The sequence below is a fragment of the Gordionus sp. m RMFG-2023 genome, chromosome 1 (assembly GCF_954871325.1).
Source record: "Gordionus sp. m RMFG-2023 chromosome 1, tfGorSpeb1-WG-v2, whole genome shotgun sequence".
NCBI lineage: Eukaryota > Metazoa > Nematomorpha > Gordioida > Chordodea > Parachordodidae > Gordionus > Gordionus sp. m RMFG-2023.
In genome coordinates, this window is record NC_088775.1 from 10,485,271 (window position 1) to 10,629,449 (window position 144,179).

The 144,179-nt window shown below is 27.3% G+C and overlaps 5 protein-coding genes and 1 long non-coding RNA gene across 7 annotated transcripts in view; 4 read left to right on the forward strand and 2 right to left on the reverse strand.

Annotated features, from left to right (window-relative positions):
* The window catches only part of LOC135922859 (myb-like protein X), a 21,484-nt gene extending 14,178 nt beyond the window's left edge, over window positions 1-7,306 (forward strand). Inside the window, exon 9 of one of the 2 annotated variants that reach the window (XM_065457360.1) lies at window positions 5,817-7,306. In XM_065457360.1, coding sequence (XP_065313432.1) covers window positions 5,817-7,069 — 1,253 coding nt within the window. In that variant the 3' untranslated portion in view covers window positions 7,070-7,306. The remainder of the gene's footprint in view (window positions 1-5,816) is intronic. The other variant, XM_065457361.1, reaches the window with a different exon arrangement.
* Window positions 7,307-28,658: 21,352 nt separating this feature from the next.
* On the reverse strand, window positions 28,659-29,186 carry LOC135931504 (uncharacterized). Its single transcript, XM_065468670.1, has one exon. The coding sequence runs from the start codon at window positions 29,184-29,186 to the stop codon at window positions 28,659-28,661; it is 528 nt and encodes a 175-aa protein (XP_065324742.1).
* Window positions 29,187-54,701: 25,515 nt separating this feature from the next.
* On the forward strand, window positions 54,702-61,760 carry LOC135931519 (dolichyl-diphosphooligosaccharide--protein glycosyltransferase 48 kDa subunit-like). Its single transcript, XM_065468690.1, has 10 exons — window positions 54,702-54,837; window positions 54,880-54,990; window positions 55,032-55,118; window positions 55,162-55,265; window positions 55,312-55,403; window positions 59,608-59,850; window positions 60,506-60,653; window positions 60,859-60,982; window positions 61,271-61,377; window positions 61,473-61,760. Exons 1-10 carry the CDS (start codon window positions 54,702-54,704, stop codon window positions 61,626-61,628), a joined length of 1,308 nt encoding a protein of 435 aa, XP_065324762.1. The 3' UTR covers window positions 61,629-61,760.
* Window positions 61,761-66,297: 4,537 nt separating this feature from the next.
* LOC135922195 (uncharacterized) lies at window positions 66,298-66,807 on the forward strand. Its single transcript, XR_010570776.1, has 3 exons — window positions 66,298-66,374; window positions 66,427-66,643; window positions 66,709-66,807. It is a non-coding gene; the product is annotated as an uncharacterized LOC135922195 (long non-coding RNA).
* Window positions 66,808-72,182: 5,375 nt separating this feature from the next.
* On the reverse strand, window positions 72,183-75,370 carry LOC135931330 (small ribosomal subunit protein eS17-like). Its single transcript, XM_065468367.1, has 5 exons — window positions 75,249-75,370; window positions 72,730-72,881; window positions 72,505-72,610; window positions 72,395-72,460; window positions 72,183-72,351 (listed from the first exon to the last, which is right to left on the reverse strand). The coding sequence occupies exons 1-5, from the start codon at window positions 75,249-75,251 to the stop codon at window positions 72,292-72,294; spliced, it is 387 nt and encodes a 128-aa protein (XP_065324439.1). The 5' UTR covers window positions 75,252-75,370; the 3' UTR covers window positions 72,183-72,291.
* Window positions 75,371-95,193: 19,823 nt separating this feature from the next.
* Window positions 95,194-117,945, forward strand: LOC135922474 (lysine-specific demethylase 5C-like). Its single transcript, XM_065456839.1, has 34 exons — window positions 95,194-95,402; window positions 95,473-95,550; window positions 95,602-95,661; window positions 96,145-96,207; window positions 96,302-96,484; window positions 96,627-96,767; window positions 96,826-96,922; window positions 96,967-97,184; window positions 97,505-97,663; window positions 97,892-98,011; window positions 100,949-101,104; window positions 102,135-102,227; window positions 102,338-102,426; window positions 102,689-102,851; window positions 103,179-103,298; window positions 103,554-103,748; window positions 103,952-104,136; window positions 104,319-104,643; window positions 104,872-104,988; window positions 105,232-105,378; window positions 108,015-108,223; window positions 108,741-108,873; window positions 111,487-111,666; window positions 112,176-112,293; window positions 112,464-112,558; window positions 112,652-112,907; window positions 113,126-113,517; window positions 113,842-114,499; window positions 114,736-114,983; window positions 115,244-115,384; window positions 116,053-116,248; window positions 116,710-117,069; window positions 117,346-117,457; window positions 117,627-117,945. Exons 1-34 carry the CDS (start codon window positions 95,250-95,252, stop codon window positions 117,715-117,717), a joined length of 6,051 nt encoding a protein of 2,016 aa, XP_065312911.1. The 5' UTR covers window positions 95,194-95,249; the 3' UTR covers window positions 117,718-117,945.
* Window positions 117,946-144,179: the final 26,234 nt, after the last annotated feature.

Genomic DNA, 144,179 nt, shown 5'->3' on the forward strand with positions numbered 1-144,179 from the left:
AACCTTGGCTTTATTTTTGACTTTTATTGGGATAATTTTATATCAAAATTAATTTAGATAGCTTACTATTTTACAAATAAAATTTATATTTAATTACTTAAACACAGGGATGCTAACTCAACAAAAATTTTATCCAGGTTTTTTGAATCCCTGCTTAAACAGTTTTTTTAAAAGTCATGTCTTTTTTCAAAAACATAGTGCCTCCCCCCTCCCCTTCAATCCAAATAGCTAAAAACGCTTATAATTTTTTTAAATATGATGGTTCTTTTTTAAACAAAAAACATTATTCTACGTTAGCGCACGATTATTAAATTTAATGTGATGTGATTTATTGCAAATTTATTCACCTGCTCTGCTGCCATTTGTGATCATTTTATTAAAAGTAAGAAAATATAAAAAACAGGAAAAATATCTTAATTAATAATGACTAATTTGAAATATTCGTCCTCTAGTCGACTCAAATTTATAATTCCTATTTACTCCTCAAGTTGAAAGTCTTAAATTAAACAGAACAAATATCTTAATTTGTAATGACTAATTTGATACTCGTCCTCTAGTTGACTCAACTTGACGACTTGAGTTCATATGAACTATTCGTCCTCTATTAAACTCAGGTATATAATTCGTATTCACGCCTCATGTTGAAAGTAAAAGAATATTAGAAACAGAATAAATTATATAATTCATATTCACGATTCTTGAAAGTCTAAAGTAGGAAATAATTGTTTTGTTAATTAATAAAAACCAAATATTCGTCCTCTAGTCGACTCATATTCATGACTCAAGTAATTTTGTGTGAATTTTTTTTGACCCCAAACTTGGCTCAGTTTTCGACTGTCGATTTACAACAATATACTCGAAAATAATTCCTATAAACATCAGGAAAAGGAAAATACGAAATTTAAAAAATTTCAAGATCCACTGGTCCAAAATACATTCTATAATCAAGTCCTCACATAGACAATATTAATATATTTACAAAATAAACACATTAAAAATTTACCACATATAAAATTTTTTCTTTAATCATTCCGTTTCGACAATTTTATTTCTTCCATCTCCGCGTCTGTATATTCTTCCCCCTCTTTGATCTGGCCTTTAATTATACATACCAAGTCTCCTAGAGTATCTTGTATTGCATTCACTTGCGGAATCCGGAACACCTTTTTTATAGATTTTTTCATGGAGTTCACTAATCGGCCGCTTGATTGTTGAATATTCCCTTGATAAGTCCTTGGTGGCCACACTCGATTGCCATAGTACTTCATCCTGGAATCTAATTCGTTCATCTTGTTATAATTAATCAGTCCCAACTTTTCTTTTTTTATCTTCGCATTATAATTACTTGAGCAGCTAGGTTGACTTATACCATCCAATTCCTCGCGATAGAATTTGGATTTACACTTTTTTTAACAAATATGCTGGCATTTTACATTCTGCCATCAAGTGGTCAGACACCGAAAACATTTTCTTCCAGTATTAAATGCTTTATTTTTCCTCTCGAAACCTTTCACTGATTTCGGAATCACAATAATTTTTACATAACATACTCCACAATCTATAAGGGGAAGTTCAGTAGGGTTCATTAAAATTAATGAAAGAAATAAAATTATTGCAACCGGATGATTAAAGAAAAAATTTTATATGTGGTAAATTTTTAATGTGTTTATCTTGTAAATATATTATTTACATATATTATTATTATCTACAACCATTGGCGTACGCAGCGGGGGGGGGGCAAACCCCCCTTCTCCCCCCCCCTCTCCAAAGCCAAAAAATGCAGATGCCAGATATATTTTTCAAAAATATTATTGTTTATATTAATTTTTATTTGTTAATATTTATTCGTATCTCATATTAAATATATATTTAATTATATTTATTATCACATTTATCTACTAAGTTATTTTATCAATTAATTTCGATTTCAAGTTTTCCGACGTAATATTTACTTATTATTTTCAAATTTTTAGTGGCGTAATATGTATCTACCATTTTCAAATTTCTAGTCAAATAATAATTATTTCTGAAACTTCTTGTCCAACAGAGAAAAAGAGATTGCACCTTGTCAAACAAGATAGAGTCTCTGACATCAAGCAGTAACAGCTTTTAAGGAGTTAGAAGAGCCAATTATTTGCTATTACTGAAATATCACAATGAAATATTTCCTCAGAAGCAAGAAAATTATTGGATTCAATGCTTATTACAAATTTTATTTCTCATTAGAATGTATTATTTAATTATACAACTATTTTAAGTATTACTTTTCAAAAACATCGGCCTGGGTTTTTTTTTAATTTTCAGGCCCGGCCTTTTTTAAGAAAATTTTTAAGGCCCGGCTCGGCTTTTTTTTTAAATTTTCAGGCTCAGCCTGGCTATTTTTAAATAAAATTTTCAGGCCCGGCTCGGATTTTTTTAAAATAAATTATATTTATTTATGATTTTTATAGCTAATAATAACAATTTCAAATATAGGCTGTTTTAAAAAATACACCCCGGCCTGGGTGTTTTTTTTAAATAATTCAGGCCCGGCTTGGGTGTTTTTTTTAAATAATTCAGGCCCGGCTTGGGTGTTTTTTTAAAAATTTCGGGCCCGGCCCGAGTATATTTAAAAAAATTAAAATACTCAGGTCTCTGAAAAACATACCAAGAAGTACAACATGTGAAAGTAGTTTGAAAGGTTTGGATCTTTTGAATATTCACAGGCATTTGACGACAAGCAAGGATGAGATAATTGAAAAATTAGCTCAATCCCAACGAAGATTGGATTTTACATTGTAAATATATAACATACAAAATACAATTATTCCTAAGAAACTTTTTATGTAAAGGCTCAAAAAATTCAAATTTCAATTTTGGGTCATTTAAGTGATTCTTTACATATAATTTTTTTATAATTCACATTAATTTAAAATTGTGTATTAGGAATAGTTATTAGTCCTAATAAATTTATGCTTGATATTTTTAAAAAACAATAATATTTCTTAAAAAAATTTATTATCCCCCCTCCCCAGACCAAATTTCTGCATACGCGCCTGTCTACAACAAATATATAATATAATTAAATCATTAAAAGAAACCTAGAATATTTTCAACGGCTTTGATTGAAGCCTTTTCAAAATCCATATAAATGGTCTATCACTAAATTGCGTTCTTAAGCTTTTTCAAGTAAAATCTTATAAACTTCTTAATTTTTATACATTTTTCTTTGTAGCAAAAAGTATGCCGCTGTAACAAATAACGTTTTAAAGGGTATTTTAATTACATATGCAAATATAAATGAGGTGCCAATTTGAAATCCCCGTCTATATTCCAAGACTTGATTTCGGCTAACATCTTGAGCATATAATCGGTAGCGAATATAATTATTCATTCATCTGCATCTGCCATTATCATGCAAAAGAAATCTCTCGTTCGTGGGAAATCCCGTTGTATCTCAATCCTCTAATATTAAAAGATATTTTCAAAAAAATAATGACTTAAATATGATTTAACCTGAAATACTTAACTCTTTCAATGTAGTCGGAATAGGAGGAAGCCTTTTTATTTGGTGATTTCTAAGTGTATGCTTGATACTATCCTCATTCGGAAGCCTTTTTCTGGATTCGGGAGACAATTTAGACATTTCTTCTGCGTATATTTGGCTTGATTTGTTTCAGAGGCTTTTATTTTCATAGTGTTTATAGCATGTTCAATTTTATATTCATGTGGGTTTATAGGATTAATATGAGGCATATATCTCAATGAATAATTATTTTCACTAATATTTCAAAATGACGACATTTTTCAGCATTATATAATGTACATTTGTATCTTTAATTTATAGTAGTTTTATGATAATTGTAGGAATAGCCTTCATAAAAAATTTTGGCGTGCTTATTTAACGGAAGAACAAACATAAAAAAATAAATTTATAAAAATTATCAAAAATATTTAAAATGGTAAAAGTAAATTTTATAAAATGTAATAAAAAACAAAATAAAAATCGTTTGATTCTAAATTACTAACAATATACCACCCAAATATATAAATTTATTTGAATATAACTTTACTTATAATAATATCAAGAAACAAACTAGGAATTTATAATAATATTTCCGGAGTTGGAAATTTTTCAAATAAAATTAGTTTCTATTTTAAGATTATAGTCTCTCTCCTGCGTGTTTTTAAATGAATTGAATATATTTAAAATTATAATATTTATGAAAATAAATATGAATATTTTTTAGAATAAATAGTATATTTTTTGGTAACGTTTAATTATTTGAAAGTAGTTTTTGGTTTAAAATCTTCAACCATATTTAAAATAAGCTCTTGTAGTCAGCATTTGTATAGACACTTTTTTTGAAAAATAATCAGATGCAATTTTTAAAATCAATAGTATTAATCCATTTTGTTATTTTTGTCCGGGATTCAGACTGATATAAACGTACGGAACAGAATAGTGTTCTAATATTCAATTTAATGTTTTATATATTTTTATAACCTTAGTGGCATATGGGTTTAAAATACCCCCCCCCCTTCATCAGCATACCAGCTCTTCTAAAGTTTTTCATAGTCATATGGTTGGACTTTGTAAAGTTTATCGAAATCAGAAAATTCGCTTTGAGGAGCCAAAGTATTATTGTCGTTTACATGGATATAGATAAACAGCCATTCAAACCAATTTATTAGTTTGGCTATTTATTGATTCAGAAATCGGGAATTATGCTCCAATAATCTTTCTAGACTGGTATTTTTGTTCATCCCCATTAGCATATTTATAGCTAAAAAAATTATCCCAATTTCAAAAATTGGCAGATTTAAATCTATAAAATAATAACTAAGTACAACCTTCATCAGTTGCATTCTGTCTAAAGGTATTCATTGAAACCTATTATAAATAATTTAATTATTAAAAATAGAATGCATTATTTATAAAAATAATGTGTTATACTTTTAGAAAAATCTGGAAAAAAATACAAAAATGCGAATAAAAATCTCAATATGGCAAATTTTAACGATATTAAATAATCATCATTTATTTATTTTATAAAAAAATAATGTTTAATTATATGTAAAAAGAAATAAATACATTTTAAATTGGTTAAATTTTGTATTATTATGCAATTGCATGATTTTTATTTTTGGATTTAAGAATTTTTTCCGAATTTTTGAAAAATATCGGTTGATCCGGTATTTTTTCAAAAGTCTAATATAGGTGCCGATTTGATATCGATATTTAATATCGGTGCAGCTCTAAACTTTATGAACCATTGTTCAAGTGATATTTTTCTTTCATCTTTTATAATAAAGTATTCCCTAACATTTTTTTAAATCAGTTGTTTGGGTTTTCAAATGATCTACACTAGACCCATACTTCTGCTTGGTATTTATATTTTTTTAAATGATTAAAAACAAATATAATTATAAGAAAATCAAAAAGGTTAAAAATGATGTGGGCCCTTCCTTGCTTTAATGGAAAACCCTATAAACTAATGTAATATTAGCTCATTTTTTTATTAAAATACTTGTAATGCACAATAGTACTCATGTTTTAAAAATCGCAAAATTTTCTTTGGTTAAACCCCAGATGCCACTCCCCATGGCATAACTACAAAAGTGAAAACTAATATTGTCCTCCCATTTAAATACCCTATACCCCCCAGATGATTAAAAGTACCTTTATTTGAAGTAAAATATTTATACTTTATTATTTTAAAGAAGTTTAGTTGTTTTTATCTAAATAAATTAAAATTGATTGCTTTTTCTCCCTTAAATTTAATAATTGCAGCGATTATTTGAGAAACTAATTATTCTTTTACATTTAATTAAAGTTAAAATTGCTCTACCAACCGGCACTAAGATCGAACATTATAATTTTTCTATATATGACAAAGATGGTGAAGACGATGCAATTAATCAAGCTAATATGAATAAAAAGACTAATTACAAGAAAAAAAGAGCTAAATACGATCAAACACCCAAGACCCTCTATAAAAGCTCCAATAAAGAAAATAAGAAATTTAATGACAAATTAACTTTACAATATTCCCGCAATCGCCTACAAACTAACGCAAATTACGACGGACAGAAAGATATTGATGACAAGGTTTCAAACGGTAAAGGAAAAAATAATGCAGGACAAAGAAATAAAAATGTAGAACCGGTTGGCCTTCAAAGCACCGATCACACCAAAATTTACGAATATATTGAAGAAGGTAGTCACGATAGTTCTTATAGCGAGAATGAAGTGGCGAAGAAAGAATCGAGCAGCCAATCTAACCAAGATTTGTCTTCCAGTGAATACGATGACAGTAAAAAGGAAAATATCAGCAAAAAGATAGGCCGAAGAATAAAATATGATGGGAAAAATCAATCTAATAGTAGGAGCCAAACTAACAATAAGTACTATCGTAAGAACAAAAACATCACGAATGTTTCAGGAAGAGAACAATTATTATCCTCTAATGAATCTGAACAAATTGACGAAACTCAAAATGAAAAGGAAAATCAGAACAAAGTTATCAATAAGAATAAAAACTACACAAAAATATCAAGTATGGGGAAAAAAATAGACCATAGGAAATATACTTATTCAAACAAACAATCTTCAGTTAATAGCAAAAAAAATTTAAAGAAGGAGAAAAATTTAGATCATAGTTTTAACAGCGGATATAATGGTGATAAAAGAAGGAGAAACAGTATTGATATGACTTTGGAAGAATCTGAGGCTCGAGTTAAGAGCGTTTCTAATAATAACAAAAGAACGGTACACGAGAATAACGTCGAAATGAATTCTTACGATTTGAGGGTTAAAAATGATTCTATTGGTCCTGCAAAAGAAAAAACCAAACATCTCCTAAGTAAAAATCAAGACATCCGCGAGGATAAAATGACTAAAAAAAGAATCAAATCACGGGGAGTGATAAAGAGAAAAATGATAAAAGGGGGTCCTAAGAGTGACAAGAAAATAACTGTTTATCAAGAGTTGGTTTCAAATGACGGCAAACGTTCCTATAACAAAGCCAGAAGGGTTAAGAAATCTGGTAAATCCAAAAGCACCAAAAATCGGCCTAAAAATTACTAGTCATAAAGGTATATTTAAAGTGGGTAAATCTTCTTTTTCTAGCCCAAAACTTATAAATCATAAACAGATTTAAACCTTCTTTGAAATTTTCAAATATATTTTTAAGAAAAATGATACTCATATAATGTTATAATATAACTTTTTAAATTATACAAATTTAATATATTATAAAAATTAAACAATTATTTTAGATAATAATATTTAATATACATTACATTTAGTTATTTAATATCAATTTTCTATATCTAACAAGAGAGATTAATTATGTTACTCATTTTCAATTATATTATCATGTTAAAATCACTTTAATAGTCTCTTATAAATTATTTATCATATTCATATAGTATATATTCAGTAGCTCTTTAAATAAAGTATAGCTTTACCTCAGTATGATATAAATTTTTAAAAAAAATGGGAATTGGGTAGGGGAGGGCGAGGAAAGGAATATGATTAAATTAAAATATTAAGTTTTAAAATTATTTCTAATGAACTTTCTTGTTAATAAGATTAAAAGAGGATGGTTTTCAAGATACATGTCTTTAATTTAGAAACTCAGGCCTATCTCTATATCAATAACATATATAATACCTAGACTGACGATTCATTCATTAATTAAAATGCATTTTTATCATCGTTAAAAGCAAATCAGCTGGACTCGCCATTTTGATAACACATATAGTAATTATTCTCATGTTAAAAACTACTATTAAATTGAAAACTTGCTTCCTTGTTATCTCGATGATCCGGTAATTCTTTAATAAAGTTTGCATCAGATTTAGGAATAAATTAGGCTCTCGTTTAAAATTTTTATAATGATTAGTGTAACCAAGATGGCGTCTCCAGCTGATTTGCATTGATGTACACATTTAATAAATGAATCGTCAGTCTAGGTATTATATATGTCATTGCTCTATGTCTAGCAACTAAAGTTCGTTTCCTTATATAAAAAGAAAAACACAAATATCTATATTTTGAATTCGATTTTCAAATAGATTAAAATTTGAACCCCCTTTCTTTACAACCTATAATATTTATGAAACATTGAAAAAAAGATTAAATTTATAAAGGCGATCCATTATAAACTTATCTATATCCTACTTTAACTTTTTGGATACGTAAATAAAATAATAAAGTCGATTAGTATTTAAACAATAAAAATTTTAAAAGGAGCTAGCTCCTGTTCTCGTTCATACATACCGTTTGAAAAAGAACTAGCTCCCATTCCAAATTTTTTCAATTTTGTATTATTCATATAATTCATTTTATTCAATTTATATGAGACCTTCTTTATGCCCAGCCTGGGTACATTGGCCGGTCCGTATTTTAAGCTCGGGTCTATAAAAAATTTTTATACCCGGGCCAGGTTTTATATAAAAATTAAGAGTAAATGTAATATATTTTTAAAAAAATCCAAGGGGCCGGGCCTGAAAATATAAAACCCAGGCCGGGCTAAAAAAAGGTTTTTATAAAAAATCTGGACTAGGTCACGCAAATGATACCTCTACTGATCTCCGATATTTAGTAAAAGTAAAACAAAATCATTTTTTATCTATATTTAAATTATAGAAAATGGTTTATCAAAATTTATAATCTTTTATTTGCTTTTAACGGTAGCAAATGTTCTTAATTTGAATCTTAAAAAACCACACCTCTCCACTAGAACTTGTTAGCAATACCAAAGAAGCGCTCAACAGGAAACTCGAGGGAGGAGAGTTATATTATATAAATATATTTTAAATCATTATCAAATGTATTGTATTATTTGTTAAAAAATATTTGTCTAGTATATTTTCTTCATGGTTATCTGTTTGATTGATTCCAGTTAAATATTATATATCATTGGAAGATACTTTTGGTGTGATAGTAAGTATATTTATGTTTGGAATTTGTTTCTTTATATTATTAATCCCTTTTTATTCATTCCCACTTTAATTTAAGTGAGGGATGTATAACAGCAGGAACAATAATGTATCATTATAAATACTTGAAAATCTACAATTAAGTTATTAAAAAATGTATTGTATTAACTTTAAATAAATTGTATAAGGATACAATTTATGGTAATTAATTATCCTAAGTCGATAAAGTTGATTTAATTTTATTTTATACCTTTCGGTAAAACTATTTTATATTAACGTTTTATTTTATCATTGCAATTTATGTTTGTTTTTTAACTGTTTAAAATCAATTTATTTGTTTGTTTCTTAACTTTAAAATCAATTTATTTTGATATTTGATATTAAGTTAAATTCAATTTTAAGCGAACATTTTCTTTTTATATAATTGGTTATTTAAAAAAAGATATAAAAGGTACATTTTTTATTGAAAATAAGAAAAAGATAAAATGTAATTTATATCATTGTGAATAATCAAAATGTAATTGTAATAATATAAAGAATAAAAATGTTATTATATGATAATTCTTCATGGAGGCCAGGACGAAGTTCTTCCACATTGTCATTCGCGCAAGAAGTAAATATAACACTTTTATCTGAATAAAATTTTTCAACGATGGATGCATCGAATAATTCCACTATGACCGAATTCGTCAAGCTGGATTTCCCTAAATTTAGTAGCGACGACAGCGCTTATATAGGGAAATTGCAAAATTTCTTCAACACTAGCAAGATCTCCAACGGAGAAAAGGCTGCGTTGTTTCTCCGATGAATTTAATAACATTGGAGCAATTTGCACGGAGGCAGACTTCCATGATCCAATCGCTCTTCTTGGAAAATTCAAGCTTCAAGATCCGTCGAAGACCGAGAACGTTAAACTCTCATGTTGCCACCCAAGGTAAGGAGGAGACGTTCTCAGCTTTGGTCTCACGCGTAGCAAGACTCAATAAAGAATGCAAATTCAACGCATTATTGAGAAGGTGAGAGTTGCTTCGATTTCCAAAGATGTCAGTAAAGCGGTCAGGCAGGAACTCTATGATTATAGAAGCTATTTACTATCTAAGTCTAGAGGAAGACACCTAAGGGAGTGGTGAAAGTAGAAGCCATACATTCGGCTGAATCATCTGGAACACAAGGGATAAATTATACGAGCTAAAAACAGCCAGGAGACCGTGTAGCCCATTCAGAACTCCAATTTTCGTAAATCTTTTGCGAAATATGATGCTTTCGTGTATTTATTAATAAAACGATATAATCTTTTGATTTTATGTTTTATAATTTGAATTTAAAAAATGGAGAGAAGAAATAAATAAACCTGGTTCAACATTTAATATGATTAAATTGTTTCATAAATTTATATAAATATATAGCATTTTGCTGTCAAGTATTTTAGAAGAAAAGGAACGCTATTCGTTACCTTCTAGTAACGATTTAAATTAAAAATATGGAGTAAATATATTTTTTGGTATTATAAAATTATTTTTTTAATTTTATAAATAGTTTAAGCTGAGTTTTTAATTAACATCAACCACCAACTTAGTCAATATTTATAATCTATTTAATATTGAATAGGTTATTGTTTATATTCTTACTCTAATATTATAATTTATTTAATAAAGAATATTATGTCAATATACATATTTCTTCAGATGAAGATGATTTAACCTGCCCTGGCCCCAATATAAAACATTTTTTACACCAATAAAAAAATTAGGAGTGTAAATTCTACGCTTTGTAAAATTGTGTCCCTACTCAAATATTTCCTCAAGGCAATCGAAACTGTGCAGCCATTTTTAAGGAGAAATGGGAAGATAAAACCGGTAATAACAAGATAAAACCCTTTTATTTAGTTCCGTGAAATTAATAGTCTTATTAAGGAGAATGGACAATTTGACGAATCTTGAGATAAATCCGAGTTGCAGAAATTTTCAGATAATAAAAAAATAGCTTTAAATAATTTCAAGTTTTCTAAACTACTTATTACTGCAATCCTGCAGGAAATAGATAAATGGTACACAGTTTTAATATTGTTTACAATTTATATTTGATTATATTTATTTTCAGTAGATTCGAACACATATAAAGAGGAATATATACTATCAGCAATTCACCCGCTATTTAAATTAGATTAGCCCTGGATAGATCGACGAAGGTAGAAAGCTTGAACTTATTTCCAGTTCGAGACAATTGACAAAGAAAAAGCAGACTTTGATTTCTTTAAAAAATAACATTCATACCAGATTATTTTCTGATAAATATTTTAAAAATTTAATGATTAAAATAAAAACAAATAATTGCATAATTAAAATTTAATTTATTAAATATATAATTTTAAAACATCAATTTATTTCTAACTTGCACAAAGGGAACCAAAATTTCATTCTTCTTCCATAGAATTAAAAAATGATTGATATTTTTTGATATTCGACCATAACTTACGAGATTGTCATATGATATTGTATAAAATTAAATATAAAATCTACGAATCTACATATTAAACATTATTTGATTGACATTGGATATCAAGCCAACAAATTAACCATAATCTTTACTATCTTAAATCAATATTTGATTTGATGCTATTTCTTAGCATACAGGGGCTACCTTTTCGTGGGATTGTTTCAACAAAAATTACGGATGCTACAACTGATGAAAACATAATATATTCTTCTGAACTATTTATAGCAATGTTTTCATGCACCATCCAAACTGAATTCATAAAATTATGAAATTTAAAGCAAAAATGTCCAATATACATCATCCCAGATTCAAAACGAATTAATAATATCTATTATGGCAGATATGGTGCTTGAATATATTTCAGATAAATATAACAAAAGTGAGATGCCTTTTATTTGTCTTAAGGCTGAAAAGATTCACAAGGTTGTGAAAACCTGAACATAATTATTCGTCATATTTTTCTTAGAGAAATCCAAGAAAATTTAATAGGAATTATTTTACAGTGTCTTTCTGCTGAAAGCATTATTAATTGCATTTTAAGCAAATTAATGAGTTAAATATTAATTCAGCGAATATAATAAGCCAGGCATATGATGGGGTAAACGTTATGTCTGGCCGAAATGAAAGAGTGTAAATCCTATTTCAAAAAAAATTAATAAAAGTTTCTTTTATACATTTCTACAACCACATGTTGCATTTTGTGGTTCAAAATTGGTATAATAATGTTATCATTTTTAATTTATACAATGCGTTGTATTATTTTTTAGGCGCTTTAACATATACTGTTAATATGCAGGCAACTCAAGAAACTTTTAGACCAGATGGACTGGTCATTTTGAAGCATCTCGCATCATTTATGAGTATTTTGAGGCTATTGGTGAAGTATTATTTTACTTTTCTTATAGAACTCTTAATTCGGAGGTTTCCACTCATGATTAGTCGAAGCCTCTGGTCTTTTAACCCAATGCGTTAATATAAATTACGTTTTATTAGCTATTACAATTAATGGGATATAAGAATAGATTCATTAAATAAGTATCTACAGTCAGTAGGCACTAATCTAGTGGATGCTAAAAATTGTATTGATTCCACTATCAATTTATTAAAAAATAAAAGAAGCGATAATTCTTTTGAATAGATTAGAATTAAGGATGAAAAACTTTTAGCAAAATTTAATCTCATTCCCCACAAATCATCAAGGGTACGTAAAATAAATTTTCAAGATTTTTTAGTCGGGACAAAATTACAATTTGATTGTGAAAAAGACTCCAATTAGAGTTCTTTAAAATGGAATTATTATGAAATTATTGATTAATTTGTGTTGATCATTTTTTAGATGGATTTATACAAGATGACTATAATCTTCTATCATGTTTTATTCAGATTATTTTATATGGATAAATGGCCCGATTAGAATCATGATTAAACTTAAATATGGAAACGTTACATCATGAAATAAAAATAGTTAAAGGATTATTAGCTGCAGAAGTTAAGGAAACACATAATTTTGAAAGTATCCTAAATATTATCATGCATTTAAAGAATTGTATAAATGCTACTCAGTCATCAATAGGGTACCAACAGCTTCTTGTGTGGCCTTTTTCTCTACAATAAAGAGAGTTCTATCGAGCACTACAGAGTAGATGAAAGATTAACGTAAGCAAAATTTAGTATTGATGGCTTATGAAAAAAAATACAAAATTTATCCTTTACTTCATTTATGTTAAATTTTAAAAATAAAAATCGTCGTATTATATTATAGGATTATTTTGTATATTCATATTATAGTATCATTTTGATTCATATTACATTAATAAATTTTTAATAAAAATAGCAAAAAATTTCCATGAATGCTTAATTATTTGTTTTATTTTTAAAAAATAGTGGCCCCCTTAAGCAGGGATGTGAACCCGGACCCTGAACCCTTGTATTTTGGCTGAACCCGAACCTGGACCCTTTTAAAAAGTGGAGGGTTCAGGGTAAAAAATTTTTAACATAGAAATTTTTTTTTAAAAAAGTAATGTAAAAATATTATTTTTAAAAAATAATATAAAATTTTATTAATTTTTTTCGTGGAATCATTTAATTTATTTTAGCGTTTTTCTTCCTAGATCATTTCATTTTATTTAGAGAATGATATTGATACCATAAATTATTTTCTAGTGTAAATAATAATATTTTATAATGAATCGAAAAAAATACAAGCAAAAATAATAAAAGAAACAAAAAACAAATTAATTTCATTAAAAATTGATTCCGCCCAAAGAGGAGAAATATATTCTAGGAATAAATATACAGTATATAAAAGGAAATAATATAATATTAAGAAATTTAGCAATGAAGGAGATTAAAGAGAGTTCAACTTCTGAAAATATAAAAAGAATATTAAAATCTATGAAAAGGCAAATGGCAATATTAGATTTCACAACACGTTGGTCCTCTATTTATATGATGCTAGAGCTATTAATAAGTTTAAAGATTTCTGTAATGATTTTATTATAGGAGCATGTGAAGTCATTTTGTCGGAAGATGATTGGAATTAAATAAAAGACCTTACTAGTATGTTGGTTCTTTTAAAAATAACTACATTAAGATTGCAAGCAGAACAGTTATGCTTATCTATGGCATATGGATAAGATTTCGATTAGTTAGAAAGATTTACAAGTTCTTTTTCATATGAAGTATTAGAAAATATGAAAATTAGATAGCAACAATATTTACAAAATAGTGTTGTATATGCTTCAATATATTTAGACCCTCGATATCAAGTTTTATTAAATATTGAGCAAAAACAAATGGCTATAAACCATCTTGAGGATTAATGGCATACCCAAAACTCTATTATTTACAATATATTGGAGGCTACGACAATATCTACTGGTTGTAGCGATAACAATGATAATGATAACAATATTGATGATCTGGAAATTTTGCTATTAGATAGAGAAAAAAATTATTAAATTATCATCAGATAGAAAGGAGCATAAAATATGTATCTTGAATAGAAAAGTTCTCAGAAGTTAAGAGAATAAATAGAGATTTTTTAAATTCTGGGAGGAAAATTCTTCAATATATCCAGAATATACCTTGTCTAGAATCGTCATGGGTGTACCGGCGACACAAGTTCAATAATTTATTTATTATCAAAATGACAATCTATTTTGAGTAAGTGTAGAACGTGGATTTTCACCGTTGAAATATATATTGTCAAATTTACGTGGAAATCTGAAGGATGATAGTTTAGAAGATTTCATGATTCTGCGATTGAATAAAATATAAATTATTTCATTTTGAATTATGAATGTGTAATATTGAAGTATAATAAAAAAAATGAATGAAAAAAATTTTGAGTCATCATTTTTGGTCCTTTGTAAATTTATTACTGGACCCGAACCCGGATCTGGACTCTTTTTTTTGTAGAAGGGTTCATATCCCTGCCCTTAAGTAAGCAGTTGACCCCCTAGCTAAAAATTCCTGACTACGACCCTGCAGGCCAGTGTCCATCTCTTCATGATTTCTATGAAGTTGAAATTACGATCCTAGTATTCCATTATCGTATCTGTGGCTTTGACCCACTATGTATTTATCAAATCATCCCTTTAAATTGTATCGGCCTTTGGTACGCTTTTATAGTTCATATATTTTTTGAATCATCCCTCTTTGATACTGATATATTGATACTCTTCCTGAAATGTTTTCCTATATATACACTTGGTGATATATGGACAATAAATAACTTAAACATTTATATTTGTAATCTAGGAAATAATCCTATTAAGGTTATAATCTATGCAATAGTCATTGGGGTTATAATTTATGGGATAATCATATTGAGGTTATAACTTATGGGAAAGACTTATTGATGCTATAATCTAGGGATGGAGGTTATTTTTTATGGGATAGTTATATGGATGCCAAATATGAAGTGATTTAAAATTATATCCAAAAAATTTAAATAAATCAGTATATTTCATTTTATAATGTATATGATTTGTGCTTCGAATATAATTTTTTTTAAAAATAATTTCATGCCGAATATACACTCATAAATTTAAAGAAAAATCCAAATAAACGTTACCGATTCATCAATATATAAGTAGTTTAGCCTACTTATTTACAAAATGCGTTATCAATTCACCAAAAATAAGGCTTCAATATATGACACTTAAGTTTCTTTTTTTTTATACAAAGGGGACAATGTATTAAACAAAATGAAGTTTCAATGTACTACACAAAAAGTTTTTTCTTAATTCAAGTATTATAAAAAAAATATATAAACAATTTCCATCAAAATTAAATATCGTTTCATTTAAAAATAAGCAAAGTGTAATATATATTTTTAAAAATGTAATTCCATGTTCCCACTAGAACCCAGAATTTTTTAATTTTTAAACTATATTTTATCTCCCATCACCTGCTGGCATTTAATCAACCAACTTCCCACTTTTCGATATCGCTTTAAATAATAGGATGTAATTTTATGTACCACAAATAATATTGTACTCACCATATCTCGAAAAATCTATAATATACACAGATCTAAATTAGAAAAAATAGAGTACTGAATTTATACCATTATATAGGTTATATAAACCTAAGAAGCATTTATATATCTATTAAAATCATATGTCTTCAAAACAATTCATCCGCCTTTATTTCATAAAGTTTTATAGATAATTCTTAATTTCGTTACTAATCAATTTTTCTTTTATTTCAATACAATTCTTACCTTTATCTCAGCAACCATAAAGATATATTCAATTTGTCTATATTAAATATAGTAAATACATTTCAAACAATATTTCCTTTAATGTAAACAACTTAACAATTAAAAATATTCCCTTTTTGGGTTAAAATTCATTTAAAATTTATTTTCTTTTAATGTTAACTATGTAACAATTAAAATATATTTAATTTTCAGCAACAATTATTATAATCCATATATATATATATACCTTTTATATCATATATATTTTGTATATTACTTTTATACCATTAACTGGCCAAATTAATTTCAATATTACCGTCGCTTACTCCCTCACTAGGAGAGTCCGACTTTTCATATATTTATCTTTGAAACATTTAATTTTGAAAAATCCATTCCTAATTATTTACCCACTTTATAATTATTTTAAAAATATTATAAATTCCTATAAAAATTATCTTACAAAAATCCCTATTCTAAATATTCAAATATTATTTATTAACAAAAATTAAACCAATATTAGCACACCATTCAAAATAGATCACATTAATAATATATCAACCTTAATTAAAAATGAATTACATTCATTATATATCATATCATAAATGTTTTTTATTTTCAAATTTAAAAGAACATTTTTATCATATTAAAATATAAAAACGGTCATTTCATATAAACGGAAGTGGAAATACAGGTTCCCAAATATATAGCGTAATGAGTTAATTTAGAGTATTTATTTTTAATTCAAATTTTAAAAAATTTTGGAAAGGAAGCGAAGAGGCGCATGTGAACCCAAATTAAAGATTTACCTAAAAACCAAAGTAATTAAATTAAACCATCATAAACTAGCAGGTTTCAGGATGTTTGGTATTAATTAGGGCTCTCATTAAGAATGCGGATAATTTTGAATAAAATAGTGTTGTAAACGAACGCGTTCGTGAACGAAGTTCGTTTTTTGAATAAAATGATGAATGGCGTTCCTTTTATTTTTGACTTTGAACGTGAACGCGTATGACGAACGCGTTCGAATTTAACGTTCGTTCAATTTTAAAAATTATTTTATTTTTTTGAAAAATTTAATATTTCCAAATTTTTTTAAAAAATGTATTTATATTTTTTAATCGGCTGTGTATTTTTTCACATTTCAATTTTTTTAACACATAGTTTATTAATTTGAATTGTTTATATTTTAATTTAATAGATTAGCATACGCATGGATATTATTATTTAATCCTCATCATCTGATTCTGAAAATCCAAAATCAGATGAATTTATGGCCAAATATGATAAATGTTTTATATTAACATCCTATATTGAAGGAACTAATCCAATGCTAACCAAGTATAAAATGTGGCCAAAAAGTATTATATTGTCAAAATCTTCAGGTTCTAATTTAAAACGACATTTGATTTTAATATTAATTATTTGATTTTATGTGATATAACTAAGTTAAATCATTAAATTTGAAAAAATAATGCATTTGGGATATTTGACCACAACAATAACGAGTTATTTATTTCAAAATTAAAAAAATTAGTGGCCTCAAATATGATCAACCATTGATAGACTCCGTATTAAATGGGATTAATATAAATCTATTACTCTCAATTAATTACATATATTTTATTTTTTTAAAGATTTGAACATATATAAGGATCAATATGTTCTTTCTGCAATTATACATCCAGCATTCAAACTTTGGCCATGGATAAAACTTCCACAGAACGAACCTATTAAAAATAAACTTATTGCGTCATTAAAAAAATGCTATGAAAATCCTAGAGAACTGTTAATTTCGAGATATCCTTTTTTTTATCGAGAGTAAGAATGGGTTGGGAGGATAATTTATCTCAATTTTTTGCAAATAACAAAACAATATGTTTTTAATTAATTCTCCACGTTAAAAGAGCTGTTTATTAAGTATAATATTGCAATCCCCTCATCTGCCCCTATAGAGCGCTTTTTTAGTATAGCTAATGCCGTATTAACTGCCAAGTGTTCCTGTCTATCAGATAAATATTTTGAAAGCAATTGTTATTATAAGAAAAATTTTTTATAAATAAAAAGTATATTATATTTTATTTATAATTATATTATAAAAATAAAATTATATTATTTTTTAACATGGCTAAAATATATTGTATTAAAAAATATAAGTTTATTTATATTAAATTAAATTTTAAAAAAATTTATCATAAAATTTTAAACGGTTTTATGAACGTGAACGCGTTCCTTTTTTTTTGAGCATAAACTTGAACGCGTTCGATTTTTGTCAATGACGTTGAAAGCGTTCAATTTTTTTAGAAATGTTTACAGCACTAGAATTAAATGTCACATGCCTTACATATCTGCCTTGGCCAAATATAATATCAATAAAAATGTACCTTTCTTATTCCCAATTAACTTCTCAAATAATGGCTCACGAAAAAAATGAGCTCAATATTAAATTAATTTAATAAAATAAAATAAAAACAATTATTATTATTTTTCTTTATTTTTAATTAAAAAGTTATAATAATTTGTGTAAAAAATCAAATTAAAGTTTCTAAATTTTTAAAAAATAGAATTTATTTTTTTTTAAATTTTTTCTTGAAAGATTTTTTATGCAAAAATTAATTTCAAATGATTTACTTACAGATTGTGGCATTTTTAGGTAAAATTTAATCAAAAATCTATTCTTCAAAAAAAAATCAAGAATTTTTGAAGATTAATTTTTTTTCAAACTCTTGAATAAACAACATTGTAAGATAAATGTAAAATAACTCGGATTAATTGTTTTAATTAAATATACAATTTAATTTATATTATGCGAAACTATTCATTTTTTAAATTTCTACGTTTTATTTATTGAAAAATAGAAGATTCGTAATGGCAGAAGTGGCTTTTTTGTAAAGAGATTTCCAAGATTAAGATTACCAAAGTGCATGCATCTAATTGTGAAGAGAGGATAAAAGAAACAACCAAATTCCTAAAAATAATTATTTATGCTATAAAAAAAGTAGAAGGGCAAGTCAAACCTGAAACCGTTAAGAAATGTATCACCCACAATATCAGTAATTATTTTTAGATTTTTGTATATTTCTAATTGACGGTGCAATCTCTTCAAGTTGGAATATAGATATGTTCTCTCTCTCAGTCATAAAATTTATTCTTGCTTCTTACCTTACAAGATATAATTTGACAGAAGAGAATCTTGGAAATATTTCGATTGAATAAGGCTCAATATTCTTTTATTTAGAGAATAGTGAAAATCTAATAGGCTTGTATATGCAAACAGATTTGAGCTAATTTTTAAATGTTCAAACCGAACCCATAATCATTTCTTATAAAACCTGAACCGTTATTTTTATCTGAACCTAAAACAGAAGCTATATTCCATTTTGAAACCCTGAAAAAAAAATGCAGATATACATTGGAATTTAAAGTATCATTGAATTCCATTCAATATTTAAAAATGTATCAGATAATGTATTGCCAATACAGTATCCTAATTTTTATTTTAACTCCAGTATTTTTTTGTTTGTTTGGAAGGGGGGGGGGGGGGGGGGGGTTTTAGTTATAAATAAAAAATAATCATTTATCTTGCAGTTTCACATAAAATGTATTTTTCCCTAAAAATTTATATCAAAAAATTAAATAAGTTGTGCTTGCATTATGAATTAATTTTGTATTTTGTTCAACAAGAGTTCAATTCGAGCATTTAAATTAGGCTGGCCTCTTTTTGTTTTTTTGGTCAACTTTTTGAAACTGTTAATCTTCTTTTTGTTGTAACATTGCAGGGCCTCTTCTTTTGCGTGTCTTTTGGCTTCCCTTTCTAGATCCAACTTTTCCTTCTTTGATTTATTTAAAATCTGTGGTTTGACCTTAAGATTATACAAAGAGAAATATACAAAGATATAATTAATCGATTCTAATATAAAATTAATTTTGTGACACTAATGTAAAAGTTGGGGAAAGAAATCTGATATTTAAAGGTTGGCATAGCCTCTCATGATCATATAATCTAAGTAGTGCTAAGTAATAATCAGATAGCCTGTAAAATTTTATTAAATCTTCAGGTGCCAGTTCCACTCAGTCATTTTTGTCAGTTAGCTAGGAACTATTTATCAATAGTAATTCTAATGGTAATTCAATCACCCACCATGGAAAAACTAATTCAATAATCTCCATTAAATTGAATTTGGAAAATAAATCTGTAGTAATTTTGAACCACTATACCCACCTTTGATTTTTACTTGTTTGTTTTCCCTATTGAAAATATGGATTTATTATAATGCTCAAAGGTTACAATTTGGATATTCATGAATAGGCCAAATGTCTATACTAGTATAAGATTGTAAAATACAGAATAAATTTTTTTATAATTTAAAATTATAACAAATTTAATTTTCAAAAAATATGTAATGTCAAAAAATTAGATTTAGAGGTTTTGGGATATTCTAAACATTTAAAAGGAACAAATTTTTTTACCATATGAATAACACAAACATGCTTTTATCATGGGTCCATGAATATTGTATAAATTTATATTGTAATAATATTTTTTGATGATAATTGATTATTTTATAATATTTATTTTGAGAATTACATACAACTGTGGGGCTAATTTAAAATTTACCAAATTAATGTCAAAGAAATTAATCTAGCGATTGTTTTATTTAGGAATATGAACCAAGACCTTTCGAACACTCAATATTTTATTGAACCCAAACCCTTTTTAAAATTTAGGGTTCAGTAAATAACTTTATTTTAAAATTAAACATTTTTTTATTTTCTGTATAAAAACTTTTTTGTGTAGATCGTTTTTCGATTTTAGAGTATACTTTTATGTAATTTTAATTTTACTAACATATTTTATAAGTTTCTTTTTATAATAGAAAATAATAATATATATTTTAGGAATATATATTGTTTTGATTTAAATAAGACCAAAGAGAAGAACAAAATCATAAAATAGCTTTATTAAATGCAAGTTGTAGCTGTTTAAGAAATCAATATTTTAATTTGAATCTTGATTTTGGAAGACATCATGATAAATTCAAGGATGAATTTTGCCAGGTTTGGTTTAAGGTAAAATAGATGGGTTCAGTTCATGCTTAGTTCAGGAAAATATTTCTGAACCTGGGTCTGGTTCTGGGTTCAACTCGGGTTTAATAATTTTTAAATATAAAAAAAAATTATATATTTAAATCATAATTAAAAAACTAGACATAGATTTGGTATAAAAAATTTATTTTTTTATTTAATTTATAGGCAAGATATAGTTAAAATACAAGGCATAGTCATATATCAATTTTAAAAAATTTATTTAGACATATTTCTTTAAATTAACAATTTCCAATATAGTAATTTTTACTTTGACTTGTCACTTTCATTTTCCTCTCATTAATAATCTTTAAGAATAAGTTAAATAATAAAAATAAATGGAATAAAATTGTTTAAAATTTATTAAGACTATAATAGGAATCTTTGAAAATAAATTTTAAAAATTTTTTAAAAATGATGTAAATGAATTAAGTTATTTAAAATTTATTAAAACTTCACTTAATTGGAAATTTAAAAATATTATAAAATCTCAATTTATTAATATTTGTATTTACAATTATACAAATATCTTAATATATGCTAACCCAGTATTATTCAAATAAAATTCTAGGTTCAATTCAGGGTTTTGAAAATTTTATAAATGTGGTTCAGTTCATGTTCAAATTTTTTTCATAAAAACCCAGATTTTCTTATCCAGGTTTGTATGGTTCAAATTCCTGAATAAATTGCTTAATAAAATTTCAAAAACAATTTTTTAAATTTGTATTATTCTAATTCTAAATTCTTTCTATATGCTAAATATAGTAAAGTAAATTTTTAACACCAATGTTTGTTATTTTTACTAAATTTTATGATTTAATTTTTCTGAAACATAGAACCCCATTCAGAAATATTTAACTGAACTAAGACCATTTTTTAAAAGGAGGATTCACAGCATTGGTTTTATTTATAAATAAATATTGAAATGAATTTTATTTTATCCAAAAATAACTGTTACAAATCAAGCCTAAAAAAATTTTTGACAATTATCCTGTCTTTTGTATTAATAATCTTTTAATAAAACAATCAACAATCCTATTTTTATTACAATATACTCTATAATTTATTGTTATATATAGCAGTAAGATATTTAATTAAAATTCTGGTTAAAACCTTTTACTAAACTTTATAATATGTAATTAAAATTATAAAAGTTATTCATTATAAACAAATTATTTACATTTTTGTGGGGTCTTCCTTTGATATAACTTCTACGATTTTTCATATAAAAATCTTAACGAATGAATGGTTAATTATCAAATATTTTTAACATAGTAACCGCTGTCCAATTATTATTTTGCTAAACGGCTCATCTTAAGCCGATATTTAAAAACGGATAACTCAATATTTTATCCAGAAAAGATATTGCACAAGTCTGAAGATTTTGCTCTTATACGAAACAAAGGTCTATGGATATATTATCGAGATATCGAGACTTAGGCAATATTTTTCTGGCTAAAATGTTGAGTTGGCCGTTTTTATAAATCGGCTCAAAACGAGTCGTTTGACAACACTACCCAATGAAATAATAATGAAATAATAATGAAAAATACAATGAAGATAATTTTATTTTCCGCAACACAAAGAAATAAGTTGTAATTTAAAATGGTTAAATTTGGAAAAAAAATTAATACAATTTTTTTTAGTTAAAGTGAAAATAAAAACTAATATCAAAAATTCCAAGACCCAAAAGAATAAAAAAATATTGGAACAAAGAAAATATAATACACTAAAATGTTATCGATACCTTAAAAAAAACAAAAATCAGAGACATAGCACTAGCAGAATACGTTGGAATATCTATAATTCTTGATATGAGCTAGTGATAAATCGCGACAAATTGTGTTTTTTATGCATGTATTTAAATATTCCTTTACACTCATCATCATTAAATTTTTGTATCTTAGGGTCAGGATTATTTTTATTTAAAAACTATAGAAATAATTTTGTATTACTTAAGTAGTATCCCTGTCATTATTGTTAAAATAGGTAGATGGGACAAAAATCCAATAAATGGGGTTATTAAGAGAAGGGTTACTATCATTTATAGTGTATTCATCTTTCTTGTAAGATATTGTCCATATATTTTCTTGTAAGATATTGTCCATATATTTTCATGCTAAAAATTATAATTATTATTCATAGTATTATTTTATTAAAATTATTAGAAAAAAAAATCGATATATTATTTATAGTAAAACCTGTCTAATTTGATATAATTCGGGCAACTCCCTAATTGACAAAAATTTAGAGTCCCAGTAGAATTATTATTAATTACTATTAGAAAGTTATTTATCTCGTGGCAAATTGTCTAGGCCAAAGCTGTCCAAATTAGATATGTTTTAGAATAATATAAAAGAAATAATGGTATGAAATGATATCTTGAATAACAACTCTATTTGAAATGGATTTATTTCTATAATTTTTTTTAATACTACTTTATTTTCCTTAACTTAGAATATAAATCAGTTTTTATTTTATTATATCGTATATTTAATTTAACTCATATTTAAATTCGTGATCTACATCGGGCCTAATGTTTCAAGCCTGGCCCGAAATTTTTTTATTTGTCACAAAAATCTCACCGGTACTCCGTTTCTTCATTTCCGTTTCGACTATCCAGTGGGCACCTACTCCGTACATGGCCCCTTTGTTGACATCTGAAGCATCTCCGTGGATCCTCCAATGGCTGTACCCGGAAAGATGTTCTTCTTGCCGTCCTGCGTTCAAAATTAGTTCGAGGCCGAATATTAGCTGGATCACTGTATCCCCAATATACCATATTTTATTTATCGCCATTTTTAAGAATTCGGATATTTGTATCAGTTTTTCTCCACCAATAAAATTTCCAGTAATTACGAGAATAAATTACGAAAATAAAAAGAAATATTATTTTATTTTCTTTCAAACTAATTCTAAAGTGAATACTCGCAAACAAAAATTTTTTTTATTACTTCTCCCATATATACCCACGATTATTAAGTCATTCCCCCTTTTTTTAAACTTGGCACTGACATTCCCGAATTTCGAACATTTTTCCCAAATCTTTGACACATTCTAAATAATTTTGTAATTTATGATCTTGGCCTTTACCACATTATTCTTTTTTTTCTTTACTTGGCAATGACATTTTCAAATCTCAAACATTTTCCTCCAATCTTTAACACATTACCGATAATTTAATAATTTAGGATCTCGGCCTATAATTACTTCATAACAAAAATTCTTTTTAATTGATCGATTTTGCCAACTATTCCGTTGTCTTTAATTTTTAAATCTTTCATTCCTTTCTTCGCAAATTTTTATCTCTATTTTATTTTTTTATTATAACTTTTTCCACCTGCTTCCCCAACTCATCTCCTTTAATGAGCCCATTTATAAATTTATCTTCTTTTTTTTAACACGCTATTAGACGGCGTTATTTTCACAGCTTGGTATATATTGCGCGTTAACATAGAACATATTTTCCCTGCCCAAATTGAGCACTATAAAATATATTACATCCCGATACCTATTAAATCTCCCTGCAGATAACGATTTCCCAAATTTATTCCGGGCTTCTTCCAGGATACCTATTCCATTGCATGTATATATTGAGCGCTATAATAGAGCAATTATTTCCCCGCCCAACTTGACTATAAAATACATTATATCCCGATATCTATTAAATCTTCCTTTCCGATAAATGTTTTCCCAGATATTTTTCCATATAATAATTATTATTCTACTGAGACATTATAAAAGCTCCAGTACTTATTTCGGGCTTCTTTTGGGATACCCATTCCATTGCACGCATATATTGAGCGCTATAATAGAGCAATTATTTCCCTGCCCAACTTGAGCACTATAAAATATATTATATCCTGATACCTATTAAATCTTCCTTTTAAATTTCAAATTCTTTTATACATGTATTTCATTTCACTCATTTTCGATAATATATCGCCCAACTTCATACCCCCGATCGTAATCTTCCGGGCTCTACACCTCTTTTCAACTGATCCCGATGTCGTACTCCCTCTCTTCCATCGGCGAACCTTACTCGACTTAACTTGTTCCCAATGTTTTCCACGATCCTCCCGGATTCCCATTTTCTGGTAGTTCCATATACTCTAGCCCACACGGTTTGACCCACTATGAATTCCAACATCTCAATTTTCTCCTCTTCCACTTCTTGATTCGTGTCCCTTTTTAATAAATCCAGTAATATTCTGGTTCGTCTCCCCAAAAACCTTTCTGCCGGAGATTGTTCCTCTCCCTTTCGACAGTTGTTGTAATAAGCTACTGCTACCCAAATTTCCCCACCTCCATACTTTGATTTTCTTAACCAATTTTTGACAATCGACACCATTCGTTCCGTTTGACCGTTCGAGCTCGGATGATATGGTGACGTCAAAATATGTCTCGCCCCGGTTTCCGCACAAAAAGACTTGAATTGTCCACTTATGAAGGCCGGTCCTCCATCCGAAACTATTATCTTAGCTACTCCGAATCGAGCCCACAGATTTTTCAGCATCTTTACCACAACCTGAGTTGTCAATCCTCTCACTTCCTCGTATTCTACCCACTTGGAAAAAGCGTCTACCACTATAATATATATTTTGTTTTCGAAGTCGAAGAAATCAACATGTATGCGCTCCCAGGGTCGTGTAGCCTTGGGCCATACACTTTTCTTGTCTCTGCGAAGCATCGGGGCCCACAAATTACACATCGCACAGCCTCTGGTTATATCCTCAATTTCTTTATTCATTCCGGGCCACCATACATACTCCCGACCCCACTGTTTCATTTTTCAACGCTCTGATGTCCGGCATGAATCATCTTCAACACCGCATCCCGTAATACTATACCCTGATTCCCCCGTACCACGCAGTCATCTACTATCGCTAATTCCTTTTCTATGTACTTGTAAGATTTATCTCAGTCTCGCCAAGATCTGCGCCCCTTTAGGCATGCCTTGACTCGGGTCAATTCCCGATCTTTCAAGGTGGCCCCTTTCAATTCCTCTCACGTTACCGGTCCTCCTTTGGTTATTTTGACCATCGTTCTAATTAATCCCTGCTCCTTCGATTCCTCTATCTCTTTCAATTTTCCTTCATCTCCCTCTTCGCCCGCCCCACATCTTGACAGAATATCGGGTAAATAATTTTCTCTTCCCCGCCGATATTTCAACTGTACGTCAAAGCTCCCTACCAGCAAAAACCATCGTTGGAGTCTTGGCGACAACATGAGCTCTTTGTTATCTTTCCTGAACAGATGCACCAAAGGTTTGTGATCGATATAAATAACAAATCTACGCCCAATCAGATACTCCCTACATTTGGTCAATCCGAATATTACCGCCAACGCCTCTTTTTCGATCACTGAATACCTTGTCTCCGCCGCCCTAAATATCCTCGAGAAGAATAAAACTGGTCTTTCTATTTCATCCACATAATGCAATAACGCCCCACCTACTCCCTTGATCGACGCGTCTACGGCCAGTAACACTTCCAGGTCATTGTTAAAGCACATAAGAATGGGTTCCCTTCCAAATCTAGACTTCAATTCCTAAAACGCATTCTCTTGCTCCTCTTTCCAGTCAAATCTTTCTCCCTTTTTTAACAGAGTATACAATGGCGCTGCGATCTGGGCGAATCCCTCGACAAATCGGTGATAGTAATTCACCATTCCCAAAAATGCCTGGACTTCTAATTTATTACTAGGCCTCAACATATTTGTAATTCCTGTCATATTTTTATCCAATGGTCGCACATCTATTCCCGTAATTTTGTGCCCCAAATATACTACCTCCTTCACCCCTAACACACTTTTTTCGGCACTCGCTCGCAAACCTTTTTCTTTAATCCTCCGGAACACCTCTTCCAATCTTTGTTCGTGTTGCTCAGGAGTTCTACTCATCACCAGTACATCATCCATGTAAAAGAATACCCCTTCCATTCCTTGAAAAACGGCCGCCATTGTGCGCTGAGATAGGAGCGGATACACTCAATCCAAACGCAATCTACAAAATGCAAATAACCCTTTTGGGGTCGTAATAGTCAATAATTTCCTTACCTCCGGCCTCACCCGTAACTGTAAGTATGCATTGGAAAAATCCACTTTCGAAAAATATATACACCCCTTTAAATTGGCCAATATTTCTTCAATTCTGGGTAACGAATACTTGACCTCTACTACCCAGGGATTTAGCGTCACTCGAAAATCCGCACATAAACGGAGTTGGCCATTGGCTTTCTTCACGGGAACCAACGGAGTCGCCCATTTACTATACTCCACAGCACATACGATGCCCTTTTGTACCCATTGCTCCAATTCAACTTCCACTTCCTTCCTCCACTCAAATGGTACTCGCCGCAACGCGCAAAATTTCGGTACACATCCCTCCTTTAATTTGATATCCACTTCATAATCTTTCAGACAGCCCAACTCCTCATCAAAGATCTCTTGATAAACATCCACCAATCTCCGTATTCCGTCTTGCACCCGGATTAATTCATCTTCTAATTCCTCACTGCTAAACTCTCGATCATTCTTCTGATTCTCCCTTTCAATCACCTCCTGCGACTCGATTTCCTCGTCTCTTGTTTTCCCATATATTATTGCTCGATCGACAGTATCCTGAATATCGGTCCACTCCCATTTCTTCTCTTCTTCTCTCTCACGACCATTATAAATTGACTTCCCTAATCCTTCCCGATAACCCCTCTCCGCTTCCCTATGACTATCCGCCTCGATTTCTATCCTATAACTCTTCGCCCCTATTTCCCCCTTAGAATTATAATTATTCGCCCCTGTTTCCCCCTTAGAATTATAATTATTCGCCCCTATTTTCCCCTTAGAATTATGATTATTCGCCCCTATTTCCCCCTTAGAATTATAATTATTCGCCCCTATTTCCCCCTTAGAATTATAATTATTCGCCCCTGTTTCCCCCTTAGAATAATAATTATTCGCCCCTATTTCCCCCTTAGATTTATTTGCCCCGATTCCTCTCATATAATTATTCCTTCCTCCTCTAACCCTCCCATTCTCCCCAAAGTCTCTACTCACATTATCCCCATCGAACTGCCGTATTCTCAAACCCTCATTTGTTATCATTTCCTCAGGTAAATACTCCTATACCTAGCATAACTCATCACTGAAATAGCCGCCCCAGTATCAAAAAGCATAGGTACCATATTCCCATTAAAATCTATCATGACCCTCGGACAAGGATCATGTATTATCTCCTCCTGCATCATATTTACGCATCCTGGTACATTTATTTTTCCTCGTGAACACACCTCCCCGGCTCTTAATACTCGGCACGCCTTGACCTGAGTAGCTATTTTTTTACTATCATATAGTCAGCAATTACTGCAATCTCTCGCTACATGTCCCTGTTCCCGACATCTAAAACATTCAGCGGTTTGCTCTCCAACTCCTTGCATTCTAGGTACCCTCATCCCCTCCACTTTGGCTCTTTCAATAGATCGCACAGTTGAAGTACTTTGTCCCGTTCCTCGTTGTGGAAATCCCCCTCTGATGTTATAATTCCCCGTATTACATTCTTCTTATTATGACCAAATCTTCCACAGCTGGCACATCGTAATTTCTCTTGTTTACCCGGACAATAAGGGGATATATGTCCAAATTTTCCGCATTCGAAACACTTTGCTTCCCGACAATCCCTGACCATATGTCCCTGTCTTCCGCAATTATAACAATTCATTCTCCCCCTTACTCTAGAATCAAAGTTGGGTCTCATTTTTCCTTTCCTTCCTTGAGAATTTTCTCTAGGTCCCCTATATGTCCCCAATCTCTGATTAGTATATGAATCTCTCCTTTCAGGCCTATAAATTAATTTATCTAATTCGCTATCCTTCCACCCATTAATTAACTTCTGCACCGGGAACCATGTTACCTTTCCCATAACATCTTCTTCTTTATTATGTCCTTCTATTGTCAGTGTCTGCCCCTTTATTCTCATACTTCGACTTCTCCTCATCCTTCTTCCCCATATTAAGCTACACATCCATATTACTAGTATAATCAATGCCCCAAAAATATTATACTGTATTTCCCAGTATTTTACAAATTTTAAACTCTTCATCATCACTCTATAAAAGGTTTATGATCAATTTCAAAATAAAAATTTTGGTTATTTGCAATGTCAACAGATAAGATATTATTAAGAGTGTAAACAATCCAATGATGCACATGTACATCTACAGTTAATAAGTTTAAAGATATGACAACAATTTGGGCAAATTTTGTGTAACAGATTCACAACTTGTAAAATTTGGGCAGTACTTTCGTACGATAAGAGTTTTTTTTTTTTAATTTTTTTTTTTTGGCAAAAATGGACAGAATTTACGTGTAATTTGGCCACTCTGTGTACTTTAAAAAAACGTGTTCCACAATCCTTCAACGCTTTCCCTATCAATTAAGTTTCAACGTTATTCCGTATATACAACGCTTTTCCTATTTTCAACGTTATTCCGTATATACAACGTTTTTCTTATATTCAACGTTATTCCGTATATACAACGCTTTTTTTATTTTCAACGTTATTCCGTATATACAACGTTTTTTTTATTTGCAACGTTATTCCGTATATACAACGTTTTTCTTATTTTCAACGTTATTCCGTATATACAACGCTTTTTTTATTTTCAACGTTATTCCGTATATACAACGTTTTTTTTATTTGCAACGTTATTCCGTATATACAACGTTTTTCTTATTTTCAACGTTATTCCGTATATACAACGCTTTTTTTATTTTCAACGTTATTCCGTATATACAACGTTTTTCCTATATTCAACGTTATTCCGTATATACAACGCTTTTTTTATTTTCAACGTTATTCCGTATATACAACGTTTTTTTTATTTGCAACGTTATTCCGTATATACAACGTTTTTCTTATTTTCAACGTTATTCCGTATATACAACGCTTTTTTTATTTTCAACGTTATTCCGTATATACAACGTTTTTCCTATATTCAACGTTATTCCGTATATACAACGCTTTTTTTATTTTCAACGTTATTCCGTATATACAACGTTTTTTTTATTTGCAACGTTATTCCGTATATACAACGTTTTTCTTATTTTCAACGTTATTCCGTATATACAACGCTTTTTTTATTTTCAACGTTATTCCGTATATACAACGTTTTTCCTATATTCAACGTTATTCCGTATATACAACGCTTTTTTTATTTTCAACGTTATTCCGTATATACAACGTTTTTTTTATTTGCAACGTTATTCCGTATATACAACGTTTTTCCTATATTCAACGTTATTCCGTATATACAACGCTTTTTTTATTTTCAACGTTATTCCGTATATACAACGTTTTTCTTATATTCAACGTTATTCCGTATATACAACGCTTTTTTTATTTTCAACGTTATTCCGTATATACAACGTTTTTTTTATTTGCAACGTTATTCCGTATATACAACGTTTTTCTTATTTTCAACGTTATTCCGTATATACAACGCTTTTTTTATTTTCAACGTTATTCCGTATATACAACGTTTTTCCTATATTCAACGTTATTCCGTATATACAACGCTTTTTTTATTTTCAACGTTATTCCGTATATACAACGTTTTTTTTATTTGCAACGTTATTCCGTATATACAACGTTTTTCCTATATTCAACGTTATTCCGTATATACAACGCTTTTCCTATTTTCAACGTTATTCCGTATATACAACGTTTTTCTTATATTCAACGTTATTCCGTATATACAACGCTTTTTTTATTTTCAACGTTATTCCGTATATACAACGTTTTTTTTATTTGCAACGTTATTCCGTATATACAACGTTTTTCTTATTTTCAACGTTATTCCGTATATACAACGCTTTTTTTATTTTCAACGTTATTCCGTATATACAACGTTTTTCCTATATTCAACGTTATTCCGTATATACAACGCTTTTTTTATTTTCAACGTTATTCCGTATATACAACGTTTTTTTTATTTGCAACGTTATTCCGTATATACAACGTTTTTCTTATTTTCAACGTTATTCCGTATATACAACGCTTTTTTTATTTTCAACGTTATTCCGTATATACAACGTTTTTCCTATATTCAACGTTATTCCGTATATACAACGCTTTTTTTATTTTCAACGTTATTCCGTATATACAACGTTTTTTTTATTTGCAACGTTATTCCGTATATACAACGTTTTTCCTATATTCAACGTTATTCCGTATATACAACGCTTTTCCTATTTTCAACGTTATTCCGTATATACAACGTTTTTCTTATATTCAACGTTATTCCGTATATACAACGCTTTTTTTATTTTCAACGTTATTCCGTATATACAACGTTTTTTTATTTCTTTTCTTATATTTACAACGTTATTCCGTATATACAACGTTTTTTCCTTATTATTCAACGTTATTCCGTATATAACAACGCTTTTCCTATTTTCAACGTTATTCCGTATATACAACGTTTTTCTTATATTCAACGTTATTCCGTATATACAACGCTTTTTTTATTTTCAACGTTATTCCGTATATACAACGTTTTTTTTATTTGCAACGTTATTCCGTATATACAACGTTTTTCTTATTTTCAACGTTATTCCGTATATACAACGCTTTTTTTATTTTCAACGTTATTCCGTATATACAACGTTTTTCCTATATTCAACGTTATTCCGTATATACAACGCTTTTTTTATTTTCAACGTTATTCCGTATATACAACGTTTTTTTTATTTGCAACGTTATTCCGTATATACAACGTTTTTCTTATTTTCAACGTTATTCCGTATATACAACGCTTTTTTTATTTTCAACGTTATTCCGTATATACAACGTTTTTCCTATATTCAACGTTATTCCGTATATACAACGCTTTTTTTATTTTCAACGTTATTCCGTATATACAACGTTTTTTTTATTTGCAACGTTATTCCGTATATACAACGTTTTTCCTATATTCAACGTTATTCCGTATATACAACGCTTTTCCTATTTTCAACGTTATTCCGTATATACAACGTTTTTCTTATATTCAACGTTATTCCGTATATACAACGCTTTTTTTATTTTCAACGTTATTCCGTATATACAACGTTTTTTTTATTTGCAACGTTATTCCGTATATACAACGTTTTTCTTATATTCAACGTTATTCCGTATATACAACGCTTTTTTTATTTTCAACGTTATTCCGTATATACAACGTTTTTTTTATTTGCAACGTTATTCCGTATATACAACGCTTTTCCTATTTTCAACGTTATTCCGTATATACAACGTTTTTCTTATATTCAACGTTATTCCGTATATACAACGCTTTTTTTATTTTCAACGTTATTCCGTATATACAACGTTTTTTTTATTTGCAACGTTATTCCGTATATACAACGTTTTTCTTATTTTCAACGTTATTCCGTATATACAACGCTTTTTTTATTTTCAACGTTATTCCGTATATACAACGTTTTTCCTATATTCAACGTTATTCCGTATATACAACGCTTTTTTTATTTTCAACGTTATTCCGTATATACAACGTTTTTTTATTTGCAACGTTATTCCGTATATACAACGTTTTTCTTATTTTCAACGTTATTCCGTATATACAACGCTTTTTTTATTTTCAACGTTATTCCGTATATACAACGTTTTTCCTATATTCAACGTTATTCCGTATATACAACGCTTTTTTTATTTTCAACGTTATTCCGTATATACAACGTTTTTTTTATTTGCAACGTTATTCCGTATATACAACGTTTTTCCTATATTCAACGTTATTCCGTATATACAACGCTTTTTATTTTCAACGTTATTCCGTATATACAACGTTTTTTATTTCAACGTTATTCCGTATATACAACGTTTTTCTTATATTCAACGTTATTCCGTATATACAACGCTTTTTTTATTTTCAACGTTATTCCGTATATACAACGTTTTTCTTATATTCAACGTTATTCCGTATATACAACGCTTTTTTTATTTTCAACGTTATTCCGTATATACAACGTTTTTTTTATTTGCAACGTTATTCCGTATATACAACGTTTTTCTTATTTTCAACGTTATTCCGTATATACAACGCTTTTTTTATTTTCAACGTTATTCCGTATATACAACGTTTTTTTATTTGACGTTATTCCGTATATACAACGTTTTTCCTATATTCAACGTTATTCCGTATATACAACGCTTTTTTTATTTTCAACGTTATTCCGTATATACAACGTTTTTTTTATTTGCAACGTTATTCCGTATATACAACGTTTTTCCTATATTCAACGTTATTCCGTATATACAACGCTTTTCCTATTTTCAACGTTATTCCGTATATACAACGTTTTTCTTATATTCAACGTTATTCCGTATATACAACGCTTTTTTTATTTTCAACGTTATTCCGTATATACAACGTTTTTTTTATTTGCAACGTTATTCCGTATATACAACGTTTTTCTTATTTTCAACGTTATTCCGTATATACAACGCTTTTTTTATTTTCAACGTTATTCCGTATATACAACGTTTTTCCTATATTCAACGTTATTCCGTATATACAACGCTTTTTTTATTTTCAACGTTATTCCGTATATACAACGTTTTTTTTATTTGCAACGTTATTCCGTATATACAACGTTTTTCCTATATTCAACGTTATTCCGTATATACAACGCTTTTCCTATTTTCAACGTTATTCCGTATATACAACGTTTTTCTTATATTCAACGTTATTCCGTATATACAACGCTTTTTTTATTTTCAACGTTATTCCGTATATACAACGTTTTTTTTATTTGCAACGTTATTCCGTATATACAACGTTTTTCTTATTTTCAACGTTATTCCGTATATACAACGCTTTTTTTATTTTCAACGTTATTCCTTATATACAACGTTTTTCCTATATTCAACGTTATTCCGTATATACAACGCTTTTTTTATTTTCAACGTTATTCCGTATATACAACGTTTTTTTTATTTGCAACGTTATTCCGTATATACAACGTTTTTCCTATATTCAACGTTATTCCGTATATACAACGCTTTTCCTATTTTCAACGTTATTCCGTATATACAACGTTTTTCTTATATTCAACGTTATTCCGTATATACAACGCTTTTTTTATTTTCAACGTTATTCCGTATATACAACGTTTTTTTTATTTGCAACGTTATTCCGTATATACAACGTTTTTCTTATATTCAACGTTATTCCGTATATACAACGCTTTTTTTATTTTCAACGTTATTCCGTATATACAACGTTTTTTTTATTTGCAACGTTATTCCGTATATACAACGCTTTTCCTATTTTCAACGTTATTCCGTATATACAACGTTTTTCTTATATTCAACGTTATTCCGTATATACAACGCTTTTTTTATTTTCAACGTTATTCCGTATATACAACGTTTTTTTTATTTGCAACGTTATTCCGTATATACAACGTTTTTCTTATTTTCAACGTTATTCCGTATATACAACGCTTTTTTTATTTTCAACGTTATTCCGTATATACAACGTTTTTCCTATATTCAACGTTATTCCGTATATACAACGCTTTTTTTATTTTCAACGTTATTCCGTATATACAACGTTTTTTTATTTGCAACGTTATTCCGTATATACAACGTTTTTCTTATTTTCAACGTTATTCCGTATATACAACGCTTTTTTTATTTTCAACGTTATTCCGTATATACAACGTTTTTCCTATATTCAACGTTATTCCGTATATACAACGCTTTTTTTATTTTCAACGTTATTCCGTATATACAACGTTTTTTTTATTTGCAACGTTATTCCGTATATACAACGTTTTTCCTATATTCAACGTTATTCCGTATATACAACGCTTTTCCTATTTTCAACGTTATTCCGTATATACAACGTTTTTCTTATATTCAACGTTATTCCGTATATACAACGTTTTTCTTATATTCAACGTTATTCCGTATATACAACGCTTTTTTTATTTTCAACGTTATTCCGTATATACAACGTTTTTTTTATTTGCAACGTTATTCCGTATATACAACGTTTTTCTTATTTTCAACGTTATTCCGTATATACAACGCTTTTTTTATTTTCAACGTTATTCCGTATATACAACGTTTTTTTTATTTGCAACGTTATTCCGTATATACAACGTTTTTCTTATTTTCAACGTTATTCCGTATATACAACGCTTTTTTTATTTTCAACGTTATTCCGTATATACAACGTTTTTTTTATTTGCAACGTTATTCCGTATATACAACGTTTTTCCTATATTCAACGTTATTCCGTATATACAACGCTTTTTTTATTTTCAACGTTATTCCGTATATACAACGTTTTTTTTATTTGCAACGTTATTCCGTATATACAACGTTTTTTTTATTTGCAACGTTATTCCGTATATACAACGTTTTTCCTATATTCAACGTTATTCCGTATATACAACGCTTTTCCTATTTTCAACGTTATTCCGTATATACAACGTTTTTCTTATATTCAACGTTATTCCGTATATACAACGCTTTTTTTATTTTCAACGTTATTCCGTATATACAACGTTTTTTTTATTTGCAACGTTATTCCGTATATACAACGTTTTTCTTATTTTCAACGTTATTCCGTATATACAACGCTTTTTTTATTTTCAACGTTATTCCGTATATACAACGTTTTTTTTATTTGCAACGTTATTCCGTATATACAACGTTTTTCTTATTTTCAACGTTATTCCGTATATACAACGCTTTTTTTATTTTCAACGTTATTCCGTATATACAACGTTTTTCCTATATTCAACGTTATTCCGTATATACAACGCTTTTTTTATTTTCAACGTTATTCCGTATATACAACGTTTTTTTTATTTGCAACGTTATTCCGTATATACAACGTTTTTCCTATTTTCAACGTTATTCCGTATATACAACGCTTTTTTTATTTGCAACGTTATTCCGTATATACAACGTTTTTCTTATATTCAACGTTATTCCGTATATACAACGCTTTTTTTATTTTCAACGTTATTCCGTATATACAACGTTTTTTTTATTTGCAACGTTATTCCGTATATACAACGTTTTTCTTATTTTCAACGTTATTCCGTATATACAACGCTTTTTTTATTTTCAACGTTATTCCGTATATACAACGTTTTTCCTATATTCAACGTTATTCCGTATATACAACGCTTTTTTTATTTTCAACGTTATTCCGTATTACAACGTTTTTTTTATTTGCAACGTTATTCCGTATATACAACGTTTTTTTTATTTGCAACGTTATTCCGTATATACAACGTTTTTCCTATATTCAACGTTATTCCGTATATACAACGTTTTTCTTATTTTCAACGTTATTCCGTATATACAACGCTTTTTTTATTTTCAACGTTATTCCGTATATACAACGTTTTTTTTATTTTCAACGTTATTCCGTATATACAACGTTTTTTTTATTTGCAACGTTATTCCGTATATACAACGTTTTTTTTATTTGCAACGTTATTCCGTATATACAACGTTTTTCCTATATTCAACGTTATTCCGTATATACAACGCTTTTCCTATTTTCAACGTTATTCCGTATATACAACGTTTTTCTTATATTCAACGTTATTCCGTATATACAACGCTTTTTTTATTTTCAACGTTATTCCGTATATACAACGTTTTTCTTATATTCAACGTTATTCCGTATATACAACGCTTTTTTTATTTTCAACGTTATTCCGTATATACAACGTTTTTTTTATTTGCAACGTTATTCCGTATATACAACGTTTTTCTTATTTTCAACGTTATTCCGTATATACAACGCTTTTTTTATTTTCAACGTTATTCCGTATATACAACGTTTTTTTTATTTGCAACGTTATTCCGTATATACAACGTTTTTCCTATATTCAACGTTATTCCGTATATACAACGCTTTTTTTATTTTCAACGTTATTCCGTATATACAACGTTTTTTTTATTTGCAACGTTATTCCGTATATACAACGTTTTTCTTATTTTCAACGTTATTCCGTATATACAACGTTTTTCCTATATTCAACGTTATTCCGTATATACAACGCTTTTTTTATTTTCAACGTTATTCCGTATATACAACGTTTTTTTTATTTGCAACGTTATTCCGTATATACAACGTTTTTCTTATTTTCAACGTTATTCCGTATATACAACGCTTTTTTTATTTTCAACGTTATTCCGTATATACAACGTTTTTTTTATTTGCAACGTTATTCCGTATATACAACGTTTTTCCTATATTCAACGTTATTCCGTATATACAACGCTTTTTTTATTTTCAACGTTATTCCGTATATACAACGTTTTTTTTATTTTCAACGTTATTCCGTATATACAACGTTTTTCTTATTTTCAACGTTATTCCGTATATACAACGTTTTTCTTATTTTCAACGTTATTCCGTATATACAACGTTTTTCCTATATTCAACGTTATTCCGTATATACAACGCTTTTTTTATTTTCAACGTTATTCCGTATATACAACGTTTTTTTTATTTTCAACGTTATTCCGTATATACAACGCTTTTTTTATTTTCAACGTTATTCCGTATATACAACGCTTTTTTTATTTTCAACGTTATTCCGTATATACAACGTTTTTCCTATATTCAACGTTATTCCGTATATACAACGCTTTTTTTATTTTCAACGTTATTCCGTATATACAACGTTTTTCTTATTTTCAACGTTATTCCGTATATACAACGTTTTTCCTATATTCAACGTTATTCCGTATATACAACGCTTTTTTTATTTTCAACGTTATTCCGTATATACAACGTTTTTCTTATTTTCAACGTTATTCCGTATATACAACGTTTTTCCTATATTCAACGTTATTCCGTATATACAACGCTTTTTTTATTTTCAACGTTATTCCGTATATACAACGTTTTTCCTATATTCAACGTTATTCCGTATATACAACGCTTTTTTTATTTTCAACGTTATTCCGTATATACAACGTTTTTTTTATTTGCAACGTTATTCCGTATATACAACGTTTTTTTTATTTGCAACGTTATTCCGTATATACAACGTTTTTCTTATTTTCAACGTTATTCCGTATATACAACGCTTTTTTTATTTTCAACGTTATTCCGTATATACAACGTTTTTCCTATATTCAACGTTATTCCGTATATACAACGCTTTTCCTATTTTCAACGTTATTCCGTATATACAACGTTTTTCTTATATTCAACGTTATTCCGTATATACAACGTTTTTCTTATTTTCAACGTTATTCCGTATATACAACGCTTTTTTTATTTTCAACGTTATTCCGTATATACAACGTTTTTTTTATTTTCAACGTTATTCCGTATATACAACGCTTTTTTTATTTTCAACGTTATTCCGTATATACAACGTTTTTCTTATTTTCAACGTTATTCCGTATATACAACGTTTTTCCTATATTCAACGTTATTCCGTATATACAACGCTTTTTTTATTTTCAACGTTATTCCGTATATACAACGTTTTTCCTATATTCAACGTTATTCCGTATATACAACGCTTTTTTTATTTTCAACGTTATTCCGTATATACAACGTTTTTTTTATTTGCAACGTTATTCCGTATATACAACGTTTTTCTTATTTTCAACGTTATTCCGTATATACAACGCTTTTTTTATTTTCAACGTTATTCCGTATATACAACGTTTTTTTTATTTGCAACGTTATTCCGTATATACAACGTTTTTCCTATATTCAACGTTATTCCGTATATACAACGTTTTTTTTATTTGCAACGTTATTCCGTATATACAACGTTTTTTTTATTTGCAACGTTATTCCGTATATACAACGTTTTTCCTATATTCAACGTTATTCCGTATATACAACGCTTTTCCTATTTTCAACGTTATTCCGTATATACAACGTTTTTCTTATATTCAACGTTATTCCGTATATACAACGCTTTTTTTATTTTCAACGTTATTCCGTATATACAACGCTTTTTTTATTTTCAACGTTATTCCGTATATACAACGTTTTTCTTATATTCAACGTTATTCCGTATATACAACGCTTTTTTTATTTTCAACGTTATTCCGTATATACAACGTTTTTTTTATTTGCAACGTTATTCCGTATATACAACGTTTTTCTTATTTTCAACGTTATTCCGTATATACAACGCTTTTTTTATTTTCAACGTTATTCCGTATATACAACGTTTTTTTTATTTGCAACGTTATTCCGTATATACAACGTTTTTCTTATTTTCAACGTTATTCCGTATATACAACGCTTTTTTTATTTTCAACGTTATTCCGTATATACAACGCTTTTTTTATTTTCAACGTTATTCCGTATATACAACGTTTTTCTTATTTTCAACGTTATTCCGTATATACAACGCTTTTTTTATTTTCAACGTTATTCCGTATATACAACGTTTTTTTTATTTGCAACGTTATTCCGTATATACAACGTTTTTCTTATTTTCAACGTTATTCCGTATATACAACGTTTTTCTTATTTTCAACGTTATTCCGTATATACAACGCTTTTTTTATTTTCAACGTTATTCCGTATATACAACGTTTTTTTTATTTGCAACGTTATTCCGTATATACAACGTTTTTCCTATATTCAACGTTATTCCGTATATACAACGCTTTTTTTATTTTCAACGTTATTCCGTATATACAACGTTTTTTTTATTTTCAACGTTATTCCGTATATACAACGTTTTTTTTATTTGCAACGTTATTCCGTATATACAACGTTTTTCTTATTTTCAACGTTATTCCGTATATACAACGCTTTTTTTATTTTCAACGTTATTCCGTATATACAACGTTTTTCCTATATTCAACGTTATTCCGTATATACAACGCTTTTTTTATTTTCAACGTTATTCCGTATATACAACGTTTTTCTTATTTTCAACGTTATTCCGTATATACAACGTTTTTCCTATATTCAACGTTATTCCGTATATACAACGCTTTTTTTATTTTCAACGTTATTCCGTATATACAACGTTTTTCTTATTTTCAACGTTATTCCGTATATACAACGTTTTTCTTATTTTCAACGTTATTCCGTATATACAACGTTTTTCCTATATTCAACGTTATTCCGTATATACAACGCTTTTTTTATTTTCAACGTTATTCCGTATATACAACGTTTTTTTTATTTGCAACGTTATTCCGTATATACAACGTTTTTCTTATTTTCAACGTTATTCCGTATATACAACGCTTTTTTTATTTTCAACGTTATTCCGTATATACAACGTTTTTTTTATTTGCAACGTTATTCCGTATATACAACGTTTTTCCTATATTTTCAACGTTATTCCGTATATACAACGTCTTTTTTTATTTTCAACGTTATTCCGTATATACAACGTTTTTCTTATTTTCAACGTTATTCCGTATATACAACGTTTTTCCTATATTCAACGTTATTCCGTATATACAACGCTTTTTTTATTTTCAACGTTATTCCGTATATACAACGTTTTTTTTATTTTCAACGTTATTCCGTATATACAACGCTTTTTTTATTTTCAACGTTATTCCGTATATACAACGTTTTTTTTATTTTCAACGTTATTCCGTATATACAACGTTTTTCCTATATTCAACGTTATTCCGTATATACAACGCTTTTTTTATTTTCAACGTTATTCCGTATATACAACGTTTTTCTTATTTTCAACGTTATTCCGTATATACAACGTTTTTCCTATATTCAACGTTATTCCGTATATACAACGCTTTTTTTATTTTCAACGTTATTCCGTATATACAACGTTTTTCTTATTTTCAACGTTATTCCGTATATACAACGTTTTTCCTATATTCAACGTTATTCCGTATATACAACGCTTTTTTTATTTTCAACGTTATTCCGTATATACAACGTTTTTCCTATATTCAACGTTATTCCGTATATACAACGCTTTTTTTATTTTCAACGTTATTCCGTATATACAACGTTTTTTTTATTTGCAACGTTATTCCGTATATACAACGTTTTTTTTATTTGCAACGTTATTCCGTATATACAACGTTTTTCTTATTTTCAACGTTATTCCGTATATACAACGCTTTTTTTATTTTCAACGTTATTCCGTATATACAACGTTTTTCCTATATTCAACGTTATTCCGTATATACAACGCTTTTCCTATTTTCAACGTTATTCCGTATATACAACGTTTTTCTTATATTCAACGTTATTCCGTATATACAACGTTTTTCTTATTTTCAACGTTATTCCGTATATACAACGCTTTTTTTATTTTCAACGTTATTCCGTATATACAACGTTTTTTTTATTTTCAACGTTATTCCGTATATACAACGCTTTTTTTATTTTCAACGTTATTCCGTATATACAACGTTTTTCTTATTTTCAACGTTATTCCGTATATACAACGTTTTTCCTATATTCAACGTTATTCCGTATATACAACGCTTTTTTTATTTTCAACGTTATTCCGTATATACAACGTTTTTCCTATATTCAACGTTATTCCGTATATACAACGCTTTTTTTATTTTCAACGTTATTCCGTATATACAACGTTTTTTTTATTTGCAACGTTATTCCGTATATACAACGTTTTTCTTATTTTCAACGTTATTCCGTATATACAACGCTTTTTTTATTTTCAACGTTATTCCGTATATACAACGTTTTTTTTATTTGCAACGTTATTCCGTATATACAACGTTTTTCCTATATTCAACGTTATTCCGTATATACAACGTTTTTTTTATTTGCAACGTTATTCCGTATATACAACGTTTTTTTTATTTGCAACGTTATTCCGTATATACAACGTTTTTCCTATATTCAACGTTATTCCGTATATACAACGCTTTTCCTATTTTCAACGTTATTCCGTATATACAACGTTTTTCTTATATTCAACGTTATTCCGTATATACAACGCTTTTTTTATTTTCAACGTTATTCCGTATATACAACGCTTTTTTTATTTTCAACGTTATTCCGTATATACAACGTTTTTCTTATATTCAACGTTATTCCGTATATACAACGCTTTTTTTATTTTCAACGTTATTCCGTATATACAACGTTTTTTTTATTTGCAACGTTATTCCGTATATACAACGTTTTTCTTATTTTCAACGTTATTCCGTATATACAACGCTTTTTTTATTTTCAACGTTATTCCGTATATACAACGTTTTTTTTATTTGCAACGTTATTCCGTATATACAACGTTTTTCTTATTTTCAACGTTATTCCGTATATACAACGCTTTTTTTATTTTCAACGTTATTCCGTATATACAACGCTTTTTTTATTTTCAACGTTATTCCGTATATACAACGTTTTTCTTATTTTCAACGTTATTCCGTATATACAACGCTTTTTTTATTTTCAACGTTATTCCGTATATACAACGTTTTTTTTATTTGCAACGTTATTCCGTATATACAACGTTTTTCTTATTTTCAACGTTATTCCGTATATACAACGTTTTTCTTATTTTCAACGTTATTCCGTATATACAACGCTTTTTTTATTTTCAACGTTATTCCGTATATACAACGTTTTTTTTATTTGCAACGTTATTCCGTATATACAACGTTTTTCCTATATTCAACGTTATTCCGTATATACAACGCTTTTTTTATTTTCAACGTTATTCCGTATATACAACGTTTTTTTTATTTTCAACGTTATTCCGTATATACAACGTTTTTTTTATTTGCAACGTTATTCCGTATATACAACGTTTTTCTTATTTTCAACGTTATTCCGTATATACAACGCTTTTTTTATTTTCAACGTTATTCCGTATATACAACGTTTTTCCTATATTCAACGTTATTCCGTATATACAACGCTTTTTTTATTTTCAACGTTATTCCGTATATACAACGTTTTTCTTATTTTCAACGTTATTCCGTATATACAACGTTTTTCCTATATTCAACGTTATTCCGTATATACAACGGTTTTTTTATTTTCAACGTTATTCCGTATATACAACGTTTTTCTTATTTTCAACGTTATTCCGTATATACAACGTTTTTCCTATATTCAACGTTATTCCGTATATACAACGCTTTTTTTATTTTCAACGTTATTCCGTATATACAACGTTTTTCTTATTTTCAACGTTATTCCGTATATACAACGTTTTTCCTATATTCAACGTTATTCCGTATATACAACGCTTTTTTTATTTTCAACGTTATTCCGTATATACAACGTTTTTCCTATATTCAACGTTATTCCGTATATACAACGCTTTTTTTATTTTCAACGTTATTCCGTATATACAACGTTTTTTTTATTTGCAACGTTATTCCGTATATACAACGTTTTTTTTATTTGCAACGTTATTCCGTATATACAACGTTTTTCTTATTTTCAACGTTATTCCGTATATACAACGCTTTTTTTATTTTCAACGTTATTCCGTATATACAACGTTTTTCCTATATTCAACGTTATTCCGTATATACAACGCTTTTTTTATTTTCAACGTTATTCCGTATATACAACGTTTTTCCTATATTCAACGTTATTCCGTATATACAACGCTTTTTTTATTTTCAACGTTATTCCGTATATACAACGTTTTTCTTATTTTCAACGTTATTCCGTATATACAACGCTTCCTTTTATTTTCAACGTTATTCCATATATACAACGTTTTTCTTATATTCAACGTTATTCAGTATATACAACGCTTTTTCTACTAATTAGTTTTCCCACGTTATTCCAAAAAAAAATATATTTTCCCGTACACGACGTCTGGGGTGCCACTTTTATGTTTATACACCCAAATATTTTATATCCCAATAAATTAGAATCTTTAATGCGGTAACTCTTTATTATTCTTCAATTAAAATATATTTAATTTATTTCCACTTTTAAAGACGCGTCAAAAAAAATTTAATTTACAATCCAAAATTCCAAATATAAAATTCCAAAAAAAATATAAAAATAAATTCCAATTATGATAATTTTTCCTTTTTTTTATGTCTTTTATAGATTCACAAAAATAAATATATATTTATTAATAATAAAATAAAATAAATTAATTTCTAAAACAATGATGACTCATCTAAATACAATATTAATTTATATAGCGATGATTCATCAAAATTACAAATTTATTTTTAATCCTATGATTTGACAAATAATAAAACAGAATAATTTGATCATTAATAAAAATCTTACCCTTCTTGACACATAACTCATTAAAATGAATCGAATAAATAATATTAATTTTAAAATATAACTTAGAAATGTATTAAATTAACTGAAAGGCATATTTTTAAATGAAAAAATAATTAGAATCGAATGACTTGAGGTCTATGTCCTGAAATATATTTTTTTATTTAAGCTTTCAAAGAAGAAACTTGTTATTATGATTTCATTATTATATAAACTAGTAGAAAGCCGTCAAAAATGACGGGGAATGAGATTTTTATTTATTTTTTACGATGGATGTCATGCCAGGTTCAATCTCACAATATTAGGAAGCATCCAAGATCTTATCATTTTAAAAAAGTTTATCAAGCCCAGCTCAACCCTTAATATTGTAAAAGATATTCCCAAGTCAGGTGCAAGCTAATATTAATTTTGAGGTTCCAAGCCCAGTCCTACCTATTATAATTTTGAATTTTTCACGCCTCGAGATAGTTAAATTTTTAATATCATCACATGAACGGGAAATATCTGATTTACCAATTAGTCTATGGAAAAAAACATGTAAATTCCGTATTAAGGGAAACTGAGAAGGCCTGGGCAACCACTTATTAGAGAATCATGACAAATAAAATAAAAATAACCGACTCTTATACTTTTTTGTAATATGATCAATTAAAATTATATCTAAAAAATATGTTGTTTATTATATAGGGTTATTATCAGATAAATTTAATGTATGTCTTGTATTTCTGAAATTAGTTGTCAAAGAATTTGATAAGGGATATATATTTTTTTATGTTAAGTAAAAAAGAAAATGCTGTCTATTTAAATTACAAAAATGCCATTAAACACTAATGAAACTTATATGCAAATTATTTATATATTTTTTAAGATATTTTTTTTATTGACATATAAATTTAGGATAATTTTTTTTTAAAATAATGAGGATTATTTATTATGTATTTGATAAAATTAAGAGCAAATCCTTGTTGACATTTTAATTTTTGATGGAAAAAGCGACAAAATAAATATGGGCGGTCGTCTGGAGAGGAAATAATTAATGTATAATTTTATATCATTTAGGTTTGTAGATGAAAGTATGACGGATCAGCGTCTACATGAGCGGGAGGGGTAAGAACAGTTTGCATCCTATTTTTTGAGGGGGTTAGGCTGCTTTAATGTGGGTAAGATAAATTATTTGAGGGGTTATCTATTAAATTTTTTAGATGAAATAGGACAAAATTTATTGCTGTAAAAATTAATACTTTTATCATAGAATTATAGTAATACAATTAATTCATCGACCAAATCTATATATTGCAAACAATCATACACATTGTTTTCCAAATAAAACTTTCTGCCTTAAGGTTTAGATATTTCAGCATGCTCATAATGCCATAATAATTAATTCATTGTAAATAATGGAGGTTTTAATTGAATTTATTATCTAAAAAATAAATTCTTTATTATCTAAAAAATAAATTCTTTATATTCACAAAATATCGATAGTTGGTAGTAGAGATTGATTAATTTAAGATATCCTTTATAAATTCTCTGAAAAGAGTATCGAGAAATTAAAAAGGTAAAAATAATAATAGGAAGACACCACCGCCGAAGGCGGCGGCAATTTTTTAGGGGGGTAGGCAAATAGGTTTGAAGGGGGTTTGCATCCAGTGAAAATCTTGTCATGTAAACGCTGGTGAGACCTTACAAAATCTACTAAGAACGCAAAATATAGTTAGCCTTATATATTTAAATTTTTTATACTCTTTTATATTATAGAATACATCTTTTTTAGCTTCTGATAATGTTCCCACTATTTCTAGGGAGTTGAATCTAATATTGGCTCCTCTTCAGGTTCATTGCAATTATATTTTTTATATTATTCTTTGTTTTTATTTTAGATAACAAGCCCTGTCTTACCCTCAATCAATGATTGTACAGGTGGTATATTGACTCCTCATCAGGTTCAATGCATTTATTTTTTAAATTTATTCTTTTATTTTTATTTTAGATAACAATCCCTGTCTTAAACTCACTTAATGATTGTACAGGTGGTGATTTATCCATCATTAATAAAAGAAAAAGATGGCAGGTATCATTGAGCCTGAGGTAGGGAAATAAGAGAAAATTAAATGTAAAGAAAAATAAAGAAAAAGAAAATTAAAAAGTGAAGATAAGAAAGGGAAATGATGAGAAAGGGGAAGATAATAAAAGATATTAAAAGGGAAAAAAAGGAAAAGAGAATTTTAGTATTTTTTAAATTTTGATTTTTCACATATTATTTGAGACTGTTGTTAAAATAATGAATGTTAGTGATATCTTTAGTAGGGATACATATGTTGTCGGCATAGCATAGTCAGTATACATTTTGTATGTTACTGAAAACTATTCTTTGAGTTAAAATATATATCTTTATAAAAATATTAACATAAGACTAACATTTAACATTAAAAAATCCCAATATAGGTTCAAGCCTACAATATCTGGAAAAAATATCCAAGCATCCAAGATCTTAATATTTAAAAAGATTTTCCCAAGCCCACCTCAATCCCTAATAATTTTGAAACCAAGCACAGAGATATTAAATTTATAATTAATGAAGGGGGAATCTCTGATTTACCAATTAGTCTACGGGTAAAATATATTACTTTATAAATATAATAACATAAGACTAACATTTAACATTAAAAAATCCCAATATAGGTTTAATTTTGAGAAATATTTTTTAAGCCCAGTCCAACCCATAATAATTTTGAAAAAATTTTCCCAAGCCTAGAGATATTTAATTTATTGAATTAACTCAGTTATGAATTTCTATATAAAATAATAATAATTTGTACAAAGAACTTATTAGAGAAACATGACAAAATAACGTCTCCCCTTATATGTGAAGAGAAATTCAGTTTAATTTAACACAATTTAATAGACGGGAAATGTGATTGAATAAGGCAATTTATATGAAGTAGTTTCTTGAAATTTTGTGATATTTAGTGATACAGTGAAAGTAAGTGTTAAAGAGTAACCAGGGTTGGGCAGTATCGCGGATATTTGTATCTAAGATACAAGATTACTTTTGTATCTTGTATCTTCTATCTTTTTAAAATTTTGGAAAGTATCTTGTATCCAGTATCTAAGATACATATTATTTAAAAGTATTTGTATCTTAACCAACTTTGTATTCAAAAAGATACAGATACTTTAAAAAAAATTTATATTGGTTAATTTAAATAGTATTAAAATTTAAAATGATATTTTTTTAAGATTCAAATGAAAAATTTAATCAAAATTTAGATATTTTACGATAATTTTTGATATATGACGTTGGTCGTCATATAGCAATTTGCTAACAATTAGAACTACCATATTTGAATCGTTTTATATCTGTCTATTTTAAAATTATGGAAGAAGAAAATAGAATAATATGCTTCGTCTTCAGATGATTCTTCAACCGAAAATTATAACAATAAATTTAAACTAAGCATACTTAATGGCAAATTTTTTGAAGTACTTCAAGATGATCATAATAAATAAATTCATCGTGACTTTGGTTTTGCGAAAAAGTTATAGCAACTGTTACAGATAACGGCTCTAACTTTAAGAAAGCTTTCAAGGAGTTTGGATATTCTATGGAAGCTGTAGAGAATGACTTTGATATCAATGATGATGAATGTATAGAATTGAAATTAATGCTTCAACAAAATCTTCAATTGATGAAGATGATGATTACTTTTGCCTTAAAAGTATCACATCCAATTCTAATAATTCAATAAATGATATTGAAATAGAGGTCCTAAATTATATGAAAGATGACAGGCGGATTATAAATATGTTAAATAGTTATAAATATATAAAAGAAATATTTATTAAATATAACACAATATTACCCTCCTCAGCCCCCGTTGAAAGATTATTTAGCTTTGCTAATATGGTTAATAGACCAAATCGTCAAAGATTGAACGATAAATCATTTGAAAAATTAATAATATTAAAAATTAATGCTGATTAATTATTATTTACCAGAGTTGTTAAAGTATCTAGATACAAGTATCTAGATACTGTATCTAGATATAAAAATGTAGTATCTGTATCTGTATCTAGATAGATTTTTTAGAAAGATATCTGTATCTGTATCTAGATATTATTTTAGAGGTATCTGTATCTGTTTTTAGATACTTTTTCAGATACATTTTATATACCCCTTTTTTTATTATAAATAAAAATATTTGACTGTAAAATTTATTTTATTTCATATGAGCTTATGAAATAAATAAATATATATATATATTATATATTAATATTTATTAATATTATAATAAAGAATTATATATACATAAAATATTAAAACTTATATATAAAAAATATATATAAATATTCATTAATTTAAATATTATGTCCGAGTTTATCAATAAACCATACAAATTTTAATATTACAATATGGAAATGGTAAATTTTATTTTATAACTAAATTTTTAAGTTTATATATTTATTTAGATCTATATCGATGAAGAAGAGGAAGCAACAACAAGTTCTATTGCTTTACCATGGCTAATTTATAGAGAATATTTTAAAATAATATCTCAAAACAAAGAAAACAATTCTCTGATGGTAAAATTTGCCGTGTCTACCTAAAAATACAAAAATATCCGTCAGTATGACTTCAACGTGCAATATCTTGAAGCACATAAGGGTATAGATATTATATATTTAAAATTCTAATTTAAATTTTAAGAGAAAACATCCAACCTTGTTAACAAAAATAAAAAAGGGGAAGGAAAATAAAACTACCAAATAAAATACTGGACAAGGCTCATCCTCCATCAATATTTTTGCTAAAAGACCTTTGACTTTAACTCAAGGCACTTTAGATGATTTAATTATTGCTTTTATTATAGATGGCATGCAGCCATTTTCAATTGTTGAAAATCCTTCTTTTAAAAAATGATCAACATTTGGCTCCACACAAAAATATAATTTGCCGACAGACAGTTGTTGGTAGAATTTCCCAAAGATGGGAAAATGAAAAGAAAGAAATAATTAAAAATCTTATAGAACCATCATTAATATGCACAACAGCAGATTGTTGGAGTGCCTATCGCCGGTATAGTTAACATTTCAATTTGTATAATAATTAATTAAGAATAATTAATTCAGCAATTTTAATAAATTTTAATTTCTAGTTCATATATAGGAGTAACCGCTCATTATATAAATCCAATAAGTTTGGAAAGAAAAAATGTAGCGTTGGCTTGTAAAAGAATGACTGGTAGTCATACATATGATAAAATAGCAAAAAATTTTCAAGATATAGCTAAGGATTATTGCATTCAAAATAAAATTTCAAAGACCATTACAGATAATGCCAAAAATTTTAAAAAATGTTTTAGGTTTATTTTATTATAAATAAATATAAACATAATATATGATTGATTACTTAATTAAAGAGTTTTCAAGCCAATTGTAATACAAGTGAATCAATTGATGATCTGGAAGATGAAGCAGTTGTGCCAATTTCTATATCAAATCTTTATAATACTGCACAGGATTCTGAATTATCAGAATCATTTAGTTTACCTCATCACCAATGTTGTGCCAGTCAAACATTGAATCTTATAGCCACTGTGGATGCCAATAGAGCCATGCAGTGTAAACAATATCAGAGGGTAAAACTAATTTTAATTAAATAAGTAATATTTTCTTCATTAGATATATAGCACAACACTACTTAAATGCCAAAATATATGGAATAGGCAAAATAAGTCTCCTATTTCATCTAAGATTATTAAGGAATATATTGGTCGTTATTTTATATGTCCTAATATAACTAGATGGAACTCCACCTATAATGCCTTACAATTAATGTCAGAAATTATAAAAGATAAATCTGACAAAGTAGACAAGATATGTGATGGAATAAAACTACCTAGGTTTTTACCTAATGAATGTGATTTTATTCATGAATATTGTTTAGTAAGTTATAAATAATATTTATATATATAGCATTATTTTAAATTAGCTAATGAAGCCAATAGCTAATTCCCTTGATATTTTGCAGGGAGATAAGTATATGTACACAGCTTATTACTGTGCAACTATTTCACAACTTATTTTCAAATTAAAGAATTTTAAAGAAATGAACCTGAGATTCTGTTTACCACTCTTAGATGCCTTACTTAAAGGGATTGAGGATAGGTAAATTAATATAATAAATTAAAAATATTTAATAATTCTAGGTTTATTGTGACCTTATTTGAAGATGATAATATTATAGCAACCATGCTCCACCCTTTTTTTAAACTTGATTGGACATGGTTGCAAATGGAAGAAAATCTTAATAAAAGAAAACAATTAATACAAAGATTAGCTGGTGAATTATCAAAGTCATCAACTGACTGCAAGCAAATAACCTGCCAAAAAAAACAAATAATTTAATTTCAGATTTTTTTCAGTACCCTACAGCAGATATAATTTCTAATAATGATTTAAATTTTGATAATCAACAAATTTTAAATAATTTTTTCAAAAATGAATGTAGAGATTTTAGCATTTTTAAAGAATACCCTGATATAAAATTGTTATTTATTAAATATAACACTACAATTCCTTCAAGCGCCCCTGTGGAAAGACTATTTAGTGTTGCTAAAAATGTCTTTACAGATAAACGAGGATGCCTAAATGATCAAAATTTTGAAAATGTTTTATTACTGAAATCTAATAATTATTTATAATTATTTAATCATATATTATATTAAAATCATTATTTTAGTTATATTCTGATAAATGTAATATCGCGTCAATAAATTTTTTAGCTCATTTCATGAATTTTCACAATATAATATTAATTTAGGTTTATGCAAACCTATAAGAGCATAATAAAAATGTATCTGTATACAGATACATTTAAAAATGTATCTGTATCTTGATAACTTTTTAGACGCTGTATCTGTATCTGTATCTAGATAACTTTTGAGACTCTGTATCTGTATCTAGATCCATTTAAAAAGTATCTTTTAACAACTCTGTTATTTACTAATTATATAATTATTAAATGGAATATCGCATTATCTTTTATAATAAATTTGTTATTTTCTACAATTTATTTTAAATATTTTTTTATAAATTTATATTATAGATAAGAAAATAAAGCTTTATACATTTTGATTTTGACTATTTAAAGTTTTTAAAAAAAGTATCTTGTATCCGATACTTTTTTATAAAAAAAATACAAGTATCTTGTATCTTATATCTTATTGAAATTTTTCTAAAGTATCTAGTATCTTGTATCTTAAATACAAAATTTTATAAAGTATCTGTATCCGAATACAATTTTCTGAAAATTTGCCCAACCCTGAGAGTAACCCTGTTTACATTGGTCATAATGTTTTTGAACTACATGAGATCAACCTGCATTCAAATTTACTATTTTTTAATTAACACTTTCTTGATTAAATTTACACAACGCTTTAACCTAATTAAAGATTCTTCTTCTTAATTTATAAAGTAGATAAAATAATTAGTATAGTTACCTTAATTTAATATTCTTATTTAAATATTTAAACTTCAGAAAACAAACAGATATAAGTGAATAAGGCAATTATAAGGATTAGTTGCCTGAAAGGTTTTGTAATATTATAACTAAGAGTATGGAGTGAAAAGTGTAAAATTTTAAAAGAGTATATATATTTTCTTTTTTTTAAAAAGAATTTAGCTTAATTTAATAATCTTACTTCTTCTAATATTTAACTTATGAAATCAGTGAAAGGGAAACTTTGATTAAGTCTGTTTTAGAGTTCCCTTATTTAGAGAATTTTTTATAACTGGCACTCCGATTTCAGGAATTCAAGGAAAATGATGAACCTGTTGAACCATCGTCCAAGCATTATTATTTATAGTTCTAAATCGCTAAAAGTAATAATCGCTAAAAATAATAAAAAATATAATATATTTAAAAATAAATTCAAGGAAAATGGTTAACTTGTTGAACCATCGTCCAAGCAGTATTATTTATAGTTCTAAATCGCTAAAAGTAATCATCTCTAAAAATTGGTAGGATCATCTGTTTGTATAAAATAAATAAATAAAATCAACAAATAAAAAAAATAAAAATAAATAAATAAAATCAACAAATAAAATCAACAAATAAAAAAAATAAAAATAAATACGTACTGATGACATGACGTAGCGATGACATGACGTCACGATGACGTAGTGAGGACATCGGAAAATTATAATATAGATGATTAAAAATATGAAACCTGGAATGTAAAACAATTTTTTTGTATTTTTAAAAGCCTAAATCACCACCCCTCCCTCCTACTCTTATTCATTAAAAAGTTGTCACAATATCTATATAGACCTGTCATACTTATTTTTTCTGTTAAATAATGAAGAAAAAAAAAACTTTTAGATTACTTTTTTTTTTAAAAAAAATTTTCTTCTCTTTTAAAAGCTATAATTAATTTAACATCTAATATTTGCAATTGTTATTGAAAATTGAATAAAAATATTATTTAATTCAATAAATTTTGATGTGAAGAAATTGATTATTGAATAGTATAGATAGGCAGCGTCTACATGACAGGATTTTCACCGGATAACCCCCTTCAAAAACCTTTGCCTACCCCCCTAAAAATTCTAGTCGCCTTCGGCGGCGGTGTCTCTCTATTATTATTTTCACCTTTTTAATTTATTGATACCATTTTCAGAGAATTAATAAAGGATAACTTAAATTAATCTATCTCTACTACCAACTATCGATATTTTGTGAAAATAAAGAATTTATTTTTAGATAAAAAATTCAATTAAAACCTCCATTATTTACAATGAATTAATTATTATGACATTATGAGCTTGCTGAAATATCTAAACCTTTTAAATTACATTACAAAGGATAGCAAGTTTTATAGGAAAAACAATGTGTATTATTGTTTGCAATATATAGATTTGGTCGATGAATTGTATTATAATAAAAGTATTAATTTTTACAGCAATAAATCCTATTTGATCTCAAAATTTAAAAGATAACCCCCCAAAAAATTTATCATACTCCCATTAAAGCAGCCTACCCCCTCAAAAAAATAGGATGCAAACTGTTCCTACCCCTCCCACTCATGTAGACGCTGTAGATAGGGATAGGGAAGACAACCAATTTTGAAAACTTAAAATAAGAAATCAAAATCTGCATTCGTAATTTTTTTATCAAAAAATATGAAAAATAGGAGTGGCCACTGGGTTTGAATTATCTATTTCTCTATATTGTATGACATTTCCATTATTTTCAATCGAAAAATATGTTTGTAATGATAAGGGATTTTCGTATATGGGCTAATAAAAAAAATTAATTGCTTCTCTAATAGGAAACTTCACTCTTCGTCACTGTTGCGTTTTAGATAAGAAAAAATAAGTTCGCTTGATACAGCATCTACATTACAGGATTTTCAATGGTTGCAAACCCCCCTAAAAGCCTATGCTTACCCACCTAAAAAAAATTTCCACACCTTCGGCAAAGATATTTTTACATTATCATTATACTTTTTTAATTATAATGGTAAACCCTTCATAAATTTAAAAAAGAATAACTTAAATTATTAATGCTCTACTACCAACTAACAAAATATTGAATGTAAAAGATTTATTTTTAGAAAATGAATTCAATCATAAACACACTCATTTACAATGATTATTGTAACATTATATTTGCCATGAATATGAGTTTGCTGTAAATATCTTACCCTTTATAAAATTTAAAGGATTAGAAGAAAATAGTTTTTTTCAAAAATAATATATATATAGTATTTTGCAATATATCTATTTGTTCGATGTTTAGTAATATCAATATATTATAATAGGTCTATAATGTATTGATTTTTATAGCAATATTTATATTCCAGCTTAAAATTTAATAGATAACCCTCAATTAATATATGCCCCCCCCAATGCCTATTTCTACCCCCCCCCCCTCAAATAAATTGAAAACAAACTCTTCCTATACCCCCCACCCGCTTAGATAAAGACTGATTGGGGATATGATTCCTTTATCAAAATTTATAAATATAAATAAATAGGGATTTAAGTTATTAGTTATTTTTACCTTAATTTTAAAAAATTAGATAACCTCAAGCTTTAGCATATAGATAAATATATATGTTTAAAAATAAATACATCAATATGTATTTTTTTCTTATATTTTGAACTCATAGATGTAATATGAATGTTTTGAATATTCAAAATTTTCTTAGTGGTAATAAAAATTATTTTAAATCCACGTTATGTTAACAAATTTAATTTTTCTCACACTCTTTTTGATAAAAACTGTGTGGGCCTTGCAGGGAAATAAAATTTTGGTTCTATTAGATAATCTACAATCTCGTGATAAATATTCTCAATTTTTTGAAACATTAACTGGTATGATATATCTCTTTTATGACTTTTAGATATTGCATTTAGATAGAGGCTATCATCTGTCTTATAATGTAGCTGATGATTCAAAATTAATTCTACAAAAGAATAATGTTTATGTTTGTGATCATTTAATATTATTGGCACCATCAGTGGAAGGTTGAAATTTTTATGAATATTTTATATTATTATCATTATAGAGTTTGGTGGTCAATTCAGTGTTGAAGAACTTACCACATTTATAGATACTGGGCATAATATACTTGTTGCAACTAATACTAATATAGGTAATGATAAACATCTAAAAGTTTATATAACACAATTGTTTAGGTGCTCCAATAAGGGAATTAGCTGTTGAATGTGGATTTGAATATGATCAACCTGGTACATATGCAATTGATCATTTTAATTATGATAATAAAGATCAAGGAAAAGTATTTTTTATTTATTCTGAATATTAGAATTAAATTGTTTATTAAGCACACTTTAATATGGGGGGATTCTTCAGATCTTGTTGATTCTAAAATTATTGTTGGCAATACCAAGAAACCAATTCTATATCAAGGAATTGGGTAAACATTTATTTTGTTTGGTATATGTTAAAACAAGGAAAGAAACATTATTGGTCAAGAGATATATGAAAATTTAAATTATAACTTATTGTTTTTTGAAATTATGATATTTGTTATGAATATTAATTTATAGTCGGTTTTATTATAAAATAATACCAAGTGCTAACTCTGGAATTTGCTGGGAGGGGGGGGGGAATTGAATTTAAAAAAATTTATTCTAGGAGTTATTTAAGAATATTTTAAGTTCCATAAATTTATTAAGGCTACTATAAAATATTGTCAATATGCTTAAAAAGTATACATGGTTGGGGTAAAATATAATTAAGAAGTATATTATAAATATAATATTAAATTCAATCTTCTTTGGGATTGCACTCATTTTTAAATGATTTGGTTTCAACTTGAGGTGGGTGCGGGCCTAATTTTTCATTCACGGCCTGCTTGCTCATGGTGGCAATAAAAAATATCACGCCCATTCACGCTTATCACTAAAAAAATTTCGACCTGACCTGCCCACTCATGACAAGCAATATTTTGATTCACGCCCGAAAATTCACGGTGTTCTTAAATTTTTCAAAACTATTGTTATAATTTTACACTTTTTTGAATTCATTCTATTTATTTCTCTAATTTTATAATCCATATTAATAACAAAAAATAAATACAATCTATAAATCGAAATTTATTTAGAAAAAGAAGTCCATCTTTTTTTTATTTCAATTGTGTACACCTTTCCTCTAATAAGATATTGGCTACAGAAAATAACCTTGTCGCGGTTGACAAAATTACTCGCTAATTTTCTCAAAAAAGGAAATGAATATTACTGCTTACAAAACTTCAAAATATTTGTTATTTATCTTATATGAATCTTTTAAGTTCATCCTCACAGCTTCCATTGGTGGTGTTGATGCTTCATCAGTATTCTCTAAATTTTTTTATTTATAATATACGGTCTTTTATGAGTGTAGGATGAATTAGGAAAGTGATAGTTGGTATTGATCATTTAAAATATACGGTTTTTTATGAGTTTAGGATAAATTAGGAAAGTTATAAATGATAGTTGGCATTGACTTATGTATATCATCTAATTTTATATCATTTAGCATTTTTAAGATTGTTTTATATATGTTTTCTTCTTTTATTAAAAACTTAAGTCTTTTGAAATTCGGATCTAGAATTAAGCCTACTATGTAGTGGCTGCATAATAATCTTTTAAAAGAAATCTTGTTCTGTATTTTAAGGTTTTGATTAGTATTATCACGTTCAGAAGGTTAACAAAATTTTATTAATTTTTGTTTTCATAGACAAATTTCATTTATTGTGTGATGGGAATCTGCTCTCAGATTATCCAAGCATTTGTATAAATATTGATAAAAATTTATCTAACTCGCGTATGATGCTGATATCAATTGTGGCTAATCTATTTAATTCTTGCTTGCTAAACAAGTATACCTGTATTTCAGAATATGATTTTAAGAAACTCTGTATCATTATATAAACAGAGTTCCATCTCGTTATTCTCGCTATTATATCTTGTTTAAGGGTGTGGCAGTTTGCTATTAGCTGTAGATTGTTTGAAATATTGTAATATTTTTTTACACCATTTATATTTATGCCTATTTCAGTTAAACAATCGTCAAAAATATAATGCATAATATTATTTAGTATATGGCATATACATGCTAGCATTTCGTCATCTTTGAATGCACTTATAAGATTGGCTCAGTTCACAACTATACATTTATTTAAGTAATTTTCTACTTCTGTATATTCTCCTAAAATTGAATTGATTACACTTATAATTTTGACGTTTTTTTCATCCATTGCCTTTGTGGTCAAAACAAATGTTTTTAATTAAAATTCTTAATGATAATATGTCCTATGGTTAAAAAACTTAGATTATTATTGTCATCCGTCCAAATATCAGTGATTATCGACAAGTAATTATTATTGATCATGCTTTTAATCTTAAATTTTATTTCATGGTATATTTTTGGACCTATAGTATTCATAAGAGTTTTCCGGTTCACAACTTTTTTATTTTGTTATATCTCTTGGCCTAGTAGCTTGTAAAATTCTTCACTTTCTATTGCATTTAAAGATTGAAGATCTTTACAAATAAAATATAACTGACTTTTCTGTAAAAAGTTTAAGCAAAATTTAGCATAAAGTCTTGCGATAAAAAACACCTAAACATAAAAAGAAAATAGAACTAGCGAAATGATACCAGATGTTGTTTATAAAATGCGGAAGATTTTTAGTTTTCATAAATTATTCTTTTTTAAAAAAGAACTAATTTAATAAGGAAATATATAATATAATTATAAAATTGCAAATTTATATTTATAAAAAAACAATTTTAAAAATTAAAATTTCCGTGATTCACGGGAAATTTATATTCACGCCCGGGGAAAATTTTGGGAAGGCCCGTCACGCCCAGTCACGCCTTGGAATTTAAAATTTATTCACACTCACGCCGTGACCCACCTTGACACGATGGGTCACGCGTAATTTCAGGGCCCGCGCCCACCTCTAGTTTCAACTCCCTATATATTAAGAAGGACTAACCCATTCAATCTATTTTTTAAGGTATTAGTTCTCAGTAATGTTATTGGCTAACTTAATATTTCATTCAAAAAAATTTTCACTAGCCTGAAGATTTTGCTCATAGATGCCACAAATGTTTGGACATCTCAAGGCTCTAAAATATTTTAGTTTTAAAAATCAGCTCAAATTGAGCCATTTAACAACACTAATTTTCAGGTATGTTTTTATTCTATGCTGTAAACATTATTTAAAAAAATTGAATATGTTCATGTCAATGCTTACCTTCAAAAAAGGAATGCATTCATGTTCGTTCAAAACCTTACAAGTAAATTTTTTTTTAAATTTCATTTTATATTTAATTTAATATAAATAAATACCATATTTTTTAACAGAATATATTATCTATGTTTAAAATTAATAGTTTTAAGTCAATAAAAAAAATTCTTAAAAAAATCTTATTTTTTCAAAAAAAAAATAAACTTCGTTAACATTATTATTAACCCTATTTAACTTAATGACTGATATGCCAAGTTTCATTCATTTTTGAGATGCTTGGTCAAAACACTGGTTGATTTGTATGGGAATGAATGGGTCATATGTATACAAATATAATTTGTTAGATTCCAAATTATAATCCTCATTGCTCTGATTTATTATATTGTATCTTTTACCTTTATTATATTCATATTCTTTTCCATTTCATTTCACAAGCCTACTTTTTATTCTAATCCATTTATTTTTTCGATTCTGTCTTGTAAAACATCCTTCAAATCATAACCTATGCCCTTTTCAAAAAATCCAGGCTTCAAGAATTGATTTTCTAATTATGTTCATTTTTTATAATTAAACATTTTATTCTATAATTAATCATAGGTAATAACACAATTTTATTACAAATAACGATGTAGAGGAAACATATTTAAATAATTCCATATTACATATTTATATAAAAACCATTTTTTCCAGTATTTCTGTTTTCTTTTATTATATATTTTAAGGTCCTTATTTTTCTGTATTCTGAACCTTGTTTACAAGAACTCTAAGATAACCCTTTTTTTAAAATAGAGTTCACAACTTTAGTTAATCTCTAGAAGTATGCTTAACATTCTAAACTTAGTTCTGCAAAGTCTATAAATGACCAATAATTAGAATATTATTTTTTTTTTCAAAACTAAATTCTGTTACTCTACACAAATATTGGCTTTGACAATTTCTGAAACATCTGATTGTTCTATGCTTTTTATATTGTTCTACTAACCCAATGTCTATTCATCTACCATTTTATTTTTCTTTACAACTTATCTATATAGCTTATGCCATTATTTTTATTAAATATGGTACAATATTCCTCTAAATATTTATCAATTCAAAAGATTTTTTTTTTGAATTTAAATAAATTATGTCTTGTTGATTGTTATTGGAAATTCAAAATTGATAATTTTGGTCTTGACCTACTAATATTCAGGTTCCTTTTTTCATTTTGATGTAATCTTCACAACTACTAGAATTTAATATTGTTGCATAAACTTGAAGTCACTTAAGGAATTTCTTGCAATACTTCTTAATTTTATTGGTATCTTTATGCTTTATCATTTAAAAAAGCATGTATGATAAAAATAAATATATAAAAAAATTGGCATTTAATATTCAAACAAAGCCTGATCCGAGATCCCGATAACAAACTGGCATTTGACGTATTGACTGCCCGATCCACAGCCTTTTCCTATTCTCCAGACGCTCTACGTGTGACTACTTATCCCCATGCCTCTGGAAGAGGGCTATCTCTTGTTGCCGCTGTCCAGGCTCTTAACGACGCTCGTGTCGCTTTCACTGGATCAGATATGCTTTTCTCCAACGCCTTCTTCGGCGCCAACGTTAAGGATGGGCTGACCGGGAAAAGGTTTGTATTGTTATGCTATATTGATGTACCCGGTCATAAATTAAGATAATAATATTTCTCATTCGCGATGGATCCAGTTTAGCCTCCCATCATCTTTATGTTTAAAGATCAATCATAGGCCATAATAAATAAATAAATCAGTCCTGATTTCCAATATGTATTATGGCTATTTATAAAAATATATATTATCTTATTATAAACCTATTTTGGCCTAACACTCATTAAATATATAGGCTCCAGTCATACATGTTAGGCCCATCAGAGCATTAATTGGTATCCGAAAATATTTATTAATTCATCCTCTTACTTATATTTCTCTTATTTAAATTAATTAATCTTGCCTCCACTTTTCATAAGTTTGTCTAACTATAGATGAGAATAATTGCTTTATCGTGTAGGTAAAGTCTTTTGAAGCTTGATAGGGTAGGAAACACTTTTCTGTAATTTTTAATAGCTTATATCATCTCTGCATGTTTATATTTTATAGATTTTTAAAAAAACTTATTTATCTACAGGGCATTTGTTAGATTCTTATATTTTTGAGTGAATTGCTATAATCAAAGTATATTCTGTTGAATGTAATGAATATAAATTTATTTTTATCAAATTAATATCATAAACAAAACAAAAAATTTACATGTATTATAAAAACAAGCATTGGCCCATCAGGAAATAAAGAATTTGCCGTGGCCTTATCCAAATGGATCTTTAAAGAAACAGGGGTTCTTAGAGCCGGTAATGTCACTCATCATAAGATTGGTGGAATTGAAAATCCCTTGTCTTATACGATTACGGACGATGTGGTACTTATTTTTAATAATTTATATTTTAAATGTTATAATTTAAATTTATTGAGTGTTTGGATTCTCCGATTATGAATCTAAACGTCTTATTGAGCAACATTTTTTAACCCCCTAACGCTTAATTCTGCTCAAATGGAATCATAATAAATTTATAATATTATATAAATATGAAAGTTATTAATTAATTTTTTTTGGTTAAATATAGATATACGAAATAGATATTGAAACTTTGAATGACAAGGGTCGTTGGGTTCCTTATGTTGCTAAAGACATACAAATAGAGTTTGTGAGAATCGATCCTTTTATAAGAACCGGTTTATCTTACAAAGGTAGTTTTTTTAAGCATAGCGTTGGACCTATATGTGGGTTTCAGAATCTATAGAAAATTTTTTAAATCATTTACTGGGGGGCGATGTTTAAATATAATATGAATTTCAGGCGGCTCTCAGTAAATGATTTGTAATAAATTTCGAAACCCAAGTTATTTATTATTATAAAATTATTCAAATGTTTATTTAAATTAGGTAGATTTGTTAAATATTTATATTATATATTTAATATGACTAGTAATAATCTTTTCCTTAAATTTTAATTTTATGTTTTTCATATTCATGAAGGTGGCAAATACACAGCCAAATTTAAACTACCAGATGTGTATGGAGTATTCCAATTCAAAGTTGATTATTTAAGAAAAGGTTATACGCATCTTTTTATCACTAAGCAGGTAAATAAAATGATTTATTTTATTTGTTTACATTAAGACTTGAATACTCTTATTACTAATTATTTTCTCCAAAAAATTTACAATTGCTATATAAGGTTTCAGTCAAACCCTTTCAGCATACTCAATATGAACGATTTATACCGACTGCCTACCCTTACTACACTAGCGCCTTTCTGATGATGGTGATGGTGTATCTATTAGTGTTTATGGTGTTATATGATAAAGAAGACAAAAAAACTAAGAGTGATTAAGATTATTTGTACGTTATTAAAAAAAATTGGGTGCCAGTTTTGATTGAAATTTATTATAAGGGTTATCATAATTTAGTTATATATATATACGACTGTGATTGTAAATATACGAAATGTATGTTTTTTTTATCAAAAATAAAATACTTTTTTGTAATCTAAATTATACACTTGTGGCCCTAAATATATAAATAAAGAGGACCCGATGAATGCAACTTTTAAACTCATTGATTTTTGCTGGGTTAGGTATAGGTCCAGGTTCGACAATTTTAAAAAAATGGGATTCTCTCCATGCAACTTTATATAGGCCTGATTTGATCCAGGTCCGATATAAAACGAGATTAATAGAAAATCTTGATTATTTTTTTTTAAATATGGAAAAAAGCTTTCAATAGCTATTTTTATTGCATCTAAAAGTTTTACTAGTATAAAATTTATAAAACAGTCATTAAGGTTGAGCAATTGTATCTTAAATGCATTAGGAGTTGACCTAATCAAAATGTTGCATATGCACTATTTTTAAAATAATTATTATACAACCATATCCTCGATAGGAAGTATATTTTTAGAAAAGATATCAGTTAGAATTTATATGATTATCAATTACTTTAAAAACAACTTGAATAATATAAATTCTGAAATTAATATAATATCCTTCCACAACAGAAAATTTTAAAGTTCCGTCCGAATCATATTAAACGAACTTTATATTGAAAATATTATTTAGTTGATGAATTTATTTGTATATAAAAAAAATTTAAACCTTTTTAACGTATACTCTACATTTTTTATTTTTTGAAAAGGGGGGGGGGGCACCTGTGCCAGTGCTTATAGCACTCAAAATATATTCAAATAATAAACCTGGTTGGTTATAATGTCGGGGGGGGGGGGGGGTTGAAAAAATTTTGTTTTTAAGCATTCAATTTTTTAAAAATTTTTGACCATAGAAGAAATTTTTTCTTTTGGATATATTTTTAGGTTTTGTCAAAAGGAATTTGAATATATTATTATTTGTTAAATATTTTTTAATTCGCCCAGTCCAGAATTTGTAAAAAAGATATGCCCAGGTTTATTTCGTATTCGCAACTATTTCTAACCCCGATTTGGGGAAAAAATTAAAAAATTTAACCAATCCGAGTATTATATTTTTTTCCTAAATTTAAAAAAAAAATTTTTATATAACTGTTGAAGGCACGATATTTTAATGAAAATAAAAAAAATTGCTATTAATCTAGAAAAGAGTAAAAAAACGGAGGAAAGCCAAATAATTTAAAATATTTTCTTTAATGTCTGAGATCCCGAATCCAAGAGAATGTAGATTCGAGATCCATGTGCAAGACTGTGTTCACTGTAGTTCACATTTCCTAAATTTGATGATATATAGGCATGCGAAATTCGAGACATCCGGAAAAGTTTACGTAAAAATATTTTAATTTAATTGGAATTTATTATGTATTATAGATATCTTTTTATAATTCTAATATATTTTTCAAAATATAGAAACAATATCATCGGTTTGACATTTTCACACCACCCAAGAAGAGGCATCCTTTTAACCGAACGTTTATGATATTGATTCAAATCAAAAAAAAACTAAAAAGATTTTGCCCAACTATTTATTGAAAGACAACAATCAGTGAGATTTTTATGAAGTTATTTTTGCAGCTCTCGAATCTTACATATCAATTTAAGTAAAAGATTCTACAGATGCTGAAAATCTTTTGCAGACTATTACGAAGCCACATTTTTAATATCAATTCAATATGTATATTTTTTATTAAATTATACATATGATTTTAGCAAAAGCTACAAAATATTGATTTGGATTTAAGAGAGGTTATGAATTGGCCAAAGGATAATATTGAAATATTAAAAAATATTAGAGATGATGTGAATGAAAATTTCATTAAATATACGAGAAAGTAAAGGAGATCGCTAATATGTTTGGGATTGAAATTAATAAACCTAGAGTAGTTTTTAGACAGTCCAATCGCTTAAACGATTGAGGATTTTTATAAAATTAATATTTTATTCCCCTTATTGATACATTTTTATTTCAATTAAATGAAAGATTTATTAGTCACAATTTTATTTAAAAAAAATTATTTTCTTCTGCCAGTTGAGTCTGAATTGTTGATAACACTTGAAACGTGAGAGGATATTAAGAAAGTCTCATTTTCATGATAAGTTACTTTGTGATGTCGTATTTTGGTATTGAGATCAAAAAATGCTTTGCAGGCCCTTTTCATGTGTAATTGCACTTTAGATTCTCTGCCTATTTTTAATAAAAGTATTGCATTTGTAATATGAATTATTTATATTTTGATTCATTTGTATTAATTATAATTGTTAAATAATATTTTTTTTAAATACCGTACAAGAATTACTTATATTTTATTGAATTATATTTTTTTAAATATAGTTATATACAATAAATTTTTAATAATCTGTATAAAATTTCTACATCTTGAAATTTATTTTATTGTATTTTGTCATTAAAATAAATAAGGGATGTTATTTATACTATAGTATTTTAACAATAAATAAAATCTATAATGAAATTCTCTAAAAAAAAATTATTATTTTTAACACTCAATAAGATATATTAAGTGATCATAAAAGGAAGGTTTGGGGGGCAAATTTTTTTCTTCATTCTACACTAAATGGATTAATTTACAATTTATTAAACAATGATAAAATTTTTAGAATAATGTTTCCAGCCGCTTATTAATCATAAATTTGGCCAAAATTCTGTTACTAATATTCTTTCATTTATGCTGGCTACTATAGTGAAGTGTTGTTAAACGACTCGTTTTGAGCTGATTTTAAAAAAGGCTAACTCAATGTTTTCGCCAGAAAAATATTGTCTAAGCCTTGGGATTTTGCTAATAGATGTTTAAACCTTTGTTCCTTCTACAAACAAAATCTTCAGGCATGCTTAATATTATTCAGGATGAAATATTGAGTTAGTAATTTTTAAAAATCAGCTCAAAAAGAGCCGTTTAACAACACTAATAGTGATTTGACACTAATAAAGCATATAGAAATATCGTAAATTATAGCCGAGGGGAGTTATAAGCAGAGAGAATAGTGTGAGGCAGTTTGATGGATCGGAAATAACGGTCATGGGCCGAGTAAATATAGAGGATTTGTGTACAAAGGAGCTACAAGTGCTTGATTTGTGGATAATGGATCGGAGTGTAGAAACAGTGTTGGGATGGGATTGGATCACGAGAGTGGGTCCGGTTTATGATTTTTGGTAGGTATTTGCGAGATGGGGTTTGTCATCATAGATAGCGAGAGTAGAGATTGGATCATGAAAACAGTCCTAGATGAATGTGGGTAAATAGAGCCTGGAGGTACGGCAGAATAATGGAAGAAAGGATTAATATAGAGATGAATGAAGGCGAGTCTTTTTAAGGAAGAAAGTGAGGAATTTACAATGAAAGATCGTGTAAATGCGGTGAGTGAAAGTATAATGTTGGATAAAATAGAAATGAGGATTTCGACGGTGAGAAAGGAGGTAGTGAGATCACAAGTTCGAGGTGTGAGAAATGGAGAATTACAATGCGAGAAGATGCAAGAAGAAGGAAAGTAAGTGAGGAGACCGGAAAGGTTTGCAAAAGAGAGTAGAGCGATTGGTAAAGGAATACAATCAAATTTGTAGTGAGGAATTGGGTTTGAGATTATGGAGTGGAAATACGGATGAAGAATGGATGCGTGACAAATTATTGTGCTGTGCATCGAGTGCCTTTCGAGTGGAGGCAGGAGATGGACCGAGATAGATCGCTGGATAAAGGAGGGCTTATGGGGCCCGTACAGCGAATGTACCAGTGAAGAAGGTCAATGGGAGGTTGAGGAGGTGTGTAGATTTCCGGGTGACGTTGAATCCATAGGTGGTTGACGTGAAATATCAGTTATCAAAGATCGAGCAAATATTGATTAATTTGAAAGGAGGCAGATATTTTTCGAAGAGAATTTTTCGAATGCATATTTGCAATGAGGAAGGAAATGCAAAAATTGATGACGATAACCTCGCCTTCGCCTATCGGAGGTTGCCATTTGGGTTATGCGTTTCTGCGCCAGTATCTCAACGGACGATGGTGGCAGTGTTACATGGATTAGAAGGAGTATTCTATTATATGGATAGTGTTGGTAAAGGGATTATGCCAGAGCATCATAATCGGAGGTTGGAGAAGGTATTTCAGTGAACGTCGGTAGTGAAGGTGGGGCCAAGAACATTGGGGAAATGTGGAAGGTTCAGCCAGCATCTCAACCAAGTAGGGCACCGGGATTAGAGGTCCCAGGAAGACAAGCGGTAACGTATTTATTTCGGTTTTAGGCGCACTCTTGTCACGCCAATGTGGAACTTTGGATTGTGAAAGAGTGGAGATGTTATGATTGGCGATTTTTTTGTATTTTGTTGAATATTTTTTTTTAAACTTTATTATCTTTTTACTACGTGCAATGATATGGCTTTGTAACATCGGCACGTTTTTTAACTTTGAATTATAAGACAAGGATTAGTCTCACTATTTTTATTTTAGAGAATTATTTATTATATTATAGGCAATGATATATATAACATAGATTGGCGATTCATTCATTAAATGCATGATAAAAATGTCCTCACATTGCAATCAGCTGTAGCGCCATTTTGTAGTTTGGATATCCATTATTTGTCAGCATGAAATATTAATACATATATAATATTGCCAAAACTAGTCTACGAAGATAATTTTTTGAAAAGTTTCCATTTATGATATATTATTTTTCTAATATTCTATTAAAACGCAAATAGATTTTGAAAAACATAAAGAATATCATGGCTATGTAGATTACTGGAGTAATATGCAAAGCCATTGTATGCGATGGGTGTGCTGTTAATAAAAAAATGGGTAAATTGCTTGGCGTTAGTATGGATCCTGATAATATTATTCCATATATTGAGCAGGAAAGCCATGACTCAGAAAAAATATATATTAAAATTTAATGTATAAGGAATGACCAGATATTAGGCATATTATAAAAATTATGATCTTATATATTATCTATGCTAATTAATTATATTAATTTTTTATAGGTGATGATATAATCAAAAATGACGAAAATATACTCAAAAATAATATAAAGTGAACTGTTGCAATATAATTTCCTTTTCAAGGCCTATACATTTATATCATTATATACTTATTAAATATACTTTATTAAATAAATAATTTATATAATATAATTTATACTTAAGCAAAAAATGATATTATTACATTATGTATTTATTGAAAAAAAATAAAAGATATTTTTTTATTTGTCATTTATAATTAAGATGAAATAATCAAAACAAAACAAATGATCAACTATGAAGAGAATCTTAATAGTATATACTTTTGGAGTTATCTTTAGTTCTTCCTTTATAATAAAATTAATAATACAAAATAAAAAAATTAACAGCACCTATTTCTCTTATTAGTAACAAAATTTGTAGATTTTATCTATACAGGTCTATTTTTTACATAAACTTATGAGTGATTATTGTTTTAAGTTATAAGCCACTATATTACATAAAATTATAAAAGTACCAGCTACTACCATAAAATTATAAAAGTACCAGCTACTACAAAATATAGGTGCATCTATGATATTTATTATTAAGACAGGAATCATAAAAGATTATATATGTAAAATATAAAAATAATATATTTATTATTTTTAATTAAAAGATTCTATAAATGAACATGTGTGTGTAACAAGATTTTTATTGAAATATCAAGTGAATTTGATAAAACGGGAATGACTAAAATACGCGTCCCCGAAAACTACGCGTCCCCGGTCAAAACGACTTATTTCTATTATTATTAATAGGAAATCTTATTAAGCTTTATAAGATAAGTTAGAAAATGTTTTTTTTAATTTAAAAAAAATACGGTAACTATATAAAATTTACAAAAATTTATTTTTTTAAAAAATAAACTACGCGTCCCCGGTCAAAATACAGTTTTTTTAAAAAAATCAAAACGGATTCATATTTAGCTCATTAAAATAATACAGAATATGTAAATATTATATTTTAAAGTATTTTATAACTTAGTGATTTTTTGAAAAAACACTTTTTTTTTCAAAAACACTACGCGTCCCCGGTCAAAAAACCGTTTTTTTTAAAAAATATAAGCAGATTCATGTTTAGCTTTTCAAGGAGATACAGAAAATGGTATTAATAAAAAAAATTTTTTCGAAAAAAATTTATTTTGGCTAAACTACGCGTCCCCGGTCAAAATACAGTTTTTTTAAAAAAATCAAAACAGATTCATATTTAGCTCATTAAAAGAATACAGTATATGTAAATATTATTTTTTAAAGTATTTTATAACTTAGTGATTTTTTGAATAATCACTTTTTTTTTCAAAAACACTACGCGTCCCCGGTCAAAAAACCGTTTTTTTTAAAAAATAAAAGCAGATTCATGTTTAGCTTTTCAAGGAGATTCAGAAAATGGTATTAATAAAAAAAAAAATTTTTTAAATTTTTTTTTGGCTAAACTACGCGTCCCCGGTCAAAATACAGTTTTTTTTAAAAAATCAAAACAGATTCATATTTAGCTCATTAAAAGAATGCAGAATATGTAAATATTATTTTTTAAAGTATTTTATAACTTAGTGATTTTTTGAAAAATCACTTCTTTTTTTCAAAAACACTACGCGTCCCCGGTCAAAAATATTGAAGTTGATTGTTAGGCCGACTTTGTTTCTGTGGAAGCAGAGATTTGTTAGTAAGTCTATTGTCTCATTTCTTGACTTGGTAATTGAAACCAGGTCATCTGCGTACAAGGTGATTCTTAGATGATTGATATTGTTATTGTTTGATGAAAGATCGACTAGGTTCATAGTGCTCGTGGTTCTTTTATGATTTTGTGTATGATTATGTTGAAAAGAATGGGTGATAGAACGCACATCTGTTTCAAGCCTCTTCTGATCCTGAAGTAAGGAGAGAAAGTACGGCCTAGCTGTAACCTAGCCGAAGAATTGTTGTAATGATATTTCAAGATTTTGATTATGTTTTGATCAACATTACATTCTATTAGAGCCTCCCAAATTGCATCGTGTTTAATGGTGTCAAAGGCTTTGCTATAGTCAATGAAAGTAAATATGAAGGGAAGTTTGTATCTGAAGCGTTTTTGGAGGTGGATTTTGAGAGCTAGGATGGGTTCATTAATGTTCTTGTTTGGCCTGTAGGCGCAAATATTACTTGACAGGAGGTTTTTGGTAGAAGCGAGGATTCTGTTCTTCAGGAGCACCATGAACACCTTTAAGACTGGACCGGGGACGCGTAGTGTTTTTGAAAAAAAAAAGTGTTTTTTGAAAAAATCACTTATAAAATAGTTTAAAATATAATATTTACACATTCTGTATTCTTTTAATGAGCTAAATATGAATCCGTTTTGATTTTTTAAAAAAAACTGTATTTTGACCGGGGACGTGTAGTTTAGCCAAAAAAAAATTTTTTCGAAAATTTTTTTTTTAATACCATTTTCTGAATCTCCTTGAAAAGCTAAACATGAATCTGCTTTTATTTAAAAAAAAAACGGTTTTTTGACCGGGGACGCGTAGTGTTTTTGAAAAAAAAAGTGATTTTTCAAAAAATCATTAAGTTATAAAATACTTTAAAAAATAATATTTACATATTCTGTATTCTTTTAATGAGCTAAATATGAATCTGTTTTGATTTTTTTAAAAAAACTGTATTTTGACCGGGGACGCGTAAAATTATTAGATGTGCATATAGTTTCGGAATAAATCAAGACCTATATTGCCAATTAGAGATCTGTATAATCCTGTCCAAAAGCTGAATTTTTTTTATTTTAAATGCAACTATTTTATAAATTTTTAAAAATACATACTAAAAGATAGCAAGTTTATAGGTGAAATAGTATTAAAAGCATAGTGCTGTAAACTTTACTACAAAAAAAGAAACGCGTTACCGTTACTAATTTACAAAAGGAAAGCGCGTTACCGACTTTTCAAAAAAGTAACGGGCTACTCGTTACTTAAAAAAATTAAATGTTATATATAATGCAAAAAAATATTTATTTTTTTCCGACAATATATAAAATAAAACTATACAAAAAGAACATATAAGATAAGATCTTTTTATAATAAAATTTTATAATTATAATATGAATAAAATTATACAAAAATAATATATTATAAGATAACATCTTTATGTAACAATTTTCAATTTATTTTTAACAATTGATTTTCAAAATTTTGATCAGATAAATATGAGCACTTAGTACTCAACACAGCTTTCGCCGTGCTAAACACACGTTCAATTGGCGCAGGGATGGGAGAGTGGTGTTTATTTAATAAACAAAAATTTCAATTCGGGGAATTTATTACAAATATTAAAGGAAATATCTTTATTTTGAAAAAAGCTTGAGAGATCATCTTCACAGAGATCTTCATTCATTTCCTGATCAAAAATTTTTTTATCATTATCTGAATATTCTAGTGTTGGATAAAGGAATCAATATTTATTCATTCTTTACCTTCAAATGTTTTTTTAAGTTTGAGCTACTTGACATCGACGTTGAAATATTTGCGTTCGGACATAATTTACATTTACAAAGTGTAGACTTGGTACCATTAATTTTCTTAATTGGTTTAGAATATAATTCAAATTGAAGCCAGGTGAAGAAGTACTATGGACATAATATTCTTTTAAAATAAATTATAAATAAATTAATAATATCATTATATTTACTTTGAATTTTAATTTCCACTGATAATTTAACAACGAGAATTTAAATAAAATGTTGGAAGTGGTTGATATGAATTTAAACTCGGCTTAAATTATTAATATTAAGAATTAAAAAATAAATAAAAGTAATTTTATAATACAATAAAATATGTTTTTCTTTTTATTGATATTTTTAAAAAAAATATATAAAGTAACGAGTAAAGTAACGTTTTGCATTACCATTACTTAAAAAAAGAAACGCGTTACCGTTACTCGTTACCTTTAGATGAAGGTAACAAATGGGGTTCCTTTTCTTCAAAAAAAAGTAACGTGGTTAGTAACAATGTTACTTTTTTGACGTTACTTCACAGCACTATAAAAGCATCGATAAAAAAAACTTTTTATATTTTTAATATCTTTTCAACTTTAATAAATTTTAGCAATACATAGACCAATTTGACAAATGTTAATTTAAAAAGAAATCTACATGTCAAACCACACAGGTATTATAATTTTCTGAACTAATAAACCACCATAATAACACTTAAAAATTTTAATTGATTATTAAACTATTATAACTTGATTTTTAAAATAAAATTTATTCCATTTAACATGTTTAAAAATATATAGAAGAACTTTCTTATTATTTGTTAAAAAATTTAATGAAAAAAAATTCAACGTATTTTATATTGTTTGATTTTTATATTTAAAACAAATTTATTAAATAATAAAGATTTTCACTAAAATAATATTGTATCTAGATTTGACAAATAGGGGTCTGAACCTTCCTGCTATCCATGAATAAAATCTCCAAGCTTATATTATTTAGTAAAATCTTAATCATGCCATTTTTAAAAATTAATCTAAACTGGGTAATTTAACAACATTAGAATGATCCAACAAAAAGTTGTTGAACTGGATTGGAGCATACCAGTTATATAATATTAGGGGTGTACCAATACCACTTTTTGGAGGCCGATCCAATATTCCCAATATTAAATTGATATCAGCCAATTCCCAATCTGATATCATATCTAATTTTGTATTCTGTAAAGATACCAATGGTTTTAATTTTTAATAAACTTTTTATTAGTATAACATCTATAATTTAACTATACTATACTTATGTCAATTAAATATATTATAATGATCAGTTATAATTTATATTCAATTCAATTTCGATTTTATTTATAAAAATAAATGATTTTAGATATAACTTTTTTTTTAAATTTTATACCATTATATTTTTGTTAAAGACGCCATTTTATATAGGATTGGAAAATTTTATAATATTGGCCGATAACCAATATTTTAAAATGGGTGAAATATCGTCCCAATCCGATTCGATAAAAAATATCGGTACATCCCTACATAACAGATAGAATAATAAATTTAGAAAAGGACAATCTAAAAAAATCCTTTCATATTTCAATGTGAGGCTCAAGACCTTAACTTATATTTACTTTGGTAAAATAGGCCTATAATATAATATAGAGCAGATATACTACACTTAATATTTATATTAAATTCTATTATGATTAACAAAAATTTGCTAATAATTATTAACATCTGTTTACACTATCCTTTCGAAAATTATTTTCCAAAAAGCATAATTTGGGTCAATTTTTCAAAATGGCCCAATTATGATTTTAGCTAAAATAGTATTATGTGAGCTTTGAGATTTGGCAAATAGATGTCCAAGCATTTCTGCCAGCTATGAGCAAAATCTTTAGGCTTACCTAATGTTATTTTAGTTATAAATTTAATGTGCCACTTTTTAGTTGACCCAAATCTGGCTTTTTAACCACACTATTCATAGATATAAAACAAATTATCACTTCTATTAGAATAAACACATAACTACCTATAATAAAAAAGGATAGATTTAATTCTTTAAATATATTCAACACAATTTTATTTAAATAGACTAATATATTTATTTATTAAATCCCACTGGCTGAATTTGTACCACTCGTACTGGAAGTTTATCGAAATCCTAAAAAATATATTATGTATATTTAAAAATTAAAATATAATACCAAGAATTTCAACATCTCTTTAGTATCAACATCAATCTCTATGTCATTAACTTTTATTTCTGATACCTATTAAAGCAATTATATATTATTTTTTATTAAATCATATAAACCTCTGGAATATAGTTATCATGTCTTTCTCTTTCTTCCTCCTGAAGTTTGAGGGAAATTCCCCGAACTGGCCTTTTTTGGATTCGTTTCATTAAATGTGTTACAAACCTAAAAAATTGTTGATTATAGTTTTTATAAACAAAGTATTTATCAGTTTAAGATCATCTTCAAAAGTATATCAGTAGAACGAAAGTCAAAATTATCATCACTAAATAAAAATGAAATACCCAGCAATTTGGTTTCGTAATCGTTTACTGGAAATTATAGCTATCTCATTGCAAATTTTTTTATTGGTATGAAAATCAATACCCAATTTTGTGTAAAATTTTTCGATTATCTCTTTTGAAGCTTTTTTTATTACTTTGTTTCGAATCCTACCCTGAAATAAAATATCAGAATAAAATTTAATAAATTTATAATATTTTATTTCACATATTTGTCTAGAACAAGATCCATAGAACAACAGTTCAAAATTTTTTAACTTTAACATTGCACATTTATGATTATTTTATTTCACAAAAAAATATTTGGGGCAAGATCAAACAATTTTTTTAATAAGAATACCTAGAAATTTTACTAAGAAATAATTAAATTTATACAAGTTGTCAAGGGTGGCTTTAATTCATTATTCCCATCTCTGTAATGATAAGTTAAAAAATAAGAATAGAGGGATCAAGAGAGTAATTGTATTTATAATTTAATATTTTTAGTTTTAACAATCAAATAGGGTTGTTAAAAAGCTCAAAAAAAATATTATGTATTCTGTATATGAGCAAAAACTACAGGCTTGTATAATATTATTATCTTGGCTAATATTTTAATCAGGTCATTTTTAAAAATAACATATTCGGCTTTTTAACCTTACATCTAAGTTTTTATTTGGTTTATACAAAGTATATTTAAAAGACATTTCCACTAAACCATAAAAATTACATCAGGTTCTCCACAGTTTGATGGTAATTATTTTTATCTAGCTCATAAAATAATTTATTTAAGTTATCCAATCCAGCTAATAAAATTTCAATTAAAACAATAAATTTGTCTAATAATCAGCTTAGAAAACATTTTTTAAAACTTTACAATGACCCTTATATTTACTGGCCCAACCCAAAAATCTTTTTACCCTGTTTAATCCATGGAACTGGCTGCGCCAACCTATATGAGTAGTGGGCCATTCATTCCATATTATAGGTCAAAAAATAATTTAAATTATTCAGTAATTTTGGAATTATATGTAAATAATTGTAGCTATTCTTATAAAATAATAATTTCTATTTATGATTGTCAAGATTTTTTTCAATGAGGTCAATACACTTTTTTTGTCTAACATGCCTTATAAAATAATTGTATGTTGTCCAAAGAAACCATGCCATAAAATGGGTTACTGCCACTCTCTGGTGAGGGGGTATATTATTTTTTTTATCAAGATATTTTTAGGATAATTTTGCCTACAAATTTAATTTTAAATTAAATTTGTAGGCAAAATTCTCCTAAAAATAACTTAAATATTTTACCACAAAAAATTAAACTTGTAGGCAAAATTCTCCTAAAATATGCAGAATTAATAATTCCTATATTTTACCACAAAAAAATTAAATTTGTAGGAAAATTCTCCTAAAAATATCTTTATAAAAAAAAATAAATTTGTAGGCAAAAATAAAAAATTGATAAAAAAAATATAAATAATATACCCCCCTTCCCCGAGAGTGGCAGTAACCATAAAATGTTTATGTAGAAGTTATTTAACTTAGCCCACAATACTTTTTTTTATGAAAAAAACATAAATACTTTAAAAAAATTAGAGAAATTTAGTATATAAGTAACCAAGCCCTACCTCTAATTGTTTTAAATGAGTATGACACCAGATTAACTGTCAAATCTAAGAATGAGAGCTCATTTTTCCAAATTTTCAGGAATGGTTAACAATCATTTTTTTATTTCTTGACATTGCCAATGCAAAATAACAATAGGGAAAAAATTTTTGGGTAAATTAATCAATGTAAAATTTGGTTATTGTCTCAAAACATTTATCAGCCTTAAAGATATAGGAGTGATAATAATATTAATAAAACCAGTAATATTATAAACTCAGGCCTAACTTTTATCGGCATAGAAATCAATTTTTTTCTTTAAGTAGATTTTCATTAAACAAAGTTTAAAATATTTACAAAATTCTGGCCAACTGCACAAATTGCTAGGCCAAAATATTTTGGGCCATTAAAAATTTAAAAATAGTTGAGCTTAATAATTAGACTTCTATATATCCCTGATTTTTAAAATCCATTTAGATATAGATTTCATTATTAATTTTAAATTTATTAGCACTTTGATTTAATGAGTAATTCGATTTTTTATTATATTCATGTTTAAATCTTTTATTTTAAAGTTGTTACTTTAGTGATTAATCTGCATTCAAAATTAGCTAAAAATTAATTAAAAATATTCAAAAAACATGAAATGAGGACTTTTTGATTAGAATATTTAAAATTTTAAGTAGTTCGAAACAGGTTTTGGAGATATAAAGATTTATAAATAGTAATTAAGGTAAAATTATATAAGTCGAAAATAATTATCTAATGTTTGTTATATTGATCACATCTGCTATAAAAAATACCACATAAGATGGAAAATGAGTGTAAAAAGGTGTACCTAGGTTGTTTTACATCAGTAAAGATAGGTGATATGTATTGGTAATAATATAAATAATTATAAATGAATATATAGGATTTAAAGTAATAACGCTTACCATAATCAATCACAAACCAAATGGTACGAATAAAATTGCAATAAAAACGGGTGAAATGGGAAATATCTAATAGTCGATTTGCAAAATAAATTTTTTCATTTTAAAAAGAAAAATATTTTACCATATAAATTATTGATTTCTATCTTTAATTGTCTGATAAATTTAATAATTATAAATCATATTATATCATAATTTTTTATATTATATTATTCTATATAAACTTTAGCATATTATATATAAAATTTAATTTTGATGAAATTAAATTTTTTTTAAATATTATATAAATTTTAGTAACGAGTATATATAAGAAATACAATATTAAATTAAAAGATTTTAAATGAAAGTCATTTAAAGTTATAATAATATAAAATTGTTTAGTTTATTTTAAAGTTTTGAATCGCTTCTTAGTAATTTCGTAGAAGGTCTTATTAATATAATAGTTCACTAAAATTAAAAGTTTCTTTGTCTTAAAATTTTTTTTTACAAAAAATAGTCTTAATTTTTTGTGTAAAATTTAGATTTTTACAAAAAAATTTACATACTTTTGTGTGCTCCTATATTTTTTTAGAGAAATAGCATCTCTTTCCCGTCAACTTTAGGATTATAGCGCTGGTGGTATTGGTATCACAAATAGTTTCACAACTAAATTTAATATTTTAATTTATTCAAAAAAGTTTGACAATGGTTCTTTATTTTTAATTTTTATAAAAAATAGGTCAGATTATATTAATTATCGTTCATTTTGATATACTATTTTGTTATTATCAAAAATTCCTTTTATACTTATTTCAATTGGTAGCGTAATGATTATCAAGTATTCTGCCACCATAATAATTTAATGGAAAGCGCAACTAAAACAATTAAATTTTTATTTTATTTTTTATTAACATTAAAATATTTAACATTTTGTGCTCTATATATATACATTTTAAATTTACATTTTTACATATTAAGTTTTTTAAAAGGTTATATAAAAAAAAGAATTTCGGTTCATTTAATTTAAAAAGAAAAATATAAAAGTTTTAATATTCAAAATTTATATATTAACATTACGTGTTTTAGGAAAGCTATTTTTTTCTTCCTTGATAAACAGTTTTGGGTTAAATTTTTACTACTAGTAAATTTTTGATATTATTACAAACTACTATTATTTTAAGATATACCAACTAAAGGTGATGCCACAATAATATATTAAATCTTAATTGCTTTCATCATATCAATCTGGTCTTTATTTTATAGTTACTAAATGTTTCATTTCTAATATGGTATCCTTACCGTGTAAATAACTCAAGGCTTCAATGCATTTGCATAATTATTTCTTCTAAAGATTTTTAGTGTTTTTGTTTTATCAATTTATATAACATAATAAATTCTGATAAGAGTTTACATAGTGAGCGTCATGTCTATGACGGCAAATTAACAAGTATCTATTATTTGTGTGGCTATTTAATTTTAGATTATAACTTCTGATGCTGAGAGCATTTGATTGCATAATTTAGATGAGCAATAATGGTCAATTGTCTAGTCGTTTATATAATATTAAATTTTTTTAGAAATTTAATATCTCACAATGATTTTCTCGATTACTTATTTAGCTTCATAATGTCATCTAGGTCTAACCACCATATAGTTAATTAATAATAGATACTTACTCAAGGTAGTACCTATCAAATTTGTATTTTGTTTATTTTTCATATGGATAGGTAGGTAATTCCATATTTATTTATAATATATATGTGAAAAATCATAATTTTTGTTAAACATCTGTGGCCTAGTCTGCAAGAGCGTCGCTTACCAATCCGATGGTTCTGGGTTCGAATCCCAACAAAGATCTTTTTTATTTATTCCAATTTGGTGGTTCTGTCCTTGGGGGATGATATATAGGAGACCAGACTTGACCACGTGATTTCGTTGATATATAGGAGAACTGACTTGACCACGTGATTCCGTTATGTTAATTAATATGGGGTTTATTACATTTTAATAAATTTTGGTCGATATTTAGCAAATTAGGTTGGTATTTACTATTTAGATTATTTTTATACATTGACTTAGTATCTATCATTAACCCAAATAGTCTTATGATTTAGATTAGTCATTTATATTATCCAATTATCTTTTTTAAGAATTTAATCCTACAAAATTTTCCTTATTAGTCAATTCTAAACATTGTCTAAAATGGTAACAAAACGTTATATTCGTTTAATGACCTTTTATCAATGTAGTTTACTAAGAATTATACCACCCTGTGTTGTTTTTAAAAACCCATATCAATTGAGGTAACCTTTTTTATCACTTAATTCTTTAAATAAATTTTTTTTATATTTGCAATCGAAAATATTTAATTTTGTAATAAATGGATAAATATTTTATATTAAAAAATATTAAATTTAGAAATGTCTTGTATTGTTTTACTTCGATAAATGACAAAATATAAAATTCAAAATAATTGTTAACAGCTTACAAATTTCAATTTAAACAAGTATAATATATTTAGATAAAACCCGGCCGAAGGCTGTGCAAATGGTATGGGGGCGATACTCCCATAAAATTATTTTAGTAGCCCCATGAGATTGTACAGGCTAATAAAGCCCTTGTGATATTTAAGTTATGGAAATAAGTCTAAACAATATGATTTAGGCAGTTGCGGAATCAGGTTTTATCCATAGGGGGTCTTCCGGCTAGGGCTGGGTCCCTAATAATTATAATATAATTTTAATTTTTCAGTAGTAATCTTTATATCATCCTTTTTAAAGTTAGCTGAACAATTAGAAATACTAAATTTAATTTACCAATAGCCAGATACTATAATTCAAGTCTTCCCATGATATAACATGTTTTTAAGATAAATCTAAAATAGAGATAATTATTTTCCATGATCTATATTATAATTTTCCGATGTCCTCACTACGTCATCGTGACGTTATGTCATCGCTACGTCATGTCATCGCTACGTCATGTCATCGCTATGTCATGTCATCGCTACGTCATGTCATCGCTACGTCATGTCATCGGTACGTATTTATTTTTATATTTTTTATTTATTGATTTTATTTATTTATTTTATACAAACAGATGATCCAACCAACAGTCTTAATTTATTTTTAAATAGATAATATTTTTTATTATTTTTAGCGATTATTACTTTTAGCGATTTATCACATTTGATTTTGCAAAAATGGATAGATATTTATAAATAATACTGCTTGGACGATGGTTCAACAAGTTAATCATTTTCCTTGAATTCCTGAAATTGGAGTGCCATTAATTTAAAAAAATTATCTAAATAAGGGCACTCTAGTCATGTGAGAAACAGGCTGAAGGCTATTGATCATAAAAGTATATTGTAAATCTTCAGGCAACTAATCCTTATAATTGCCTTATTCACTTATATCTGTTTGTTTTCTGAAATTTAAATATTTAAATAAGAATATTAAATTAAGTTAATTATACTAAATGTATCTACTTTAAAAGTTTAGAATAAGAATCTTCAATTAGGTTAAAGCGTTGTGTAAATTTAATCAAGAAAGTGTTAATTAAAAAATAGGAAATTTGAATGCAGGTTGATCTTATGTGGTTCAAAAACATTATGACCAATGTAAACTGGGTTACTCTTTAACACTTACTTTCACTAAGTATCACTAAATATCACAAAATTTCAAACAACTACTTGATATAAATTGCCTTATTCAATCACATTTCCCTGTTTTGAAAATTTTAAATATTTGAATAAGTCTATTAAATTTAGTGTTGTTAAACGGCTAAGTCGAGTCGACTTAGCCTAAAATCTAGTCAAGTTTTGAGTCGCAAAACTCATTTCAATTTGAGCGGCTCAATGAGCCGCATGAATCGGCTCGATGAGTCGGCTTCAGAGTCGGCTCGATGAGTCGGCTTTAAGTAAACAACTTTAATGAGTATAATATATAGAGGGACTCTGAAGCCGATCGAGTCGATTCATGCGGCTCATTGAGCCGCTCAATTTGAAATGAGTTTTGCGACTCCAACTTGAGTTCAAAGTTGTAAAAACTCGACTATTTAACAACACTAGTTGACTCTGAAGCCGACTCATCGAGTCGACTCATGCGGCTCATTGAGCCGCTCAATTTGAAATGAGTTTTGCGACTCCAACTTGAGTTCAGAGTCGTAAAAACTCGACTATTTAACAACACTAATTAAATTGTGTTAAATTAAACTGAATTTCTCATCACATTTTCCTGGTTTGAAAATTTTAAATATTTGAATAAGTTTATTAAATTGTGTTGAACTAGACTGAATGTCTCATCTATCTCATAAATTAGATTATGAATTATTAAAATTAAGCCAAACTGTTGTGTAACTAAAATTAATAAATTGATGACTAATAATGATACAATTTAGGATGCTGTATCGTTTTAATTAACACAATGGATTCATTTTAATATAACGGCTACATAGACTTTTATACTACTGAGGAATTTAAATAATAAATGTTGCTTTTGCTCAACCTTATCTTCCAATATAATCTCCAGAGAAAATGAACGGAGGAAATGAATAACGAGTGCACTCTTATCTTAAAATAGTAAATTCTAAACTTAATAAGGAAATACTTATCTAGGTTAAAATATTATATCTGAAAACAGATAAATTTAAACGTAACGTAGGAATGTAAATAGTTTTATTCTTCCTATTCCTCAAATTTAAATTATTTATTTTTGGGGCCATTTCTATAAATGTTCACAAAATAAATCACCTTTATCTTATTTTGTTTTATTCGCATGACTTTTGCGCACAAATAAATATTAAATAATATTTAAGAATATATCTATAAACAAACATAAAATAATTCTGGAAAATGTAAATGAATAGTGAATAATTCAAAAGTATCACTTTTTATCTCCTGATAAGACTTAATAATTTAAGCAAGTGATTTTTTTAAAATTAAATTTATATTATTTTAATCATCCTACCTATTTTTAAGGCTATCCATTTTGTCAGGCTGCACAATATGTCCTTTTATCTCTTATGAATATTTTATCTAGTTAACTGAAAAATATACAAAGTACATTTTTAATATTTAACAAAATTAATATAACAATTTTTAAAGATCCTACCATTTTGTCGGATCCTGAGAGTTTTTATGGATTGAACCTGGCCTGAAGAGGGGAGGGGGTAAAAAGAATAAAATTGGATATAATTTTCAAATAACAGGTAACATCTAGCATAAATATAAGAAGAAAATTCTCATTCCCCGTCATTTTTGAAGGGCTATCTACTAGTATTTAATAAAATATCGAACTCGCATATATTCTATCAACGAATGGCAACATATCCTTTTCAAATACTGATTTAATTTGAATAAACATAACGCGTTGATTATAAATGAGGCTTAATAAAAAAAGAGGTTAATTTGCAAAAAATATATACAAAAAAATAAATTAATAAATACATACCGATGAAATGACGTAACGATGACATGATGTTAAGAATGACGTAGCGAGGACATCGGAAAATTATAATATAGATTAAAAAAATAATATATATTAAATTTAAACTTTTGCCATAAAGCGCTCCTGTTTGGCACTTGTTTAGTGGAGGTAAATATGTTCTTGATGAAAGACGTGAATGTTAGAATTATAATAATTCAAAATTTTAATTAAGTTAAATCTAATTTGCATTGTAAATGTTATATTATACTATTACAAAAATTATACATTAGATTTAATTTATCATTATATTAGTCAATTTAGCATCAACCATAAATTTTGATCAGAAATTTACGAAACAAGAAAAAGATAGTGATTGTGATTCGGTCCTTTTAAAAGGGTCGATTAATAAACCTGCCTCTGGGTTAATACCCAAGAAGGTAAAAAAAAAAGGAGATAAGTAAATATTCTGAAACGTTGAAAATTGTGCGGTTATTTTTAGATGAGATATATGAACTTAAAATTAGAAGTTATAAATATCTGATAGGTAATTCTTTTTGATAAATATTGAATAGGTAAAAATTTCGTGGACCTATGCAGCATTACTACAAATCGATGTTACACCTTGTTTTTTTACATAAGCAGTCAATAGTTAAAACTATAGGTATATGAGGTATATACTTTCAAATAATAAAAAGTTTTAGAAACTTAACATTATCTGTTGTCGAATTTTTTTTTTTTTTGAATTTAAAGTAGCTATAATATATTTATTAGTTAAGTTAAAATTATAAAAGAATTAATTTTAATTAATTTTTTTTTAAAAGGGGGTGGGGGGGGGGGAGGTTATATTTGATGTCTAATTAAAATTATTACTCTATTTATATTTAAAAAATAACCATGTTAACTTCAGATTACAATAATAACTATAGTTGTATTTATCATATTTTTATAAATGGCTGTGCTAATCATCAATAACGTCACTAGAAAGAGCACAGGGGGCTCGAGCCCCTGAAAATTTGCCCCCTTAAATTTTTTGAGTCCCCTGATATTGTAAAGGCTAGTAAAGCTGGATATCATGCATCATACTGTTAGCCTCCTGCCCTATCTTACTTTAATTTATTTATATTTATTTGTGTGAGTGTGAATCTATACTTATTTATGAAATTTAAAATTATTATTTGAATAAGTTAAATTAAGTTAAAATTTGTTTATTCATCAAAAAATAAAAACAACTATTTGTTTTGCAGATTTAATTAGTGTATTTAGTAAAAATAAAACATATCATTCAATTTTACGTTAAAACAATTTTTCAAAAAGGTGGCACTATAATTTTAGCTTATTTATTGATATGGAATATTGGAAAATATGATTTTTTTAATTACAAAATCATGAATTGGCAAAATATAGAATACTATTAATTTAGTTTATTTATAGACCATGTTAGAATAAGGAAATATTATCTAAAAAAATATATTCCTAAAAAGAAAATAATTTACAAAAGTTTGCATTTTTTTAAAAATGCTGTATCAACGCTGATAATTTTTGAAATTTATTTATATTTAGTCTAGGATCTTTAGCTTTCGAACTATCACAACTTTTTGTGTTTGTTTTAAGTTCAAGCGCGTATCTAGTTTGAAAGAAATCCCCCTCTCCCAAAATTTTTTAAAAATTTAAAATGCTTTTATTAATTGTGATTTGCAAAGTATTTTATTAATTAGGTTATATATTATTTAAAATTTAGGCGAAAAGTTAAAATTAATTAAAATATTTCTTTCCTATGTATTAATATTTTATCCTACGAAATTAAATTATAATTTAAATCTTAATATTGATGGGTATAAGATAACTATATCAATCATAAAAACTCTATTTAATTTATTTCTACTAATAACTATGGTTAGGCAATATTTCTATAAAGTGTATTAAATTTTCAGATCCAAAGAGAAATAATTTGATTAACATAATTATTTCTGAGAATTCTTGTGCTACAAGAACGAACCTGTAAAAAACATATCTGACAAATTGGAACCTCCGGCATTAAGCTCATTCATAATTTTTGGTTCTAGACTTTTGAATTCCCTAGGAGAAATAGTAGAATAACTTTACAAATATGTCATCTGAAACAGATACATGATTAGATTCAATATGACAGTTTATTTCTTCAGAATTGAAATGTAGTAATAAATTATTTAATAACACCACAATTATATGCAATATTTTTCAAAAAAGTTATATGGATTTGGCTGATGATATTAGAATCGCTTACATTATTAGATTACGACTAAGAAAACTAAGAGTTGTCGACCATTTAAATAATTTTTGAGGCGAAAGCTATGATTTTGAGAGCTCAGACTTGTATCTAAACAATATATTCAATTTAGGATTATTATAATCGTTGTTATTCTAATTTTAGAAAAAAATTTACTCAAATCAATGAACGATTTGTGATTTGTAAAATGACTCTATCTAATTTACATATATTCTATTACCTATAAATCCTGAGGATATATTAAATCTTGATATTAAAAATATTTAGCTAAATTTTATTCGAGGATATAAATATATCTGAGGTCATATTAATTTCAGTTTAAATCTTGATAAGAATGATCAATTAAAATATATTTTGGATTTTTTTCTAAATATATTAAAATTACTGTATATGTTGACAACAATACCAATTAGTACAAACACAAATAAAATCTCTTCTTCATTAATGGGAATAAGAATCTATCACAAAATTATGACATCTTAAAATTGATTTAATGAACAAGTACCTAATATACAAGTAGAATTAATCCCTATATTCAAAAAAAATTATTGAAAAATATGGCAAAGATTAAATTTTCATTTATGAACGATATTTTGAACATAAATCATCATGTTTAATTCCTGTGATTTACATTCCGGTTATGGTTATAATATTTTTTAATAGTAGCGCATAAATATTTTGTATTTAACAATATTTTATTAGTTGTGTTTGTCATGTTTATTGTTTTATTTATTATTGGATATATATTTTTGTAAATTCATTATATTTTATTTTAATCATGTGCCATAATTTAGTCTGTAACATTGGTTATTTGGTTTGACTTTTAATTGTAAGACTCACGATGAGTCGTGTTAATTGTATTTGTAAGAATTATTTTTTTATTTCCTAATTATAACGTATAAAAAGGCCGTTTTCGGCAGAATACCTATTATTGTTATTTTATTTTGAATTTAAAAAAATCTATTCTACCTGAACTGTTTGTGTGAAGATAAAATAATTTCTAAGCAGACAACGACGATAATTGGGTTAGTTGTGCTATTAAAGTGTATATTTGCTAAAAGCACAGGGGTTCTGTTGAGTAATTTTTTTGCGGAAATTCGGTGGAGCATCGTGGTTGTTGTTAAAGTCATAGGAGTTCTGTGGAATAATTTTTTTTGCGGAAATTCGGAAGAGTACTGACTGTGGTTGTTGATAAAGTCACAGGGGTTGCGTGGAGGGGAGTAATTTTTTTCATAAATACGGTTGAATACTATGGTTGTTGATAGTGATAGGGAAAAATTGTATGGGTTACCATAATTTTAAAAAGTGGTTGAAATTTTATGTATTGATGCATCAATTCGGTATTGATTTTATTAATTTATCCTTTTGTTTAATTTTGCAGATAGTTAAAATATTTTTAGTTAAGTTAATTATTAATTTTTTATAGGTATTATTTTGAATTAGATTTTTTTTGTTAGAATATTTGATATAGTAAAATTAATTTAGAGATAAAATAAAAGAAAATTTTTTCATTCCTTTTAATTACTTATTTTGTAGTTAAATGAAGAGTTTCAAAGTAATATGTGGAGGTACAGTATATGGTATTGCTGATTATTGGAAAGTTTGTATTCCGGCAGGAAAGAGCGCCGAAATATGAGTATTAGGATACAGGGGTAGACGTTGTTATTTGAAGGGCACAACGGTGGGGAGGATCGATATGGAAAGGTAACGATGCCTGTGTAGGATAAGTTGCAGGGGTGGGCAAGTAATGAGGACTTGCGAATCGATGAGGATAGGAAGGAAAGTCAGGAAGGAAGAATGGGGATATATCAGGAGCGTAGAAAATCGACACGGTTGTTTGCTAAGGAAGGGTCGAGGAATAGAAAAATGTTGTGTTATAGACGTGAGGTAAAAGGGCACAGCGCCGTAGACTGTAGGGATATTAAATTTTATGAGTGTGGCAACAATGATCATACTTCGATTTGTCCTGGTAAACATAACAGTATAGGGTAGCGGTGAGAATGTCCCATGATGTTTGAGGGGCTAGATGAAAAGTACCAGCGTGTGATATGGGAGTTGTTTTTTCGGAGGAAATGGCCCAATGTATTTTTTTTTGGAGGGGGGAGGTTGAGAAAAAATGGCTCAATGGGTTTTGGGGGCTGGTTGAGAAAAATTATCCAACTTTGTTTTAGGCATTGTTTTAGAAAAATGGCTCAATGTGTTTTGAGGTCGGTTGAGGAAAATGGGCAATATGTGGCTTGGAGGGCGGTTGAGGTCCGGAAGTGGGGGATGGAGATGAAGGGGCAGTGAAGGACCGGATTATATTTATTTATATTTTTAAGTGTTTTATATTTTCATAATTATTAAATTTTATATGAGTATATACCTTAAATTATTGTATATTCTCCAATATGTATTGTTTCTCAACAAGTTGGGCTAAATAAATATAAAAAATATCTTGTTCTGATTATCAAAGTTAATTTTTATGTAAATACATATTTTCGCAAAGTAATTAAATCCTATAGTATTCCAGTGGCGTCGCTAGGGAGGGGGCGCAGGGGCTCGAGCCCCCTGAAAAATTAGAATAGCCCCCTGAATTTTTTTTAATGGCTCCTTAATATCCACTTGAACTAAAAATAAATTTTTTTGATTGCCCACTGAATGATTTCTTTTATAATTCTATTGAGTAATATATAGATTTAATTTTATAATTTAAAAATTTAGAAGTCTATCTAAAATATTCATAAATGATTACAATTTTAATTATTAGATTAAATTAATACTTATAAATTGTATTTTCACTATGTCAGCTCGCAATCAAATTCTGTGTTAAAAATAGAATATTAATATCACTCACTAAATTAATTAGCATTAACAGTTGATTATTGACTTTTATTTTTTAAATTATTATATAACCCTAATTAAATAAATATTAATTGAAAATCAACAAATTTAATATTGTAATTAGCCGAGTTCAAAATAACTAATCAACTATATTATTGATATTTAAATTTAATTACCATGCCTCTTCTTATAATTATTTTCAAGGTCCAAATCCAAATAAGTATAAGAGATTTATTTATAAAAAGTGAGTAAACATATACTTTATAATCCTCTATTAGATATAATTGGTTATAAAATATTAGGTTAAATACCAGACGTATTTGACAGTTATATAATTTATTACAGTTAATATTTTAATAAATTTTACCAATAAATGCTTTGATAATAAATAGAAGTAATAAATTGCTTTCAAATATTTAACGCCATCTATTTATTTAGATATATTTTTAAAAATTTATCATCTTATTATTTATCCCAGAATGGATGTAATTAACAGAGTTGTATAAAAGACCTTCTTTGAAGATTTTTGAGCGAGATCTAGCTCAAAAATTTGAGCAAGATCTTTGGTAAAATTTGAAGATCTTTTATTTTTTAAAAATTTTGTGTAACGATCTTCAAAGATCTTCATGATATTTATTTTTTTACCCCTTTATTAAAAGTCCAGATGTTTTTCAATTTTTATCAAGGCAGGAGGAGAGGTATAAAACATAAAAGAAATATTATATTAATAAAATTGAAAAACATCTGGGCTTTTAATAAAGGGGTAAAAAAATAAATATCATGAAGATCTTTGAAGATCGTTACACAAAATTTTTATAGATCTTTGAAGATCTTTTTATTTTGAGCAAATGTATAACTCTGGTAATAAATTAAACAACTTTTCTTCTCTTTTTTACGTTTTTTAGAAAAGCTATTTTTTTTATTATTTGAAAAACAGTTTTGAGTTAAATTTTTAATACGAATATATTTTTGATATTATTACAAACTACTACTATATAATATACCACTAGAGGTGGTGCGACAATAATATATAAAATCTTAATTAATTTTTTTATCTTATCATATCACTCTGGTTCTTATTTTATAGTTACAAAATGTTTCATTTCTAATATGGCACCCTGCATTGTAAATATCTTAGGGCTTCAATACATTTGCATAATTTCTTCTAAAAATTTTTAGTATTTTTGTTTTATCAATTTATCTAGCATAATAAATTCTGATATAAGTTAATATAGTGAGTGTCATGGCTATGACTGCAAATTAACCATTATCTATTATTTGTGTGGCTATGTAATTTAAGATTATTATTACAGCTGCTGAGGAGAGCATATGATTGCATATTTTATAAGCAATAATGGTCAACTGTGTAGTTTATATATTAAAAATGGAAGATAATCTTTCAGAAATTTAATATCTCACAATTTTTCTCTCGATTACTTATTGTTTTAATTATTTATATGCTAGTTTATTTTGTATGCATAATATAATAAATGACAAAATATGAAATTCAGAATAAATATTCAAAGTTAAATTTTTAAAAAGTAAAATAAATTAATATAAAACCGGCCGAAGACCGGGCAAAAGGGGCCGAAGACCCGGAAATGAGGGGGTATGGGGGCGAAGCCCCCCAAATTTTTTTTAATTGAGCCCCCCGAGATTGTAAAGGCTAGCGACGCCCCTGTAGTATTCAAGAATTATCTTATTTCATAAAATGTTATATCGCTGATATTTTATTTGAGAATTTGTTTTTTTTAGAAATTAATTAGATTATGGAGAGAAAATAAAATTATATATTCATAAACCTGTATCGAAATATTTTTTTGTAAATGTAGTGGGGGAAGGTGAGTAAAATTTTAAGGGTTTATACGTTAATGAGGAAGTAGTTTTTTTAAAAGTAAGTTTTTGTAAAAAGGGAAAAGTAATAATGAGATACATTAAATGATTTAAGGTAAGCGTAATTAATATCTATATTATAATTTTCCGATGTCCTCACTATGTCATCGCTACGTCATGTCATCGCTACGTCATGTCATCGGTACGTCATGTCATCGGTACGTATTTATTTTTATTTTTTTTATTTGTTGATTTTATTTGTTGATTTTATTTGTTTATTTTATAAACAGATAAATGGAATTTCGAGAATTGATGGTGTGCATATACCTAAGATGGATTGAGAGGTTTGAAAAATCGTCTTTGAATTGATATAAACAATATTCCCTCAACTTTCTAAATATGAATGAAATAAATGATGTGAATAAAAATATTCAGGCTAATATTTCACCTAATCCTTTCTTTATTTTTTAGATTACCTTATCAATTTTCATCTCATATTATCAATTACACATTAATGAAATCTCTATAAGATACTCAACTTGTATATTTATTTTGAACATACTCACAATTTTTGTCAGTACTTACATTACAATTTTTTATACTCATATTTTTCTTTCATAACCAATAATTAAGAAGATAATCAAGTATATTCAAATATTTAAATATTTTTATCCTAAATTATTTATAATCTCCAATCCTTATAAATAACTTTTTCTTTATTTTTTTCCCCTTCCTTAATGAATTTATTTATCACTAAATTTAATTAACTCATTCTTTTCTTTCTATCTCTATTATCTATTAACCACTATTTCTCAAAACCTTATCAATTCCAATAATTTAATTTATATTATTTTTATTATAATAATTTATACCTTCTTCCCCCCCCCCCCCATTTTAATCTTATTTTTTAATTACCTTACAATTAATTAACCTTAATCTTAATAACATTACCTTCATCATTATTTTTTAACTTTTAGAATATCATAATAGGCTTGATAAGTCCCCCAAAATTTTTTTTCGATGATAGCCCTCCAACTACAAGAAATATGTATCTAATATTGACCCATCTACCGGTTTTACATTATTTTAATGTTTGTTTCAACAATAGTTTATTTATATTTTAGCCTGATTTCTTTATTTGTCTAGGCTAACCCTAATCACTCACATTGCTACTAAACATGATGAATCTATTATTAAAGATAAGTAAAGAAAATAATGACGATTAAACAAACGCTTTATTCGTTCTAGAGTTATTGGTAGACAAAATAATAAAGAACTATGCTTGAAATGAACTCATCTGGAGGTTTATTTTGTTTTTTTATGTTTTATATCTATGTTTGTTTTATTTTCACCCAGTTCTCCAAATGATATTTCTATCACCACTACCACAATCGCTATGCCAACTCCGCCTATTTTTTAACAAATATAAACATTTAATTCTGTACATCATTCACTATTAGGAGTTAATATAAATATTACACTATCCGATTCTCTGAGAAACTTTCATGAATATTTAGAGGAATGTTCAAACTTGAATGTACAGTATGGCCAATTTCATCAACTTTATTAATGGAAAAATATGCAGTAGTTCTGTCGTGGCCTTTAAAACAATACTTACCACCGTTTTATGGTTGAGTTTTCATTGTCGTTCATGATTCTATTTTAGAAGGGGATACCAATGCTGACATTGACAGAAATATCGTTTTGCGTTCTTCTTTTACCAGTATCCCAAGGCATAGGCATATCATCTTTATCAGGACATAATGTGTTTTGTACACTGCTTTGTTAATCCGTCATTACTTTCATCTACAACCCTAAATGATATAAAATTATACATTCCGCCCAGATTTATTTTGTCACTTTTTCCATCAAAATTTAAAATGTCAACAAGGATTTGCTCTTAATTTTATCAAATACATAATAAATAATCCTCATTATTTTAAAAAAAAATTATCCTAAATTTATATGTCAATAAAAAAAAATATCTGAATATATAAATAATTTGCATATATGTTTTATTAGTGTTCAATGGCATTTTTGTAATTTAAATAGACTGCATTTTTTTTACTTAACATAAAAAAATATATATTTATTATCAAATTCTTTGACAAATAATTTCAGAAATGCAAGACATACATTAAATTTATCTGAAAAACAACAATAACCTTATATAATAAACAACATATTTTTTAGATATAATTTTAATTGATTATATTACAAAAAAGTATAAGAGTCGTTATTTTTATTTTATTTGTCATGATTCTCTAATAAGTGGTTGCCCAGGCCTTCCCAGTTTCCCTTAATACGGAATTTACATGTTTTTTTTTCCATATTAGACTAATTGTTAAATCAGATATTTCCCGTTCATGTGATGATATTAAAAATTTAACTATCTCCGAGGCGGGAAAAAATTTTCAAAATTATAATGTAGGACTAGCACCTGACTTGGGAATATCTTTTACGAATTATTAAGGGTTGAGCTGTGCTTGATAAAATTTTTTAAAATTATAAGATCTTGGATGCTTCCTAATTTTGTGAGCTTGAACCTGGCATGACATCTATCGTAAAAAATGAATAAAAATCTCATTCCCCGTCAATTTTGACGGGCTTTCTACAAGTATAAATAAAGCGTTAAAGAATTTATATCTGTTTTTTGTTAAAGTTGAATAAGAATAAATGCAGTAAGAGAATAAGAATTGGAATATATTTTATATTATATTTGTATTAAAGTTTTTTTTATGACATTTTTATTTTGTAATTGAGAAAAAATGTAATTTATGATAGAGGAGTGTTGAGATTAGAAAGGGAACTGGAGTAGTTGTTTTATAATTAAGTTTTGATAAACCAAAGGTATATGAAAAGTATTATTATTGGTAAAAAGTATTTTTGAAAAAAATGTTTTTTAATTAATTTTTTTGGGTGCCTTTGATTATTTTGAGTTTTTTTTATAAATGAGGAATATAATATAATTATTAAATTTTTTAAGATAATGATAGGGTTTTTAAGATACAGTTCATATTTTTTTGAATTACCCGTTGACTTATAGAAGACGAAATAAGAAAAAGGATGTGAAAATATTGCGGAACAAAAGAAAAAGACTACTATGGTGAAACGTATGGCCGGGAGTGGTCACCAGCAGGGGCAGTTCGGTGGTTTATAAGAGGGGAGGGAAATGTCATGTTGGATGTTTATTTTTATTATTGGATATATATTTTTGTTTTGTCGATTTATAACATAAATAGGCCGTTTTCAGCAGAATATTACTATTATTGTTTTTTTATTTTGAATTTAATAAAATTTATTCTAACCGAACTTTCTGTGTGAAGAAAAATAATTTCTAAGCGGACAACGGCAATTGTGTTCAGATTTGCCATTTCGAAAATGAATGGTTATACTGTTCTTATAAATTTTTAATGCTCCAAAAAAATTAACATACATAAAAATAGCCCTTCCCCCCCCCCCCCCACTCACTCCTTTTGTAGAAAATTTCTGGATACGCACTTGTTTCAGTTTGTGCATTAAATAAATATTTTTTATTAATATATTTCTTTCATAAGAAATAAAACAAGGATGAGGAAAAACATAATATCCTCTTTTTTTTTAGACTGTTTAGAGTAAGTTACATAATAAATAATCCGAATGTCAACACGACTAAAATTGTTGATTGCGTCGGAATGCTTAGTTTAAATTTAAGAAGCCATTTAATAAAATTTATAAACAGTTATACCGAACTTACTAATCTAAAAAATAATGAGTCATATTTTCTATAGTAACATATATTAGACATTTTCTTGTTTATGTTTTTATTTCTATCAATATTTATTTTTGAATAAAAATTCGAGAAGTGATATATTTGTGGAAATGTAAAATTACGGTACATTTTATGGAAATTTGATCAATGTGGTATATATTTCTTAAATTGTGGTAGTCTCCTATTCAATATAAGACCCCTGGTAAACCACAGAATACTTACTTTATTCTCAATGAAACTTTTTCATTTTTCTTAAAAAAAGTAACTAAACTGCCATTTACAGAGCATAACCCTTTCTTTCTTTCTTAGGGTAAATGATTAAACTTAAAAATAAGCCAGCTAATTTTACAGGCCCACGGTAGCAAATGAGAACTAGTGGATTTTTAGTGATTTCCTTTCGAAAGGAGGGGGTGTGATGAGATTGTCATTAAAATGAAGGGGGTATTGTTATTGTCGCATGGGAGTGCCTGCATATCTGTGGTGATATCAGTTGTTTATTAGGAAGATAAAAAATAGCGAGATTACTCCAAATTACCATAAGTATGTCTTCTACTCTTAAAACATCTATGAAACAAATTTTTATTTTGTGACTTATTGTTTTCAATTTACTGTTTATAAGTTTAAAAACAAAAAATGAGATAAAAAATGGAATATTTAAAGGGTAAATATACAGGCCCGTGTGTCAGTATGGGCAAGCAAGGCAACCGGCCTGAGCGTCTAAAGTTTGAAGATTTTAGAGGCTGCCAAACTTTGTTTCTTGAATGCAAATTGTAATATTTTTAAAGATATTAATCATAACATCTGAAATAGTTAAAGGAAAAAATGGTCAAATTTGTCACCCAGATTAAAGATATAGTTGAAATAAATTAATTTTATAAGGTAAAATTGCATTAGTTTATTATATGATAAAAATATAAAAGATTTATAAAAATTATAACTATATTTTATTAATTAGGAGGCACTTTTTGAATATTTATGATTAGATTTTCTTTAAGATAAAAAAAAATGCTTACACCATTATTTAATATAAAAACTTTATGGGCTGGTACTTTGAATTACCCTCATCAAAATTGAGTTATTTAATTAAGATGTTTCACTTAATATATATTTCAGACACTAAGAAAAAACTGAGTCGTTAGAACCTGTCATATAACATTTTATTTCACAGGCTCTAGTTTGAAACATGGGAATAGGAAGTAAATATGATTCAAGTGCTCTAGCTGAATTTATTAATTCTTAAAAATGGATAATTATGCCACATCTGAAATGCAAGAATTAATCAATATCAAAGCGTCTATATGATAGTATATTTATTGGAAACAACCACCCCAAACATACCTATCCCTTCCTAAAATATTTTCCTTAATTATAATGGTTACCCTTCATATATTTTTAAAAAGAATAACTTATATTATCAATACTCCATACAACTATCAAAAAATCGTGAATGTAATAGTTATTTTCTAGAACATGAATTTAATTTAAAAAAACATTCATTTATGAATGCAATATTACAGTATATTGTTTAGCACAAATATTAGTTAGTTAATTAATAGATTGTCAAACTCTTTTAAATTACATTGCAGGAAATTATACACAAATAAGCTTTATTTGAAAAATAATGACTATGTATATGTTGGTCGATATTTAGCAATCTATTTATATTATAGTAAGTTTAATAATTAAATTATAAACTACTATGAAAACATATTATCAACAAAATATTAAAAATCCCCCCTAAATTAAACCTACCATCAGTCCTTTTAAAATATTTGGATCCAAACTGTTTCAGCCATGCTCTAATGGATAGTCAATAATGAGCACATTAATATTATTAAATTTTTAATGTTTAATTCAATCAAAATTTTTTTTCAGAAGTTAAGCCATGTCCTGGTTACTTATTACTAAACATCTATTTGACTAAAAAGTAAAAGGAAAAAAAAACAAAAAATAACAATGCCAGTGTCCTAGTTTAAAAACTGTTTAGCCTAGATTAAACAGAAACAGCATTAAATATTATTTAGGTTATATTTATTCTATATCCCTGCATTGGTATGCTCTTTAAACAAAACTAAACGAATAATGTAATAAATAATATATTTTATTAACAGATCAAGATTTGTTAGAAAGCAATATTAATTAGTGATCTGCATCGGGCCTAATTTTTCAAGCCCGGCTTGAACACAAAATTTTTTAAAAGTTTTGCCAGCCCGGCCCGAACCCTAAATATTTTTAAAAAAAATTTACCGACCCAGCCAGGTTCAAATTTATTTAAATATAGAAATTAATCTTTATAATTACTCAAAATAAAAGACATATATTATATGTTGTTTAGTTTCAATAAATAAAATCAAATTTTATTATTTACATAAAAAATTCAATATTAAATTGATAAATTTAGATATATTTAAAAAAATTTCCAAAGTCCGACCTGACCCTGCCCAAATTTTTTTTAAAAATATTAGACCCGGCATGGCCCAAACCCGATTATTTTAAATAGAATTAGGCCCGAGCCCAGTTCAAAGCCCGTTCGGGCCTAACTTTGCAGATCTCTAATATTAATATACTAATGATTGAAATAAAAATTTTAATCGTGTAAACAAACATAAAAAGTTCTTTAAAAATATTGCATTCAGAGGCTTGGATTTTTTTTAGCTGGCCCAAGTTTTATATTTTCAGGCCTGGCCTGGCTTATTTAAAAAAAAATTTGAGGCGCAACTATTTAAGAATATATTATATTTATTTTTGATTTTATAGCCACAGTTGATGCCACTGTAATTGGAGTAGTTAGAATACTCCTAAAAACATATATGTTTGGCAGGGCTTAATTTAGTCTATTAGTGTAAATATCAGAGACCTGCAGGCCTGGTTACATGGACTATGTCATATTTTAATTTTTTAAATATACCTGGAACAGGCCTGAATATTGTTTTTAAAAAATAATATTTGGGCCAGGCCTTATATTTTAAAACCAAATATTTGAAATAGCCATTATAACCAGCTCTTCAAATCTCAAACTATTTAATGCTTACTTAAGATACTACATGGCACAAGACCATCTCACAAACCTATTTTTAATTAAAATCAAAATGACATAGCACTGTCTTTAGATTATACTGATATAATATTCTTCTTTACAAATAAAAAGGTGAGGAGGATAAATGTTTAAAATATCATTTTTTAGTTTTTACTGATCATATGTTAAGCCTAGGTTACATAATATAAAAATTGATAAGCATCATTAATTTATCAAAGCTATTGCTGGATAATTAAAAATTTAACACATAATATTAAAATAGAGAATAATAAATATTTCGAATTTAAGAAATCATTTTAGGAACTGAGGGAAAAAAAAAATCAATTTTGCAACAAATTTTAGAAATTTACCCTTTTAAATATCATTTGAGACAAATATAGGCCATTAGCTCATAAAGGAATATAAAATAAAGACGTTACAAATATTTTAAAAATTTATTAATGTCTAATATATGTAATTAACATAATAATCATATATATTTCTTTTTATTGAGTTATAAATTTTAATATTGTTTAATATATATAAAGCTTACAAAATATTAAAGATAGAAAATAAATAAACAAAGTTGAGGTGGCACATATTCCATAGTATATTCATTATAGGTAAAATATATAATAAAAATCTTTTAAAAATGTACTTGTTGGTCTAAGTGCTTATAAAATAAAATGATAAAATATTGGGAATTATAAAATCATTACTTGAATTCTATTAATTTCTCAATTCGTCACAGTGAATTTTTTGATGTTTTGAATTCATTATTTTCGTTGTTAGGAAATAATAAATAAATAAATAAAAATTATGATCACGTGACTGCTCCTTTTAATATTACATCAAACAAATTACATTTTCTAAGAAAGGATATTTGAAAGATAGATTGGCTTTCTTCATGAATATAGAAGGTTGTAATGAATTTATTCCTCCTAGACCTTGTCCAATATTTGAACCGAATGAAGAAGAATTTAAAGATCCTCTGCTCTACATAGCAAAAATAAAGCCTATTGGCGAAAAATTTGGGATTTGTAAAATTAAGCCACCCCCGGTAAGTATTTTAAATGATTTATAATGCATTTTTACCTTATTATAATATCTAAATTACCATATGTTTTTAGAATTGGCAACCTCCTTTTGCTGTTGATATAGACAAAGTGCGCTTTACTCCAAGGTTGCAAAGATTGAATGAATTAGAAGTAATATTACATGATATTAATAAAAAATTTGACTATCTATTTACAACATAGGCAACGACACGAATAAAATTAAATTTTCTTGATCAAATTGCTAGATTTTGGGATTTACAGGTAATTAACCAAAATTGAATAACCAATATAAAATTTTGCCAAAAATGATTGAATATATCCCTTTTGTATTTAAATTAATTCTAATTTAGCTATTTCAAACAAAAAATTAAGATAAATTATCAAATTCAGAAAACCGGTTTTTTGATTTTGTATTCACGAAGTCTATTGTTAAAAACATTAAGAATTCATAATCAAAATTATATAGTTCCACATTATAGCCTAGTGCTTTATTTTTATACGAAACATTGATTATAACCGAATTAAATAAACAAATTTATGCATTTTCGTGCGCCATTTTGTATTGGAAAAAACCGGTTTTAAAAATCGAACTCAATTCCATAAGACGGAAATGAAAATTGTATCGATTGAAATTAGGAATAATATATTTTTTTAAAATTAGATCCTAAATTCGTTAATGGCAAAATATTATTTGATAATTTAAGAAAAAAAAAACAAATTTTTACGAAAATTTTTTTTATGCAGGGTTTTAAATTGAGAATACCCCAGGTAGACAGAAAAGCTTTAGATCTGTACTCCTTATACAAAGTAAAATATTTTTTAAATTTCTCATTTTTAAACACACATTAATTAAAAAAAAATATTAATTTCCTTTTTTTTCGATTAAAAAAAATCGTTTCAGGCCGTTAAAAACGAAGGCGGTTATAATATTGTAATTAGGGACCGAAAATGGACCAAGGTAGCAGTTTGCATGGGATATTCACCTTACAACAAAAGCGTGGGTGGTATACTGAGACAGCACTATGAAAAGATTTTGTTACCATTTGACCTGTTTAAATCTGGAGAGAGCCTAGACATTATTAAGGTAAGCATGGATGGAACATAATTTAATGCCACTATTTATATATATTTTTAATATTCGACTAAATATTATATTCCATATGATAATCTTAAATTATCGTAATGCCTTACTCTTTATTTTAAATCAACCCTTTTTACATTTACAGAATAAGGAAGAAATTGAAGACTTTGAAGAATATGATAAGGACAAAAATTATACACCTCATGCTATACCCTACAGGCAATCATTGAAACCAGAGATTAAAGAGGGATATACACGAAGGACAAAAAGAAATATTAATATGGATGTAAAAAAACTAATATAATATATTGATTATAATATATAATCCAAACATAACACATTAGAATAAATCTGTTGATTTTACTGCCAATAATGAATTAAAGAAGTTGCAATTTTTTGGTGCTGGGCCAAAGTTACCCGGTGTTCCAAATTATCATAAAGGTATTGCAACATTTGATAGCACTATTATTATATAGAAATTAAAGATGAGAATGAGATATGTTGTGATGATGACACAATTGCTATTCAAAGTGGAAACATGGATGAAGTACAAATTATTGAAACTTTCAAAGCATCCGAGATAAAGAAGGAGCTAAATTCGCTGACAAATAATAATATATTTGCTGATATATCTTCTACAAACAAATTACCCAAATCAATAAATAATTATAGTGTCAAAATCAATAAACCAGCTTTATTAAATGTAAAATTTTTCACCTATTTTAGTTTAGTTTTTTCATAAATGTATTCAATTCTCCTTTTTATCAAACATTTAATAATGATAAAGTTTAATTATTATAGAAATAAGAACCATTAGTTTTCTAAATGTTATTAAAATCAGTGTTCTGGACCTGACAAAAATTTCTTCCAGATTCACTACTAGTTCAGGTTTGGAAATTTTATCTTAAAAAAATGGTTAGGCATGGGTCACAATTGAATTTTGAATGCCATAAATTTAGAAATGATTATCTAGTATTAAGTGTTAATTTTTAAAAACACAATATTTAATTTGTGGGAAATCAGATTGAAAGCGTGATGTGCCAAACATGCGGAAATGGGGATGATGAAGAGTTCCTGTTATTATGTGAAAATTGTGATTTGAATTTTCACACGTTTTGCTTGATGCCTCCCCTCAAAGAAGTTCCTAAAGGGGATTGGAGATGCCCCCTCTGCATAGCCAATGTGAGTTTATTTTGAAAATACTGGAAATTTAATAATTTTTTGTCTGAGGCCTGGCTCTCCCACTTTCTTTTTTATAACCGTTTTTTTATATTGTATATTTTATTAAAAAAAGTATTGAATCTTTGTTGACATTCAAATTCAAGTTCACACTTAGCTTGAGCCATTCCTAAAAAAATATTATATTTACAAATTTATTCTTATAAATGTTTATTTTTTTAAAAAAAATAGGAATGCAAAAGCTTGGTTGCCCCCTTTGGCTTTGAGCAATCCTGCAAAGAATATACTTTACATTCCTTTGGGGAAATGGCAGATGAATTCAAAGCAACTTATTTTAATATGCCTTTTCATGTAACAAATTTTGTTTATTTTTATATCGATTTATAATTTCTCTGTTCATTCGATCTTTTTTACCATAAAAATCTTTTAATTGTTTGCCGAATATTCCTTATTTATATTTCTTTTTTTTTAGTTAAATGGAATTTTTAATGTTAATCTAATTTCTCAGTGCAAAATTGCTCCATTATCATAATTTGAAAAATGCGCATAAAGCAAGTACTATAATACTCAGTCAACAAAATATTAAATCCTTAGCAGAAAAGGGAAAAATAATGACACTAGTGGTAAGATTAGTAATGGCATTTATCAAAAGACCTTAAAACGCATTATTTAAGCTCGGTAATGAATCTTATCAGGGAAAAAAATTTAAAACTTTTTGTGTAACTGATCCAATTTTTTTTTTGTAAAATAGGTCATATTTGTCTTTACGATGGGGTGATCCAGATTATCAGCTATGGAGGCAAATAATTTTTTTGGGATGTTTTTTATTGCAAAAAAAACAATAAATAAAAATTTTATCGATCTTTAAAATAAAGGCTTGAACATGGTCGAATCCAAATTTAAACAATTCAGGATCTATCGGACCGGGAAACCGAGTTCTATACATTTATTTAATGGATGTACTAATTTTATAAATATCCGGTCTTAATTTAGTGGATAAAATATTACTTTTGACTCAATATTAGAGTGTTTTCCACGCAAAAAAAAGGAAAAATGATCAGAAAGGAAAAAGTCCGATTAAAAAACAGAAAATTCCAAAGATTTGGGAAAAGGTCCGATAAAATAAAGGAAAAATAAAAAGACATAAAAGGAAAAGCATACATGGGCCTTAGGAGGTCAAAGATGAAAAATATAAATAGGAACGAAAAAACAAAAGTTCCAATCAAAAAAGGAAAATGGCCATTCAAAAAAGGAAGATCGTTATTTTTTTTTTAAATTCTCTATTTTTCCCTTTATATTAACATCTTATTTATTTTATCATTTACCTTTTCTTCTTTTATTCAATTTATTATTACTTCTCTTTGGTAATCAAATCTTTTTATATATTATATCTATATCTAAATATTACGATTTATTTATTATAGGAATATCTCGTTCTATATCAACTTCTTCTTCTCCGTTTTATGGCGATTTCCAGGTTTACCCGGGTAGGCCAGTTTTCCCTCTGATTTTTCTTTTCCATTTTTGACGGTCCTGAGCATCAATACTTGTAAGATTCAAGCTTCTCATATCCGCCGCTATCACATTTGTCCACGTCATCTTGGGTCTTCCTCTAGGTCTTGATCCTCCTACTTCCATCATTGTGCATCTCTTTACCCAGTCATCTCTTGTCATACGTTCCACATGCCCAAACCATCTTAGTCTATTTCGTCGCATTACCATACCAATCATTTCTATACCTAATCTTGCTCGCAATTCCTTGCTAGTTTTTCTCTCTCTCAGAGATACCCCACACATCCATCTAACCATCCTCATCTCTGTTCTTTCTAATTTGGCTTCGTGAATTGCTTTCATTGCCCATGTTTCACCGCCATAAACTAAACAACTCCTCACGCAGCTTACGTAAACTTTCCCCTTTAACTTCAGAGAAACTTTTTTATTTGTAAGAATAGATGACATCTCTCTGAACTTCTTCCAAGCTTGTCTGATCCTTGCAACAACAGCAGAATCTACACCACCATCTGCGTTTAGCATATCACCTAAATAACAAAACTTATCCACTTTTTCTAGGGTTAACCCATTGCCAATATCCAGACCACCATTTTTTAGGTTATCATTATTATGTATCCCTTTCATGCATGTTTTACAAATAAAGGTCATTCTTTCTAACATCAAACTGCCTTTTTTCCCACTACATCTTTTATGTACCCATCTGGCATCTGGTGCATTGGATAGAATTTCTAGCAACTCCTTTCCCACATACACCACAAGGCCACTTACCTGATTCTTCTATCTTTAGATTTTCCCCACCAATCATCACCTTTGTTTTTGATGCATTCATTTTCAGGCCCTTTGCTTCCATAGTCATTTTCCATTTACTAACTTTATCCCTCAATTCTCCCTCACTGTTTGCCATTAATACAAGGTCATCTAATTAGTTATTAATTTAATATACGAATTCCGTATTAATGTTATAAAGGGTAAGTGCCCAATAAATTAAAATTAGTAACGAATTTTCGTGAACTAACTTTCGGGAATATATGTTATTCGTATAATGTTTTAAATGAACACATGAGTTAAGTGAAATCGATTTAAATGTTTGGGCATACGAATATATTATTTCACTCAAAATATTATTATTGACATTCATCCCCCCACCCCACCCCACCAACGAAGTTTACTTGAAATTGGATTGGTTAATATAGATAAAATTTTCTCAACCTCTCTAAAAATCTAGGAAAATAATTCCACGGAAAAAAATTCCCGTTTTTTAAGATATTAAAAATGACAAAATTAATAAAATAGGAGAAAAAATTCCCTATAAATATATCCAGGGAATAAAAATCCTTAAATAATATATTTAATAATTTTGAGAAAATTAATTCCGGAGAATTATTATTGGGGATTTTTTTCCCGGGGAATTATTTCCCGCTTACCATTTTTTTATCTATAAATCATAAAAAATTTTTATTTTATATTATATCAAAAAAAATTTAATTTCTTAACCAATAATATATATTTTTAATACACGAGAGTTTAAATATAAATTTCCGTTTCCCAAACCGTTTAATATTTCTTAAAAATTTTCAATTGTGGAAACATTGTAAAAAAATCTTTATATTAACAAATTTAAAAATATTTGGGGGTTTAGGGGTAAACCCCACCTTATCATGGAGAGGCTAAATAGATTCACGAGCTACAATATAGTTAACCAACTGTCGTATAATGGATTATAAGATTTTGAGACTCGAAATTTTTATATATATTTGTATTTGTAACCAAAAAAAGATGGTTCCTACAACAGTAGTCGAAAAAGAATTCTGGCGCCTTGTTTCTTCGATTGTAGAAGACATAACCGTTTGTTACGGTGCCGACTTGCATTGCATAGAACATGGCAGTGGTTTTCCTACAGAAGGACATAAGGAAAAATTTCCCGATGATGAAGTGACAAAAAAAATACATTTTATTATCAATTTAATTTAATTTTTACTCCTCTCATAGTTTTATTTATATCGGATTCTTGTTGTTTTTTAAAGGTGTTTAAATTTGAAACTAAATCATAATTTTGTTTATTTTCTCCTTAAAGCCGATGCTATGCCATCGCTACAATCAAGAATATTTTCGCAAAATTTTTAAACATTATAAACAGGCATGACATGTCACAAATATTCGCGCATTTTTTTACGCGCATTTTTTTAAAATGGTCTACGAAGACGTAGCCACTCTACAATAATAGGCGATTTATCCGTAATACCTTTTGTTAAGCAAATAATTTATAGATACAACCGTCCTTTTTCCTATAATTTCATTATTTTTTTCCGGTGTTATGAGGAAAAAAAACGCTATTTAATTTTATCTTGAAAGTTTTTTTTTATTATGCATGAAAATTACAAAAAATTTATTATAAAAGATTTTTTAAAAAAAAAAGATTTTGACATTTTTAAGTAAAATTTGATAAAAAATTTTCTTTTATTCAAAAACAAAGATTTCATTTTTTTTATAGTTTTGATTTTGAACTCTGGCTTGGTTACATCTTATTAAATTATTGCTTACAAAGAATAAAGCGAAAGAAAGAGGCTTTGCTTATGCTAATAAGTAGTTAATTTTCGTATTTTTTTCTCATTTTTTTTAATTTTTAGGCTGTTTGGCTCAGGCTATTATTCAGCTGTTTAATTAATAAGTCAAACCACAACATACTCCAGTGGTTTAATCAATAACACCAATTCATTATTTACTGGCAACAGGCGATTTTGGCTTCCCATTTAAATGATGAAAACCATTTTTTATTCTGGAGTCCAAAATGGCGTGCCTCCTGCTGATTTGTATTTAACGACTCTTCAAAATATTTTAATGTCTGTCAAGTTAAGTTATATGTGCCATTGGGCTTAATACAAAAACCTATCCGAAAAAATTATTTTTATTATATATTATAATTCATAAATGTAATAAATTTTTTTTGTAATCTTAATTTCAGGAGTACATAAATTCGCCGTGGAATTTGAATAACTTACCCGTGTTGAACAAGTCCATTTTAAAATACATATCGGGGGATATTTCTGGGATGAAAGTTTGCAAATTTTCAGTTTTATTTATTTATCTACCTTTAAAAAATTGATTTTATATTTAATATGTTTATTTATAATTGTATATCAATTTGATTCATGATATTATCTAAAGGTACCTTGGATGTATGTCGGTATGTGTTTTTCCACTTTTTGCTGGCACACAGAAGACCATTGGAGCTATTCGATTAATTATTTACATTGGTATGATAAATTATGATTACTCGCATAAATTAACATTTAATCAACCAATTTTATAAAAATAACTTATACTTACTGCATAAATCCTGCTAATTAGATCAGTTTATTGTCGAGGTTTATGCTGAAAATAAAGTAGTCTGCTGAATACCACGTTATGCACTATTAAAATCGTGAAATAATATTTAAATATTTCATGATTATCAATTCACAGAAACAAGATTATAAATAACTAATTCTTATTTCTTGATTCAAAAAATAATTCTAGGGGTGAACCTAAAACATGGTACGGGGTCCCTGGAGCCAATGCCGAAATGTTGGAAAACGTAATGAAAGCCCAGGTGCCGGAATTGTTTGAGACACAAAAGGATTTGCTGCACCAGTTAGTTACACTCATGAACCCCAATATCCTCATGGCTAATGGAGTGCCCGTAATAATTTTATAATTAGCTGAATTTTTTTTGTTACAGTTCGATTTCTATCACGGTCTATTTTTTAAACAAAAACTATCAAAGTGTAATTATCTTTTAACCAATATCATTATAAACCAATCGATTTAGCCAATTTTAAATGAGGATTTTAGCCAAAATAATATTACGGAAGCCTTGAGATATTGTTAATATGTCCAAACCTTTCTGCCATCTATGAAAAATATGATCAGGCTTGTGTAATATTGGGCTAGCCTTTTTTAAAATCGAGCCATTTAATCACTATCTTACAATGACTCATACATATATGATGATTGGACACTTATAAAGGTAAGCCGATGCGATCAATATCCTGGCGAATTTATGGTCACCTTTCCCAGAGCCTACCATGCTGGGTTTAATCAAGGCTACAATTTAGCGGAGGCTGTGAATTTTTGCCCTTCTGACTGGGTAAATTTCTTGCCATTATTAATTTTTTAATCTTATGCGATAATATTTTTTTTAGTGGAATCATATTTAGTTAAATTTTATTTTATACCTTTTTTTTTAAAAAAACTTTAGATTAAACTTTTATAATTTAATTAGTTAGTTACTCTAAAAAGTAAGCAAGGCGATTTATAAAATTATTTATGTAAGTATAAATAAAAAAACATTTATATTTTAATTATTACTAATTTTCCGAAATTATTTTACTATAAAAATCAGCTACCCTTGGGTAGAAAATGCGTAAGCCATTATAGGGAACTCAAACGATACTGCGTGTTTTCGCATGAAGAGTTGATATGTAAAATGGCGTCTTGTCCAGAACATTTAGACCTATCTATAGCTTCTGCTACTCTCGAGGATATGACCTTTATGATTGAAGAGGAAAGGAGACTCAGGAAATTTTTATATGAAAAAGTATGAAGCTATTTGCTTAAAAAATTGGAAAATATATGTTGAATGATGAATACTTTTTTAAAAAAATAGGTTAATTTTTTAAAAAAATAGGTTAATTTTTTAAAAATGAATTCATTTTTTAAAGAGCAGCCATTTTTTAATATTCCCTGACCAAACATGCACACATTATCATAAAAATACATTTGTTTTTGTAATCTACAAAGGGGGTGACTAAGGCGGAACGTGAAATTTACGAGCTGCTAGGAGATGACGAGCGGAAATGCGATTACTGCAACACTACCTGTTTTCTTTCGGCCCTAACTTGCAATTGCTTGCCGGCTAAAATAGTTTGCTTATACCACACGGATAACCTTTGCAAACTTTGCACATCCGCCGATTATTGTCTTAAGTAAATTATTGCCAATAAGGCTCAATTATATTTTTTACACTTTATTCAAAATTTTGCATAGAATCCTAAATATTTTTTTTAATTTAAAAAAATATTTGAAAGATGCGATTGTCTATAATTTTAGTTTTATATAAATGAAATTATAATATCTTACAATATATTATATAAAATTTATAACTTAGATATCGATACACCTTAGATGAGCTTCCTTCCATGATGAGCCGTCTTAAAGCCCACGTTGAGTATTTCCAAACCTGGTCTGTCAAAGTTAAAAAATCCTTGGAGGGGGGCAAATACGAACCCACGATAACCACCCATGATAGTGATATTGAAGAGATAGTAGAGGAGGATAGCAAGATTACCCTGGAAAATTTAAAGGGGTTGTACAAGGAGAGCGTTTACAAGAAATTTCCTCCCAACGATTTGACCAATATCCTGCTTGGAGAAATAGATAAGGCCGAAAAATTTGCTGATCGATGTAAGGAGATACTGAAACAGAATGCTTTGGTAAATATATATTCATTTTTGTTATGGTAAATTGAAAAATATTATATGGTCAAAATTATTTTTAGCTAATTGTTTGAGCCCTGAGAATGCTGTTTTTAATTTACTTATCAATAAATAGAATTTTGATAATGTAACTCATGATAGAATTTTTTTTTTTCAAAGCTACAAATATTAAGTTTTATCTATTACAAATTCTTATAAAATTATTGAAAATCGATATTTTTTTAGAAACCTAAGAAAAATAACCCTTCACACGAAACAGGCATAAGTGTTGAAGAATTGCAAAAGTTGGTAGACGACATTAAATCTCTTGCTTGTACGATTAAAGAAGAAACAAATATGAGTGTAAATAAAAAAAATTCCCGTTTTTATTTTTAATCAAAATTAATTTATATTAAAATATAGTTTTGGTATGCAGAGGCAGTGTACTTAATGTACATAAGATCCCACCTAAAGTAATTTTTTTTATTTGGCCAATGTTTTTTTAAGAATGCCTTTTTGTCCACCTAAAAAGATAAAATCTAACGCGCGCTACAGTGTAAAAATGACTTTTTTTAAAATTTTAAAAACATTTTATCTTATTTCTAGGAGTTGTTATTAAGTGCTTTAGAGTTTAAAGCCAAGATCAATGATGCCCTCTCGGACAAAATACCCGACGTTCGGAAGTTAAAAGATCTGATTGATTCTAAATTATTTAATCTCATTCAAATAAGCGAAAAACAACGATTGAAAGATGTAAATAATATATTTTATTTTGAATATTTTATTTATTAAGTACAATTTAATTTTCACCTAACTAAATGCATGCACTTAAAATTTTAAAAACACACATCAAAGGTTGCTTTTTCAAGTCAACATTATATTTAATTATTTGCCTAAATTTTATGAGCTTTAAAATTTTGTTACACATACTTCACACACAATATTTATAATAATAAATGAATAAAATTAATTAACACTTTATATTTTAAAAAATATATACTGGAATAGAATTTTAGTAGATGGAGTTGTCATGGAGTGGTTGACCCTTTTAAATCTTTTTCTTCTTCTTATTCTTCATCATATAAATTCCAAAACTATTATGATTAAAAACACCAAATAATTTCGATGCAAACAGGGATGTGAACCCTTCAACAAAAAAAAGGGTCCGGGTCTGGGTTCGGGTCCTGTAATAAATTTTTAAAGGACCCGGGTTCAGGGTTCGGGTCCAGGTCCAGGGAACATAAAAATAATGACTCAAAATAAGACTTTTTTTTCATTCATTTTTATTATACTTCAATATATATACACATTTATAATTCAAAATGAAATAATTTAAATTTTAAATATTTTATTCAATCGAACGATCATAATATCTTCTAAAATATCATCCTTGAGATTCCACGTAAATTAGACAATATGTATTTCAAAGAAGAAAATCCACGTTCTACGCTGACCTAAAATAGATATTTATCTTTATAATATATAAATTATTGTACCTGTGTCGCCGGCACAGCCATGACGAAATCTAGACAAGGTATACAATTCAGGATATATTAGAGAATTTTCCTCCCAGAATGTTAAAATATTTTTATCCCTATTAATTCTCTTAACTTCTGAGAATTTTTCAATTAAAGATACAATCGATATTTTTTTCACCTTTCTATCTGATCCTGATGATAATTTTATTTTTTTTTCTCTATCTAATAATAAAATTTCGAGATCGTCAATATTACTATCATCATTACTATCGCTACAACCATTAGATGTTGAAGCCTCCAATATATTGTTAATAATAGAGTTATGGTTATGCCATAAATCGTCGAGATGGTCTATTGCCATTTGCTTTTGCTCAATACTTAATAGAACTTGATATCGAGGATCTAAATATATTGAGGCATACACTACACTATTTTTCAAATATTGTTGCTCTCGTATTTTCATGTTTTCTAATATTTCGTATGAAAAGGAACTTGTAAATTTTTCTAATTCTAATCGACATCTCACCCATATGCCATAAAAATCGGATAAACACAACTGTTCTGACTGCAATCGTAATGTAGTAATTTTCAAAGGAACCAACACCCTAGTAAGGTCTTTGATTTGATTCCAATCATCCTCTGACAAAATGATTTCACATGATCCTATAATAAAATCATCACAGAAATCTTTTAAACTTATTAATCGCTCTAGCATCACAGATAGAGGACCAACGGGTTGTGCAATCTAATATTGCCATTTGCCTTTTCATGGATTTTAATATTCGTACAATTGTAGGAGTTCTTAAATATTTAGCAACATCCCTTGCTTTGTCAATTATAGTTTTAAAGATATTATTTTTGAGGGAATCATTAATAGCTAATTGTAGTGTGTGGGCTGCACATCTGATACAGTATATCTTCGTGGAAAAATATTTTATTATCTCCGGTATGTCAAATTCACTAAAATTATTATCATCATTATTTATATCTATATCATCCATTTCGTCCAATGAACATTCATTTAATAATTTAATAGATTTGACTAGATTAGCACCATTATCCGTAGTAATGGTATAAACGTTTCTTAAAGGAATATGGAATTTATTTAAAGTTTCTATTATCATTCTTTTTATATTTTCAGAAGTTGAACTTTCTTTAATCTCCTTCATTGCTAAATTTCTTAAGATTATATTATTTCCTTTAATATATTGTATATTTATTCCTAAAATATTTCTCCCTAATCTTTGGGCGGAATCTATTTTTAATGAAATTAATTTGTTTTTTGTTTCTTGTATAATTTTTGCTTGTATTTTTTTCGATTCATCAACCACTAAGTCCTTAATTTTAAAACGTTTAATTGTTGTTCCAATTGCCTTACTAATAAGATCAATAATTTTTTTTAAACCAGAATCCTCAATAATATTGAAAGGTCTTCCATTTATTGTAACAAGCTCAACTAAAGCATTCATCAAATTCTCCTCAGACATTTGAATATGAATGCTTTTTTTAGGCAAAAAGCATATTATTAAATTTACATAATAAAATATTATTACTTACACTAGAAAATAATTTATGGTATCAATCTCTAAATAAAATGAAATGAAGTCCAGGAAGAAAATCAAAAGAAAAGCGCGAATATTAAATAAATGATTCCACGAAAAAAATTAATAAAATTATAAAAATTTTATATTATTTTTTAAAAATAATATTTTTACATTATTTAAAAAAAAAAATTTATTTGTTAAAATTTTTACCCTGAACCCTTGAACCCTTAAAATGGTTCGGGTTCAGCCAAAATACGAGGGTTCAGGGTCCGGGTCCGGGTTCACATCCCTGGATGCAAATTATCCTTCTACTCAAATATATGTTTTAGCAAGCACCAGTGAATTTATATTAATTTAAAAAAAAAAGTCTTACGATGTAGGGTTGTGGTTGATAGAAGTTCGAGACAAATTATCCGAACCCGAAAAGGTTAGTATCGAAGATATTGGTGAGCTTATGCAGAGAGGTTCCCTCAAACCACAAAATCCAGCCCTGGAAAAATGTCTGAAAGAGATGCACGAAATTTCCCAGGCTGCCAAAGCCTGGGAGGAAAAAGCTCACAAATTGCTTGCTACTCAGTTAAAATTTAAATTCATTATTTTTTTTTTCCCATGGATGCTTAAAAATTTCTAAAGTTGCCCGAGTGTATCAGTGGAATACCATATGGCGGGGAAAATCAATTTTTGATTCTCTGAACCGAAGAGATTATATAAGTTGGCCCAACTCTTATATTGACCCGAAATAGTACCATAGTCTTAAATCTAGGCTCCTATATTTTTCTCTACTTTACATTTAACTGAGATTTTCAGGTTTAATTGGTTGTGATTGGGAGTATTCACTTAAATATCAACTCATCCCGTTTTTTAAAACCTTTTTATCAGAATAATAATGGGGGATCGGCATGATTGATAGATTTAATATATCAAGATTAAAACTTAATATTTATTTACTGAATATATTGTCGATTTAATCTATACAGAACAGATACTTAAAATATTTGCATTAAACATACTATTTTAAACATTTTTTAAGTTAATTTTTTTTGTTTAACTTGTTATTGTTCTGAGTATTTTATCAAATTATTTTTTCTTCCAGGCCTTCTCTAAATCTACTTGAGAATTTTATGGTCGAAATTGGACCCGTTCCTATACATTTGCCAAACGTTTTTGAAATCAAAGAATTAATTGCTAAAGCCATCATTTTTGTCAAGGAAGTTCGATCCATCATGGTATTTATAAACAAATTTTACCCCTCTTTATTAAAATTTTTTATTTCTTGTATAATAATTTTGAATAATTAATATTATATATATTTATTTCTTCTAACCAAATTAAGTTAATAATACAATATATTTTTTAAAATGTTTGATTATAACCTATTAGTGGCGTATCCAAGATTTTCTTATGGGGGGGGAATTTTTTCGGCCAGCTTTTCCCCTGCCTTCGGCCGGGTCTTATGTTTTAGCTATTCCATTTAATTATGCATAATTTAATAATAATTATATTTATATTTGTAACTATTATATTTCTATTTGTAACTATTATTTACTAATTCGTACTAATGGATATTACAAGCCTATTTTTTATTATTTTTAGTTAGGATATTTTATTTAATAAAGTTTTTTAAATGTAAAGTTGAAATAAAGTTTAATGTCATTTTTTTTATAACATTTGCTTTAAAAACTAGCCTCAGCTTAAACATACAATATATAAGTATAATATAATTTTTTTATTGAAAATACTAATAGTAGTGTGTATTAAATATTAATGTTGTTAAACGGCTCGTTTTGAGCCGATTTTTAAAAACGGCTAACTCATTATTTTCGCCAGAAAAATATTAACTAAGCCTCGAAATTTCGATACTAAAATATTAATTAAGTCTCGAAATTTCGATACTATATGTCTAGACCTTTGCTCCTTCTATGTGCAAAATTTCCACGCTTGCATAATATTTTTCTGGATAAATAACTGAGTTAGCCGTTTTTAAAAATCGGCTCAAAAACAAGGCGTTTAACAACACTGTAAAATATTGACTAGAAAATAATTTAAAAAACAAGTTTTTTTAAACTTCTTATCAAATACAATATTATACAAATTTTTTTATTAAATACTATAATTATAATGTGATTTTTAATTTTCGTGGGAATGTTGTTAATTCATCAAGAATTTTGTTTGTCTTTGGAACCAAATCTCTGTGGATATTTAACAGAGCTAACCCATTTATCCGAGATTCGGAAGTAGTACTTCATAAATATGTTTTCAACCTTCTTAAGTTGGAAAGTCTATTCATTCGTACATGTTATAATAAGCAAACATGGTAGAATGTAAAACAACTTCAAAATATTAGGAATTTGAGCCAAGGTTTCTTTACACCGATTGAGCGCATCAATAGCATGCTCAGGTAAAATAGCTAAACGTAGTAAATATTTATACCACAATCCGAATTCATTGATTAAATTTATTTCAGTATCAATATCATAGGAATAAAATTTTGACAAATATTTAATTTTACCAATAGTGGCATTAGAAAACGAAGATGGATCTTTGGGTATTAAAATTTGAAGATTGCTAAAGACTTGTTTTTTATCTAAAAACCGTACTTTTATTTGCGATAAAAAAGTATCTAAGAATGGGATGAAAGTGGATATTTTATAATATTCTTCAGTTGAGCCAATATTTTTTTAACATCTCAATAATTGCCCAGGTGCTAGACGAGGTTTAATTAGTGTTATATCATAAAATTTAGCCTTCGATTCAACGTCTATATAAATATTATGAAAATATTCATATATTTTCCGCCAAATCAATAACCTGAACCAAATCTAAATTTGGTTTTTGTAAATTTCTACAAAGTAGTGAACTATAGGAAAATAATTTATTGATGCAACTAGCAGCAATGATAAACTCTGTGATCAATTGAATTCAATAATGATATCGCTTCTGATGACACATTACTTTTTTTCATGCTCAGCCTTATTTAACTTTTGTATTTCTATTTCTTCTGTTCTACAAAATCGAAGTAAAAATAAAATATTTAAAAAATTATAGATATTTATTAATAATTAATATTAAAAATACTTATTAATTCTAACTTACTAATAATTTTGAATTTAATAAAATAATTATATATAATAATAAAATAAATTACCATTTGATTTCAATCTCTTTGACTTAAAATTTTTCTTATTTTATTAATATTTTTGAATAATGTTAATGTGCTCACACGGAAAGGAAATTTTAATAAAATTTATTTATAAAAAAATAAGTTTTATGTTAGAAAATTGATATTCAAATATTTATAAAATTTTGATTGGGGGGGGGGAGGGGGGGGGAGGGTAAAATTTTTATTAGCTTAAAATGATATTTATGAAAACAGTCAAATTTGCGATGGGGGGGGAAGAATTTCTCCCTCCCCCCCATTGGTTAAGCGCCTGTAACCTATCAATAAGATACTTAAACAAGTGTTATAACATGCTTGTATAGTGTTCTAGCTCCACTTTTGATTCAGATTTAGTAAGATAAAGGATATATTCTCATCAATATATCAGCAGCAGATTGGCGCTGATATTGGCTAAGAAGAGATTGGATTGGTTTATTTTTAATAAAACTGATCCATAGGAAAAATTATACTCACTACATAGAACAATTACTTTAAATTGATTCAAAAAAAACTTGACGGGGAGAAAGAGTAAAAAAAATATATAGCTTATCGAAGGAATTATTTAGAGTTTTAGAATTCTATCTTATGATAAGCAAGCGTCCAATAAATTTGGAAATATAAATTGGGGAATTTAGAAAAAATATTTTAAACATTTATTTTAAATTTCATATTTAAAAAAAAGCGAGGAGAAAAAATCACTACCATATCACACCTTTCCAGCTTGTTGGACGTCGGCAAAAGTTACCCCCTAGCATTTAACGAGATGGTACAATACGAAAGTTTGACTAATTCCACCCAAACTTGGCGAGAAAGAGCCGTAAAATGTTTCTTGAAAAAGAATTCTACCTTTACTTTCGAAGAAGTAAAATATTATATTTGAATTGTCCATTAATTTTTAAAACTAAATTAAAATTATAATAATTGGCTTTATTCCAATCGATTTTTTTGCACTTTAAAAATTATTGTGATTATATAAAAATTATTGTGATTATATAAAAATAATTTGATTAATTGATGTTGAAAAAAGATGATAACTATAATCAGAGGAATCAGAGGAAATAATTATAATTAATTTGGTAAATGGACATTATGTAAATTAATAATTGTAGTATGTTAGATGAAAAATGACCTGTTATTCTGATGGCCATTTTTATGAAAAAAATGATTATTGAAGATATTTTATTTTAAATATTTATTTGTCGGGTTTCGGGTCAGACATCTTTACCGCCCGACCCGATTCCGAGAAAAAGTCTTCATCTGAAAGTTCGGGCTTTGAACAGTCCTTGCTGGCCTCTAATGGTTGACACTTACATTTTATATTAAATATCAATAATAGTATTGTATTTATCAATGAAATCATTATTTTTTAAGGTAATATGTCCGCAAATATTTAATAATGGGTCCACTAATACTAAATCATCTGATATAAAATCCAGGAAGAGAAAAGGCAAATCACCAAATCAACAAACACCACCAAATAATAATATAAGTAATATTGTTTTTCTGAAAATAAAATAATTTTTATTTATAAAAGAATGGGTTCTCTAAATAAATTTATTATACAATAGCAACTATGATTTTTTTAATATTGAAAAGAATACATATAATTATGTATACAATTTTAAATAACCAAATTTTTATCTAAAATAAAATTGATAGCTAACGTTGCCTCTGGAGAAAGAGTGTTTGATATTATGGAATCTGAATCATCTCAACAGAGTTTGCTATCAACACAAGAAATCATCAAAAATTTAGTATAACTTTTAAATAATTTTATAGAAAACAAATACTATCATAATTTGTCATAATGTTTTCACTTATTTAACTTATATTCAACCCCATTTTAGATAGGGACTTATCATACCTACCAATGCAAGGAAACAGATGCCCTTCAAGAAACCCGCGCTAAAAATAGCGAAAAATACCAAATGTTTACTGTCGACGACCAAATAACCCAAAAATTAGGAATAGATATCAATAATGATAATAAAGATGACGTTGATAAAGACGAAGAAGAAAATGGGAACGAGAAATTTTGCATATGTAATGGATTGTTTAAACGTCCCATGCTGTGTTGTCAGCTCTGTCGAGAATGGTTTCATTGTGAGCTACCATTTTTTAAATTATGCATATAGCATTTTACCTTTTAAAGCTTCACTTTTGTGTAAAAAAGATTTTAAAAGGATCCTTTATAGGGCTGGATTGATAATTTATGAAGTAACATGCAATATATTGTATAGGTTAACATCATTATTAAAATATAAATATGATCACTTACCAATATATATAATAATTTTTATAATCACTTATGCCATCGTCAGATAACTGCGTTCTCTCTCCCAAATTTATTCAAACTCTGACGACTCTCGCCCTAAAAAATAAACCAAACGATTTTAGCAATATTTTTAGCAAAAGAACGCTCCACTATAGGTCATCGTTCCCGAGCATACTAATCGAATCTCAAGTTGACGAGGACGTTAATGAAATAAAGGATCCCAATTTCGATTCGACAATCGGTATCAGCAATCAATCGTACCCAAATTTAGATTCTAAGTACATTTGTCTAGCGTGCATAAGATCTAGAAGACCTAAGTTAGAGACGGCGTTCTCCTTGCTCCTCTCATTGCAGCGGCTACCGATTAAAACCCTCGAGGGTGCGGCTCTTCAATGCCTTACAGAACGGGCTGTCAAGTGGCAAGAGAAAGTTCAGAAGGTGACAATTTAATAAAAAATAATAAATTATAATTAAATCTAGGGGGGTACAATTAATGTTTTTCTCTCCATATGTCAATAGTAAATGAGCCTGGGCTTAAAAAATATGAATAATTGTAAAATTATTGTACAATAACTTTTTGGGGTTTTTTTGAAAATTTTAAGAGTAAAAAATTAAATCTTAAAAAGATATTTTAAAATAAGTAAAATTACCATACAAAAAGACTAAGATCCATATTTAACTCGCATTTTATGTTTTTTTAAAACCTAAATACAATCTTCAAAGCCATTTAAATTTTTTTAAAACTAAATATTATTCCCTTAGTTTCTTGCAAACGAAGAATTAGCTTCATTCCTTTTGACCTGCAAAGAAAAACGAACTGCTACCAAGTTATCTTCACATCACCCTCGTCCCGCAAATGCTCCTAGGTCATCATTCAACTCTTTCTTACCTCCCAATTCTATATCGCCCAATGCCTCCAACTCTTTGCAAATGACGACCAGGCCCCAACAAAAATTTTCATTTGTGCAACCTCATCAATCACAACTGCAAATCAACCCTAACACCAAACCATCTTCGTTTCGTGGCATACCCATCAATCTTCAAAACTTTCGGGGTTCCAACACGGGTGGTACAGTTATAAACATTAACAATAGCGCCTATAGTGGCAATCTTAATATTAACAGTAATAGCAATACTAGCAAAATATCTCAACCAAATGCCACCACGACCGGCACCTCTGGCATGAACAATTCCAACGCGCCATCTCTTGCCACTCTTAGTATTAAAAAGTTTAGTAACCTCGTGGCTAATAAAATTGAGAATTCCTTCTCAACTGTTAATAACGTTAGCATAGTTCCGAATAGCCTTACAAATACGAATGTCAATCAAAACCATCAATCAGTTTCCGATACTTTGAATACAGAGGCTAACTTAAATCTTCAAACCCTCAAATTTACCCAGACTAAAGTTGTGCCAGAAGGTTCAAATTTAATTTAAAAAAACAAGAAATTAAGCTTGTTAAGATTTTATAGTGAATATAACATTATCATTTTTCGAATATTACATATACAATTTCCCCAAGCTATCAACTGGCGTATTTTTAATTTTTAAAAGGAAAATATTCCAGGGTCCTTTATTTCCCTAGAGGGATCCATTTTAATAAGTGTATCCCATGGGTTTTTAATCACTCATAATAATTTTAATATTTTGCAATAGCCCCTAAACAACCACCCGCACCCCTGGCTAAGGTTTTCTTCGGCTACAATGGTTTAAATAGGGATTCCATGACTGAGCTCGAAAATCTTATGATGGAAGGAGATTTGATAGAATTGACTCTTCACGAGACTCAATATTTGTGGGAAATTTACAAGGAAGCCAAATTCGGCGAGCCCATTAACGATATTCTATCCTTCTTTGAACGGAATGAGACGAAAGGTGAAAAGGACATCGGTGATGTAGCTTCGGTTAGTATAGTATCTTTATATATTTTTTTGTTATATTAGCAAAAACTTTATATAACAAATTTAAATCGAATCTTGCGTTCATTCTGATTTTAATGCCAAAAAATTCAGGTTATTTTTTTATATGGGACCGAAAATAATTTTGTTTTAACTTTATGTCTTTACCACTTTTGCCACTACAACATAGGAACTGACCCCAAATCTTAATTTTATTCCAATTGGTTAGTTGCAATATATTAATGCATCAAACAATTTTTTTTTAGGTCTATACATACCTGTGCAATTCTAACTTAAGCCATCAAAACAAACGAAAGCAAAAGCACAATATTAGCGCCAAATTTAAATCTCCCATTCCTAGCTCTAACACCAATATAAAAGCTAAAGCGTTGTCCACAAAATATAAGGTTTTTCACAATATTCAATTTCTGTTTGATTTAATACATTATATAATATGCTTATAAGCAAAAGTACAACTGGGCCTAAATGGAATTTTATTTTAAGCTAACAGTTTTTCTTAAAAAAAATTTAAATAATTTTACAAATTGTTTCAAAAGGATAATTGAAAATTATATGCAGTTAAATGAATATTATACGCTCCATTAATCATCTTAGTTTGAATTAAGATTTTTAAACTTTAATCAGCTTTTTAAAATTAATTATGCCATTTTTTGGCCAGTTTTAAGGCTGGCTTACTATATTTCCTGCAGATTTCTGGTTTGTATATAGATAGTAGAAATCAACACAGTCAAAAGCAGCCTACGACGAATTTTAGGGTTTTCAGCCCAGCCAGGTTCGTTTTTTAAGCCCTTGTCAACCCGAAAAATATTTTAAACAGACAGCCTAGCCCTGGTCCATATTTTTTTTTATTATGAAAACAAAATAATAAATTTTTAAAGACTTTAAAAAATTCTGGACCAACTCGGCCCGAAAATTATTTTGCACAAATTTCGTCTTATTTAGTCAGATAGCTACAGACTTATGAGTGATTACATTTTTTTTTTTAAAATAAATAATCTCTGCTCTCCCATCCCTAGGCACTTATTTATGATTTCTTTTATATATTTAAATAAAGATGATTAGAACGGAAGAAAATTCGTCAAACTCATCCCACGCGAAATCGACCAGTCTTAACGATTCCATCAAAGAGGAAGCTTTAAATGATAACGATGTTGACGACCATAACGACGTGGCGTTCCCTAATACACTAATGGAATTAGGAATCCAACATAATTTAGGTGCAAGCAACGACAAAAGGGGCAAGAAAAAAAGTATAAATAAATATAATTATGCCTTTATTTTTTTATGCTGCGTTTAAATGCCCTTCAATATTTTTTGTATATAAGCTTTTAAAAAAGATTTTACTTCTGAGATTTACATAAGCCAATAATTTTTACTCTTGGAATAATATTATTTATAACATAAAATCCTATTAATTGTAGCCATAATTGGGTTAAAAAAAACTAATAACTGCATTAAATTGAATCAGCTACTTAACTTTTTTCTAAATATCTATATAAAATTGGATCTTTACTTAAAAACTTTGGCGGTGGTTTATTCCGACTAGAGAATCTATAAATGTTTAAGAATATGTGAAATTTTTTATCATTTGAAGGTTTTAAACGGAAATTGAAATACATGTCAGAGACGGCTTTTATAACAAGAAAATATCATTTTATTGAGAGATGATTTTTTTTTTAACCCATATATAATTTAAATCTTATTTATTTAGAATTGTTATCTAATTCTTCTAAACGCGAATCCTCACTCCCGCCATTAAATGGTCATCAAAAGAACGATCAGCATTTTTCGAAACTTCAAAAGTTACAAAAGCGTAAACTCAGTAGCGCCACCAATGGTAAAAGCAATTTAAAAACCAAACTAGCATCCTTAAAGAAAGGTCCTAATTTTAATAATGGGAACACCGCCAATGGTAAAAAGATGAAAATAAGGATCAGGCGGAAACCTCTCAAATTTTTGACCCATTTAGGCAGCGAAAGATTTAAAAATGGCAAAACCAAACGGGGCCGGACAGAAGATGGAGATGAAAATAATAAATGTTCCCTACCAACGTGTCTTGAACCAGTTGGAAGTTTGTGATCAAATATAATAAACATAATGGCTTTTTAAATTAAAAATTTAATTAATTGCCTTGAATCATATTTCTGTTTCCAAATTGAACATTTCCCCTTTTAAATAGTAATTTAAACAATCATATGAGAATATTTAGCTGGAATTAAATGGCATTTTCTGGTTAAAGTAGGGCGGGAAAATAATATATTTTTTTAAATATAAAATGTTTAATTTTACTGCTTAATAAAATAAATTAGTGCATCAATCAAAGTTTATATATATTTTTTTAACTAAGGCGATATAACATGGGTACTATGTGATGGGGGTTGCGACGAATGGTTTCACATGGTTTGTGTTGGCCTATCACAAAAGCAATTGAAGGATAACGACGATTATTTTTGCTATAAGTATATATGATTTTTTATTTGTATTTAATGTTGAAATGTTTATTTAACTTTTATCAATTTATATATGCATAATTCTAAAATTGTGACTTGGTAAAGATTTATGGTTTGTTACCGATCAAAATATAATTATTTTCTTTTCATAATAAATATATATATATAATTTTTTTAGATGTAAATCTGGCACAAATTTCGAGTTTAATCTCGAAAAGGAAATCTTGACAGGAAATAATAATTTGATGACCGAAATACAGATGATTTAAATAAAAATTCGAAAAATTACCATTACATTTGTTGATACAAAAAAGAAGTTTTACAAAATATTTTGTAGAGGAGTAATTTTTTTTATACAATATACATAATATAATAATAATAATATTACCAATGAAAATAGGAAATTTTTATTCTTTTCGTTTATATTCTAATTTACAAATATTATTATAATATATTTAGAAATGGATGATAATATATAATTATAACCTATCTTTTTTTTATGATATTTTTATTTATAAACTACAAATTTTGTTCGATAATATATTATAGGAAAAGAAAAACATAAATTTTTGAAATTTAAAAAAAGTTTTCAATATCATATATGTTTTCTTTATAGTTATGGCCCAGTATTATCAAAAATTCTCCCAAACAAAATGGGTATTAGAAATGGTTTTTTTGTATATACTATAATATTATATGTTTTGATCTTATAAAATATCCACAAATTTTTTAAATATATTTTTAACATTATTCATGTTTAAATATATTTCAAATCATACGTAGAATAATAGAACGTATAATATCTTATTGTTTTTTTACATTTTTTTTGTAAATTAAATATATTGGTGGTTTATTTGGATATAATAAATTATTTAATAAATTTTTATTATAATCATTTCTCATGTCTATTATAATAAAAAGAATGTAAATTTTTTAGCGATAATAATTATCCTGCAAGGTTGGACTAGTTGTATCAATAAATATAGGCCCAGTTTATTGCCCTATTAAATTTATTTCTTACAATTAAAATAGCAAATGAAATAAATATTTTGTGTTTGAGATTTCTTAAAATTTGCCTTTGGATCTAATCGCCTGGTTACCTGCTCGGAACTGAATAAAAAGATGCAAGTTTTCTAATACTGATATAAGAAATGGTATATATGACGAATTCCATGAAAAATCAACATGAGTATCAATCTGACACCCACAGATTTTTCTAAAATTTTTACTAGAGTTTCCATATACTATAAGAAAAAAATAAAATTTTAGGCTCTTCCAAACAGCGACTGAGATACAGGCCTCTAAAGGTTAAAACAAATTGGGTGTGAGCCTAATGCATTCTATTTAATTTTAAAATCTTTGGATATAATCAACCTATTAACATTATTTATTTAGATAGCCTAATGATAGGGGTTTAAAGTAATATAAGATTGATGTCAAATTTTTGAAATATAAATGGAAGTGATCGTAAAATCAAATCGACATATTTTTCTCAATTTTTATAATGTATGGTATAGAATAGGATTAATAAATGTGCAAATTTTTAAGTTGGGCCAAGCACGGATTTAGGAGATATGGCATTTTAATCATTAGCCACTTGTAAAAATTCTTAATAATTATTGATAAATCATTAATTGCAATAATTTACAATTCTTTTATGTTAAATAAAAATTTGAAAAAGATAGGCAGGAGGGAGGGACTATTGTTAATTTATTATATTTACTTCATTCTCAAAATACCAATTTTTTTTAAATAGTAGATTACAATCCATTCAATTTGGATTAGCATTATTGTAAATATAATGGACTTTGAAATGTACTCTTGGAAGAATAACCAGAATAAATCATTAACAATCGATATGCAGTATCTGTTGTAGTTCATAGTTTTTCAAGCCCAGCCCAAAATTATGAAAAAATTTGTTCTTCCCGGCCCAATCAAATGAATTTTTTATATATTTATACCAAAATAAAAATCAATTGTCCGTCCAACACGAATTTTGGCAAACTGCCAATTTTTACCCAATTCTGGTTGGTTTTTTTAAAATATCCTGCTGAAAAATATGGAAGCATAAATTAAGTGTCTAATATTTGTAGATGGCAATTAATTACTTTAATTCTAAATTTTAACAAGTGCCAATTTTTTTATTATTTCGATAATGGTTGATTTGGGGTCAAGGGTTGCCATATATTTTTCACTCGAAAACATGAGTTTTTCTTTTATAATAATTTATGGGGAATTTTACTCCTCTCCAATTTGCGGGCGCCCGCTTTTGCCTGGCCTCCGGCCGGGTTTATTGATATAGCATACTCAATGTTATATTTAATACAAGATTTTTAAGACAATATTAAATTTAATAATTTTAATTTATTTACTAATAACAATTATTATGATGTATTATTTTCCCAAGTTAATAATAGCATAATATTAATTATTATATTTTATGGATGATTATAAAAGCAATAAATATTTTCCTTCAGTGCTATGTACATTGGCTCAAAACTCTGCACAAATATTTATAATTTTTGTTTAATCATAATTTAATCTTCCTATGAAGATAAATGTAATCTATTACGAACTTTTCGCCAAGAAATAGTCATTAGGCTAAATATTCTCTCCGATGACTCATTTGTAAAATGGAATAAAATCGCATATTTTCTCTAAAGGAGAGCGAGTTATTATATGAATGAAATCCATCCGTTTTTTCCCGCGTATTCATGTGATTGTTTTTGGATAATTTTTCTTCATAATCGGCATAAAAATGCAAATATTCTTCAAAGAGAATATCTGAATCTATATTTGAAATTTATAATTTATGGTAATTTTTTGAGTGCATTTTCTAAAGTCATAGAGCTAATATTTTCCCCTATATTATCTATAATATAGCGTATTTCTATATATTATTTTAAAATATTTTTTGTAAACATTTTGATTCATTTTTGATATTCAATTTCTTCATCATTAATTACGTGATAAAATGTTTGAAAATGCTCCCGTAAAAATTCTGTTGAATTTTTATATTTAAAGAATTCATACTCTACCTTGATTTTTTGGTAAATCCGTAATTTGGGACTTCACATGCGTCTCTTCATTTCCTAACCTAGTTGATATAGCCGAGAAAATTTTCGAAATTAACTAATTATGTTTTTTTTACCAATTGTTATCTCTTTCCTTGGACATATGTTGTGTAACCTTAAAATTTTTAAATAGGCGATAAAATAAGAGTCCTTGCATCTGAACCCAAGGAATTTTATTCTTTAAAACAAAATATTCAAATTACCATTTTAAAATATATTTATTTATTTGGGAACTTGTAGCTCCAATTTCGTTTTTACAGAATGAAATTTTTTATTATATTATAGTTTATGATTGGAATATGGTTATATATGTAACATTTTGAGAATTTAGAAGGATTGGATGATTAGAACCGTTGTCAAATAAGAAAGGTTAGAACTAAAATGATACTAAATCAGACAAATATCCTCGATTATACTATAATATTCGTCAAATAAAGAAAGGTTAGAACTAAAATGATACTAAATCTTTATTAAATAATAAGATAAAAACATAATCAAAATAAATTAATATAAATTAAAAATTAAAGATTAAAAATTAAAATTAAAAATTAAGTTCATAAAATCATGATTTAATCATTATTTTTCGCATCATAATTTCTCCTTATATATCCTTTTTCTTTAATCAAAATTTGCATAGTCTCAATTTTACCGAGATTTAATTCTTGCAGATTTGAATATCTTTGGGCTTCGTTATTTTGTTTAAAAGTAATTTGCCTGTCTGGCGTTTTTCTTAATTTAGTAAATTTGCATGTTACCACAATTACAACAATATATATAATTTATAGAATTAATAATTTTAAAAAAAATAGAAAATGTAAAGTTTTATGAAAATAGCGTGTATATATATAGATAAGACATCCTGTAGTTGTAAATTTATGTTATTTAATAAAGTGCTAACGTTAAGGACAATGCTTAAATATACTTCTTATTAAATTAAATACAATAAACAATGAATATGATTTTTAAATATTTGAAGATAAATTTAATTTAAAACTTTATGTTTGTTTTTAAAAATATTTTGAAAAAATTTAAAAACGTGAGAAAAGAGTGATTATTTTAATTTGTTCAAAGAATGAAAAAAGTGTGAAGTGTGAGATTCGGTATGAAATCGTGATATTCACGGCTAAATCATGACATTTGGCAAGGTTGAAAATAATTAGGCACAAAGTAAGGGCCCCATAAATTTAAGAATTCAATCCTCAAATTGTTCTGCAGATTGCTTTTAAATTATATCGCTAACTTAATTATTAGGTTCACATGCATCCGTTATAAAGAATATTAATAAGGGAAATTAAAGACTAAATCTTGACCTAAGTTTTAGAATTTACCTGAAAAAGACTATTAGAAAGATGTTTAATTTGTGGGATGGCGGGGAATAAACTCCCCAAAAAGTTTGGATATGCCACCCCCTATAAGCTAGTATTTTAATTAGTGCCCCCCCCCCCTCCCCCTTCCCACCCTATATCAATTTGAGAAATTACCGATATTAATAATCTTTTCCCGCTAGATAAAAGAAAACAGTTCATTCAGCTTGACTTTTAAAAATTTCCATATATATATGAACAATCGTTTATTTGATAATCTAAATTACGTTTAATTATTAGATTTATCGGAATAATTTTATATGTATTTCATATAGCGTGTAATTAAAATAAATATTCCTATTTTTTAGATACTCACATTTCATCCGTGTTAACCTTATCAGGACAATGATGTTTAAAAAATACTCATTTAACTAGAGCTTGAATAATTTTAATGAAATATAGTTATAAAGGTTCCCATTCGTTTAACTACCCTCATTAAAGATATGCTTAAAAAAATGATTCGTACATTTTTGAAATCCTTACTTTAAGCAACAAGATTATTGAAGGATAGGGGAGATACGGGTCATATTATCTATGAAAAATAGTTGAAACAAATTTACCAAAATATGCAGTTTTACTCTTTGAGTATTTCTTAACTGTATATTGAAAATAAAGGTTCAATTTTTTTTAAAAAATAGAAATTTAAGAATTATGAAAAATAAAATTTCTGGGATATATTTTAGCCTTCGCGGTTTGCATAATAACACTTCTTTATTATTTTATTTAAAAGTGTTATGGGTAAATAAATGATAATGTATTGTCAAACATGTTAAATGTACCAGGTTCATTCCATATTATTCATATCACGGGGAAAAATTTGTTGTCATTTAAAACTGATATATAATTTACAAAAAAAAAATAAAGTCAACCATCTTCATATTGTCATTGATAACCCTAGATAAACTTGTAACTTCTGATATTTTTATAAATATAGTATATTTTTAATTTAAAAATAAGTGCCTGCCTAAGAATGACAAATGCGCATCCCATGAAAATCTGTTCTCAAGTTTTTACAATTAATTAAAAGTTAATTTTAATAATAAATTAGAATAAATATTGTTAATATTTTTATACATGATAAATTGAGATTATTTTATTTTATAAAAGTTACTATTGGGGATGTTAAAGTTATAATATGCATTCAAAAATTTTCATGAGCATATTTTTGATAAATTTTAAATATCAAGGTATTATCAATTTAAAATATATTTGATAAGGTTATACCGGCCCCGGGATAGCATTATTGCCGGTCATGCCTGCATTGAAACATGATTCGATCGTCAGGGAAAATATTGTTAATTTTTGAATAATCATTAATTAAAGGTATATATTTATTAGCATTACCAAATCACATAATAATAGTCTACTGTGCCATTTTTTTTGATATCGTTAAAATTTAAAATGTCAATATATCAATAGATCTCCCATCTTTTAGAGATAATGAGAAAACCCCTTATTGGCTCTTTACTATTTCGGTTATTCAAATTTTACACAAATCTTTTGATTAATTTTTGGGTTTGATCTCTAAATATATCTAAAATGAGAAAAGAGTTTGAAATTTAAATGTATAAAATATCAGGAACCAAGTCCAGGATTTGTCGCGACCTACCCGACCTCCCTGGATTTGTATTTTAATATTTTTATGCCCAGAATTTTAAAAATTTTATTATTTTGAATAATTTTGGCTACCCTAGTAGGAAGGAAGGAAGGAAGGAAGGAAGGAAGGAAGGAAGGAAGGAAGGAAGGAAGGAAGGAAGGAAGGAAGGAAGGAAGGAAGGAAGGAAGGAAGGAAGGAAGGAAGGAAGGAAGGAAGGAAGGAAGAAAGGAAGGAAAGGAGAAAGAAAGAAGGAAAACGCTCTATTATATGATTTTCCAGCTGATATAATTTTAATTTATTATTTAATAATCGGCCCGGGTTTTAATTTTTAAATTTTTCTTTAATCCCGTCTGCAGGTCTCAAGTATACCAGGATATTTTCTAACGGGGAAGAAAGGAGGGGGGGGGATGATGTACGATCATCTTTGAAATCAAATGGGTTTGATTTTCCCTTTACTGCCAATTTTGATTTACTCGTTTTTACCATTTTGAATTCTATTTTTTTTTGTTTAAGGGGGTAATATCATTATCTCCTGGAGGGGGGGGGCAGGGGGTGCCGCGTTTTGAGTATTTTTAATTCTAAAATATGTCCACTCCTTTTTTTCATTATTAAATTGAGGTCAAGAATGCTAAAATTGACAAAAATAACTCCGGATTTTTAAGTTTATTTTTTTTCGAAAAAGATCTAGACCACCATGTTAGACTATGGCCGGATCGTCTTTGTTTTCCCTAATCATAAATTCTAAGGCAAAACATAAGTATAATCAAATATCCTTATTTGAATATAATTATTGAATTATAAAAATACATCAATAAAATTGACGTCGATTAGCCCCCCCCCCCTCCCCCTTAGTCGTATAACAGCTAACAATTTCTTCTTGCACTAATTGAAAAAAGTCGATTATTTTTAGCGATAATAAAGGCATCACTTCACTAATTCTTCTTTCGAATCCGTCTATGGATCTAAAAAGTCATGGCCTATTTTTATAAATTAAAAGTCTTTGACTTGTTTTACACATGATAATAGAGTGGACTTAAATTTGAATAGTTAGGGAGTCATTGAGCAAACTTTATAAATCATTTAAAACAGAAATGCTCCTATGTGGATAAAGCATTATGCAAGGAGGCGTTGTCATAAAAATCATATCTAATTGGCCAATAACGCTTTGATATTGAGGCAAGAGTTTTTTCAGGCTATAGATATAAACATAAGTATTTATCTTTATTCTTGCGGATTAAATAAAAAGGCTGAATTTATAGTAAATGTGTTATGTTCAAGCTTTACGTTATTTAACACTATCAAAATCACAGCTGATTTTTCAGAGCGGTAATATTTTTTAAAATATACTGCGCAACATATATTTTTTTTTTCTAAATAACGCACCGCTTGAACATAACGCTTTTATTATAAATGAAACCTAAGATTTAGTTTCCGTAAACATTTTTAATTTACAAAAATTATCGTCTGATTTTGTTGCGTATTTATAAAAAGGCGTTTTATAATCGGATGTTTTTGATAACCTAAATATTTTGAGTTAAATTTATGAATAAAGTAAAAGTTTTGAATAAAGACGAGCGTCCAACTAAATTCTAACAATGGGAATACATCTAGCCTTTAGCATGTTTGATCTCAATTATAGAAAGAACGATAGGATTTTAAAAAATTTGTGGATATTATTATATTTAATTTTTAATAAAATACAAAATTTTTATAAAAACGGGAAATGCATATTTGGAGTTATGAAGATTTTAAAATGTAACTCTTTATTTTTTGAGCCACCCCCTTGCATATTGTAAGGGTTTCGCAAATCTGGTTTTTTAACCAGATCTTTAAAACTTGAATCATTTTTACCGCACGTTTTTTTCAATTTTGAGGGACCTGATTTTACCGGAATAGTAATTCAGCTGGTATAGAGAGGTCTGCATTAGGCGGGGTTTCGGCCCGCCCGCCCACACCCGCCCATCGCAAAAAATTTTTTTGAGAATGGGCAGGCGGGCGGGAGGGAAATTTTTTTTGAAACTATGGGCGGGCGGGTGGGTGGGTGGGTGGGTGGGCAGGTTAGGAAATTTAAACAATGGGCGGCGGGTTAAGGAAATTAAAAATTTTTGTTCAAAAAAAAACTAAAGAAAAATCATATTTAATTAAATGATCAATAACAATATCTCTTTTTTTATTGTACATCGTTTTTTTAAGTGAAGAACATTTTACTAGTTTTTCGACATCTTTATCTAATTTTTCCCACCATATATAATGTCTAGTAATGGATTTCATTGTTGTAATACCCGGATGTCCCGTATGCAATATATGCAAAACTCTTTTTTGAAGTGAGTACGGAATGATTAATCTGCCAATACCGTCATCATTTTCTATTTCATCTATTCTTGTTCTAAAAGCTTGTAAATCTGGTGCTTGATTTTGTATATTTGTACCATTTCTTTTCTTGATAGAGTTAATGTGGCATAAGTAAGATTTCTTATATATTTCACTGTTTTATTTTCACTTGTTACTCTATCATCATTTTTTTCTATTGGGTTTCGCGATAAAGCATCTGCAATTATATTATTAGCGCCATTCTTGTACATTATATTATAATCATATGCAGATAATTTATAAGCCCAATGTAATAATCTTTGGTATGTTAATGAGCTTAAATCTCTGTTACCATATATCTTAGGTTTGTGGTCTGTTCAAATTGTCTTGTAAAGTTCTCGAGGTGTAAGCTATTGGAAATTCATTACCATTATCATATTTTTGCATGAATACAGCTCCAAATCCTTGGTTAGATGCATCTGTTTCTACTATTAACTCGAGGTCTGGTTTATAAAACTGTATAGTATTTTGTTCTGTTACTATTCCGAATAGCATGAAACGATTACGAAAATAGCACGGTATTTTATTTTGGAATGGCAGATTAATCTTCATACTCACTTCAAAAAAAAGTTTTACAAATATTGCATAGACACCGGATCTAACTTGAGGAAGAGGATATACTTCAGACGGATATCTTACTTTGGTGGAAACGACAAGAGATTTGCCAAAGCTATCAAGATTAGCAAGAAAAATATTGGCAATTCCTGCAACTAGTGCTTCTTCTGAACGAGGATTTAGCATTGCTGAAAGGTTTTTAGAACAAAGAAGAACGTGTTTGAATCCAGAAAATGTCGATTCATTATTATTTTTGCATTATAATTATATATAATATCAAATTTATATTAATATTTATTTCATAAATATTCTATTTGATCAAATAAATTGTTCATAATTTAAATTGAATATTTTTTATATTGCTTAAATTAATTTTCTAAATTATAAAATTTGTGTAGAGGTGTAGTGCTGAAATATTTTTATCAGATGCTTAAAAAATTGAAAGAAGGCCATTATTAAATTATAAGTGGACTTGGGTTAAAATTTTTTAAAACATTAGGTAGGCGGGCTTTTGGTCCTCTTCTCTTCTCTTCTCTTCTCTTCTCTTCTCTTCTCTTCTCTTCTCTCTCTCTTCTCTTCTCTCTCTCTTCTCTTCTCTTCTCTTCTCTTCTCTTCTCTTCTCTTCTCTTCTCTTCTCTTCTCTTCTCTTCTCTTCTCTTCTCTTCTTCTTCTCTTCTCTTCTCTTCTCTTCTCTTCTCTTCTCTTCTCTTCTCTTCTCTTCTCTTCTCTTCTTCTTCTCTTCTTCTTCTCTTCTCTTCTCTCTCTCTTCTCTTCTCTTCTCTTCTCTTCTCTTCTCTTCTCTTCTCTTCTCTTCTCTTCTCTTCTCTTCTCTTCTTCTTCTCTTCTCTTCTCTTCTCTTCTCTTCTCTTCTCTTCTCTTCTCTTCTCTTCTCTTCTCTTCTGAAAGAAAGAAAGAAAGAAAGAACCGAGATTCATCGTTTGGATTTAATAAATAAATAAAAATCGGAATATATATTTTAAGAAAGTTTAAACCAGTTCTGTTTTTGTAATCTGACATTTTACAGAGTTATAAAACATGAATTAATTATTTTAAATGGTATTTATAAAATTAGAGAGCATTTTGATTGTTAGTCCTTGTTAAATAGGCCCTAATAATTATTGCATGCTTGTATTTTATTTTAATTAAAACAAATACAAATAATTTTATATGAATTTAATTTTTATTATAATATATATGTTAGCGGCAATGTGTTATTTTATCAACTTTAAATCATTGTTGAGTGCCTTTTTTTAAATTTAAGAATCTGATTATACAGAAATGTATTCCGCCATGTTTAGAATACCTACTATATGAATTTCAGACAATTTTGGCATGAAAATTTGAAATTAATCTAATTTATATTAGTCCATGAATTTTTTATATAAATTATAAATGAATCGAAGGTTAACGGCAAAATCTCCTACCATTCAAAATAGATATTCTGAACATGCTGGAATTTTTTCCAGAAAAAGTCTTTTAAAATTTGAAAAACGTCCTCAGATTATGATTTAGAGTTGATAAAATTACACATTGACGGAAAAAACAAGTTGCGCTAACATACAGATACTTTAAATGATTTTTCATTTTTCCTAACATAAATTCTTAAGATTTCTAAAAATTAAATTAATATTTATGTAATAATTGCTTATCCTGATATTATCAATAATAAGCCGTTAATATTATAAAAATAATAAAAAAAAAGAAATGAATTTTATATTTAAACCTTCATTTCTTTGTGAACCAACTATCACATATTGTTGGACGAACGCTGGAAATTACACACAGCAAATATAATATAAATATTATTTTATTTAATTTATAACTAATTATTTTCAATAAATATAATAAAAAGGAAGATTAGGTTAATATTAGAGATGGTATTATTTAGATAATTATCTAAATGTATATAAATGAAGAATTATAAAATTTTATATTTCATTTGATTCTTTTAAGTGTCATAAATAGAAGTTTACCTTTGAAGAAAGCCATTTTATTTATATCTTAAAATCGATATTTTGGCTAGTTAATTTGATTTATAGTATATTCTTAATAAAGTTGATGGATGGATATTAACTCGTTATACAATATACCGGAGATCCAAACAGAGATGAATCGGTTGGGTTCAGGTTCATACTAAAATAACGGTTCAGGGTTTAGGTTCGGTTCGTTAAACATATAATATAAGTTTCTAATCTCTAAAAACTGGTTTTATCAATATCAAACTTTACTTAGTATTATCTACGGAGAAGCACTCTTTTTAAAATTTCATCAATATATATAAAAATATATATAACGTTTATGTTATAATTAATTGCACATAATATATATATAATTTGTAAATTTTATTGCTGAAAACATCTCTCTCTATGCTAGCTTGAGTAGCCGGCACTGTCAATATAACATCAGACAATTTATATGATTTCGGGATATCGATTACTCTAATTTTCTCAATAGTCAAAGATATTCATTTCCTTATTTAGGCGATGTTAAGGAAATTAACTAAATATTTTTTATATTCCCTGATCATCTTTCTAATAGATTTTTTTCATGACCATATTTGTTCTTTAAATGTTTTTCAAGAGTCTGTCACCTTGATGATATATATATTTTTATTTCTTTTAGATTTTGTTGTGATATTTAATTAATTTTAGTGAGTTTTCGGGAATAATTTGATCTGATGTGAACGTCAATATTTACACTATTATGACCTTTCATAATTGTATTACAATTTGGAACTTTACATTTGGGTATATTCATTTTCAATAAAATACGTAATCAATTTATAAATATTGGATTTAATTTATCCCTAGGCATTAAACAATGAGATTGTCGATTTATTAATTATAAGTGTACATTCATGGGAGTAAGCTTATCGCCACATCCAATTACTTATTCACAATCATATCTGTTTCAAAATAAATAATCATTTTATGCAATTGTTTAAAAAATTTTTTGAAAAATTTTAGTATGTGAAAAAGTTATTTTTAAGAGGGTATATATCTTATATTGTGTTTATAAAAATCTTTATGTGTATTATATTGGCTGGCTAATGATAAATCCTGTCAAACCATTTGCTAAACAACGATCAATCTTTTGAAGACATTCTACTAAACAACGACTAATATTTGCTAAACAACAACCATATTTTGTTAAAATACAATAAGACGTATTTTTAAAATATTAAAAGGCTGAATCACGCGGTCGTTTCCGATGTTCTATATATCATACCCCGTTAGCACAGAAGAACCTAATTGGCTTCAAAACATATCTGTTCCTTCAAAAAAAACAAAAAATAAATTTAATTATATTATTTCTATGAAACGCATGTGGTTCTATCCAAGATGAAAATGATGGTTCATATTCTTTAAGGTCATTATGCCCTACAGGCTGGTGTATGCAAATAATATCGCAAAAATCAATAGAAAGGAATTATAAATTAATAAAACTTTTTAAGAAATCATAAATACATTTCTCAATGAGGTTGTCACAAGAGCAAAAAATTTATTACACCAATTAAAGCCTTATTTTTTAAGATGATGATAACAATATTTGAGAGAATATCCGGAAATCCAACATTTTTCATAAAATTTAAAAAAAATTAAATATAAAATAAAAATCCTGATCAAAATTCAAGATGCAATATGATTGGATGATAGTTTCGATAAGAGGTGAACGCGAGCCGTGAAATTACGCGTGACCCATCGTGCCACGGTGGGTCACGGCGTGAGTGTGAATAAATTTTAAATTCCAAGGCGTGATTGGGCGTGAAAGGCCTTCCCAAAATTTTCCCCGGCGTGATCGGGCGTGAACATAAATTTCCCGTGAATCACGGAAATTTTAATTTTTATAATTGTTTTTTTATAAATATAAATTTGCAATTTTATAATTATATTATATATTTTCTTATTTAATTTAATTCTTTTTTAAAAAGAATAATTTATGAAAACTAAAAATCTTCCGCATTTTATAAACAACATCCGGTAACATTTCGTTAGTTTTATTTTCTTTTTATGTTTAGGTGTCATTTATCGAGACATTATGTTAAATTTTGCGTAAATTTTTTACAGAAAAGTCAGTTTTGTTTTTAAAGATTTTCGATCTTTATCTCATGAATACTATAAGTCCAAAAATACAATGAAATAAAATTTAAGATTTAAAGCATGATCAATAATAATTACTTGTCCATAATCACTGATATTTGGACGGATGACTATAAAAATATAAGTTTTTTAACCATTACAATTTTAAATTAAAAACATTTGTTTTGGCAAGGACAATGTATGAAAAAAAACGTCAATATTAAAAGTGTAGTCAATTCAATTTTAGGAGAATATACAGAAGTAGAAAATAACTTAAATAAATGTATATGAGTGATAACGGAGCAAATTTTATAAGTGCATTCAAAGGATGAAACGCCATCATGTATATGCCATATACTAAATAATATTATGCATTATATTTTTGACAATTGTTTAACTGAAATAGCCTTAAATATAAATGGTGTAAAAAAAATAGTACAATATTTCAAACAATCTACAGTTAATAGCAAACTAAGCAGGGTTGGGCAAATTTTCAGAAAATTGTATTCGGATAAAGATACAGATACTTTATAAAATTTTGTATTTAAGATACAAGATACTAGATACTTTAGAAAAATTTCAATAAGATATAAGATACAAGATACTTGTATTTTTTTTAAAAAAAAGTATCTAAGATACAAGATAAAATTTTTAAAAACTTTAAATAGTCAAAATTAAAATGTATAAAGCTTTATTTCTTATCTATAATATAAATTTATAAAAAAATATTTAAAATAAATTGTAGAAAATAACAAATTTATTATAAAAGATAATGCGATATTCCATTTAATAATTATATAATTAGTGAATAATAATAAATCAGCATCTTAAATCAGCATTATTTTTTAATATTATTAATTATATAAATTTATAAAAAAATATTTAAAATAAATTGTAGAAAATAACAAATTTATTATAAAAGATAATGCGATATTCCATTTAATAATTATATAATTAGTAAATAATAATAAATCAGCATCATAAATCAGCATTATTTTTTAATATTATTAATTTTTCAAATGATTTATCGTTCAATCTTTGACGATTCGATCTATTAACCATATTAGCAAAGCTAAATAATCTTTCAACGGGGGCTGAGGAGGGTAATATTGTGTTATATTTAATAAATATTTCTTTTATATATTTATAACTATTTAACATATTTATACTCCGCATGCCATCTTTCATATAATTTAGTACCTCTATTTCAATATCATTTATTGAATTATTAGAATTGGATGTGGTACTTTTAAGGCAAAAGTAATCATCATCTTCATCAATTGAAGATTTTGTTGAAGTATTAATTTCAATATTATTTTTAAAAACAATTAAAACTTCATGTAATAACAAATCTTGAAGGTATTTTTTTCTTTTTCACCATCAATCCAACGATTTTTAAAATAGGGATGAGAAATAGTTGCCAAAAAGGCACTTTTAACATTGTTATCAAAATCATATATATTTTTATATCTTTTATTTAAATAATTTTCTAGGCAACAGCTAATGGTTTGCAAAATTGTAGATTGGTTTGAATTAAATTTGTAATTTTTTTAACGACATTTAAAATTGGAGCTGATTATCCATAATAGCAGTTGATTTCACTCTGTATTTTGTGAATCGCTATAGCCAATGGGGCCATTATATTGCAATATTCTTCTAAATATTGAATTTCAATATCTCTTAATTTAGGAAATTCTAATTTTTGACATAATTTAGTAAGTTCGCCTTTAAATTTTAATAAACTATGAAGACTATCATACAAACTATTCTATCTAGTGCAACAAGGTGTAAATAATTGTTTTCCTAAAACTGCTTTGATAAGTTCTGCAGTTTTAGGCCTATTATTTGCATTCCATAGCTTAGTACATTTAGCTATTGCAGGATGATGAATTTTAGAAATGTTAGGAGAATCCTTAATAGCTCTCTCAACATCTGTTGTGGCAATTTTATCGTATGGCACAAACAACGAATGTGTTGAGGCAATGTTATTGAGGTTTCTTTAATAAACAAATAAATAATTTTATTTGAATAAAATTTTTTACAAAATTTACAATATCATAATAAATTTTAAAGAAGTATTAAATAATACTTTCAATGATTTCGAATTCTATACATTCATCATCATTGATGTCAAAGTCATTCTCTACAGCTTCCATAGAATATCCAAACTCCTTGAAAGCTTTCTTAAAGTTAGAGCCGTTATCTGTAACAGTTGCTATAACTTTTTCGTCAATACCAAAGTCACGATGAATTTCTTTATTATGATCATCTTGAAGTACTTCAAAAAATTTGCCATTAAGTATGCTTAGTTTAAATTTATTGTTATAATTTTCGGTTGAAGAATCATCTGAAGACGAAGATAAACATATTTTTCTATTTTCTTCTTCCATAATTTTAAAATAGATAGATATAAAACGATTCAAATATGGTAGTTCTAATTATTAGCAAATTGTTATATGATGACCAACGTCATATATCAAAAATTATTTTAAAATATCTAAATTTTAGTGCTGTAAACATTTTTAAAAAAATCGAACGCGTTCGCGTTCAACGTTCATTGACAAAAATCGAACGCGTTCACGTTCACGTTCAAATTCAAAAAAAGGAACGCGTTAAAGTTCATGAACGCGTTCATACGTTCAAAATTTTATAATAAATTTTTTTTAAATTTAATTTGATATAAATAAATGCCTTATATTTTTCAACACAATATATTAGCCATGATAAAAAATCATAGTTTTATTTTGATAATATAATTATAAATACAATATAAAAGAGCGATAAAAAAATAAATTTATAAAAAAATTTTCTTATTAATTTTTAATAATAATTGCTTTTCAAAATTTTCATCTGATAGGCATGAACGCTTGTCAGTTAATACAGCGTTAGCTATACTAAAAACTCGCTCAACAGGGGCAGATGAAGGGATTGCGGTGTTATACTTGATAAATAATTCTTTTAAAAGGGGGAATTTATTAAAAACATTTAATGTTTTATCCATTGTTTCAAAAAATTGAGCTATGTTATCATCCTCCAATCTGCCCTCTTCTTCCTCGTCAAAAAAAAAAGATATCTCGAAATTGATTTTAAAAGAGTGAAATATTTTTTATATTTGGGCCATGGTAATTCTAATTCATCTAATATTGAATTTTGATTTTCAGAATCTGATGATGAAATATTTATATCCATGCAAATGCTAATCTATTAAATTAAAATATAAAATATTCAAATTAATAAACTTTAATCTTATCTTCTCTAGCAGTAGCACGTTATGGTACGTTAATTGCAATATGAAAGAGGAAAAAGTAAAAACAGCTGATTAAAAAATATAAGACTTTTTTGTTAAAAAATTGGATTAAATATTAATTTTTCAAATAAATAAAAATCTAAGACTTTTTTGTTAAAAAATGCGGATTATTATTAATTTTTCAAATAAATAAAAATAAAAAGTGTTTTTAAAATTGAACGAACGTAAAATTGAACGCGTTCATCAAAGAAAAGGAACGCGTTCACGTTCAAAGTTCGTCAAAAAAAAAGGAACGCCGTTCATCACCTTTTTTCAAAAAAACGAACTTCGACAACACTACTAAATTTTGATTAAATTTTTCATTTAAATCTTAAAACAATATCATTTTAAATTTTAATACTATTTAAATTAACCAATATAAATTTTTTTTAAAGTATCTGTATCTTTTTGAATACAAAGTTGGTTAAGATACGAATACTTTTAAATAATATGTATCTTAGCTACTGGAAACAAGATACTTTCCAAAATTTTAAAAAGATACAAGATACACTTGTATCTTAGATACAAATATCAGCGATACTGCCCAACCCTGAAACTATGCCACACCCTTAAACAAGATGTAATAACGAGAATAACAAGATGGAATTCTGTATATATCATGATATAGTTTCTTAAAATAATATTCTGAAATAGAGGTGTACTTGTTTAGCAAGCAAGAATTAAAAAGATTAACCACCATTAATATCAGCATCATACGATAGTTAGATAAATTTTTATCAATATTTATAGAATAATCAGAAATCTGTAAGCAGATTCTCGTCCCACAATAAATGAAGTTTGTCTATGGAAACAAAAATTAGTAAAATTTTGTTAACCTTCTGAACGTGATACAATAATAATCAAAACCTTAAAATACAGAACAAGATTTCTTTTAAAAGATTATTATGCAGCCACTACATAAGGTAGGCTTAATTCTAGATCCGAATTTCAAAAGACTTAAGTTTTTAATAAAAGAAGAAAAGGATGATATATATAAAACAATCTTAAAAATGCTAAATGATATAAAATTAGATGATATGCATAAGTCGATGCCAACTATCATTTATAACTTTCCTAACTTATCCTAAACTCATAAAAAACCTTATATTCTAAAGGGTCAATACCAACTATCATTTATAACTTTCCTAATTCATCCTACACTCATAAAAGATATATTCTAAATATAAAATTTAGATTTCTAGATGATTCTGATGAAGCATCAATCACCGATGAAAGCTGTGAGGATGAACTTAAAAGATTCATATAAGATAAATAACAAGACAATATTTTGAAGTTTTGGAAGTAGGAATATTCATTTCCTTTTTTGAGAAAATTATCGTTGTCAGCTGCAAGTTCGGCTTCTAGTGAAAGGTTATTTTATGTAGCCAATCTCTTATTAGAAGAAAGACGTACACAATTGAAATAAAAAAAGATGAACATTCTTCTTTTTCTTAATAATTACGATTTATAGATTATATTTATTTTTTGTTATTAATATGAATTATGAAATTAGAGAAATAAATAGAATGAATTCAAAAAATTGTAAAATTATAGCAATAGCTTTGAAAAATTTAAAAACACCGTGAATTTTCGGGCGTGACGGGCGTGACGGGCGTGAATCAATATATTGCTTTTCGTGAGCGGGCGGGTCGGGTCAAAATTTTTTGTGGTAAGCGTGAATGGGCGTGAATTTTTTATTGCCACCGTGAGCGGGCGGGCGGTGAATGAAAAATTAGGCCCGCGCCCACCTCTAGTTTTGATAATTTTTGAAGATATTAATATAAGGACATCGAAATTAAATCTAGAGAGGCCCCTTTTAAAGCGACTGAAAATAACGCTTTTAAAATTCAAAGAAAGTTCGAAATGCCATCATTTTGGTACAGTTGATAAATATTATAAAGAAATTTATCATGAAGTTTAAGATCTTATAATTACAAATGTTAAAAATATTTTTAACAAACCTGGAATGGATTATTTAATTAATTTGGAGCAATTTGCGATGATGGAAATCATGTTTCCGTAATCTACGAAATGATTTTGAAATGAATCACCCAATTCCTCGTAGAGATATGTTTTTGAACTTCAAAGTTGGAAAAATATACATTAAGCTCTTTAAAGTCCATCATAAACATATTAAAAGAAGAAAGTAAAAATTACCCGTAAGTGCTAGTTTTCCAGAATAACCGTTTTCAGGATTCACACGTCCTAAACGACTAAATCATATCGCAATTTTAAATGTTAATAAAGAAAATGCCAAAAAAATTTGATTTAAATGTGATAATAAATATTATTATGGGTTACGATATATGATGTTATACCACTTGCTAAATAACGATCAAAATTAATTAAAATACATGAGACCGATTTATTTTTTTGATATATATTGATGGAATCACTTGGTCGAGTCCTATCCACTATACATCATCCCCCCAAGGACGGAACCGCCAAGTTGGCTTAAGAAAAAATAACTTGACCCTTTCTGGACTCGAATCCAGAATCATCAAGTCGTGAAACACGTACTGAACTAACTAAGCCAAATAGAGTAATGATGCATAGGGTTAAACGTTATTTTATGTTTTACTAAAATATTAGAAAACATTGCAATTTTATCCTTATATACAATTTTGAAAGCGTATGTGCTAGTCGGTTTAGTACGTGTATCACATTTCGATGGTTCTGTTTTCGAATCCAGCAAGGGTCATGGTTTATTCTTAAGAGAGCTTGTGGTTCGGTTTTTGTAGTAGATCGGACTCGACCACGTGCTTCCGTCAATATATATTAAAAAAAAATAAATGGGTCTTATTACATTTTGAAATTTTGGTCGTTGTTTAACAAGTGGGCTAACTTAGATATCATTAACCGGCCCAAATAAATGTTTTTGTATATAAGGATAAAATTATAACGCTCTCTAATATTTTAATAAAACACAAAAAAATCAATAACGTTTAACGCTATGCATCATTACTTTATAATTAAGAAGAGACACTATTTACCTTAAAAATATATCGGCATTTATTATATTATATCATTCACGAATTAAATCAAATATTATTTAGTAGTGCTGCAAACATTTCTAAATATTTTGAAATGTTTACAGCATTATTATTTATTTAGTCATTTATATTATAAAAAATTTCAGGGAAATAAAATATAAGATTTTCCCAGCTATTTTTTTTACATTGAATTTGATTAGATTTTTTTTCAAGTCTTGAACATATCTTTAAAAAAAACTCAGCCCCCATAGACATATTTATAAGTTGCCTTCTGCTAAATTATATAATAAAAATTTTTTTTCTAAAGCAATCAGAAACGGAATCAAATCAAAGCACTCGAAATTTTTATCATAATATCGATCAATTTGCTTTATATTAAATTTGAAAATGACTGTTAAACTCGAATTAAAGCAAAAAAATAGTATAAATAAATTTAAAAAAATAATAATGTCAAACTTAATTGAGATTTTTGACGTTCCATAATCAATAAAGGAAACGAAACTATTACTAAAAAGTTTTGTTTATATACAAATTATTAAATGAGTAGATATTTTTATACTAGAAAATATTATTTTAAGAGTTATTAAAATAAAGTATAACATAATTAAGAATTTTATAAAAAGCTACTTCCACAATAAGTCAAAGTAATTTACTACATATAAATAAATCATAAACTATAAGTTTATAAAAGTATTTTATATAAATAGGGAGATGATATTGCAAATTTAAATAACATATAAATAAATAATATGTTTTAATTCAATTGAGAAGAAAAATATAAATAAATGAAAAAGTAATTTTTCCTTGATTGGCAAAGGGTAAAAAATATCTATCTCCCACCTTCGCCACTACTAGTGAAGGTCAAGGTCCGACCTTTAACCTAGACCGGAACGATATACAAGGGTCGGGCCACGTTATACAAAAGACTGGTGTCTTTAAATTTATTTTGTTATTTTAAACATATTTTCTTTTTTCCCTGACTGAATTCTTATTTTATTAAGTATAAAAGTATTTTATTATAACAACATCAAATGAATATGAATATTATAATAAATAATACAGACATTTAATTTAAAAGTAAAATACTTTTATGACAAACTTCTTTTTCATAGTATATTGCATGAATAAAAATAAACTTAAAAAAAGAATCATAAAAACTAAAGTTAACTCCTCCAAAGTGATTCAAAATAAAATAATACATAAAAATTAAATGAAAAATTATATGAATTGAATAGTAAGACAAATTAATATTAAAAGGTCCGGACCGAAAATAATTAAAAGACCGGTCGACTGAGGTCCTCAAAGTGGTCCCAGTCATTCGATCCAGTTCCAGTCGAGGGTTGATAGAACCTGAATCAGTCACCTGATCGTTGATCCTCATTATTTGCCACCACATATTTAAAAAGATGATATCATTATTAGTTTTATACGAGGCAAAACTTCCCCATGGAATGGAGTAAGACGACTCGAAAGAAAAGAGGAATAGGCGTCTCTGTTAACCGCCGAATCCCTCCCCATAATAAGAAGAAACGGTGTGTCCATTAAGAATTTGTCTCTGAGCTATAATAGCGAAGATTCTACTAGCCAATTCATCGAGATTGTTTCGAATATTGTCTTATTTATTTTATCTTAAAAGATTTCAAAAAACTAGAGGAGATAACTTCTTTTTATCAAAGACAGGTTTAATAAGTATATGTTTCTTTTGGTTAAATATAATATATAATCTGTTATCCTCTCTCTTGTAGCTATGATTGGTTAAACAAGTATCTACAAAGTAAGGAGAAGAGTGTAGAAATTTTTTTCCCATTTCTAACTTAAAGTGTAAATAGTTTTCAGAATAAAGAATAATTTTCATTTGTTTTAGTTTTATCAAGTAGAGCGAATTTCTCTTATAAGGAAAAATTTATTAAATAAATAAGGGAAAAGAAATTAGAGATTAAATTTAATTAATTGTAGAGATAATTTTTTCTGTATAACGTAGCCAACAAAATTTACTTGTATCCGTAAGAATTGTAGCACAACACTATTAGGAAACATCAAGAGTTGCCTTAAATCCACAACAAATATAACCTAGGACAGGGGATATAAGCCCGGGGTTGGACTGCAAAGCCCATCCCGGTTCCCGGACAGGTCTGAAAAAATTTATCTGGGCTAATTATATCTTGCATATCGTAAACAAAAAATATATAATTAATAAAATAGCATGGAATTCATGGTTTCGCCGTTATTCTGGTATTAATATTTTTCCAAACTCCAAAGTGATATATTTTATTTATTTAAAAAAAACAAACTATATTTATGTTGGAGAGAAACCATATTTTTTTTTTCTCGCCAATTAAATATAATTGTATGAATTTTTATAATAAAATATCTTAAATGTAATCTATTCTAATTATTATACTCTTTATATAATTTATATAATTTATGGTATCTAAATTTTGAAATAAAGGTTAGCCGCGGGATAATAAAATATTATTTAGAGGCAAAGACTGTTTGAATGTTTATTCTAGGTCGTTAAGTTCACAACTGTGTTTTCTCAAAAAATTTATCTCTACATAATAAGGTGGCCCTAAAGCTTAAATAACTGAGAATAATTTTTAAATTCATTAATTTGTTGGTAAAATTTTTAAATACTATTTTAGTAGACTACATAGATATTAAGAAAAGCAACAAGTTAGTTAATAACTATTGTGTTGTGTATTGAATGTTAGTTTTAAAATGATAGGAAAAATATTTTGGCTTTTGCACACGATATTAATATTCTATTCAGCTAGAAAGATAGAATAAAAATTACAATAAAATGGAATTGTTGGTAAGTTTTTAATAGCCGGCCATCCTGTTTTAACAATTTAATGTCTTTTAAAACATCTTACAATATATTTATGTCTTAACGCCCTTTTTAAGTTATTCATTTGTAAGATAAAGAGTTATAATATAGATATATAAATTATTAATATGTGAATAAGTATATTTAAATTATACTAGTTTTTTAAATTAAAAATGACCTATATTAGAGATTTTTGTGGGAGATTTCTCTCAGTTACAGAAGTAGTTCCTAAATAAATATGGAAGGGACCACGAAATGCGGGTTAATTTAAATCGTAAAATTTATTAATATGATGATTATAAGATGAGATAGTTTTGATAATTTCTTGATTAAAAAAGGTCTAAAAAAGTTGAACGGATTTTCAGATATAATATATAATTATTCATTAATATATAGATTATTTTATAATTTTATCATTAGTTTGAAATGAAATTATAATATATATTTCTGAAATTTTATTGAATTCAAAAATTTTCTTATTATATTATTTATTTAAATCGCTTCATCTGATCAAAAATAATTAAAAAATATGTAGGAAAATGAAATGAAAATAATCTCGAATTGATAATATCGTTTCTTTCGAAATTTAAGAAATATTATTAATATTAAATAAAAATAAAGGTAAATTAATTGTATATATTTTTCGTCTAACAACTAGAGGGTAAAAAGATAACTTGTTAGTGTTAACTTTGGAAATGATTGATATTTTTAAAATATTTTAATTACAAATATTAATTTTTTAATTAATTATATTTTAGTTACTATTTTTTTTATAAAGTAACGTCAAAGTATCGAAAGCGACTTTTTAAAACTAGGAGCCATTAGCTTGTTACTTTTTTTTTTTAAATAGCTTTATGATATGCATTGGCTAAATTAAATTAGAGAAAGTCATTTTTTTTATTTAAATTAATCAAATCCTCTACAAGTTATACTATATGAAATAAAATTTTCAAGAAAATTAAATTAAATTGTTTGTTTTTTAAATATCGTCTAAAATTTTGTTATAATATAAAAATGGTATGGAAAAGGTAATTCATAATAAAAATAAACAGGGATCCGCACCTTATTTATAGAGGTTTCGGTTCGGTTAAGGTTTAAAATTCAAATTTGTCTAAAATAAAAATACACAAAGATGCGCATAAACGGAAATTGATTTGAGAAAATATATAATATAGACGTTAAAATACACAATAAAATAAAGTATAATAAACTTCTAAGATTCAACAGTAAAAATATGAATTAGTATAATGTCTAAAATGTGTGAAAGTCCATAATATTTATTTAAATAAGATTTTATATTTCTAAAATTGTAATGGCATATTTTTTAGTCAACCGAATCTAAATAAATCATGTTACTATATATTAAATGAAAATTATTTTATCATGAAAATTTTACTTATCTTCATAAGAAAATTTTGGAGGCAAGATAAACCTATCTACCCCCAAAATATTATAACTTCCCACCCTCTTACACTTATCCCCCGAGAGATACATGTAGGGAAACTCAAATAACCCCCTCCCCGTTTAAATAAGCAGTATTCAATTATTGCGAAATAAAACATTTATCTTTTGACCCAGTTAAACATAGTAGGGAAAAATGTTTCACGAAAGAATATTTCAGAGCTTTACTTTTGCTCACTCCTAAAGATAGCAACTTGAATCCTAATAAAATTTGAATAAAACAACCTAAACTCCTGTAAGTTGTTTTGCAATTCCTTTATAGTATATAAGCAATGCTGTAGCTTTGAGAGGAAGAATTTGGAGGATAGGCCACCCTCTAAAACTTTCCAAACCTAAAAATATATTCAAATTTTATTTTGGGGTTATAAATGAATTGTAACTCTAAAAAAGTATAAATAGATGAACGGAGTACCCTAGCCAAAATAGGCCTTCAATACACTAGACCAGCCTACATCAGGCGGTACGCAGAAAATAATTTTCCCGAAAAAATTTCCCTTGATAAAAATTTCCCGAAAAAAAACCCAGGAAAATCCCTTATAAAAATTTATAATTTTTAGATTTGAAAAAATAAAAAGTGAAGAATCATTCCTCGGGAAAACCCCGATTAACTTTAATTTTTTTTATAAATATCAAAAATAACACTGCCGCCAAAGATACAAATTTTTTTTCGAATTTGGCAAATTGGTAAAAATAATTAAAAATAATGTTAATGATTTCAGTGAAGATGAAATATAGGAAAATAACAATTGTCATATTATTTTTTAAACTGTATTTTGAAGAAAATAAGTAAATATTTAAACATAATTTTTATATATTATGATTTAATGAAAACGGTGTTATTTTTCAACTTTAAATCATTTTGTATGTGCGTTTTCTAAGATTTAAAAATTTGATTTTACAAGAAATGTATTTCAGCGTGTTTGGAATACCTACTCAATGAATTTAAGTCAATCTTGTCATTAACATTTGAATAAGTATAATTTATATTAATTTGTCCATAGATTTTATATATAAATTAAAAATAACTCAAAGGTTAACGGCAAAATTTTCTAAAATTCATAAAATAGGTGTTCTAAATCCATTTCCGATAAAATCAAAAAAATGAAACTCAAAAAATGATTTATAGTTAGAAAAATAACACATTGCCTGAAAAAACACATTGCAGCTAACATATAATTAAATTTTTTATAATTTCTAAATATAAAAAATTTTTCGAGATAAGGTCACAATTTATTTTAAAAAAAAATACTTCAAAGATTTTTAACTCAATACAGGTTTAAATTTTACGTAACTTTTATAACATTTTCGCGAAACTTTTAAAGCGAATGTTTATTAAAAGTAAAACGAAATGATTTTATAACTTTTGTCGTGAATCTACATTCGCAAATACTATTCAGCAAAGACCATATCGAACTTTATTTTTATAGAAAAACCCTTTACCAAGATTTTTTTAGAGGAAATACACAACAGAGAAACTTTTATCGTGAATATATAATAGCCGAAATTTTATAGCGAAGGCCATATAATGAAAACTATTTTGTAAATGATATGTATCGAATTTTATTAACGTAATTAATATCGGGAAGAAAGCAATACCGCGATAATTGCTAATGAATATATCTTGTTCCATATATTTTTCTGAGAGATTTACCTTTTAAACTGAATCCGCCTTTTGTCAATTCACTTTTTTAACTGAGCAAAGAAATAATTCTATCCATTTAATATTTATCCTAACCTTTGAGTGTTCTCAACCTTTAAGAAGTATTTTAATTTTAATTTCGAGCGTTTAAATTGGTTAATTTAGAAATATATTGATCAATACCAAAACTAGATTATTGACATTTTGGAAAGAAAACATGAAACCTACAATTAAATGTAAACTTATGATAATATTTTGCTTAACATCAGAGACCGATAATTTGGTTAGGGGGTATGAAATAGTTAGGTATTTAGTTTATTTTAGAATTAATTGTTTTGCTAAATTTTTTACCATAACTGGGTTCCTGGATAAGACTATATTGTTACACCTTATATGATTTATCTAATCAATAATATTTTAAAAATTAAGGTTTTAGTTTAACATTAACTGCTTTTTATTGTTTATAATTTTGGTTAACAATTTTATTTGGGAAATATTTTTCAGGGATACATGTTCCAGAGAATTTTTTTTTTATTAATTTAAAAATTTCTAAAAAAAATTATTTTCTAGAATCTAAAAAAAAATTATTTTCTAGAATATAAAAAAAAATTATTTTCTAGAATCTAAAAAAAAATTATTTTCTAGAATCTAAAAAAAATGGATATTTTTTTTGATGGTAAATCCTTTTTCCCTTCCCGGGTAATTTTTTTTTCCAGGGAATTATATTCCTATGATTTATTTATCGGGGAATTTTTTTCAGGAATTTTCTTAAATTTTTTCTTCTTCTGGGGAGTAATCTTCCAGGGAATTGGATTTTATTTCAGATAATTATTGTATTCACATCACATCTTGCATAGGCCTATATTTAGTTTATTTTTATTTTAACCAGTTTTAAATATAATTTTAGTATGTGATTATTTACCGACACCCGCATTCTGTAAAAATATGCTATTATTAGTGTATGGGAAATATATCAGAGACCTGTAGAAATACCATTTGCACGACCTGGCCTGGCCCGGATTTTTTAAAAATATTATATCAATATAGCTAAGAATGGCGATTTAAAATATTCGGTTTTAAAATATATGGGCCGGCCCGGGTAATTATTTTTCTCCAAATTTTAGACCCCGCCCGGGTATTTCAAAAATATGCAGGCCTAGCCCGGTTATATTAAAATTAAGATATGGCCCGGCCCGTGTATCCAGGCCGAGCTGGGAATTGCAATTTTATTAAACTTAAAATTTGATATATAAAAAACATATAAAAATAAATTTGCACATTTAATAAAATAAATTAATAATTAATTAAATTTGTGTTAAAATATATAAGATAAAGTTAAAATACTAAAAAAAAAATTATGCAAATTTCTTTTGATTTCGAAGGAATAATTTTTTTCTGAGCTTAACAAAATTGCGTCATATTATAATTTTTGTAAAAAGGGGATGGACAATGATTTTACACACAATATTCACATTGGAGAATTCCT

Bases quoted from the DNA above. Each gene is read 5' to 3' on its own strand.
- LOC135931504 (XM_065468670.1), bottom strand. From the start codon at position 29,186: ATGAGAATAAAGGGGCAGACACTGACAATAGAAGGACATAATAAAGAA.
- LOC135931519 (XM_065468690.1), top strand. From the start codon at position 54,702: ATGTTAACAAATTTAATTTTTCTCACACTCTTTTTGATAAAAACTGTG. The intron at 54,838-54,879 runs GTATGATATATC...TATTGCATTTAG, and splicing joins ATTTTTTGAAACATTAACTG to ATAGAGGCTATCATCTGTCT. The intron at 55,119-55,161 runs GTAATGATAAAC...ACAATTGTTTAG, and splicing joins TGCAACTAATACTAATATAG to GTGCTCCAATAAGGGAATTA.
- LOC135931330 (XM_065468367.1), bottom strand. The intron at 72,611-72,729 runs GTATTTCATTTT...ACAATTTTTTAG, and splicing joins TTACGAAACCAAATTGCTGG to GTTTGTAACACATTTAATGA. The intron at 72,461-72,504 runs GTTTATATGATT...TTGCTTTAATAG, and splicing joins ATGATAACTATATTCCAGAG to GTATCAGAAATAAAAGTTAA.
- LOC135922474 (XM_065456839.1), top strand. From the start codon at position 95,250: ATGAATATAGAAGGTTGTAATGAATTTATTCCTCCTAGACCTTGTCCA. The intron at 102,852-103,178 runs GTAATAATTTTA...ACACTTATAAAG, and splicing joins TCATGGCTAATGGAGTGCCC to GTAAGCCGATGCGATCAATA. The intron at 105,379-108,014 runs GTAAATAATATA...TAAAAAAAAAAG, and splicing joins AAAAACAACGATTGAAAGAT to TCTTACGATGTAGGGTTGTG.